Here is a 135,649-nt window from a genome sequence, read left to right as displayed (position 1 = left end):
GGGTAAATGGGGTCTGGGCCAGAGTGTGTCTTAAGCAAGGGGTGCCTGATGTCAGACTGTGCCAGAACCAGGGACAGATTTGTAGGTGACGGCGGGCAAGGCTTCCCACTGGCCCGTAGTACACTTTCCTTCTCCTGTAAAGTAGAGCCTGTGGGGGCAGGAGGCTGTAGGATCATGAGCTGTTCATGGAGATCTGAGCCCTTCTGGTGGCAGGAGCTCTTGAGTTATGGAACTCCTGGAGTCCTGCTGTGGCACTAGGAAGTTGCTTTCTGCTCAGGGAGCGAGTCCTGCTTTGTTCAGAGTGGTCCGAGCAGTGCTGGGCCAACTCTCGTTCTAGCTGATTCGCTGCCTCCTTTGCTGTGGCCTCAGGGGAGATTTGGGAGTGGGTGTTAGGGCAGCACACAGAGCCCAGCACCTCATGTCTCATTGTGAATGCTTGGACGGCTATTATGGAGAAAGCAAAGTGGCACTGAGGAAGGGGTGGAAGGAGGTCCCTAAACTGGCCTGCTATATCTGATGGTATAAGAAAATGTCCAAAAGTAGAGGATAAGGGTGACTGCCTCTGTGTATGATCCAAGCAATCCCACGCATCTCTTGTGCTGGGGTTGGGCTCCATTAGCAATAAGGTAATGTAGAGTTCATCCTGGACCTCCTCTCTGTGCCTGGCCATGGCTCCTGGACTTCCTTCCTCCTGCCTCTCCTGCTCACGCCCGCAGCCTGTGTCCCCGGGGAGCCCTTCTCTGTGAGTCAGCCACCCTCTTAACTCTTACCTCCCAGCCAGGCTGCGGTCAAGTATTGGTGGCTGAGGCAGTTCATGCCAATGGTGTCAACCTTTTCCTGTGCCCTGCACCCCTTTGCCGTCGCTGTCATGAGGAGGTAATGGGGTCTATGCCTGCCCACAGCGAGAAAGTCATGCTAACACTGCCAGGGGCTGGAGGAGGCCACAGAATGTGTTTCTGTTGCTTTTGGAGACAGTTCAAGAGGAAAAAGTATGGGGAAGCTAACATGTGGAAGGCACTGAGCAAGCCACCTTAGAAGCCCTTGCCACTTGCTGAAGGCATGGAGGGAGCTAGTGGACACTGCCTGGGGGGGGCCTGGCCTGGATGAATGCAGAGGGCTGGGAAAGAGCCTCACCACGCTGTGTCTGGGTATCATCAACAGCCTTCTCTGTCCCAGGGCAGGAGGAGGCTGCTGTGACATGTTAGGACTCCTTGGCCACTCAGAGGGTCAAATGCTGAAAGACTCATGGGGCTGCATCTCCCCACCTCTGGGTCTTTCTCAGAAAGGAATTGGATGTGGAGGAAGAGAAGCAGGAGGCCAGGAGCCCCCATGCTGGTGGTTTCTGCTCGCTGGTGGACCGAGGCTCCCCCTTCTACGTGGTATGTGCCCCAGCTCTCATGGTCTAGACAGGCCTTACTGAGGAGTGCAGTCTGGCTGGTTTGGGGGCTGAGCAAAGGAGGGCTGCAAGTCAGCTGCCAAAGCTGTAGTGTGCAGTCAGAGCAGTGAGACATACCCGCTATGGGCTGGTGGTGTGCCTGGGGACAAGGATGGCTGGAGATCTGAAGACTGGAGACTGAAGATCCTGAAGTGATAGGAGGGTCTGAGAATCTGTGTTTCTACAAAAAAACAAGGGGGGGGCAGGGGAAAGAATTTCTCTAGTTCTTGTGGTTAGGCAGAAAGGCTTTGAAAAGTGACTGCCATGTCATCAGCGGGGTGACACATGCCAGAGTGGTTAGAGAGCCTGAAACAGTTGCCTGAAACCTGCTGCTCCACAGACTCCCCAGAGATACCACCCTGGCAGGCTGCTGGGTACAGCTGGGACCCCCAGCAGGGCAGATCACAGCCAAGCCCTCCAGCTGAGCCCACCAGCAGAGCCTGCCCTTGGCGGTGGACTGTTTTCCAGTGCAGATCAAGGGAGCAGTTGCTGCCTGATCAGAGGAGGCAGCAAGCAGAGTCCTGCACTTCCCTGCTTGGCTGGGCTTGGGGTTTGACTTGGGAGAGGTTTCTCCAGCAAAATGTTTCAGTGCTCGGTGTCCTGTTTACCTTAGCTTAGCATTGACCATCATGTGGTCAAGCGCTTGGCCTGACTTAACCTGGGATGCAGAAAGTATGACTGCTGAGGCCTGGGGGAGAGCATACAGCCACCTGGCTGGGTCCTGGCTTGACCTTGCGTGAAACTCGAGCTCAGCTCTGGGTTAATGTGACCCCCTGCTTTGAAAGTGGTGCTTTGGACAAGACCAGGCCCCAGGGGCAGCTCTGTCCCTGGGCAGCAGTGGGGCCCTGGGCTCTTCAGCTATGCTGGGCAGCAACCGCTTCTGAGGCTGCGCCTTCCTCAGGGATTTCTGCAGCTGGGTCCAGGGCTGAGCTTGGCACAAGGCCAGCTCTTTCTCTGGCTGACCTTCACTGTGGCCCCTGATGGGGCTGGAGCCCTAACAGAGCATTTCGTCAGTGCCGGCTGCCTGCAAGACCAAAGCCCAGGGGAAATGCCATGCCTCTCCCCCCACCACCACTCGCTGAGAATAAGAGTCTCCAGATGCCCCTGAAGAAGCCATGGACTGAGCTCATCGGGAACGACGGCTGCCCTGGCACCGTGTAGGCAACGGTGGGAGACAGCTAGGAGAATCACCCTTTTGTTTCTGCAGCTCTCCTGCCTCATCACTTGGCTCATCGCTCAGAGGGACGGGACGTGTGTCCTGGGAAAGGCTGTCCCCAGTGCCCGGCAGCATGCAGCAGGGGACGGGGCAGGGGCAAGCAGGACAGCTACAGAGCCAGGGACCTCTTCAGGAGCTCCCCGTCTCACTGGGGACTATGTTTTAGGAGGATTGTTCACAAAGAGAAAAGCAAATAGCATTCTGAGACAGCTCTGTGACACCCTTACTACTCCTAGAGAAACCTCTCCAAGCGTGGCCCCATGATCCAGCTCTGCCCCGCAGCACCCAGCCCCATGCCCCGGCTCTGGCCCTGCCCCTGGCCGCAGCTCTGGCAGGGTCTTTCATGCGGCAGTGGCTGCAATGGCTGGGGAGCTGACTGCCAGCTCTGCTCCATTTGCCTTTGGGAGCAGCAGCACAACCCTCCCAGGTTGCTTCATCCTCTTTGGGGCTCCATGGGGAGCCCTGGGGTGACCTGGGGGCCCTGCCAGGGCAATGCAGAGCGAATGCCACAGATGCATATGCTCCTTGCAGAAATGCACAGCTTCAGGCTAGAAGGGCAGCAAACACGGTGTCTGCCTCAGCCAAGGGTGCTGGGACAAGCCCAGGCGTTAGATGCCAGCCTGTCAGCTAGGAGTGACCTGGGAATGAAGAACAGTCTGGTAACCCCCCTGCTAGGGCTGTGAGTGCAGCCAGCGCAGCTTCTGCAAAGGGAAATTGTGCCTCAGGACTCTGTGAGAACACTCCAAATATGTCAGTGAAGCAACAGGATCGGGGATGAGGGAGGCTGACATAATTTATTTGGGCTTCCAAAACGCCACTGACAAGCTCTCTCCGGAGAGGCTCTTGGAGGGCTCCTCAGGGAGGCACGCTGACTTTTCCCCCCTCTGCCCACCCCAGCTCACAGGAGGCCCCGCAGCGGCTCCTCAGAGAGAAAGCCCCAAGAGCAAGGAGCCCGCCGCACTGAAAAGCGGTGGGCGAAGCAGCGCGGGACCGGCCAACCTTCTCAACCTGAGCCCCTTGATAGCCCAGTTCAACCGGGAGATGCTGCAGGTGAGCCCCCGCTGGGGGTCCCTGGCCGCCGGACTGCGCCCGCAGCCCGGCTGTGGCGGAGGGGCGAGGGGGCTGCCTGCGCGCGGGAGCCTTTCATGTGAGCTGCGGGGTGGGGTGCGCTGCGGGGAGGGCTGAACTCTCGGCCTCGAGCGAAGCCATTGTTGTGGCATGAGATCATTTTTGGCTGCCTCTCCCTGGCTGTCAGCCCCAGGGAGAGGGGGTCAGCTCACACCAGGGCCCAGCTTCCTCCACACATGCACACACACATCCCCCCCCCCTTCCTCCCCCCCGGGTCCCTTTCCCTCGCCAGCAGCATGGGAATAGGGATGGCGAAGAGGGGCTGCATCCGCATGCCGGAGGGGGCGCGCGTGCGCATGCACGCGTTTGCATGGGCAAGGAGAGCAGATGTCTTGCATGGGGACGTCTTGTGCAGAGCCTCCCCGCTCGGCCTGCTGCGGCTTCTCCTGTCAGCCTGCACCGGGCTGGAGCAGGTGGAAAAAAGAGATGCCACTCACCTTCCCATCCCCACTGCCGCAGCCTCGGGGCTCTTGCAGAGCCAGAGACCGCCCAGCTCATGGCTTTTCCTCGCGTGGCAGGCGGAGGGCTGGGTGCGAGGCAAGCTGCGGGACCTGAAAGACAGCTGCAACATGCAGGACTGGGAGCAGGTGGCTCAGACCCTGCAGAGGGACATGAAGGATTTTGAGAACACGCTGATAAAGCTCAACCAGGTGAGGCCAGGCTGCAGCGCAGACCCCCTCGCCGCAGGGACCTTCCCCATCCGAGCTCTCCTCTGCCATAACTAGGCAGTGTCGGTGCCTCTGTGCTCTTCCCGTGCCTCCCTGGCGGGCCAGGGCCCCCGGGGCAGTGCCTGCCCCTGAGTGGGTCCCTTGCCCCCACAGATGGGTGAGCAGCTGATGGGCTGGCCGAGCCCCACCGCCGAGACGGTGCGGCGGCAGCTGCTGGCCCTGCGGGAGCAGTGGCAGCTCCTCCGGCAGATGGCCGCCAGCCAGAGCAGAGCCCTGGGCGGGCTGCGGAGCCTGCAGGACTTCACCAGGAAGGCCGAGCGGCTGGAAGCGTGGATCAGGCAGAAGGTACAGTGTGCCGAGAGCCCAGCTGGGTCAGGGTTGGCCGGGATGGACAGGGCCTTCTGCTGCTCCCTGTGTGTACTGTAAGCAGCCTGGCCACCTGCCATGTCCCCGAGGCCCTGTGCTGCATAGCCCAGGAGCAGGCGTCAGTTCCTTGGGAAAGGCCATGGAAGAGGGATCTTGGGCTCCAGCAGAAAGTAATGTGTTTAAACCTTGTAGCTTCATGCTCCTGCTTGTAGATGTGGTGCATATCTGATCCTCTACGAGATCCAGGTCCCTGCTCTCTTGCAGGCGGTGACACTGCTCAGTGTATTATCCCTGGGGTAGAAGGAGACACAGAGGCATAAGGAAGGGACTTGTGGCACCTGTGATCATCCTGTCACAGAATCACAGAATCACAGAATCACTGAGGTTGGAAGGGACCTCTGGAGATCATCTAGTCCAACCCTCCTGCTCAAGCAGGGTCACCTAGAGCACATTGCACAGGATTGCATCCAGGCGCGTTTTGAATATCTCCAGAGAAGGAGACTCCACCACCTCTCTGGGCAACCTGTTCCAGTGCTCTGTCACCCTCACAGTGAAAAAGTTTTTCCTCATGTTCAGATGGAAGCGTCTGTGTTTCAGTCTGTGCCCGTTGCCTCGCGTCCTGTCGCTGGGCACCACTGAAAAGAGTCTGGTCCCATCCTCTCGACACCCTCCCTTCACATACTTGTACACATTGATAAGATCTCCTCTCAGCCTTCTCTTCTCTAGGCTAAACAGGCCCAGCTCTCTCAGCCTTTCCTCATAAGAGAGATGCTCCAGTCCCCTAATCATCTTTGTAGCCCTTCGCTGGACTTGCTCCGGTAGTGCCACATCCCTCTTGTACTGGGGAGCCCAGAACTGGACGCAGTACTCCAGATGTGGCCTCAGCAGAGCTGAGCAGAGGGGGAGAATCACCTCCCTCGACCTGCTGGCAACACTCTTCCTGATGCACCCCAGGATACCATTGGCCTTCTTGGCCACAAGGGCACATTGCTGCCTCATGCTTAACTTGATGTCCACCAGCACTCCCAGGTCCTTCTCCGCAGAGCTGCTTTCCAGCAGGTCAGCCCCCAACCTGTACTGGTGACTGGGGTTATTCCTCCCCAGGTGCAGGACCCTGCACTTCCCTTTGTTGAACTTCATGAGGTTCCTCTCCACCCACCTCTCCAGCCTGTCCAGGTCTCTCTGAATGGCAGCACAGCCCTCTGGTGTATCAGCCACTCCTCCCAGTTTGGTATCGTCAGCAAACTTGCTGAGGGTGCACTCTGTCCCTTCATCCAGGTCATTGATGAAGAAGTTGAACAAGACTGGACCCAGTACTGGCCCCTGGGGGACACCGCTAGCTACAGGCCTCCAACTAGACTCTGTGCCACTGATCACAACTCTCTGAGCTCTGCCATTCAGCCAGTTCTCAATCCACCTCACTGTCCACTCATCTAGCCCACACTTCCTGAGCTTCCCTATGAGGATGTTATGGGAGACAGTGTCGAAAACCTTGCTGAAGTCAAGGTAGACAACATCCACTGCTCTCCCCTCATCTACCCAGCCAGTCATTCCATCATAGAAGGCTATCAGATTAGTTAGGCATGATTTCCCCTTGGTGAAGCCATGCTGACTACTCCTGATCACCTTCTTTTCCTCCACATGCTTGGAGATGGCCTCCAGGATGAGCTGCTCCATCACCTTTCCAGGGATGGAGGTGAGGCTGACTGGCCTGTGGTTCCCTGGGTCCTCCTTCTTGCCCTTTTTGAAGACTGGGGTGACATTGGCTTTCTTCCAGTCCTCAGGCACCTCTCCTGTCCTCCATGACCTTTCAAAGATGATGGAGAGTGGCTTAGCAATGACATCCGCCAGCTCCCTCAGCACTCGTGGGTGCATCCCATCAGCGCCCATGGATTTGTGGGTATCAAGTTTGCTTAAATGATCTCTAACCCGATCCTCCTCCACCAAGGGAAAGTCTTCCTTTCTCCAGACTTCCTCTCTTGCCTCCAGGGTCTGGGGTTCCTGAGGGCTGGCCTGAGCAGTAAAGACTGAAGCAGAGGCGGCATTCAGTAACTCTGCCTTCTCTGCATCCTTCGTCACCAGGGCACCCACCCCATTCAGCAAAGGGCCCACATTTTCCCTAGTCTTCCTCTTGCTGCTGATGTATTTGAAAAAGCCCTTCTTGTTGTCCTTGACATCTCTAGCCAGATTTAATTCCAAATGGGCCTTAGCCTTCCTCGTCACATCCCTGCATACTCTGACAACGTTCCTATATTCCTCCCAAGTGGCCTGTCCCCCTTTCCACTTTCTGTATACTTCCTTCTTCTGGTTGAGTTTTGCCAGGAGCTCCTTGCTCATCCATGCAGGTCTCCTACCTCCTTTGCTTGACTTCCTACTCATAGGGATGCACCGCTCTTGAGCCTGGAGGAGGTGATGTTTGAATATTAACCAGCTCTCTTGAACCCCCCTTCCTTCTAGGGCCCTAACCCATGGGATTCCTCCAAGTAGGTCCCTGAAGAGGCCAAAGTTTGCTCTCCTGAAGTCCAGGGTTGCGATCCTACTTGGTGCCCTGCTGCCTCCTCGCAGGACCCTGAACTCCACCATCTCATGGTCACTGCAGCCAAGGCTGCTCCCAACCTTCACATCTTCCACCAGTCCTTCTTTGTTTGTTAGTACGAGGTCCAGCAGCACACCTCTCCTTGTTGGCTCCTCCACCACCTGTGTCAAGAAGTTGTCACCAATGCTCTGCAGGAAGCTCTGGGACTGTTTGTGCCTAGCTGTGTTGTCTTTCCAGCAGATATCGGGGTGGTTGAAGTCCCCCATGAGAACCAGGGCCTGGGATCGTGAGGCTACTTCCAGCTGTCTGTAGAAGGCCTCATCGACTTCCTCATCCTGATCAGGTGGCCTGTAGTAAACACCCACAACAGTGTCACCCATGCTAGCCTGCCCTTTAATCCTTACCCATAAGCTCTTGACTGTCAGTCAGGAATGAAATGTGGGAGTGACGGGTTTAATTACTCTCCATAATTGCCCTGGCCACCCTGCTTGGCTTAGGCTGGAGAGGGGGGACACCGTGTCTGTCCTCCTGTGCTCTTGCCACCTCCTCACACCCTTCCCCTGTTCCAGGAGGAGAAACCCTCTCTGGAGGCCCTCCTGCAGGAAAACCTGGACAAGATCCAGCTCACCCGCCGCATCCTCAACTTGAAACAGGTAAGAGGCTCTTGGGATGCTTCTGGAGGGGGCAGCTCCTGGGGGAAGAGCTTGGTCTCCCCACCCAGGTCCCACTCCATCTCCCCACTCCTGCCCAGGAGTGAGATCTTACAGTATATGGGCAGTGGGTGGCCCAGTAATACCCAGCCCTGTCCAACCACTGTGATGAACTGGGTCACCAAAACCACCAACATGCTCTCCAAAACCTATCCAAAGTCTATAATGCCAGGAACCCTGAACCCCACCAGCCCTGGGACCCCAATGCTGGGGCATGGCCCAAGTGCGAGGTCTCTGAGAGGGTGGCAGGAGGGACAGATGGAGGACGGGCCCTGATGAGGGATGGTGTTTCTGTCTCTCTGCTTGGGCCAGGAGGAGCAGCAGTTCCAGAGTCTACATGAGGAGTTGAACAGCCTGGCCCAGAAGCTGGAGAAACAAGGCAAAAGTGAGAGCAGGAGCATCTCTGCCCAGCGCAAACACCTCAACAAAATGTGAGCGGAGGGTATACAAGCTGAGCAGGGGGAGAGCCAGGCACAGGGAGCTGAAGGACATCGTAAATCTCCTGCCTCCTGTCCTGCCTCTCCTCACCTCTGAACAGCTTTCTGCAGAAACGGCCAATGTTGTGGCACAGGCTGCCTTGACCTCTTCCCATTTACCCATGCAGGTGGCTGCGGCTCCAGGGGACCCTGAAGGAGCATCATGAGGCTCTGCAGCTGGCCTTGGAGGTAGCTGCCTTCCTCCAGCAAGCAGATGCCCTTCTTGGGGCCATCCACACCAAGGTACTGAGCATGCAGGCCAAGGTCAGCCCTGAACTGCACAGCCTCATGCTGAGTTACTGCATGTCCAGAGCGAGGGCTGGGTGGAGAGGATGTAGCTCTCATCCCCTGCATGGAGGCTGCTGAGGACCGAAGTCAGGGAGAGCTGGGGGCTGGAACCCAGCGTGGGATGGGGAGCCAGAGCAGCAAACATGGCTCTGTGGTGTGCCTCTCTCCTGGAGCGACATGTGAATACTGGCGCTGAGGTCAGGGCCTGGCCTCTCTTCACCACTGACTGCAGCTTCTTCTTGCAGTGGAGGAGAGTCTGCAGCATGGGGAAGCAAGGGGAGGCCGAGCCAGGTCGGGATCGGGACATCAGAGACATGGCCAGCCAGGTGATGGTGAGTGCTGGGAATGCCAGGGAACTGGGGAGGCAAGCCCTGCTCCCACTGCTTCTCTTGCTCCTGGATAGCTGGCAGTGTGTTGCTGTCACAGACTCGGCACTGCTGCCACATGTGGCTCATCCCTCACCAGGCCGCTCTCACCCCTCCAGATGCTGGATGTGACTGTGTCCCAGCTCCTCAGCCTTCAGCCCAGCCTGACAGCACGAGTCACCCACAAGCACCGAGACGTCAAGGAAAGCTGGGCCCAGCTCCAGCAGGCACTGAGGTAGGACACAGCCTGGCAGGAGCCCTGGGGTCCAAACCCTGCTCCCTGCAAAGTTCAAAGTGGAAGTGGGCAGCCACTTCTGATTCCCGACAAGGCTGAGAAGAAGAGCTTATGTTTAAAGTGTAGTTCAGGAGTCTGGACTTAGTCACGTTGCCAGCTCCCTGACCTTAGAGGGCACCTCCCCACCTTGTTGCTTGGCTCAATTTTCTCATAAATGCACTGAAAGGGATGGTCTGGCTCTCTCTGCTACAGGAGGGGCTGCATGCATGAAAAGCAGGGGTGGCTGGTTGGAGGAAGTAGGTGGAAGGGCCAACACGCCCTGCAGTGGTCTCTGCCTGCTGATTTATCACAGGAAGCAAATGCCATCTTTCTAGGCTCCCATTCACGCAGCTCCAAGTTGGCCAGGCCACCAGGAAAACTGACCCACAGGAAAAGTTGTTCCCACGTCTCTGCCATTGACTGTGCTAGAAATCCCAATACTGGAGCCAGAGGCTTGGGGAAAAACCTGGGTTAGCATTTAGTTCTTGGCAGGCTCTCTGGCGGACCAGCTCAGCTTAGGTCTCTTTTCTCCATCCACTGCTCCCCTGGGCCTCCCTCACATCCCTTTTCTGCCCCTTTTCCAGGAACGAGAAGTCTCCAGTGCTGGCTCTAGCAAGCAGCTTCTCAGGGGGTGAAGCTGCTGCTCTGAACCATGAGTCCCGAGGAGATGGTAGCAGCCATGGGGCAGTGGGCAAGGAAGCAGGAGACAAGCAGAAAAGAGGTCCTGGGAGCACAGTGAGTATGGCGGCTTGGCCTCTGCTTAGAAACACGGGGGAACTTGTGGGGGGAAAGTATTCGGCTGCTGGCCAAAGCACACCCCAAGCACTCCACCGTGGCTCAGTGACCCATCATACCCTCTGCACCAAACCCAAAGCAGTCAGTCCCTTGACCTGCCCCCACTGCTCATGGGAGGCAACAAGTGCCAAGCCTGGATCAAAGAGAAGCATGTTTTGGGCTGGACAAAGGAGGATTCAGGGCCTTTGTGCTGTAGGTGCAGAAGGACGTTGGAAGGAGCATGGCGGAGCATGCGAGAGGCGAGGAGAGCAGCCCTGGCTGTCCCACAGCCGGGCAACCCCCTCCCGGAGGCGACAGCAAGAGGTACCAGCTCCTGGTGGCTGCTGCCAGGAGCAGGGGCAGAGGGGAGAGCTGTGACCTTGGGGAAGGGTGGCGGAAGCAAGGGGCACTCGCTGGGACCCAGCTTGTTCCTCGGTTATAAAGATCTGTTCCCAGGCCTATTGCACGGCCCCTAAAGGGCAGGGATGAAGGCTAGCTGTGAGGACAGAAAGGGGCTCTGAACTGGGAAACCTTTGTGGCAGGTCCCAGCCCCTCTTCCCTCTGGAAAATCCTGAAGAAAGGGGTCCCTGGGCAAAGGGAGAGCCTGACCTTCCTTATTCCCACAGGAGGAGGAGGATGGTGGGACACCCGGAGGCTGAGTGGGGCAGCCAGGAGCCAGAGGCGCAGGTGCAGGACTTCTGCCAGGCTGCAAATGTGGTAACGTCTCCCCAAGAGTCAAGGCGCATCCCCCTGCCACTTCCCATTCACTCCCAGCCTGTCCAGGGGACCCAGTGTCAGGGGATCCCCTTTCCCAACCCTCCCTCTGCTTATGTGCATACACGCTTGCACATGCGCACCCATCCCTGATCCGGGCACTAATGCACAGTGTCTTCCCTGCTCCTCGGCAGGCCATGTCCCGGCTCAAGGAGAATGTGGGTCCCAGTGTCCACCTGAGTCCAATGGAGGATACTGAGAGCCTGGAGACAGTGCAGATGCAGCAGGTCGTGCTGCAGCAAGAGATCCTGGACAACAGCTCCAGCATCGAGGCTGTGCTCCTGGTGAGCCCCCTCCAGTGCAGGGCGGGAAGAGGGATACCCAGCAGGGCTGGTTGTAACACCCATCCGTTCCTTCTAGGAAGGGCAGAAGCTGCTGGGCGCAGGGGCCCGGGGGAGTCCACAGGCGGAGGCCATGCTGCAGGAGCTGGGGGAGCTCTGGGAGGACTTGCAGAGGAAGCACCAGGAGAACGGGGCTGTGCTGAGGGAAATCGATAAGGTACGTGGAGGCAGTGCCAGAGCGGGGCTTGGGGATGGACATGGAGAGACCTCTCCATCACACCAGGCTACTGGGGATGGCTTTGCCCCCTGCATCTTCTGGTCCTCCTGGCCAAAGGGGGTGTAGACCTGGCCTGACCTCCACTTGGATCAGCGAGTGGGGTTGGTGCCCATGGGGACAGGATCCATGGGATCGGCAGCAACATCTCTAGCTGGCCTGGCAATAGCCTTGTGGCCTGCATGCCACTCCGAACAGCAGAGTAGGAGCTGCTGGTGCCCCAGGCACCCTGCCATGGGGCCCTGCCCCATGCTTGGCCTCAAGCATGGCTCCTGCCTCCCTTGGCTCAGAGTCAGGCTGATGGAGTCAGTCCCACCTCCGTGCTGTCCCTGCAGGCCCTGAGGCTGGTGGGGGAGCTGGACCAGGCTGAGCGGTGGCTGCAAGCCGTGGCCAAGTCGCTCTCAGAACCGGCCACCATGAGAAGCCCCGCAGAGCTGCGCAGGGACCTGGAAGAGATGGGGCAGCTGGAGAGGCAGCTCCTGGTCTGTGGCCTCAGACTCCAGGCCCTGCGGGAGGAGGTGGCAGATGAGCCTGCCATGGAGCATGAGGCGGCAAGAAAGATGCGGAGGAAGGTGGAGATGGTGGAGGAAAAGTGAGTCCTGGGGGAGGCTCCCTCCTCTCTCATCCCCCTTGGGCCTTGGCAGAGGGCAGGGAGGAGGAGGATGCTCCCTGTGAGGGGTGGCTGCGCAGTCCCAGCACCCGAGTGAGACTTGGGTGACGCCTGTGCCCCGGCAGGCTGGCGCGTGTGCAGACAGCCCTGCAGCGTCGGGCTGCGGACCTGCGTGACTCCCTGGTGCTCTCCAAGTTCCTGCAGAATGTGCAAGAGGAGGAGGAGGCGCGGAGCCGGCACCGACCCCCTCTGGTGAGCCTCAGGGCTGGGGCCTGCACCCCTCAGCATTGCCTGGCACTGCCCATTTGCCTCTCGGGGTTCCCCTCGCCTTACTGCAGCAGGCACTTGGGTCTGGTACCGCTGCCATCAGCACATAGCAGCCAGGACCAACCTGAGGGCCGATTTATGGCCCCACGGGTCCCCCCTCCAGCCCATTCTAGGCAGTTGCTCCCCATCTCCCTCACGCCTGGTGTCTCTGTTGGCTTCAGCCAGGAAGTGGGCATTGCGGCTCGCAGGGGTCTTTGCCCCTGCTCTTGGCCCCAGCCAGGCAGCCACCAAGCAGCGAGGACATGAGCAGCCCCTTGGGACAGCTGCAGGAGGCTGTGGAGATGCTGAATGATGCAGTGAAGGAGCGAGAGCGTGTCATGGAGGCGGCAGCGGAGATGGAGAGCCTGGAGCACCTGGTAGGGGCTGGATCTGGGAATGCGATCTGGGTGGCTTGTCCAAGGCTGGCCATGCCTCCTAGCTGGAACGGGGAGCACAGCTGGGTCTGTCCCAGTGGGACGCAAGAGAGCCAGGACAGCCAAGGGCCCGCTCTGCGCAAGGAGAGTACCTCATCCCTGCTGTGGCTGGTGCTCCGTGCCCTGCAGCAGATTGCCCTGTGGCTGTGCCAGGCACAGGCTGCACGATGAGGCTGAGGAGCACGAGCTGTGGCACCGGGGCTCCCACCTTGGGGCTCATCTTTCTCCTCCCACACATTCAGCTGGCAGAGGTGTGCCCATGCTTGGAGGCCATCCGATGCAGAGCCGAAGCCCTGGCTCGAGACACTGCCCAAGCGGAGAGTGGTTTTGCTGTGGTGAAGAGTGAGAAGGATCTCCAGGGGCTTCACGGCTTGCTGAGCCGGCAGCGGGAGATGGAGGTGAGACTGGGGAATTGGGAGGCGCCCTGCCCACTCAGCGCATGGCAGAAGACATGGTGTGGAAATGTCCCGGCTGGATGGGGCTGTCCTGGGGAGGTACTGGCCCCCAGGGACCCAGGTGTCGTAAGCTTTGGCCCGCTGCAGAGGGCTGGGCTGGAATTTTCCAGCCGAGCCGAGCCTGGCCCCACTCCCCTCTGCCGGCCTGGGCCAAGGAAGGGGAGAGGGATTGCGTCAGCTCCCGTGTGCCAGCGCCAGGCTGCCAACACCTCGCTCATCTTTCCATCGGCAGGGAGGTGACTCATACAGGCAGAGCAGGCTGGTGTGGAGAAATCAAGTTCCTCTGCGCTCCTGTAGCCCTTCATGTTGCCCATCATCCCCATGGAGCGTGGCTTTTCCTGCTCCCCACAGCCTGGACCCCCTGTGCCCCACAGTAGCCCTGAGTTCCCCTCCAGCATGCTCTTTCCATCCCCTGCATCCTGGGGCACAGGGGAGTCTTGCCACAAAGGGTTAGTGCTTTCTATGACCTTATTGTGCAGAAGGAAATGGGATGGGTTGGATGTGTCTTGATCAGCAGGTAAAGTGTGTCCTAGGGCAGGATAGGAAAAGGAGTCAGGTGTCCCTTGCCACATCACTCTAAGTGTCCTAACCTTTTTTGCCTTGTGATCTTAGTCTGCTGTGTCAGAGACCCTGCAGGGGCAGCTGGAGGAGCTGGAGAGGGCTGCTGCCCGCTTGGAAAAGCTCTGCCCTGCTCGGATGTGTACTGTCAGCCCAGAGGTGCAGGGAGCCCGGCAGGCCTGGGAAGGACTGCAGAAGCTGCTAAGGGAGAACAAGGCCCACGTGCAACAGGCTGGCCGGCTGCGGCAGTTCTTCAAGGATTATTTAGCCATGATGTAAGTGGTGACGAGCAGTTGGAGTTGCCTTTGCGGTGCTACTCTGAGGGGGGAGCTGGTGAGGCTGTGGCGTTCCCAGAGTTTGGGCTGTTCACAAGTCTGTGAGCAGATGGTGGAGTGGAAACCAGTCAGGGACCGTTTGTAATCTGAAATGAAGGGGTGCGTTGGGACTGCGCAGACAAAACAGCCTGCTGCAGGGCCCACACCTACTATGGGCCACCACATCACCAAGCTATCTTAAAGACTGTGACAGCAGGCAGAAGATAAATGATAACTGCAGCAGAATTTTCTGATGATTTCCAGCTGCTATGCCAAAGGAGATCAGTGCTTCAACATGCTCTCCTACACACACATGCAAACACACAACCCCTGTACTCCTGAGCCTGCCTGCAATGTCCCCATGGGGACTGTGCTCCCAGCTGACCCCTCTCACCCAGCCCAGCCTTTGCCCTGACAGCTTTGCAGTGCCCCCATCCAGCTGCATTCACTTTTCCCTTTGCTGTCTTTTCCTGGCATTCACCTGTCCCCTCCTCCTGTATTTCACTCCTGTTAGGTTTTTACCCTTCATGTCCCCTTTCTCTGCCCTGCTCCCAGTTCCTATTTTCAGACTGGAGAGCTGGGTGATCAAGGTGGACGACTGAGATGGTGACTGCCTTTACTGGGGGAAGCCTGCTTGCTTTGCACCAGATTCTGGCAAATAGCAGCCTTCTTTACCAAGGGCACCGTGCAGCTTGGAAAGCTCAGCCTGGAAAGCGGGGGCCACTTCTAGTAAAAGCCAAGTCCTTATTAAAAGTATCAGGGTTCATACAGACAACATGTCCGTAAAGGTAACACATCTCAACACCCCTTGCGCACTCGCAGCTCTGTTCTCAGCTCAGCCGCAGGAGGGAATGGCAGGGAGGGCCTGGGATCCTGCACAGCCGCCGCAGCTGAAGGGCAGCTTTAGGAGTGCTTGGTACTAGTGGGGAGCCACGTCCCCCTGGAAGACAAGGGCTCAGCCTGAGGCTGGTTGGGAATTGCTTGCCTGGGATCCTGTAGGGCTGAGAATGAGCTGGATTATTATTACACCTGGCCTTCCTGTGCTCTCAGCTCCTGGACAGAGGACACACGGGCTCAGATCTTCTCAGAAAGCCCAGGCAGCCATGGCCTTTTGGACACTCAGTGTGAGGAACTGGAGAGGAAGATTGAAGGCAAGTTCAAGGAGTTTGAGGAACTGGCGGCAGTGGGGCATACGTTGGTGTCTGAGGAGCACTATCTGAGCGAGACGGTAAGTAGAAGGGAGCCTGGGCCCCTTACAGTGACAGGGAGCCATTTCTCAGCACCTCACTGAAACCCTCTGGGACTGGTCCCTGGAGGAGAGAGAAAGCTGTGGACACAAAGCCCCAACAAGCTGGCCAGAGCCAGTCACACTTCCCCTATATCTGCTGAGGGCTCAGGTGGCAGGGTCACCCTGCGGCTGGGAGAAGGTTGGAAATGTGTTTCAACTGGTACTGGGTGCAACTGACTGAGTCCTGGTCCCAACACCTCCTGAACCATTCCTGGTAGGAGTTGTCTTGGTAGGGTCTGTGTCCCTGAGCCCAGGCTGAGGGTCTGAGCAGGGTGTCCTTGCGGACTGCCTGGCATCTCTCCTCCCCTCAGATAAAGGAGCGCATGGAGGAGCTGCAGAGCATGCTGGGCTGGGTGCTGGTACGTTGGCGAGCGCAGAAACACCAGTGGGACCCTGGGAGCAAGCAGGAAGACAGAAAGAACCATGAAAGTCCCTTGGGTGCGTCCTCCACCGGCCAGGTGAGTACCTGGCTGCATCACGACCATGAGGGAAGAGGGAGGATCTGTCTGTGATCTAATGGAGTAGGTGACATGGAAGTAGGGGAGGGACATGTCACACCTTGGGGGTGACACCCCCAATACTCTCAGGTTCAGACAGGGCAGGCAGGGAAGACTGCCCAGAGAAAGCACCTGAGCTGCTGGCCTGGGCTTCCTGCCTCCAAGGGGGAGCCTGGGCAATCTCTGTGCCACTGTTTTCCTCCCCGAGCCTCTCTGGGAGCATGAGCAGGGGCTGTGAGCCTCGAAGAGTGCTTGGGGACCCTGGAGCAGTCCTCTTCTCCAGTCTCCACATTCCTTCTCTTGTCTTGCTTCCCAGGAGCAGCAAGTCCTATGCATTCAGCCCCATGCAGAGAGCATCCTTAGCCTGAAAGGGTTTGCACCCTCCTCTCTGCCCGAATCTATGCAAGAATTAGAGCTGCAGCCGCAGGTGCTGGAGGAAACAGCCATCTCCCCTGCAGTGTCACCCCTCTTGGATGCCCTGTTGGGACCGGAGCCCAGCAGCTCGGCGCCCCATGGTGCGGGACCCCCTGAGGAGGAGGGTCTCATCTGGGATCCCTCCGAGACCTCCATGATGTTGCTGCCGCCACGGGGGGCTGGCAGCCTGGGGGGGACAGTCAACTTGATCCTGAGCATCAGCAAGAAGGGAGAGAAGAAGCAGCCACAGCTGGTGTTGAGCGGAGAACGGCCCGGGGAGGAGGCTCCACAGATGGTACGTGAGGCTGTGCAGCGGCCGTGGCGTCAACAGGGCCACGCGGAAGCTCCCCGTGCCCACCTTGGGCCTGGCCACTGCCGTGGCTCTCTGGAGCTGCCATGGGGAGCTGCGTCCCAATGCAGACGTCCTCACGTGGCAGGCAAACAGGGTGGCTGCAGCTGTGTAGTGCATGTAGGCTCCCAGATTGCTCCCATGGGTGGGATCCATCTAGGCCGTTTCCAAGCGAGCTGTCCAGGCCATAGCAGAAAGATGAGAGGGACCTTTGGCTCTGTTGGATGTCGGGTGATTCCTGAGGGCTAAGCACTGGCTTGTAGCACCTTCTTTGCCTGCTCTCTCCTCTATGTAGCTGGCCACCCTCGCTCTTCCCTCAACTCTCTTTGTGTCTCTCTCTCCCCATGCTCAGCTCCCTGCCACTAAACCCTCAAGCTGTAAAACCTTTTGGAAGCATTGCCAGGGGCTTTTAGGAAATACTTGGGGTAGTTTAAAGCGAAAGAGAAAGCCGTCTCACCAGTCCATGGAAGAGGTAACGTCCCGGAGAGGCTGCATGGGGAGCAAAGCGGCTGCATGGCATGAACCTGCCTGCTACTAACCCACCTGGCCATCCTGCCTTGCCCTCTCTGCAGTGCTATTCCCTGCCCTGGCAGGCCACCTGGGGTCAGCTTTCCCCCTGGCAGGGCCAGTGGGTGCAGACATGGCAATGGGCCACCTTGCGGAGAGGGAAATACTGCTGGTGCCCTGGGGTCCAGAGTGTGGGAGCTGGGGCATGCAAAGAGCGGTCTCGGCTGGAGGGGTCTGGCCACAGTTTGGCCCTGGGGGTAAGTGGTTTTGGTGGCTGTGGGAGGTGCAGTGGGAGGGTCTCGTTCTAGTTGCAGGAAGGCAGGAGCAGTCCCTTGTGCAGCTGAGTGAAGGGGGCAAGGGTGAATGGGCCACAGAGCCAGCCATTTGCATGTGAGTGTGCGTGTGTTGGGAGGGGAGCTTGCTCTGGGATGTATGTGCGAGGCTTGCAACCCCAGCGCTGGGAGCCTGGCGTTTTGCCGGGGCTCTGCAGCCATGCAGGATCCACTTGTTGCTCTGAACCCTGCGCAAAGGGCTGTTTGCGAGGAACTCCTGATGCCAACAGTGCTGGGCCCTCCCTGCATACAGCCAGGCTGGGTGACCAAGGGAAGAGGCCAGAGCTGCCAAGAAGGGGTAGTGGGGAAGGTGCCAGAGAGGCCAGAGGGCCTTGCAGCAGGGTGAAGGACTGAAGAGCCACCAGAAGGGCCTGGGGTGACAGGCACCATGCAGCCTAGGGTATACAGGGAAATGCAGTTCCAGCTCTGCCAGGCAAAGTTATTTGCTTTCATCCTTGCAGCCACAGAAACCCAGAAGAGAGGCTGAGACTGCAGTGGGAAGGTCCAGAGACAATGTTCATGGGAAAGGAGAGTGTAGAGAATGGAAAGGGACATGCTCTGCCCTTGCATTCACCCAGCGCTGCTGCCTGGTGGCACATACAGGTGGCTGCAAGCATACCGCAGTGACCGCTATCTCTGTAGACCCCAAGAAGTAGCCCCTTAGAGGGCAGAAGTGAGGGAGGAGAGCTCTGTAGTGTAGGCAGCCCCCTTACGACAGGGCAGTGGTACACACCTGGGGGGCTCTGTAACATGAGCAGGGTGCCCCCTTCCTGCCTCTTCCCACCATGTGCTGAGGTGGGAGCAGCCCTTGGGTGCTGAGGACGAGGCTGTGCAGCTCCCAGCGCTGGAAGCAGTGCCAGTGCCGAGGGCGAGCGGTTTTGGAGCGTGACAGGGGCTGTCTGGCCCCCCGACTCCTCACTCCCCCAGCTGCCGTGTGGGGAGAGGGCTCTCAGCGTGGGGTGAGCGAGGGCTGGCCTGTGTTGCGGTGCCTACAGCTGGGGCTCCCCTGGCAAGGAGCTCACCCCTCTCCCCTTCGCTGTGTCCCCAGGCCTGCGCCTCTTTGCATATGGAGGAGTGCTATGGAGAAGGGGCCTGGAAAACCTCTGCCGTGGTGCAGCCAGCAAAGCAAGCACCTGCCGCAGTGTGCCGCCCTCTGGCATCAAGCGCCGTGGCCACTGTGGCCTCCCACACCCTGCCCAAGGCCGGCCCCAGCTCCATCTTCAACAGCCTGCAGAGGAAGGAGAAGGTGAAGGCTGAGCATGCGCGGCTGCTGACGCTGCAGGGCATCATGGGCCCCAGCTCCCTGCAGCCCCTGCCCGAGGAGAGGCATGGCCCCAGCAACACGTGGCCTTTGAAGTGCGGCCGGAGGAAGGCGGCACCGGGGACGCCCGGCCCCCAGCTCGAGGAGCTGCTGCTCTACGTGAAGAACCCGCTGGTGCGGGACATTGACGCAGAGTGCGGGGCTGCCCCCGGGGACCCCAAACCCAGCCTCCCCCACCATGGCGGGGGGCCCAGTGCCGTGCAGCCCACTGCCGGGTCAAAAAACACCTGCCCCCACCTCTCGCTCGGGTCTGTCCTCAGCCTGGAGCTGCCCAAGGACTTGGCCGTCCTGGGCTGCCTCCGAGGCACCGCGGTGGTGGCACGGCAGGAGGAGGCAGAGGGGAAGGAGAAGAGGCAGGGCAGGGGGGCAAAGCGGTTGGAGGCTGCAGGAGCAAGCGGGCCTGGACAGCAGAAGGAGGATGTGCATGGACACAGTCCCCAGGGGCCAGGCAAAGGCCTGGGGAAGCCCCCCAAGGGCGAGCGAGGAACATGGTTCGAAGAGGTGAGCTTCAACCCTAGCTACAGCCGGCAGAAAGCACGGGGCTTGGAGGTGGCCTGCCGCACCATGGAGGAGCGGAAGAGCCCCGGCAGCGCCGATGAAGATTTGCTGGACTTCCGGCTGAACCGACTGTCCCGCATCAGCGTGCTGCACAAGCAGGTCGGCCAGGAGTGGGACGAGCTGGCAGCCAGGCTGGGCCGGGATGGCAGCTCCGGCACTGCGGGAGCTGAGAGAGCAGCCGGCTGCAAGGCCAGGCTGCGGGAAGCTGCTTGCGTTGAGCTCAGGTCCTCTCCCACCGCCCTGGCCACCAGGGCGGGTGCTGCCACTGGCATTGCCCGGCCGGAGCGGCCCGCCGGCAGCGGGAAGTCCGGCGAGGAAGTCCTAGCGGGACTGTCCGGTGGGGGCCCGGACTCCCCTCCTGCCACCAACCGGGGCCCCCGAGCCACCCCCCAGCTCTCCATGTTCGCCTGTGAGCTGGGCTGCCGGCAGCGCAGCCCTGAGACCATGGGCCCGGCGGAGATCTGCCACCCGGCCCACAGGCTGTTTGAGGAGGAGGAGGAGGAGCTGCAGGCCATCTGGGACCAAGCAAAAGAGCAGACGGTGCCGAGCCCACGGGCAGAGAGCAGCGCCCGACCCATGCCGGTCAGCGGGACAGGCAGCCTACAGAGCCCTGACATTGCCGGCGGGCCCCTGATCCTCTCGGCAACTAATAACATGCTGGTGGCCAAGTTCACCCTTCCCACCTCTGCCCAGCTGCTCCACAGCCCAGCTGGAGAAAAGGGCCCCAGTGACAGGCACAAGGGCAGTGGCAGCCCGAGCAGGTGTGGGGCAGCCCTTCCCTGCACGGAGGCGCCCCATGGCACGGGGCGGTCCATGTCCGCAGCATGGGCGGAGAGCCCCAGCACACGGGATCGACATCAGGATGAGGAGCGAGAGGGCAGCAAGGTCAGAGCCATGGGCTGGACACGCTCTTGCTGGGGGTCAGATAGCTGCCCAAACCCCATGTGAATGGCAGGGCCAGGCAGCGGGATTTCTGCTGCCTGGCACAGATCCCGCTGAGCCACAGTGCCCTGGGACGCATGCAACAAGCTGGGAGGTGCTTGGGGAGCCTCAGCCCGGCCCCTGAATCGGCTGTAATAGCTGGGATGGCCCTCAGATAGCGCCGCTGGCCCTTGGTGGCTTCTCCACACTGCCAGCACCCGCTCCACCATGGGCAGCAGTGCCGTGACCACGGGCTGCTGCACGGTCCCACGCAAGAGGGAGTCACGAGCTCATCCTCTGAGCAGCACAAGGGCTGTGTGTGCCTGCACTTGGGTTTGGGAGGCAGGTACCCCCCATTGCACACACTGCTTTTGAGGCCGAGGGACACCTCCGGCAACGGTGGCAGGGCTGAGGTTACCAACAGGTCAGAAAGACTCTGCGGTTCCCAGGGCTGAGCTGTTACCATTAGCCCAGGGCTGCTTTGCTCATCTTCTGTCTCCTTGCAGGCTCCCTCCGGTAAAATGGAGTTTCAGATGATGGAGGGGACACTGGAGAGGAAGCACGTGCTGCAGACAGGAGGTAGAAAGGTAGGATCACGGCTGCGTGGCTCCTTTACGCCCTGGGGCGCAGGGACATATGTGACGTGTGAGTGTGGGGGCTGCCGGTGGGCAGCCTCCTGGGAGCAGCTGGGCACAGGGGCCATGGCAGCCAGGCCTGTACCCCAGGTAATCAGCTGTCCAATGAGGAGACTGACTTAAAATGAACTTTCCCCTTGGCTGGCCAGCCAGACTCCAGCCTGCAAAGGCAAAACAACAGTGTTTCCCCCCCCCCCCAAAAAAAAAAAAAAGCACAATTCAGCCAAGCCAACAGCTCCTGGGAGCTGGCTGCCACCAGGCCATGGGGGCAGAGATACGTTATCTCTAGCACACACAGAATTGCAGAAATGTCACCTGGAAAGGACTTCATCCGACCTGATATGGGCATCCCTAGCTTACACCCCTGCCAATGTCACTTGTCATTGCACCAACAAGGCTGTCACTGTTGCATTCCCAAACACAGGAGCGCTTTCCAGGGAAGGCAACAGAGGTCAGTATCCTCAGCACAAAGCTCAAAGCCCTTCAAGATACTGGCCCTCAGTGGGGAGCTTCTCATAGTCTCTGCTCCTGCCCAGCCCTCCTGAGCAGCAGTACCATGTCACAGCAGAGCTGCTGGGGACATCATTGCTCACCCATTGCGGGGGAGACATGACTGCTGGAAGGGTGCATGCAGCACCTTTGCCTGGTCTCCCAGGGGCCCAAAGGCTTTTCAAGTTTTAAGGAGGGACTGAAACCAGAGATGCTACTTGCACCAACATTACACAGTTGCTGGCCTCACCGGGATCACAGCTTACAGGGGTCTGAGGAGTGTTTTGACTGGCAGCAGACTGCTTCTCTTTTCCCAAACCTTGAGCAGTAAATCTGAGGCTGGAGGGGGGGGTAGTGAAAAGGAGGTGTTGGCCTGAATGGCCCCAAAAGGGGGACAGTTGTGCCAAAACTCCCTGGCTGATGCTTCCAACCAGCATGGGATGTGGGATTAGCAGTGGCTAGAAGAAGGGTTTTGGGAGAGTCAGGGCTGCCCTGGCATGTGTGGACAACCCTAAGGGGGGCGCCTGGGCGTGCTGCTCCTGAGTGCCTCTGTCCATCCTGCCACTGCAGGGAGATGGTGCCGGGCTGGCGATGGGACTGCTCAGACTGGGATGGGGCAGATGTCCCCTGGCAGCTCCCACCACTGCATAATTATAGGCTTCTGCTGCAAAAAGGCACCTTCACCTGGCAGGGCCCTGCCTCACCACCGGCATCTGTTTGTGTCCCATAGGCAACCTGCCGTGCCTGGAGCCTGTTCCATGCAGTGCTGATGAGGCAGACGCTGTGCTTCTACCAGGACCGGAGGGACAGCCTTAAGGTACCATGGGGTGGGCGACACAGCAGGAACGGAGCAGGTGCAGGATGGGGAAGGCAGCAGCGTCCAGGCCTGGAGCCAAGCAGACTTGGGTCCTTTATTCGTTCTCCCTGCTTCTCCCATGCCTTCAGCCTTGGGGAGCCCAGCTGGCCCTTCTGGGGCCAGGAGGGGGCTGGCTGGGGGGAGCGGTGCGGCCGGGGGGCTACCAGGGGGCTCCCTCACCTGTGTCTATGCCAGCTCTGGAAAGGGGAGCCAGCAAACCCCACTGTTGCTTTTGCTGTTCTCCGTGCTGCAGAGCTCCGTGGTGGCCCTTCCCCTGAACCTCTCTGGGGCGGTCTGCACCTCAGACACAGAGTACACCAAAAAGACCAACTGCTTCAGGCTACAGTGAGTAACTCCAGCCCATGACACCAGGGGGGTGGGAAACTTTACAGCTGCAGCACTCCCTAGAGAAGAAGCAGCCCCAAGGTCTTTTACACTGCTCAGGCAAGTGTGTTAAACCTGGCTGTGCGTTGCTGTTACGTAGGTACCTCCAGCAAGGGCCAGCTCAGAGAATGGAGGGGTCCCAGTGTCTGGATCATGATATCTTTCTTTCTCATCTGCTTCCCTTTTTTCCAAGGCTGGTGGGGGCTGTGATGTCTGCAACCCACATTTTCCTTGTTGCTGACTTGCTGTTCTTCCCTCAGGCTACGGGATGGCTCTGAGTATCTTCTGAGGGCCCCGTCCCAGCTGCTCATGAATGAGTGGGTCTCCAAGCTGCAGCAGAACTCAGGTGAGCAGCCTCCGGTCACGGGCAGGGGGGACATGCAGGGTCCCAGTGGGGCACATGGGGCATGGGCTGGGCTGGCAGGGGCTGCACGGCAGGAGTGAGGGGCAGAGGCAGAGCTGGGGTGGGAGTACAACTCTGCTGTCATCTTCACATGCTCACTATGTGCATGTAGCCTGTTCTGAACTCTCTGATGCATGTGGGATCAGAAGAGAAGAAATACAGCACTGCCTCTGATTTATGCAGTCTTCTAACCTGCCTTGGGAACTGCAGTTCTTTGCCAGGCAGGATTTGGAGGCTTTGTTTTCACACCACATACACAGTTATAAATCAGGAATAACACAACTGATATCAGTGGAGTCTCAGCAGCATAAAAGCAGTGTCAGGAAAATTATAATTGGGCCTTGGTCTTCCCATGCCCCTTGTTTCTCTGTCTCTTTTGTGGAGCCTGGAAGCCCCTTGCCTGCCTTCCAGGCAAGAAGATCTGCAAGACTGAGGCCTTCCCTCTGCTATAACCATTAACCGAGGGGGCTCAGGCGCTGTAATGAAATGCTAGGTTGGTTTGTGTGAGCAACAGCAGGCCCTAGAACTAGAGGTCAGAGGAGCCAGCTCTGCAGTCTGGGCACCCCCATGGTTCAGCCGGTCGGGCAGGGAGCCAGAGCCCGGGCTGGCTCTGTGGGGTGGTCCTGCTGCTTCCAGCACTGTCCAATGATGCAGCATTTCTCTCTTGCCCTCCAATGGGTTGTTTGCTTTTCCCCCAGGTTTCCCCGAAGTGGATTACTTCCAGGCAGCAGCACAGAGTGTCGAGAGCACCAGCTCTGCTGGGGGGTGAGTAGCCAGGAGCAGGCTAGCCAGGTCTCAGTTTGACCAGAGCCAAGTCTCCTTGTTATGATGATATCCCACACTTCCTGGTGCAAGCCAGTCTCCTCTTATCATATTTTGTGGTCAACACCATAGTAATAAGGGTGCTGCTGTGCACCCTTCTGCTCCCAGAGGGGTCAGAGTGCCGAAAGTGGGCATTAGCTACTTCCTCACCTCAGCCTCTTGACCAAAACTCTGTCCAAGCTGCCTTCCTCAGCCTGCAGCAAGCAGATCTTCTGCAGACCAGTCTGATTTGGTAAATCTCTGCTATTTTTGAGTTTCAGCAAGGTCCCTGGGCCTGGAAGCTCCCACCTTCAGGGTCACCCTCAGGCCATGACTGCCAAGAGCCAAGAGATCGTGGTGCTACCCTGCTCAAATGCCAGGCTGCACCTGCCTTTTGGGAGCCAGGATGGCGCAGCAGATGTGGCAGCATCCTCAGCAGGTGACTTTCCTGCCCCATGGGCCTCCTGGCCACAGGGCCCATGGAGTCTCCCGTACTCACTACACGAATACAGGGTTATTAGGTGATCTTTCCGTTGCTCTGCTCCTGTCTGGGGGGGTCCATGGTAGACAGGCAGGCCCACTGTGGCGTCCTGTGCCTGTGCCAGTGCATCCTCAGGCAGGGTGGGTAGGATGTAAGCAAGTGAATTCAGTGCTGGGGAGTGGGGGGAGAGGAGCCGAACAGGACAGTCTGCTATTCCCTGACTCTTCTCCCCAGCCCAGAGAGGGGTAGAGGGAAATTTGTAGTGTTATAGGTCAGTCTTGAATTTGGTGGTGTCTGAGCCAGTAGTCCCTTGGTCCTTTGCCCAGGAATGGGGAAGGGGGATGGACAGGGAGGTCTTTTGACTGGTTCACAGAAGTTACCTCCCTTCACTGCCTGGGAGTTACCAGGATAACCAGGCCTCCGTGTAAGTTTTCCAGCACCTTCTGAGGCTGATATAAGGGTGTCCCATGGTGACCTTGCCTTGTGTCATAGTGCAGTGGCAGGATCTGCAGAACATGTTGGGTTTGGGCCAAGGCAACCTACTTTTAGAGCCATCTGAGCATGTGTTCGCCTGCCTCACTTGTCTCAGCTCCTCCTTGACATGTCTCTGTTCTGCTTCAGAGGATGTTTGTGGAGCTGCCGGCCACGCAGTTGGGCACAGGGAGCACCAGTGGTCACCCAGTGGGTCCCCTGGGTCATGGGACAAGAGCTGCCCAGAAGATGACTACGGACTGGTGGCCAACAAGAGGAGGTCCTACTCGTTCACCTCAGGTACATCTGTGTGAGACTATATGCATGCGTGCATGGGGCAGCCTTGCCCAATGGTCACTGTGCCCTTCTGCTCTATCACTTGTCTGCTCAGCACACAGGCCGTCCTGCAGCCCAGTCCTGGGAGCCATCGGCCAGCCCAAGCTATGAGCTGATGGCCAGCTGGGACCCACATCCCTGGGTGGGAGCTGCGGCTGGAGGAGCATCATGTCTGGGGGTTCTGCTGGAGGGGTGTGCGCTGGCTGCTGCCTGGTACTGCAGCAGCTGCCTCATGCAGCATGGTAAATCCATGTGCCTGCTGCCTGACCTGGCGTCCCCCCTCCTCTCCTGGCGTAAGGGGCAGCCCATGAGGTCTCATAGCCTGGCAAGGAGGAGGAGGCTGGAGAAGGGGGTAGCATGGGGAGCTGGAAGCTGACGGCTCAGGGCTCTGTGTCCATGAAGAAGGGACATTACATGCTTGGGCTGCCTGCTGGCAGTCCTGGCCCAACTTCTGCTGAGGCTATGTTAGCACGTGGGATAAATCTGGGCTGAGGAAGCTCTGGCTTTCTGGAGTTCCCATGAGACACCCTGCCCGGGTGGCCTTTATGCTGAGCCAGGAGGATGTGTTTCACTTGCACCTGGACTGCTCCCCGCAAGTGTCAGTCATGCATCTGCTCCAGTCGTGCCGGTCACTGGCACCCATCCCACTGGGAGCCATCTCCTGTGCAGCCTCTTTGTGTGGGGTTGAAGCATGCTGTCAGGCAGCCCTGCTCAGCCCCACAGGTATTACAGGTGGTGAGCTGGCTTCCCTGGGCGAGACCCTGGTTTCACTGTCACTGCCAGGAGGTGGCACCAATGCCCCTGTCCCCACAGCCACCGCTGCGAGCAAGAAGGGTGTGCTCAGGACAGGGTGCAATGCTGTCTCTGATGCCATCCTGGTGCCTGCGTCCTTGCAGCCCGGACTCCAGCGCCCTGAGCCCTGCACGCGTGCCCAGCTCAGAGAGGTCCCTGGGTGAGCTGGCAGACCCCAGCTCATGCCTCGGCCTTCCTGCTCACTGCTCCCTCTCTTGCAGCCACCTACCAGAAGATCACACCCATAGCTGTGCCCAAGGATCCCGTGGAGGCCGGGAGCAGCTACTCCATCACACTATACATCGGGGAGCAAGCGCCAGCCATGCCCAGGACACGCTGCCACTCCTTTGTAGCCAGGCCGGGAAGCCCACGGGAGGTGCTGGGGGAGAAGACCCAGGGCCCTCCTCGTCCCAAGAACAAATCCGTCTTCAAGAAGTTCTTTGGGAAGAAGGAGTGAGCCCCAGACAAGGAGGAGAAAAGCAAAAGCCTGCCCCTTTTCCTCCTCTCAGGCCTGCTTCAGGTGCAACCTTAGTAAAGTCTCTCCTCCCAGCACCAGCCCTCACCGCTCGCCGTCGCCTTGGGGCACCCAGCACTACGAGGGGGAGAGACGCTGTAGCAAGCGGCTCTGCTTCAGCACAGCCCCAGGGGGCTCCTCACTCCCAGCCACGGCCGCTGCCTTCCTCAGCCAGGCGCTGAGCCCCTTGTCTGCCCCGCGGGCCCCTTCCCAGCAGGCAGGGGCACTCTCCTTGCCCTCGCCAAGCTGGTGGTGGCTCTCCCTGCCGCTGATTCAGCTGGATCCCCAGGCATCCCTCCTACACGCAGCACAAGCAGGGTTGAGGGGGTTGTTATTTTTATTAAAAAACAAACAAATGCTTAGTCTGCGAGCATATTCCTCCAGCACTGCCACTGCTGGGGGCCCACACCTGCACTGCCAGCAGAGAAGGAGGGGGCTCTGCAAGATGGCCCTTGCTAAGGGGGGTGGTGGTGGCTTCAAAGGCGAAGGGGGGCTCCTGCAGCTTGGGTTCAGTCCTGCACAGGGATGTGGTCTGAGCTGCCTGGCCTTTCTCACAAGGAAGCTTTGTCCTGCAGTTTCCCTGTGCATGTATCCAGCCCAGCTAATCCCACATGGTGCCTGGGCCTCTTTTCCCTGCCCTGGGAGCTCAGTGGACCAGGGGGGAAAAGTCACTGCCTGGAGAGCGAATCCTGCCTGCGCAGCCCATGGCCCGCACAGCCCTGCCCGGCATGCTCAGCACAGAGGCAGCTCCCATCTTTTCCTTCCTCTCTCACGGGCTGGCCCTAGCCAAAGTTGCCATATCGGTGGTGTGTGGCTTGGAGGTGGCCAGGGGAGTTTGGCTGGACCCTGGGTCTTCTGGCATCCCAGATATTTTGCAATAGCTTCTCTAGGTTACACTGGCTTCAGCCACTCCGGTTCCTGTCTGTGCTGGGAAGGGGAAATAGTGGCTTGCACAAACTGCCCCCTGAGCATGCACAAGCCCTGAGGGGAGAAGGGGAAGTGTCCCAGGCCTGCGATCCTTGCTGCAGTAGCAGGGCCTCTCCCTCGCGGGCTCCAAGTCTCGGCCTTGCACACCCCCTCTCCTCCACACATGCAGGATGGGGCTTAAAATAGAATTGCTGGCTGCTTCCCAGAGCTGCAGCAAGTGTTGGGAGGGGAGGAAATCTGAATTGCAGGCACAGGGTTGCTCCTGCTGCCCACCCCTGCCCCTCCTCTCCCCTCGCTGTGGCCCCCGGTGCTGGCGGGGGGCAGGCACTGCGGTGGGTGCAAGGGGTAGCAGGAGGAGCAGTGAGGAGCAATTGGGCACATCAGTGCCACCTGGAAAGGGGCTTTCTTTGTGCTCCTAAAGAGGACGTGGAAAGAGATGAAGGTGAGGGGTGCTGCCTTGTAGGCACGGGGTGAGTTTGGGGCCCTGGCAGCCCGGCCCCATCCGCCTCCCCTCGGGCCTCCCTGCGCTCTGCTTGGCTCCATCGTTCTTGGCTCAATCACCTGTTTTCCTCCATCCCCGAAGCTCGATCCGCGTGCGCTGCCTTAAGGGGAAGAGATGAGTGGACCAGCTCGCCAGCCTCCTCGGGGCCGGCAAAGGGGCACAGCCTGGGCTGAGGCCAGTGCCAGCCAGGACAGGGAGGCGAGCGAGGGGAGGGATTGGCAGCACCGGCTGTGCATGCTGGGCAAGCAGCTGCTCGTAGGCGCCAGGTCGTTCTGGTGATGCCTGGCAGCCCGGCCGAGGGGCCGTGGGTCTGGGGCGATCGACTGCAGGCTCACGGCCCCGGGGTGCGTGATGCAGCCTCAAGGGAGGTGCTGACCCACAGCAGTGGGGTGTGGGCGCAGCAAGTGTCCTGCGATGGCCCGAGTCCAGCGCAGCGGCATGGGGTGACACGTGCCACAGGAAAAGGGATGGGGCACCTTTCAGCCCTGGATATAGTCCAGGCGTGCTGACACCCACGGCACTGAGAGCAGTGCGGTGGGGACAGCGGCAGTGCAGCAGGGCACCGTCCCCCAGCACAAGCGATGTTTTCCCGCGGGGCTGCTGCCCACGCGCAGCCTTCCGGCGCTCCCCTCTCCCTTTTCCTCGCGCTGGCGCTCTGCCCCGCTACAACCCGCTGACGAATCTCGCTTGCAGTTTCTATGGAAGAAGCCACTTCCCCCTGCTAATCTGTGTGTGCACGCAGCCTCCACCTGCTGAGCCAGCGGGAGCTGTGCTGAGCCGGCCACAGCCAGCGCCGAGGCTTTGAAACCCACTCCGGCTGCAGAGTGCACGGCACGGTGGCAGCTCTGTGGCCAGCCCCTCCGCAGGAGGAGACCCCGACACCGCGCAGCACCAGGCAGGGAGGAGAGAACCAGCAGCACCAGCCACGCCGTGAGAGCCGAGCCCTCGAGGTAACGGGCAGGGTGCAGGCAGAGGGGCGAGAGCTGCCAGCGCTGAGCTTGCACCCAGGGTCCTGGGGAAGGCGGCTGGCTCTGAAGCCAGGGACTTGCCCTGCATTTTGGCAGCATGGCTGTCTCGGCACAAGGTCACCCTGCATCCAAGGCCCTGCACTGACCTCCAGCCCAGGGAGCTGAGTCAAAACCTGGGGCTTTCCAGCCCCATGGCTGGGGAGCGCATTCAGAGCCCGGCGCTGCTGTGAGAGGAAGTGAAAAGACTGGCGGGGAGCAGGCGAGAGCAGCACTGGCACCCCATGCCCTCCTCACGTGGGCAAATGCTCACAGCAGGGAGATGCCCCACAGCATAGGTGCCCTGGCCAGGTCCCCCTTGGAGGGCTTTGTCCCCACCAGAGCATGGTGGTGGGAGCGAGCGCTGCCCGTGGGACCAGGAGAAGAAGCCCTAAGTCCAAGGAGAAAAGGAGACACTGGCAAAAGACAGAGCATGTGACATCCCTGTGCTGGGGATGCCTGGAGCACAGCGACAGAGGCAGAATCTCTCTTGCAGATGCCCGTGCTGCGGTTTGGGGTGGTGGTGGGGGGCAAGTGCTGGGTGCAAGGCAGTGTTAGGCAGCGGTGGGGGGCGCTGGGTTGCTGGGACAGGCTGCCCCTTGTCCAGCCCTGTGCTGGAGGTGACAGCTGTCCTGCACCGTCGTGCAGCGTGTCCTTGACGCGGCAGGCAGTGCGCTAGGACCTGGCGAGTGCTCAGCAGGCGTTGCCGGCAGAGCTCTGCCCAGCGGTGCGGGATCCTGACTTGTCAGCCGGGAGCGCTGGGGAAGCAGCCTCCCTGCCGGCCCTGCAGCCACCGGAAAAAGCATGTAAGCAGCTGTGGCTGTGCCCCGGGCCACCCCCAAGGCGTAGAAGCTCTGCCTGCGCTGTGTCCCACAGGCTGGGACAGCCACCAGCAGGGAGGTCTAGGGACTGGCGCTGCAGAGACTCACCGGTGGTAAACAGGGCATGGGGTTAAGCGCCTGTGCCTGGTGCTGGGAAAGCCAGGACGTCAGCAGCGCTCACTCTGGCACCTGTCCCGTGGCAGTGCAGGGCAGCTGGGGTCAGCGTGCTGCATGGGTGGCGGGCTGTCCGATGTGTGCTTTTACCCCTTTTGGCAAAGACGCGCTTGCACCTGCACTCCTGGGTGCTGCTCCTGTCCCCTCCTTGGCTGGGACCCCACCACGGTGCTGTGTATGGGACCTGTCCAGCAAGGTACAGCTGGCACCAGGGTGGCAAACACCTCCTGGCCCCTCTCGTACCCTGGCTCTGGCCAGCTGGGTGCACGTTTGATTAGCCTGCCCCGTAGCAGGGCACTCTCCCATGACCCTTTCCATTTGTAGGCTGACTGCTGAGTGCCAGTAGCCTGCCCTCAGCCCTTGCAACACTCCCCATCCGGCTCCTTTCTCCCCACACGCTTCTCCCATGCTGCCCTCAGTGGGATTTGGCCAGGGGGCTATGATCCCGGCTGCCCCCGGGGCCCGAGGCTCAGCCCTTCGCTTGTTTGCCCTGAGTGCAGAGGCGAGAGACTAAAGCAGGGGCCGAGAAGGGTTCACAGCGTGCCCCTTGCCCCCGCAGCCGCTGCGCGAGGTGCCTCGCAAAGTCGCGCCGCTCGGCCACCCTGTTAAAGGCCTAGCACAGGTGGTGCATGGCCTCTCCGTGGTGGGGGTGGGGAGGAGGGTCCCCACTCCAGGGGCAGCTTCTCTCTGCTCCTGTCCCCTCTCGCACCCTGGTGCTGCCTCCGGGAGGGAGCAGGCACTGTAGAGGCTGTATGGGGAAAGCTAAGGCGTGACGGAAGCCAGCATGGGTCGATGGTAGGAAACGGTGCTGGGAAGGATCTAATGGTCGGTGGGGGTGACTAGGGCCCAGGACACCTGGGTTGTGCCTGTGGGCATTGCCTGAGCCTCCTGCACCTCCGGGTCCCCCATCCCGCCACCCCATGCAAGATGGGACTGGGGGCTCTGGGTGGCGGAGTGGCTCACGGGGCTGTGAGCCTCCTCTGCCGAGGTCCCCGGGCCCTTGCTGAAAAGATGACGGAGGATGCAGTGGCCACGTGCTGTCGCTGGCTTGCTTGAGCCGGGCATTGCACAGACATATAAGGAGACCCTGCTCCTTGCCAAGCAGGGGCAGAGCATTTTTGAGGACAAGCTGCAAGGAGCTGTAACCAGTGGGAAGGGGGGAGTGCAGGACAGCAGTGACCGGGCAGGCAGTTCTGCATCGGTGTGGACAGCTGCTGACCTGAGCCAGGTGACTGCCAGGAACAAAGAGTTGCTCCAGGGCTTGCTGGGAAGTCTGCCTTTGGTGGAGCTCTTTATCTTCTCGGAAAGCAAGCTGCCTGGCTTTTTGCCTGGCTTTTTGCATGAATTCCAGCATCTCTGTAGCTATAGCTGTATAGCAAGGGCAGAAGCATCACAGAAATAGCACTGCTGAGTGCCACACAACAGCTTGGCTCTTCTGCAAAACCTCCCAACTCTGCCAGCACTGGACACAGAACTAGCAAAAGCTAGGCGAGGTTTTTGCACCCATTTGCACTGGCTGGAGATGCCAGGTCCTGCAGGGAAAGTGGAGAAAACAGGGACTAGATGATGTCTGAAGATCCTTCTTGGGGGGGGGGGGGGGCTCTTCCTGGGAAGCTGACCACTGCTGCTCTCAGGACTGACCTTCACCTTCTGGTTTGCCAGAAAGATTTACTTGGTCCAGGTCACAGTGTTAGCAGAGCAGGCTGCACTTCCCTGAAGACTGTGAGTCCCAGTCAGGTGAGAACAGATGTGTTGAGTCCACCTTATACCATAAGACCCTGGGAAGGCAGTAGAAGTCCCTCCTGTCCCTACTGCACTGGACAGCAGCGCAAGGCCACCTGGTTGCAATGGCCAACTTTGTTCCTGCTCCTTGCTGCCTTTTCTTCCACTGCAGCAGGGAAAAGCAGTCTAACTGCATGTTGCCCTTTGAGAAGTCAACCACACTGAGGTGGTTGGCCAGGTAAGGAGCACCTCCTGTCTTTGCCAGTCCCATCGCTGTGAGAGAGAGCAAGCAGAGGACTAGCCAGGACCCCTTGCACTGTGGCCTGCATTTGAGCTGCAAGCATAGCTCTGCAGGAGAGGTATCGTGCTCAGTGCAACAGGCACTGTCACTGTGTTGTGTCCTGCCTTGATCTATCCAGAGTGGCAGCAGGACCCCAAACTCTGCTTCCTAACACAGTCACTGCCCTCTCTCCTCTGCACTGTGTATTACCTACAGGAGAACACTGCCCTGCTCCTTCTCACCAAAGAGCTGGAGCTTTTGCCCTTGGATCTCCCTGTTTACACCCCAGACTTCCTGGCTACCGCTCATTCCCCAGTCCTCTACTCTACCCATCATGGATTAGCATGCCACACAGGACAAGCCCTCCAAATTGCTGCCCGTACTTTGGTGACCCTAGTCCCACTTTGCACACACAGATCCTGATGCTGGTAACACTTGCATCTCCCTGCTCCCTCACCCTCATGTTTGGACTCAGCACCATTGGCGGTACAGTGGCTCAACATGCTGGTTCTTGCCTGGCCTTTGCTAGTCCAGTGCCCACGGAGGGTGGTTTGGGGAGCTTCATGGCAGAACTGGTGTCTGTGTCCAGGTTCCGCTCCTGCCAAGGATCAGCTCCCTCCTCTTTTGGTCCTCCTTGCATGCCACTCCGGCACTGCCTCCTTCTGCTTTCTCACCCTCCCTCCCGCATACATCTGGTTGCAGAGGCATTTAAATCTATAGGCCATCTAAGCCGTTCCCCGTGAGCCTCCCATACTCCTCTGATCCCAGCGAAGGCTGGAAGCGCAGAGTGGGCTGGAAGGCACACTCTGTGTACCCAGGAGACTTTGCATTTCTCTGCCCTGCTGCTGCAAAGGGTGAAGCCAGCCACTCAGGGCTGACAGGAGCCCAGCATCTCCTGGTCCCCGCAGTCCCTCTGGGGTTGAGCCAAAGGAGCAGGGTTGCACTAACCAGGGGAGCCATAGCCTGCTGCCCTGTGCTTGGATGTGCAGGGTCAGGCCGGAGCTCTCCGGGCTGGGCATTTGCCAGCTGGCTGTGGGCTGGCAGGGCTGGCAGCAGCGCCCCATAGCTGGCACAGCCACCCAAGAGCTGGCCCTGAAGAAGAGGCCAAGGCAGCTGGGATGAGGGTTGTGCAGGCCAGCTCCTGCCAGCAGAGGGTAGCACCTCCCCGTGCTCCCTCCCTGCGATGAGTTTGTCTGTGCTTTGTTCCCATGCTCCTGCAGGGAGGGGATCACCCCTGCTGCCGCCTCTCCTGAGCACCCTGACAGCAGGGAAGAGTGGCTGGTTTGCGTGTGGGCAGTGCCGTGGAAATCCCCGCAGGGCTAGCCATCAGGGTTCAGCGAGCCAGCCTGATGGCGCACATGCCTCACCAGAGCAAAATTTGTCACCCATGCTAACACTGCCCCACCGCAGCATCAGGCTGTCCCCATGCCTCCTTGGTGCATGCACGCCAGATAGCACTGGCAGACGCTGCTGTGGGTAAGAGGTGGGGGTCCCAGGGAAGCGGTGCACTATGCTCTGCTGCCATTGCACTAGCAGTGTCCCCAGCAAAGTCCATCCTGGGTCTCCCTGTGTTCAGCCTGCTCTGAAGCAAGTGCTCCAGCCCAGACGTGGGCAGGGGTCAGCAGTGGGTGTCTCCCCTAGGTGCTCTGCCAGGGCTGCCAGCAGCACATGCACGGGGCGCTTCATTGGAGAGGTGGGATTGGTGCTTCCTCCTGGCCATGTGCCCCAACCCTGTGCATGAGGGGCCCAGGACCCCCCTGTGCCTTGTGAGAAGGAGCAATGTCTCCACCTCTGGCGCAGGTGCCAAGGCACGACCAGGCCTTGTGATAGGTAAAGTCAGCAAGCAGCAGAGAGCTGGGGGGGGGGGGGGGGGGGAATGCCACCGGGGAGAGAAATGTAAGCTGCGCCCTGTGTCCCTTGCAGGCTGCATGGCCAAGCCTGGGGACAAGTCAGAGACCAGAGCCCAATAGCTCCCTGTCACCTGACATGAACACATCTCCTTATCTCAGGGAAAGGGATAAGGCCATTCCCAAGTGCAGCGCAGGAATAATCATTGCCAAGCCCTAAGGCTCAGCATAACCCGCCTCAGCTTGTCTTAAACCCAGAGAGAAGCAGGTGCCACTCATTTTGAGGTCTATCTCAGAAAGCATGTGATGTGCCATGCTCCATTGCATGCGCCTCTCCGATGGAGCTGGCGACATTTGAATGCCAAATGCTGTTAGTACTTGACAGGGCGGCTTATGAGGTTTTCCATCTCCCCGGGAGTGGTATCTGATGAGGCGCAGGCCCATCTTCTCCCCTGGGCTGGCCGTGCGAGGGTTGCTTGGCTGCAGGTCATGGGTTTGGCCTGCCCTTTGTTTGATGTCTCATGGCTGTGTTCTGTTGGTTGGCCTTGGGGCAATGTTATGGTTTAGGAACACATGAAAGCATGACTGGCAGGGGAGGTGAAATAATGAATAACTTGTACTGTTGGAAGCTGTGGGAAACATCCCTCCTGGATATCTCCCCAGAAGATGTTTGGGTGCATTCAGCCACAGCTCCACAACTGATTTGCCCAACGGGAAAAAGCATGACAGGATAGAATTCATTCTCCAAACAGGATTTAATCAGCCGTGCCAGACATTTACACAGAGCTGAATTCCTACACGACAGCCAGTGACTGCGTCAGGCCAGGCGCAGACTCGGGCAGGCACCACTGCAAAAGCTACTGGGGCTGTTTCAAGCCCTCATCCCCGTACATGGCCACGTGCCAGGCTGGAGCACGAGCAGGGAGGAGAGGGTCCCCGGGACCGTGACGGCTGCATTGCCAGTCCAGGTATAGGAGCCTGTTGTTCCAGGCCAGCAATGCCAGGAAGGGGTGGGGTGGGAGAGCGGTGGCCCTTGCTCCCGCCCCACCACCCCGCGCAGAGGGCAGCCAGCTCCCTCCACCACGGTGGTACTCACTGGGATTCAGGTGCCCTCCCAGAAAGGCTTGTTATGGCTTTCAAATGGGTGTGAATAAGATGCAGGACGTGCCTGGCAATCAAAAGAGCATCCCTGCGTCCCAGGTCCTCTTGGGTGTGGATGGGCACAGAGGACTGGGGGCGCCAGAGGGATCACGGGGCAGGAGCGGGACCACACAGCGGCTCCAGCCCTCCCTTCGCCCTGGCAGCGTCCCACTTTCCCAGCCACCCGCAGCTCCCCTGTCAGGTTTTACGAGCATGGCTGGGTGCCAGCCGGCTCGTTCCTCAATGGCCCTGCTCCTTCTCAGGTCGTTGGTGCTGCCAGCCAAGGAGCTGGCTGTGCCCCCAGGCCCAGCTTTAATGGGCTGGATGACCTTGGAGGTACATGCGGCTCCCTGTGCCCACGCTGGTCCTGCCAGAGCAGCCTGCCAGCTCCGTCCTCTGCCAAGGGCAGCCCCGTGTTGATGCTGGGTGGCGAGGGAAGGGGCACTCGTTGTGGGCTGTGCCCAAGGCCTGGGATTTCCGAATCCCGCAATGCGTTCCTGCCCACCTCGCCTTGGAGCAGCCAGGGAAGGCCCTGCTTTCCCAGGGTTTAAGCCAAGCACCTCCTATACTAATGTGAGCCCATGCATTACTAGTACAAACTCAGTACTAGTGTCCTGAGTTTGCCACGATCTCAGCTCGACCCCTTGCAGGTGGAAACTGCCTGCTGCAGGAGAGAGAAAAACACTTTACCCTGGGCCTGGTGGCTGCCCGGCTGTCACTCAGTAACTAGCCACCTCGCAACTCCAGGGCTAATCTGTGTCATTAGGCAGTAAACACTTGTAAGAGAGAGCAAAGGGGCAGCCAGGGCTGAGCACAGGGCAGCAGCAGGGCGGCTGTCAGGGTGAGGGAGGGAGGACGCGTGGGTTGCAGAGATGGTGGCAGAGATGGACATGGAGGAGGGAGGAAGTGCTGTGGGAAGACCACCTCCAAGAGCAAGCGGGGACGGGAGACCTTCAGCAGTGGCTTTGGCTGCACAGGGGGGAAGTTGTGCCTCCAGCCCCGGTGGGAGAAGGAGAGCACGTTGCAGGGCTGCCAGGGGGAGCAACAGCTACGTCCTGCTCCATGCCTGGGAGCAGGCTGCCCTCTCCTCGCTGCCTCCCATTGAGATGTGGGGGGCTGAGGACCGGTCCAGTGCGTGGACGGGCCTCGGGTGCCCTCTCCGCCCTGGGATGGTGCTACTGCAGGGGCGCCAGGCCCTGCCCTCCCCTCTGGCCGTTTGAGAGAGGCTGGCATGTGGCTGCACCTCGGTGCCGCTCTGGCAGCAGCCCCAGGCCCCGCACGGCCCGGACCCCTCGAGGCAGCCCCTTGCTGAGCTGCACCCGCCCAGCAGACAACGGGGCTTGTTCCTGCCTGCCGAGCTGGAAAGGCAGAGCCCGCGGCCCCCCTCACCTGCCATGGGGCTGGCCGTACCGGGGGCTGAGGCCACTCCTGCCGCGTCTCAGGGCTGTTTGCTTACCATGGACACAAGTGTTTTGGGGGTAGCAGTGACGGCCCATTGCATCTCAGTGTTATCAACACTAAAGGGATGCCGAGGGGAGTGGGGAGACAGCGAGGCTGATCTGCAGCAAATGCTTTCCTCTCCCCCGGCTCTGCATTGCAGGTTTTCCCCCATTTCTGCCTTAACGTGCCCTGCACAAGCTCTTTTTTCGCCCTGCATGAGCACTTCCCCCTCCGAGGGTGCTGGCAGCCGGCCTGGTGTTACTGGGGAGACCAGGGAGAAGGGTGGCGGGGAGGCTGCCTCGCCAAAATGAACGCGCAACACACCACCCAGCCCTAAAACACCGCCTGAAAGGCGAAGAGTCTGCCTCGCACAGAGCCCTTGGGGGAGGAAGAGGTGGAGGCTGGTGTCAGGCCGCAGATGGAGGGGGTGCAGGTGCCAGCAGCTAACCAGAGCAGCCCCATTTCTGCTTCATTCCCATTTTGGGCTGCAGCCTGTGCAGGCAGCTGCGGGCAGCAGAGCAGAGCAGGGTGTGCGGCATCAGGGCTGCTCCTCTGCTGGCAGCGAGCTCCTGCCGTCCTTAGTCCACACAGTGGAGGAGTCCCCGGTGCCTGGCTCAGCGGGGAGCCTGGCACGGTAGCCAGCGGCCCAGGAACTTTAGCCAGAGACCAGTCACTGGAGAGGAAGATTTAAACAGCGAGCTGCCTAACTTTATCACGGCAGGTCGGCTCACGTGAGAAAGCCGAGGGACGGTGGTGCCCTGGTCACCTGCGTGGCTCCCTGCGAGCAGTGACGCGCACAGCCAGATTCCCACGCTCAGGAGCACTCACAGCCCGCTCCGTCCCCCGCGGCCCCGCGAGGTGCTGGTGGTCAGGTGAGTGCCACCTCTGCCCCACCACCTCCCGCAGCACGTCCACCCAGATGCAGGGGCAGGGCGCCGCATCCCCAGGGGACCACCAAAGGGCTGGCTGACAGTGCCGAAACAAGGACCCTGCCCCTGGGTACCTGCATTAGCTGGCCAGGGCGAGTGAGTGAAGAGCAAAACTGAAGTGGTCCCTGACTCATTTGCTGAACCTCACGTCCCCACTGCAAGAGGCTCAGGCAGTTGATTTTTGTTGACAATCAAAGCATGCAGAACTGTTACAGTATCATTATAACTGGATTTCCAGGAGCCTGTAGTGGTTTTTTCCCCCACTGGCTAATAGGTTAATACCCTGCTGGCACTTGACAGAGGTCCAGCATCTTCTACGTTTCCCTCCATGTGACTGATTAAAATGACCCTTCTCCCCCCTTTCCAGCAAGACTCCACTCCCGTGGATTGTCACACGTGCACAAAAATCGGATACTGCTGCTAATCCGCTTGCCACCCTCCCTCCTGCTTGCCTGCTCTGCCTTTTAAACACACTGGGTCTCTGTTTCTTGGCAGCCTCGGGTTTTCTGTGGTGCTTGTGGTTGGAGCAGAGGGTCTTTGAGCTGTCGCACCCCTGCCTTCTCAGGGGGCAGCGTGGGTGTCCCTGGACGCAGGTGGAGGCAGCTGCTGAAGGCTTGCAGGGGACATTGCAAGAGAGGCGCAGCCCTTTGCTGAGCACGGCTCACCAGTGCCTTCCAGCCCCCCCGAACGTGCTCACCACTTTCCCCCACCACGCTGCAGAGGGGCCTGCTCTGCAGTGCCCCACCAGTTATGCTAATAGGGCGAGTTCTGGTTTTCCTCAGCCCTGCTGAGGGCTAAGCAGGGCAAAACAGCTTCACCTTGTGCTCCGAGTGCCTGCAGGCAGTGGGGACCTCTCCTGGAAGTGGGCCAAGGCACTGTGTTATGCCAGGTGCGTTTTATGGCCTTGCGTTTGTGCAAGCAGGACACTGGTGACACAGGTTCCCATGGCTGTCTTTGCTCTCGCAAGGGTCCTTTGCAAGCGGGGTGCCTCAGCATCAGCACCGTGCCCGTGGCTGCCGGACCTGCAGCCCAGCTGGGACGAGCCTGGCGCAGTCCTGGTGCTGCTGGGTCCCAGCCTCAGCTCTGAGACAGAAGATCTCTTTGACGGCATGGGCAGCAGCGGTCTGCCTCAGCCCTGCCCTGGCAGGACCATCGCTCAAAGCAAACGCTGTCTCTGGCCCCAGCCTCTGCTCAGACCCTTGGCAAGGTCTCTGAAGAGCCTCTGACTGGGAAGACAACTTTTGCCTTGGGGGCACAAGGCCGCAGGGGAGTTGGCTGAAAACTCGCAAACTCCCCATGTGAATATGTGTCAGGTGGGGAAGTGGGAATCCCACTGATAAGAACTGGGAAACCTGCAGTTTAAATGCCCATTGTTCCAGTCCCCTGGAATAAGAGAGCCTCTGTTTCGGACACTGATGGAGCGGACTGGCACTGTAGGCGCCTGAGGTCCGGAGGGCAGTCTCAGGCTCTGTTATTAGCTCAGTGATAGGGTTGCTTGTTCGTGGTGAGCAAGGCCAGGAAGCGGCAAGCTGAGCTCCTGGTTGTTTTGGGGTTGCGAAGGGAAGCAGGGTTTTGTGATGGAAACAGGAGAGAGACCATTTGGAGCCCCCATGACCTGTGCCCCTCGCAGCCTGAGGCCTTGTTGGGCCTCAGTTTTCTGCACCCATAACATAGGCAAGGTAGGGGGAAAGGAAAGTGCCTCTAACCTGTGGGAGGAGGGCTTGTGGGTTAATTTGTGTGTGGTCGCAGAGTGCCTGGAAATCTCCATGGAAAAGTTTCTATGTGGGTGCAAAGGGTAAAGGATTCTTGAACCACTAAGTTCATACAAATATTGACTAGCTCCTCAGGCCCCAAGACTCAAATATTGCCCAAGAGGCACAGAAAGTATTTCTTCAGATCATATGATGCATTACCAACTGCCTGGAATATAGCTCACTTTTTGCTCTTGCTTTCAAAAACAGCTGTTTTTTTGCCTTCCCCTTTGGATTTAGTCACTTAAGTTGGAGCAGGGAATTGCTACAAGGAAAAAAAAAAAAAAGAAGCTTTTGTAACATGTTTGGCAACAAGTGTACCTGACAGGAAAGCACTTTGCCTATTTGTTATGCCTGTTAAAATCTAGTTGTAAGTATAGCCTACAAATTGGGTCCCAGGTCATGGCTTTCTTGCCTATGGCACACTTTTGAGGTTCAGAGACAAAACTCAGTCAGCTGAGTGGCTTTTCTGTAGAGCATGCTGACGGGACTCACTGTGTTATATAAGAGAGAGGCTTTGCTGGCCATCTTCCTCCTGGAAAGTACATTTCTTCCCTCTCCCTTTGCTCTGGGGAGCGTAGCAATCTGCCAACAGCAGCAGCATATTTTGGCAACACCCTGCTGGTTAGTGGATGAACAGGGTGGAAGAGCAACAAGCCCCCAGGCCTCATTTCAGGCTAGTTTTTTTCTTTATGCTGATTATTATACAAGAGAAAAAATAGCTATGTATGCTGTAATGATATCATATAGTGATGGTCCTGGTACCAGTTGCTGTGCAAAGCACCAGTCGTTTCCAGTTTGGAGCAGAAATAGTTTCCACAGCTGCTTGCTTCTTCTGGGAGGCTTGTTCCTCTACTCACAACAGTGAATGTGATGACATGAGAGTCACTTAGGAGCAGAGGACTCAGCAAAGGTTGTATGTCCCATCAAAATTAAGTAAGGTGGCTGTCCCTCCCACGAGGGCTCATATTCGTCTGCGTGGTGACAACTGAGTTGTGACCAGCATCATGGTCTGTTCATCGCCCTCCCTGATGGAGGAGGTATCTTTCCCGGCTCTAACCGCAGGCCTGAGGCATTGCACTGCCTAAGGAGTATGTGCCTGGGGCAGCAGCGCCTCGCTCTTGGGAGCGGACCTACTTGCAGGGAGCCCCCGAAGCACCTCTCATGAGACGAGACTCATCAGGTGATGAAATCTCTGCTATTCTGGATCAGGCAGGTGAGCTCTTCTTAGGGCTGGATTTTAAAGGATGACTTTCCATAGCCTTATAGCTTTCCATAGCAGGACACAAGGCGTCCCGCTACTGCCAAGTGACCTGCTTGCCCAGAAAATTTTGTCGGACCCAGCCCTGCAAGCAGACATTTGGTGGACTGAGGATCTGTGTGACAGGAAGCAGCGAGAGGACTGCACTGTACTTTGGAGTACTCTTGGGTATTCAGCTGTCTCCCATCTGCCTGCAGTCCCTGATGGCTGCGAGGCTGTTCGGTGCTAATGGATTTTAATCCCCATGTCTCATATTAAGAGATATCTCTATTAAGAGATGTTCATTCCAGTCCTTGGGAGCTTCTGCATTGATGGAAAAAAGAGCTGTGAATTAGATAACTTTTAATCCAGTACTTTGATGATGGTAAGTGCTAAACACTCTGCTGCTAAAAGCCTGGGGTGAGGCAGCAGCTATACTCACTTGGCCCTGATGCAGAGACTTCCTGGAATATCCAGTCAGAGGTAGCCTTTGTGGTGTTTCTCCTCCTCATGTGGTCTGAGTCTCTTAATGGTGCTAAAAACTTTGGTGTTGGCTTCTGGAAACCCAGCGGTTCAAATGGGCACCAACAGTCTGGACCCAGCACTGAGGAATCCATGGTGGATTGGTTACCGTAGCTTTTAGCCTGTGCTAAAATTGGATTTTATATATAAAAATAAAATTTCATTGATGCTAAAATTTAAGCTAATGCTGCTAAGCTTTGAATGTGGATTTCTCAAGGGGAAAGGCAGGGCCTGAGCAGCCGGGGCACCGAGTTCCCACAGACTTTCAAAGGAGCTCACTGGACTGGGTAGGTGACCATGCGGCAGATGTCAAAGCTGGAGAGGGGGTGGCATTAGACCACTGTATTGTTTTTGTTCTGTTTTGTTTTCCCTTGTGGATTTTGAGATGATCTCGGTTCATGTTTTTCCCTAGGGTGAGACTTTTGCCTGCTTTGCAGCTCACCCAGAACAAGCCCATCCAGATCAGAGAGGTTTAGGGAAAGGCCAGGGGAAGGCAGGCCCCAGTTCTGGATCCTTCTTTGCCTGGCTGCAGCAATGGGAGATTCAGCAGGAGCTTAATTAGAGGTGGCAGCTTTTAAAACTAATTTGATCTAATATGAATTTCACACTTTGAATAACCACCCCCAGTGTTATTATTTGGGAGCATTTCATGCTGCTGACTTCCTGTTTTCAGTGCACCCTAGAATCTGTCCCCAGAAACCTGTAATTGCCATAAATATATGCCATGAGGGCAGTGGGAGAAATCCAGCAGCCAGAGGCTGCTGCCAAATGAGACAGCGAAGAAGTGACTTCATAACAGTGACACTCCGGTGTCACCACTGGGCTTCAGAAAGCACTGGCAGCTGTCTCACTCATGTCCCCACTGCCTTTTTCTCTGGCTTTGTGCACTCTTTGCTTACATGTAGGTGTTTTGCTGGTCCATTTTAAAATGAAAGCTTAATGTTTGGATATGATTCAGCAGGGAAATATGTACGATCATCTTGCGCAGAGTAGAGAAGATGGGAATCTACAAGATGATATGGGGTTTTTAAACTTCTAATTTTAGTTTCTAACTAAAACTGATTGCTGTCTGGAGAGAATTTTCCGAGGTTGCTTATTAATGTAGAAAATCCTGTAGCAGTCAAACCTGGCAGTAAGTGCATAAACTGTTGCAGGAACTTCCTGGTGTCACTGCCTGCAACTGCGCTGTATAGGTGAACAGACAGAGAAAAAAACGGCCATGTGCTGAGTGCGGAAGCACCCTGAAGCACTGATCTATGCAGAAATATTTCTACAGATGTTTAGCCAGCTGGGTATGGGACTGAACTCACGTGCCCTCTGAAATGGTTTGCTGTGGGACAAAGTACCCTGAATTCCACTGCACCTTACCACTTATGCAAAAAAGAAAAAAAAGTTTTTAATTAGTAATGAGTAGATAGATATCTTTTCTGCTTGATGATAGGCTGTGAAAAGGAGCCTGGAGATGGCAACCTGAAAGAACGACCCCTTGGTGTTGATGCCTGCCCTTGGGATGCTGGCGCGATGTTACTTGTAGACAGGAATCGTTACACTTTGGGGGGTCTGCAGACCGGCCCCTCCCAGGTAGCAAAGCCACGAACACACAGTGCGGAAAGCTTTCTCCACCGCCATCCACGCGGTGCCCGGCAGCAGAGGGTCTTCCTGGCGGGCGGGCGGGGGTGCGGCGTAGCTCACTGGGGCCTGCCTCACTGCATTTAGAGGTGCAGTGCTTGCTGACACGGGGATAGTGGTGCGCAGCCCGAGCTGGGCGCCGCCTAGGCGTGCAGAGGGCTTTTCTTTTTCTTTGCCTTTCTTTTTCTGTGCGCGCCCGGCGGAGCCCGCGCGTTTTCGGCGCGGAGGCGGGGCCGGCGGCGGGCCAGTCCCACGGGGAGGGCCAGGCCCACGGGGAGGGCCGGGGGCAGGGCCAGGGCCGGCGCGGCGCGGCGCGGCGCTCCCCACCCCGGCCGTGCGGTGCGGCGCGGCGCGGAGCGCGGAGCGGAGCGCGGAGCTGGGCGCAGGTGGGTGCCGCGGCGGGGCGGGCACGGCCGCGCGCTCCCGCGGTGAGACGGGGACCCCCTGCCCGAAACACGCAGCCGGGGCCGGGAGCGCGGGGACCGCGTGGCGTTGGCGGCGTTTGAAGGCGGCAAAAGCGGGAGGAGGAGACTCGCGCTGCGCTTGCGGCCGGGCTCTGGGAGAAGCGGCGACGGGGGGGTTATTCGCAGGCGGCGCAGGGGGACCGAGGGGGCTGCAAGGACTGGGAAGCGGCGTGCGGCGGCGGCCGCCGCCTTCAGTTCGTAAGGTATTGGCTCCGGATCTCTCAATTTTTGTCTCTCCCCCGGCTCTCCCTAAGCAATGGGGCTGGTCTTCTTGCTAACAGCAGATAGCGAACGAGCGCTAGCAGCGCTGCAAGGCTCCCCGGCGCATGTGGCCGGGACTCCGGTGCCCCAGCAGAGGGGGAGGCTGCGTCTGGGTCGTGGCTCTGTCTTGGGAAAGATGTTTAATCCCGTAATTGCCTTTTGGGGTGCGGTGTTTTCCTTCCTGCCCGTTAGTGCTGCTTCCCACTGGAAGTACAAATCCCCTTTTGCGGCTATTCCTGGAGCAAGTGCCTGTGTGTGGTTTGAGGGACCTAAGGCATACTGATGCTCTGATCCCTGCAGGCTGGGCGAGTGTGTCCAGATGCAGGATTTCGCCATGGGGTCTGTGCAGTGGTCCCCACTCTGCGAAGATGTGCGTCTCTGGCAGTTAGGATCAAGGCTTCTGTGTTTGCACAGCAGTTGCTGCCAGACTGCTGCAGTCGTGCACGTGCTGCGTAAACCTGCCGGAAGGCACACAAGCTGGGCGTGCGGGCTGGGCACCACGTGTTGCTGTGCAGGGAGGCAGGCAGAGCCCCCTTGTCTGGTGGTGGAGCAGGTGGGCTTGAGAGGCTCTTGCTTCAGAGCCCTGGTCGCAGGTCACACTGGGTCCTGCACAAGGAAATGCTCCGAGTTGGTGGTGGGATGCAGTGGAAGGTTTCAGTAAGTGTTTCTTTGTGTTCCTGCGCAGATGAACTGTGCTAACAGAGAGTCTGGTCCAGGCAGGAGCACAGATAGCTCCATGTGGAGCCCTCTGTGCTGTCCTCCCCATCCCTGTGGTTAAATCTCCTCCCTGCTAGGTGCTAATGTTGGCTTGACTGACACAGTCTCTGCCTATACTCGCCAGTGCTCACATCTGCCTGTCAGGGGTGGGCTGTGGAGCTGCGGACTGTGGGAAGTCAGCAGTAGCCAAACCCCAGGGCTGTGGGATTGTGGACAAATGAGCCTATATCCTTGAGCCCTGTAGATTCCCCAGGGCTAGGGGCAGCAGTAGGAATTTATGCAGCTGTTGGCCACAGCTGGATGTGCTTCCTTGCTGATCTGAAGCAGGAAGCTGCTCCGCTGCCCCCGAGTTGCCTGTTGCAAGTTAACACAATTGAAGGAGTGCTGTGAATGCCGACACAGGAAATCCCACTCCCCTCCTGCACTGCATCTCGTCTCAGCTGCATCTTTTCCGCTCGTCAGCCCCAGCAACCTGCTGGGCAGCCATGGGCTTCCCAGGGCCTGCCTTCACTACAAAGCTAACTCAAGATGTGACTATGCAGGGATGCTTTTCTTTGGGGTTGCTGGCTGTCTGAGGGTGACTTGTGGGCTGTTGATAAAATCACAGTGCAGCATGGACACTGGTGAGCCCTCTTGAACACTGCTATTCCTGCTGTTGCCTTGTTTTCCCAGTAAGGACAGGTAGGCTTTCTCTCATCTCACTCACTGAGAAAGTCTTCCTGGAGCAGAGGAGCTTTCCAGATGGCACTAAGGGCTGTAGCATAGGCCTTGGAAGGTGGTTTGCAGCCTGGCTGTTCCCCCCTGCCCCAGCTATTTTGGACAAGGAGAAGAGGCTAAAGAAGGTCACCTCAGGCTGACCCAGCAAGCACGTTCCCTGCATATAGGGCAATAAGGCAGCTCCATCCTGCTATTGTCCCTCTTCTCCCTCCCTTCCCAAGCTGCATAATTAACTACTGGCATCATTTCCCCATCATGGCATTCCTCCTCTTATTATCTGCGGGGTGGGGGGTGTTAATGAGCCTCCTGCTCTTTGAAGATGAGTATGGGCTTTGTTCTTGCCCTGGTCTGACCAGTCTTCCTCCTTCTCATGGTCTGGGAGGAAGCCAGGGAGCAGAGGATACAGCTCCCCGTTCACCCGCTCCTGGGCTGCACCTCCCACCCTCCATCCTTCAGCACCGCTCACAGCTCCCCTAGCAAAGGCAGAGCTGGAGACCGACACTTCGGGCAAGGGGGAGCCCAGGAGCAGCCAGCTCCCCTGGCTGGATGGGAAGGGGCTGAGCCTGGGCTTTGGGAAGCCAACGAGCACCCTCTGGCCTTTCATTGCTTTTTCTGGGGCAGATGTAGATCTTGGTTGTTTTTGTCCAGCATAATGTCTGAGTCCTTGGCAACTGTGAAGGAAACTGCAAATCCTGCTCTTATCAGCATGGTGCTGTTTGTTTGCATTTGCCAACTGAGTACTGACCCCAAAGTGCAAACTGCACTGACCTCCACACATCTTCCTGAGCACCTAGCTCTACCTCATTATTCCCATCAACCTAATGCTAGCTCTGCTATTGCTGCAGCCTCGCAGAGCAATGGGGTGAGCAGCCGAGGGACTGGAGCAACGTGAGCTCTCGGATTCTCTTCTCTGTGCTAACTTGGCATTCCTCCATCCCTTTACTCACCTGCCAGCAAGCTTAAGCTTAAAGTACTGTGTGGAATGAGCTATGGGCTTTTGCGGATGGGCAGGAGTCAGGGTTAAGGGCCACACAGCTATTATAATTTGACTGAGTGGTGTGATGAACGCAAGGTGCTTCCTAGATTAATAGTGTGCAAGACATGGGATTGGGGAAGAAGCGTGTGGAGTAGATGTGGTTGGTCACATCAGGACGTGTGGTCTGGTGGACCCTGGAAGTAGGACCCCGCTGCTCCCCGCTGAAGTAGCAGCAAAGCTGGCCTGGCCTGGCAGCAGGGATCCCAGCATGGGAGAGAAGCCATGGTGCCATGGTGCTGCAGGGGGAACGCATACGAGGGTTGTTACTCCCACAGGACAAGTGAAGCTGTTGAGTGAGGGCAGTGTTGGCTTTTGTAACTTTATTTCTGATGCCGGAGGTGTGAAGACAAGTCAGCGTTGTGACATTTTGGTCCTGCTCTGGCTTGGAATAGGCTTTTCCCTGATCTTACCATTCTCTGATAAAGGGGAAGCTCAAAGCACTGGATTTGCATGGCCGTCCCAGAGTCAGGAGTGACACAAGTCAGTGAGCCTGGTATTCTGGGTGCAGCACTCTAGGCTGTCTCTCAGTCTCTTCGATAAGCTGTGGGTAAGCACAGACAGGCTTCATCTCTAGGAGATCTGTTTTCGTTCAAGCAGACAAGGGGCAGAGGCTTACTGTCTGCCTGCTGGGTCATATAGAGGAAGCCAGCAAAAAATCAGAGAGATTTCCACAAAGCCTTGTGTTCTCCCCCTCACACCAGTGCCAATGGGTTTTTCTTTTAATTCATTTCCTTTAGGACTTTTCTGATGAGAAAGCAGCTTGCTGTGAAATTTCCAGTGTCTCCCATTGGGAGGCTGGAAATTCACTGAGTGAGAAATCTGGGAAGCTACAGAGAGAGGAGGCAGAGAGGGGGGCTGGGAAATGGAAAGAAACAGGGCTAAGAAAATGGTTCGGTGAGTTGGGAGCAGTGGTAGCACCAGTGGGGTGCGCATTTGGCCTCTTGTGCCAGGCTGCGCAGCCTGCTCAGGGCACATACCAAACTGCTGTACCAAGGGTGAGTCACTGCGGCAGAGCTGGGTCTCCTTGCAAAAGTATGGCGTCAGTCTACGAGCTTCGCTGGGCAAAGGACAAGACGTCAACTTGAACTTGTATCGTCACTCCCAGACCAGGAGTGAAGCATCTCCAGCCTCCGCTGCTGCAAGGCTCCAAGGAGAGCCAGCCTGGGCCACCCTGCCAGCATGCTACGCACTTCTGGGTGCTGGTGCCTGTGGCTACGAGTATGGTCATTGCCACTCCCTGGTTAATCGCACCTAGCACAAGTAGCCATCAATCCCAAACAGTGACAGGAGCCAATTTACACATGCGGGAGCCAATTTACACATGCGGCTGAAAGCTGGGGCAGTCCCAGGCAGCAGCCACACTAGCGACTTCCAAAGCACCTCACCCAGAGCTCCTCAAGGAGTGTGGAGATGGTGAGGACTTTCAGAGGGGGTGCAGCCCTGTTTGTGCCTCTGCATTTCTGCAGGCTTGCTTGTGGGAAACCCTCTTGAGAGGAGCTCCATCCTTTAAGTCTTGGGAAATACCTGCAGAGAATAGATTGGAGAAGATGGGAGAGACTGATTGTACGTCCCCCTTCTTGGTCTAGCCAGGAGCTCAGGGTTGATGAGAGCCTGCTCTACTTTCAAAAGTCCTTGCCTTTTTCTAGCTTCAGGACCAAGTTGGAGACAGTTTCTTCAGATTCCAACTAGGGGTTTGACTTTTTTTCCCTTGGTGCTGTGGACAAGCTCCCTCATGGTATTTCTCTGCATGGCATCTCTCCCTCCTTCTTGGAAAGCCTCCTGCCATGAGGTACCCCGATGCCTGTGTGCACCCAGGGAACATGTGCAGCTCTCCATCCCAGAGCCGTAACCACAGCATCTCCGAGGAGCAGCCAAGTAGAGTACAAACAGAAATCAAAGAGAGGTGTGTGTTGGTGGAGGCTGTGTGACTATGGAGCCAGCGCAGTGCTTTCAATCAGGATTGGTAGGTGTTGCGCTGCGGTTGAGGACTGTGGTTGCTTAGATCTCTGTGCCGTCCTTACAAGAGCAGGAGCATTATCCATTAACTGTGGGAGGCAGACCATACCAGCACTCAAATTGAAACTCAACCAAGCTATTAAGAAGCAGTCCACCTTTCCCTGCAGCTTCTCCTTCCTGTCTTCACACCCACTCCCTGTGGCAATACGAGGCTGGTATGAACCACATCGAGGAACCAATCTGCCAGCATGATCAAGGCTGGGGCAGTTATCCCAGAGGCAGTGGGAGCTGGGCAGCAAGGCAGAGGAGCTCTGGCTTGCTGGGGGTCGCGGGAGCTGGCTGTGAGGTGCCGCTGTCCCCTCTGCTCAGGCTCTGCATTTGGGCTGGCTCAGCCCACGCTCGACTGGCTCCCGGTGCCCTCTGACTAACCCTCCCTGTCCTCCGCACGCAGCAGCTGCCAAGTCGGGGAGGCAGAGGGGGATGTCTCCTCACAGCCGCGTGCCTCCTGGGAGCCTGCCCGAGGGCTGGGGACGCCAGCCCCTGCCCACAAGTCGGCCTTAGTACTGGGCCTGCTTGGCATGGCCGTAGGGGTTGCCATTTGTGGTACGAGGCATAGTTTCCTCACCCATCACAGCAGCCTTCCCTGGACCTGGACACCTCCTGAGTCCTGGCTCACAGGCTGTCATTCCCTGCTGGTCTTCTGGCATGGGTATGACCTCCAAGAACTGATTTCTTCCTTACGGCTGCACGGGGGAGAGAGCAGCCTCGTCCAAGGGTGAGAGCACAGGACAGGGACTCGGAAACTCCCCATTCCCATACCGAAGTTCAGGCGACGACGCTCTTTGTGGCCTTACAGCTTTATGGTCCCCTGCTCTCCTTGTCTTGGAGATGGGCTCAGGGAGGAATGTGCCACTTGGCTTGCGCAGCTGCACTGCTCAAGCAGTAAGGATGTGGTGCTCCTAGGAAGCCTGCTCTCCTGGGGTGTCCAGGGGGTGGCATCCCACCACTCCCAGCCTGCTCTCTAGCTGCAGGCCCTGGGGGCATCCTGCTCTTCTCACTTTAGGAGAGTCCCACATAGAGACACCCTGAAGTTCCCCAGGGAAGGACCCGCTCTGGCTGAGGGGAGGATGGGCAAGACAAGGATCTCATTGCCAAGCCTGGAAGTGTGGCCGAGCCGAGACAGGAGCACATCTCCCACAGCTGTGTAGGGGCAGCTCTTATAATTACCCTCCATCATACAACACGCATCTGGAGCAAAGAGGAGCTTTCAGCAAGAAACAAAACAAAACACCAGTGAAGTGCCTGGCTGTCTACAAGTCGTCTGCCACCAGCTGTCCCTCCCTTCCTTCCCCTGGGTTTGGGGGGGGATGTGTGTGCCAAAACCAATTGCTTAGGCAGGGTTCAGCCAATGGACTCTGTATCATCTGGGATCACCGTGTGAGTACATCAACATCCCAACATGTTCGGACACCCAGACAAGCTCCAGCAAGACTTGGGTGCATTGCTGGATGGCCAGCCCACTCTTACAGAGGGTAAAGTACTCTCGGGACTGCTCAGCAGAGAGACTCAGTTCTGTCTTCATCTCCTCTGCTCGAGTTAATGTTCAGGAGGCCCACTTGTAGGCATAGTCCCTGCCCCAAGGAGCTTGTGCACTAACACCAACATCTCCAAAACCCTGTTCACCCAGTTTCTGGATGAGCAGAGGAGGCTGCAGGCAGCAGTCAGGCACGCACAAGTAGCTTGTGGGGTGGTGCATGCAAGGCCTCCGTGCAGGAGGCTTGTCCTTGCGTGGCTGGTGGTGTCCCTGGGGTGTCCCTTCCAGATGCTGCTTGTCCCAGCCGGCCCTTGACTTTCTGGCTGTGGTGCAAGGGGTGGGTGGCTGGTTACACAGAGGTAGTGGCATATGCAGGGAGGGATTTAGAGGGGATGTAACTTGCCTTTTCCTAACTTGCGGGCAGACTTCTTGTTCGTCATGCAGGAGAGCCTGAAGCCCTGTTTTGCTGGGATTTGGGCAGACATGAGGGAGACCTCTGTACCTCCTGTTGGCCCTGCCTGACTAATCTTGCTCACATAAAGGTTTTCCTGTCCCACAGCCAGGCTGTTTGCCATGGGTTAGCTGGGGCCAGCGCTGAGAGCAAGAGGTTTGTGCTCTGACTTATTCCCTCCTAGGGAGGTGTCTGCCTGAGCCAGTGACACTTGGTTTGGCTGCACTCTGCGAGATCTTTAGTCCTGCCAGGGCATCTGGGGAAGCTGAGTTGTTCATGGAGGAGGGGAAAGGGTGGGAGAGGTGCCCTGCGTCATTTCCGCCATGGGTGTTTACACCAATTCCTTCTGCTTGCTCCACTCTGCTGATGACTTATTGCTGCCTTTACTTTCTGTCCCCTTGGTGCACAGACCATGCACAAACCACAGGTCCTTTTTGGAGCTGCCACAGAGCAGGGACCTGGCAATGCCAGTTTTCAGCACCCCTGTGACAGCAGCAGCATCCTTCCCGGAGCCTAATTTAAAGGCAGCTGGCAAATAGTGTGTGGAGATCCTGGAGGTGCCCCAACTCCTTGGACTTACGGGGATGGCTTTGCCCTGCTGTTGGGAACTGTCTGCAACTTTGGAAACAATTGGCTTTGGGCAGGGTCTGCATGGGGTGAGGAGACCAGCCAGAGCATCCATCCCTTATCGCTCCTTTTGGTCTTGGGGATTGGGAAAATAGTGGGGTGCCCTGTGGCTCTGACAAAGGGTACATGTGTGTGAGGCGGTGACAGAAGTGCCCCATAACCAGTAGCAGAGCCATCGTGTCCCTGTCCATCATGAAATGGCTGCATTTAGCAGCTGAGGCCAATTTGGGATTTGTGAGATGCTGCGGCTGTCCAAGAAGCAAGCTGATTCTTGGCAGGACAGGCAGCTGGCAGAGGGACTGTGCAGGACTGCGGCTGGTGCCAAAACCTCCTTTCCTGCTCAGCATCCCCTGTTTCCCAGTTGGGCTGTGAACGTTTCATGCCGAAAGCAGCGGTCAGCCAGGGTCTGTGTTCCTGAGCTGGCCTACAAGCGAAAGGCTGCTTGGTCTGCAGGGGCCCAAAATAGCCCTTATATTTTTGTCCCAGCCACTGGCCACAGCTGATGCGTAGAAGATGGAGCCAACCTCAACGCGCCAGAGGCTTGTGGTGGTTGGCTGGGCCACACATCCATCTCAGCTTCTGCAAGGGGCTGCCAATTGGGGAAGAATTGGCCCTCCAAACTTTGGGAGCTGGAAGGATGGTGGTGCCAGGGGAACACTGTGTTGTTCTGGCTCTGGTTTCACTCCTCCACTCTCCCCCCCGCCCTAAATTGGAAGCAGCTGCAGGGCTCTGCGGCTCACTTGGGCTTTCTAGCCCAGCCTGCCTGAACCAGCCTCCGAAAAATTGCTGAGTGGGACCACAACTAGCTGAATGAGAGCTCTGCCCTTGTGAAAGCATCCCAGGAGGTATGACAGCCTCCAGCCCTCTCTGCAAAGTTCTCCTGGTGCAGAGGCAGGTCTTGCTCCGTCTCAACCCTGAAATCAGGTCTCCCGCTTGCTCATGGAGGCTAGCATGGGGGAGTACGGCACAACCTCACGGGTCAGGTTGGAGTCCAGCGAGCCAGTGCAGGACAGATGCTGCTGGAGGCTGCTTTCTTGAAAAGGTCGTGCCGTGCTATCGCCCATCCCATCCAACACAGGGCAGCTCATACCAGTTCAAGCCAAGGGTTTGAGCCCCAGGACAGCTTGGTTCAGCAGTTCCCACTCACTGCAGGGAGGTCTTGCTTGCTAGGGGGTCCTGGCTGCTCCAAGCTCTGCATGTTTCCATCTGGGACCAGCTTGATATGGGAAAGAGCCAGAGCTGGAACAAAGCAGCAGCTCATGAGCCTCTCCCCCGGATGTGAAAATACCCCAGGATGTGGGAAGATCCTGGGCTCACAGCAGGGAGGGGGCTGCTGTGGGAATGCATGATCTTGGCGTTCAGCTGTAGGCTTCCCCCGCACTCCCTCTCACAGGCGCCTATGCAGCTGCATGAGCCTTTGCTGGGTTTCACTCCAGAAGTACCCCGTTTCGGGGATGCGCAAGTGAGCCCCAGGACTCTCTAGGGTGAGAGGAGCCCTGGTAAAGTGCACAATGACGTCTGGGAAGAGGACCATCACTGGGGTTTAGTAGAGCCCTCCAGATCTCTTCCTGGGGGGCTCTGCACTTAGCTTGGGGAAGGATTTAGGGGGGCTTTGGAAATCACTCTCCAGTGATTTCATAACCCCCTCCCACACCCCTCACTGCAGGGGTATTATGAGGACCTCCCAGCTACAGCATAAGTCATTCCCATCCTTCCCTCTACAGCCTCATGTGGTAGGTTGCTCCTTGCTCAGCTCTCTTGTGTCGCTTCTGGCCTGACTCCTTCCCAGACCTGCCAGCTCTGAGCTTGGTCCCAGGGCCAAGGACATGAAGCAATGAGGGAGGAATCCTCTCCCCTCTCCATCCCAGCACCCCAGATGCACCGATGGGCGGGTGGCCTCCCCGTTATTGCTCCCTGAGCAGTGGCCTCAGAGCTGGGATAGCCACATGTTGCTGTAGGTATAGCCGTACCAACCCCAGGAGAATGCCATGTATAGGGAGACTCATCTTACCCTTCTGTTTCATTCCCCAGCCATGGGACTGTCTCTTAATCAGCCTGTCTGGTTTCCTTCCCATGAATTTAGTTGAGTCCTTCAGACTTGTCTGGCTGCAGGCTCTTTTTGTCTCACCCTGCTTCTCTGCTGTGCATTTCCTCTCTATGGCTCTCACCTCTGCTCCTTTCAGCTGGGGGCATGAGGGGGAATGGTGAAAAGTTCTTGCAGGCTTGGCCCATCCCTCTGGCACACTGTTGCCCAAGGTACAGCCTACAGAAATACCAGCTGTACAGACAAGGATTGCTCTTGAGCAAGCCTGGGCCTGATGCAAGGGGAAACTACTAAAGCAAAAGAGATGATACTTCTGGCAGCCGTGCTCCAGGGGGGTCTTACCTAAGCACTGCCCCAGCCCGTCACTTGCGTCAGGCCCTTGCATCCCACAAGGTCTGGCTGCAGGGAGAGTCTCAGCTCCCACCCTTTGGAGTGGAGATGAGAAGCACCTCCTGCCTGTGAAGGGGGTGCTGCAGGCAGGTAGGAGCCAGCACTGTGCCTTGTCCTGTGGCATGATTGAGACTGCAGCCACTGTGCATGGCTCTCCTGGTACACAGAGGCCTGTGTCGCTGCTGTGCCAAGCCCTGAGCTCCTCCACACGAGGAAGACCTGTTCCTGCCTGGGGGCTGCTGCTGGGCTCCCATTGTGCTCCCAGCTGATTTTTACATTAATGCTCTCCTGTCATCCCCTCCAGGGGTCCTACAGAGTTTTCTTGCTTGAGAAGCGGAAACACTGCTTCCTCTCATTGTGCCGCTTCCCGATGTGGGCCTCCAGGCTGGCCCTCGGGGAGTCCCTGGCCTGCGGCACCTCGCACAGGCGGCATTTATGGTCCCCTGCGGCACCACAGCTGTTGGCCACAGAGGACCACGGCGAAGGTGAAGGTCTGGGATGAAGCTCCTCATGGTCTTCTTGACAGCACAGGGGCTGCCATGGATCTCGGAGGGTATTGTAGGCTAGGGTTGCATCCGGACAGCCCAAGGGTGCGTCTGCCTTGGTCTCTTGCCATGGTTGTGTTCATGCACCAAGAGGGGGTAAAGTCCACCAGGGGATGAAACTAATTAGCCTTCTGCAGGCCAAGCCCTTTGCATCCCACGTAGCTTGTCTTCCCCTTAATTAATCAGGTCTGGCTTGTTAATTAGCTGCCTGGCTGTGCCTCACAGATACCTGCCCCACCTCACCACCTCCTGTGTTTTGTGCGCAGCTCAGTCACCCGCTGGTCCCACAGGAAGCCCTGGCCAGATAGCATGAGCTTTGTGCAAGCCTCTGCGCCTGCCCGTAGCGGGCCAGAACCTGCACAGGGACCACTCAGTTATTTCCCCTTCCCTTTCCCCGCCAGGTAGACCCTGTAGGACTGAGAGCTGGGGGAAGGCACTGTGAATATCTCTGTTAGCTTCTGCTCTTTTTGGAGGTTTTTGCAGATGCATCGAGTAGAGCCCAGAGCAAATTCCTTCCTCCACCCTTGGGAGAAAGGATCTTTTCTTTATGTTTCTAAACATCTGACTAAGGGGGCCTGAACCCAATTCTGGAAAAAAATGTCTCCTTCCCAAGCCTAGTGACCTTCCGAAGAAGCAGGTTGGGGCTTTGGTGTGGAGCAGATAGTCTTCTTCCCCAAGGTGGCAGCCAAGGAGAGTCGGCACTAGCACATGTTTTCCAGGATGTGCTGGTGTGCCCTAGGGAAAGCGAAGGAGGGAAATGTGTTGGGAAATGAGCACAGAAAATAGCTCTTGCTCAGTCCTGATTTTTTTGTCCTTCATTTATCCCAATTTTTGCTCTTTGAGAAAGGCTGAGGTGACAGTTTGGCTTTGAAAAGTGTCCTGGGGTCCTTTACGCTGACTGGGTGCAGCAGGAGGTAGAGGTAAGGTATCATGTGCGTGAGATGGTGCCATCCAAAACGATAGCTTGTTGGAAATGCCGTGACGAATCCCTGTTTTTGCAAACAGACCTCTGAGAGCAGCTTATCTCTCCCCCTCTGCCGTTGACCCTATCTAGAAGAGTTCCTTCTGCTTCCTCAGAAATGACGTTCTCCTCTTAACTCCTGCCCTCCCCCGGCTGCTCTATCTCCTCTTCCACTCCCAAACTGCTGGCCTTGCAGCAGACAACTGCTTGGATATTTGCAGAGCTTTTCTGGCCTCTCCCTACACCGTGCCGTCCCCAGAGTCCCAGCTACCCTGTGTGGCCTGAAGTGACCAGGGCTGAGTGTGTAAGACCAACCTGCCCTTCTGGTAAGCTTTTTGCTGCAACATTAAAATGCTACCCTTTGGCAATGGGGCGACTGGCCACTGATCCAACTGTGGGGTCCAGTGCCTGATGGGATGCTGAGCAGTAGGTAACATCCGTCTCTGCTGTGTGGTATGTAGGTGCCTTGAGGGTTTTTCTCTGGCCGGCAGCAGACTGGGAGTGCCCGGGGTTAGGCACTCACTCCGTGCTGAGGAGAGACGTATATGCCTTTAATTGTGGGGCTGCTATTGCTAGGGCTTCTCTTCCGCTATCTGTGTTTTTTTGGTCTCTTAGTAGCCTATCTTTTGCCAGTTATATGACAGGGCTAGAAGCATCCATGGTGGGGAGACAGAGGCCCATGGGTGCAGGGTGAGGGAGCTCCTTGATGGGCGGCGGAATCCAGTCTGCATTGGTTTGGGGAGTTTTAGGGCTGGCCCTGCCCTGCTGCTGCCCACTCTCTGTTGCAGGAAGCCCTCCAGAGACAGCTGATTCCCCCATGACCTAGTAGCGCTGGAGTCCCACCAGCCCCCGGGAGCAATTTCCAGGCTGCAGCCCGCAGTGACCACACTCAGGGTCAGTGTGGTGCAGTCAGAAGCTAGAGCCTATGACAAAGCGAGTGACCTGGCGCGGGGCACGTAAGAGGGGTGTAATTGCCACATTTAGGACAGTACATGACTTGTGTGTCAAATTAAGCAAGTAAACAGAGGGTGTGAGAACCCTTCTTCCCAGCTTAATTTGCACGCACGCCCGGGTTGCTTTACCTGCTGGGGCCCCGGAGCTTCTCTCGGCTTGTTTTACTGTCCAGATAAGGACTTTTGCAGCTGGCTGATGTGTGCAGTTGAAAACATATCCCAGTGCTGAATGCTCCCACGCCACCCGGCAGGCAAGATAACAGCCAGCAATGGGTGCTGGGAGTGGGGATGTCCCCTGTATCTCTGGAGCTTGTGTGGTGGCTGCAGAAATCCCGCGCGCATGCTAGAGCCTGAAGACAGACAGGCTCCAGAGCTGCATTTCCCTTCCTCAGTAGAGGAGCCAGGGAGCAGGGTACAGCAGGCTTGCAGTGAGAAATGGCACCCAGAGCTGGGGCAGTTCCCAGGGAGGCAGAGAGGAGGCACGACTCTGCTGTGCGTGGAGCAGAAATCTCTGTGGGGTGAGGGTGCTGGGGCCTGTTGCTTTGCAAGAGTTTTTTCAGTCTGCCAGGGCCTCGCAATGTGAAGGGGGCTGCAAGCAGTGAGGCAGTGGGGCTAGGCAGAGATGCTGCCGTCCTGCTGCCTCACTAAGCTGCCTTCTCAGGACCCAGCGATGAGCAGTGAAGGGGGGAGCAGATGTGGCAGTGAGCCTGTTTGCACAGAGGCAGGACCTAGAAAGGAGGAGGACAAAAATAATAGGAAGTATTATCAGCGCTCTGATGGTAACTGCTTGTAAATCACATCAGGAGTAGGAAGCCTGCAATAGTCAGTTGGAGGAGCAGGTGATCAGAGAAAATGAGGCCATAGCAAAAAAGCTAAAGGAAGGTTTTGCCTCTGTCCACTCCGGAAGAGCCTGGGGGGTTTCTTCCACACCTGCAACCTTCTTTGGGGGGACTTATTAGAGAATCTGAAGAGTCCAGAAGAAAAGTTATAAAACAAACAGGCAATATAAATGGCAACAGGTCACTAGGACAAGACAATATTTACCGGGAGGGCTACAGGAAGGCAGGGATGGAAGAGTTAACTATTATCTGTCATATACAGTCATTCATTCACAACCACCCTGGTCCCTGAGGACTGGGAGGTGGAAAAATTGTGACGTTGAGTTTTAAGAAGGGCTGGAGGGAGTGTCACAGAAAAGCTGCATAGTAAATGTGTGTGCCAGGCGAATGAGTAGATGGTAGCGGTAAATTGAATCAGTGGCACTGGGAGAGCTGCAGTGTCTGGGGGAGGCACCTGCCCCAGGAAGGGCAGCCTCCCATGGCTATGGGAGCGCTTTGCAGGGTTTCCCTGGTGAGGGGATGAAGGAGGTAGGGCTGCTGGTGTCCACACAGCTTTCCTAAAAGCATTCAACAAGGTCTTTCACCCAGACTTTTAAGGAAACTGACTGTTCAAGAGAGGAGGTAGTTGCATGGATTAATAATTGGTTAAAAAAACAGCAAGCAGAGAGCAGGAGTAAGTGCTCAGTTTTGCAATGGAAGGAGATCACAAGCGGAGAGCTGTCACTCATACACCTGTATGCAGCCTGTGTTCAATCCCATGCTTTTTTGACATATTCATGAGTGATCTGGAAAAGGGGATGAGCAATGAGAGGACAGAGTTTGCTGATGCTATTGAATTATTCAAGTTAGTGAGGACAAGAACCAACTGCGAAGAGTTACAGAAGACCATTACAAGACCGGGCAGCAGGCAGATGGAATTCAATTTAGATAAATAAATATCCAGTGAAACACAAGGGGAATAAATAGTCCCAGATTTGCAAACAAAATGACAAACTCTGAACTGGCCACTCACAGCAAGACTTGGGGTTATTTCAGATAGCTCAGTGTGCAACCACAGTCAGAAAAACACATCAAATCATTAAGAAAAAAAAGAGAAAACAAAGCAGAAAACAGCTTTGTGCCACTGTTGAAATCTACAGCTTACCGACCCTCAATCTCCATGCAGTTCTGGCCTCACTGTCTCTAAAAGGGTCTAGTAGAAGTGGGAAAGATTCAGAGAAAAGCAACAAGGAGGATCAAAGGCATGGAGCTGTTTCTGTATGACTAAGTAAGCTAGAATTTTTCTGTTTGGAAAACATGATGTAGGGTGGATATGATCCAGGCCTGTAAAGTCATGGCTGGCACGGAGAAGGGATCTAATGTTCATCTGCTCTTTGAATACAAGAATGAGGGAGCATCAAATGAAGCTAGCATGTCCTTTGCACAAGGTGAACTGGCCTTCACAGGTGTAGGGTAGCTGAGGAACTCCTTGCTGCAGGATGTGATCATTGCCTAAAGGGCACATGAGTTAGAGGGGGAAGTCGACATTTTCACAGAAGTGAAGCCCACTGTGGGTTACAAAACACATAGAAAGTGCATCTGGCTCAAGGAGTCTCCAGAACAGAATTGGCTGGAGCCTGGGAGAGTAAATGGAGACATATATTTGCTTAACCTGCTCTTACACTCTTTTGGCATCCACCTTTGGCCTCTGTCAGAGAAAAGATATTGAGCTAGACAGATTGATCCCATGTGCCTCCCCTTATTGTGTGAAGACTTGCTGTTGTTGCAGTATTACAGCGAGATGCACAACCATGCAGACTCATACATCTTGTGAAATACAAGTGTACTTACAGCTGAAGGTGGAGGAGTGCAGGATGCTAACTGCAAAAGGAGGGCCAGGTCAGAGTTCAGGCACGAACATGAAATGTCAACAGGCAGTCCTAAAGCATTTTCCTTTCTCCAGCAGAGTCACAGCCACAAGGATTTCATGTCACTTGTACACCAATATTGCGCCTGTTCCCTGCCCATACGTAAACCTTGATGGCGCCCAGATCAGCCTCTCTGCCCGGAGGTATCTGCTGTCTCGGAAAACAGCAAACGGAAATAAGGGATGGGGTGAAGCCTGGGAAGGTATCTGGCCCTGCCCCATCTTGGCTGTTCTTGGAGGAAGTGTTGACCTTATCCCTGCAAAGTGATCCGTTATAATCAGCGGTGGGAGGACACTGAGGTATTCACCATACTGCCTGCCAGTAGCCCCTTATTTCTAAGATGTAAGGAAAGTGCTGTGGCTCTAATGCAGGATAAAGAGCTTTTCTTTAAAGGGCTGGTGTTCCTGGGTGAAAGCTGTAGCATGCCTATCCATTGCCATGAAACCATTCCTAAATGGAAAGCCAAACTTGTGCTTGCTCACCTTCAGTGAAGGCAGCAGAAGCGGAAAGATAGGTGACACATGGAAAGGGAGGGAGAGGGAAACCTCAAAAGCCCAGTGGCAAACCACTGCCTTCAGGTGCAGCCCTCCTGCAGCGCAAGTTTTTCTAGGGAGGTTGGGCATTTTTCCACGCAATGGTTGCTTACGCTGTGAGTTCCCAGGGTTTGGCTCGCAATGTGCTTGTGTATGTCCCAACACAATAGGTGTCATTTTGAGTGTGTCATGGCCTTTGTGTTGAGCAAATGGGCAATTATAATTACGCTATCTCTGTTTGTATTTGGTCGAAGGAGATAACCTGTTGTTTGTTAAGCCAGTCCTGCTTGTTACCTTGTTGTAACATGGGCATCCACAGCAATGCTTAGGCATCACGTGTGAGAAGAGGGGAAGGACTGAGGATGGATGCTCTGTGTCCAGGAACAAACTGGGTGCCCTTACACCAAGGCCTCTCGTCAGGCTCTCCTTTCCCTGCCCTCCAGGCCATGCAGCCCGTAGCCACAGCACTGTCGGGAGACCTTGCTGGGAGATGAGTAAGGTTAGAGCTGCAGCGTGCCAGCAAGGTTGCAGGGGGTGGCCGTGTGTGATGGCTGGCCTCTGTCCCCCAGGCAGCTGTAGTAGGGTTGCTCTTGCTGGATCGGAGCGTGGTTGCCACCTGTGGCTTGTGTTGGTGTGTTTGACCTTCTCTGTTTATTGCAGGGTTGTTTGTAAGAGCTGGTGGCTGGACGCGTTTCCTGCTGTAATGAGCACTGACCTGTGCGCTCCTTGGCAGGGACTGGCTCTTTGTGGAAAAAATTAGAAGGCACTTAGTAAAGTGAGACAGAAAACAAACAAAGCCAGCAGGAAGCTGCGGCCAGGAGGCTGGGCATTGCCTGCCGAGGAGGCCGGTGCTGCCGACGCCGGGCCGTGGGCGCTCTGCGGATGGGAGCGAGGGCTGCGGGGCGCCAGGGGGAGCAGCACGCAGCTGTCCCTCAGCTGGCGGCTGTACGCTGCCTCCTCCACGACACCCTTCATTTCCTCCCTTCCCCAGGCGCTGCGGGCAGGCGTCTGGGCAGCAGGACCTGGGCCGCCTGCCAGCCGTGGTACCTGACACCTCTTCTCCTCCTCCTCCTCCACGGATGCCTCTGGACCTGCACAGCCCCGGCCCCTGTGACTCAAGCAGGGGCCTGACGCTTGCTCGTCCCTGGGAGGCGGGGGGGGGGGGCACGGGAGGGGGAGACGCACCGCCTTCAAATTCACTGCCCAGGCACAGGGAGAGGATCGGCTCGCAGGGCCTGTCCTGGCTCCGTCCTCCCCAGGTACGTCTGTGGGGCCTGTCCCTTCCCCGGCCCCCCGGGACACCAGTGGGAGCAGCGGGAAGCAGTGGGAGGCTGAGAGCGGAGCCAGGGGCTTGTCTGCCCAACGGGCAGCTTGTTGTGGGCTTGCTCGGGACCCGCTGGTTTTCTCCTGCCCAGTGCAGGAGATCTCTTGGGAGAGATTGTTTTGCACGGGGGCGACCACCAGTGTCTGTGTGTATGCGAGGGGGTGGCAGCCACGTTGCCAGACCCCCCCGCTAACCCAGTGCCACAGCTCAGGGAGCCGCCTGCCGAGGCACTGGCAGCCTGCTGGGAGGGGATTTTTGTATGTTTTCTCTGGAAGCCCGGGTTGCTCTCAGAGGCCAGAGAGGAGCCATCATATCCTGATCTGTCAGCACGGAAAGGAAGGGAAGCCATGCTGCAGTCAGTGCCAGCATTATGGGGTGGAAGCTGCCGGCCTGGGGGGCTCTCAGTCCCATTCTGCACGGACCTGCCTTTTGGCCTGATAAGGCTTTTCCAAGCAGCTAATGGACCTCCCAAATCCCTCTCCACACCTTGTTGGCTGTGTTTTGGCTCTGGTTTCTCCTGTCATACCTGTAATCTCTCCCACACTACATAACCTGCGGGACCACGGTACCTCTTTCTGCCTTTCTCTGCAAGGAAAGTGCAGAGGTGAAGGACACATGTACCTGCAACATGGCAGAGTCTCGGTTGCCTTTAAGACTCGCCGAGTCTTGCGTGGACTACAGATCCCAGCATGCTGCTGTCTGCCAGCCTCCAAGGACGCCTACCTGGCAGGCAGCATGCTGTGGGCAGGCAGGGATGCTGCAGCTGCAGCGGGCCGCAGGGCAGGAGAGGAAGGAGGAGGGGCAGGCGGCCGAGGGCCATGCCTAGGGGGGTCTGTGGGCTGCCCTCCAGGAGCCTTGGTGTAGATGAAGTCCTGGGAGAAGTGACTGGATACCCAATGCTGCACCAGCCAGACTGGAAAAGGACAAGGCAGGCCTGCAGCTTCTCCCGGGCAGCTAATCCTGCTCTATCTGAAGAGGGAGGGAGGGATTGGGCGGGGGAAATGTCTCTTCTCAGAGGCCTCTGGGGATGTGTCTCCAGAGATGGCTATCTGTAGGGAAAGCAATGCCGGAGTGGTGGCAGGGGCCAGACTCAGCAGGAGGTTTTGTGTTGTGCAGTGAGGGGGCAAAAGGGAGAGGTGAGCAGTGCCAGGGCCCACCAGGGATGTCGCGTGCTGGACCTGGAAATGTTGCTTCCAAGAGTGACGCAGGAAAGGGCTGCAAGAGCCCTAGGAAAGAGGGAATTGGAAATGGAGGGTTTGTGTGGTTCTGACCAGAGGAGTCATTGAATTAAATATGTCTTTTGTCCCGCCGTGCCCCAGGTGTTGGATGGACATGGGGATGGTGGGGGAGGGACACAGCCCACTGCACATATGCTTTGCTCACAGCATGAGGATTAGGGACAGAGAGGTGCAGGCTCAGAAATCTCTTAAGAGCCTGCAGTGGAGTAGCCAGGCAGCTGGGGTAGAGCAGCTTGGGTAGCTCATAAAAGCGTTTTCCTGTTCAGAGGAAAGGGCTAGGCATCCTCTGGCCAGCAGCATATGAGCCCCTGTGTCAGCCTCTCGGCCAAAGACCTCTGAGCTGCAGATTTCTGAAGCTGCTGCATGATGCTCTTGCCAGTTGCGGGGCTCTATTTGTCTCCCAGACCTATGGAGAGCTCACCCAGAGTGGGGGGTTAAAACCAGTGCTGTCCGTGCCTGGCCTGTGTGCCTCACTCCCCAGTAAAATCCTCTATTTGTTTTCCAGACGGAGAGCCACCACGAGACTTGCTGGGATCTTCACTGAACCACGCTGCACAAGATGACAGCAAGAGATGGGCCCCAAGACAGGTAATGCTGGGCTCCTGTGTGGGTGTGGGGGCATATCCAGGATAGGATCAGGAGATCTGAGGGGACAGGGGCCCAGTCTGCCCCCTGTTCTGCAAGTTTTCTGGGCTACAGAGCTATGATGCCGAAGGGCCCACCTGTGCCGTGTCCCTCGGGAACGCCAGAGCTGGCAGCTGGAGGGAGCAGAGGTGGCTCCAGGCCCCGAAGCTCTTTGCCCAGCCCAGTGTGCCCTGCTCGCTGCCTGTTCCCTTCAAGGTGGGGGCTGGAGAGCATGTCGGAGCCAGCCATGCTGGGTCCCAGCCTGCTGGCAGTCTGCTCTCCGGATCTTCATGCTCCGTCCCTGTCTGTGGAGTCCCTTTCCCCAAGATGCTCTTGATGTCAGTTTTTCCATAGCAGATGGGCTGTAAACAGTCAGTGCTGGGACACTGCACTGCTGTTCCTGGGTAGCGTGACTCCCTCCCAGCTCTGGCAACAGTCGCTATGCATCTGGGTGCCACGTGCCGAGGAGCAACCAGCCTCCCCCTGCTTTCATAACCTGCTAGGAAATGCTGCCAGGGCCCGGGGAAGGGCCTTCCGTGCCCCTGCACAGGGCCATGTCTGCTCAAGAAAGCCCAGGGCTGGGTGAGCAGGGGCTGCGGGGAACTGGTGAGAGCCAGTGGCAGAGCTAGGGGAAATAAATCCCTTGTGCCATCCTGGTGTAAATCTCCTTGCTATTAATAGCACTGGTCCTACAGATGGCACTGAGTTGTAAATTTCCATCCTCACTCCTCCTCCTGCTCCGTCCCACAGTGGGTCAGAGGACAGTCAGGAAAAGAGGTGATACCTGTCCCCTGCGCAGTCCAGACGGTGCTCTGTGCTGAACTGCTCTGTCCCCCTCACAGGTATAAAGCTGTCTGGCTGATCTTCTTCATCCTCGGGCTGGGAACGCTGCTGCCATGGAATTTCTTCATGACTGCCAGGGAGGTGAGAGCTTCCGCCCCACCACTGTTGGTGGCACTAATCGTCCCATGTCACCTCTAGGGACAGCAGTATGGGTGTGACAGCACGGGATGGTGTAAGGCCCCCAACATTTGCAGATGGGGAGATGGGAGTGTGGGTAACCTGGGTGGGACACATGTGGCACTGAGGTGGCAGGAGGAGCCCTGGGCTCGGGGGGGTGGCACGTGCAGCTCGAGTGTGCCGGGGGGAAGCTTTGCAGCAGCTCAGCCCCACCTGGCTCCTTCCCTCGCAGTATTTCATCAGCCGCCTGGCAGACCCGGAGAGCATGAACCGCCTCTGGAATGAGACTGGTGGGGCCGCCTCACCCCCCTCCTGCCTGCAGTCCATGTTTGACAACTTCATGACTCTCTGTGCCATGGTGCCGCTCCTCATCTTCACCTGCCTCAACTCCTTCATCCACCAGCGGTGAGCCTTGCCCCATCCTTGCCTCTGCCAGCCCTCACAGTACAGCCCAGCCCTCACCTGTCCTCCCACCCCAGCAGTGAGCCAAATTGCAGCCTGTTCAGAGTCAAGTCAAAGACAAAACACCAGTCTCCTGTGCTGTGGTTTGGCTGGGCCTCCCATGGCAGAGTCTAGGCCCTGGCTTTGGGTGCCTGTGGATGGTGGGTTTTCCTCACAGAGACCCTTTCTTGCAGGATTCCCCAGCAGATCCGCATCTCAGGCAGCTTGGTGGCCATTGGGCTGGTGTTCCTAATCACTGCAATCATGGTGAAAGTCACCATGGAGCCTCTTCCCTTCTTTGTCTTCACCATGATCAGTATTGTCTTCATCAACTGTGAGTGGGGCACGGGGAGGAAGGAAAGGGGCAGTGCCCTGAGCTCTTCTGTAATAGCAGAGCCCTACAGCTAGGACTGATCTCTGCAGGGAGGAGAGCACAAACCCTACTGCAGGAGAGTCAGGGGAAGGGGGAGGAGGGGGGGTCCCTGCCTTGCTCTTCAGGGCTACAGTGTTGGTTGCAAGGTAGTTCCCCGCAGAGGTGCAGTCCTTCCTTGCCTTTGGTTGCTCATTTCTGCTTGTCCTTCCCCTCTGCAGCCTTCGGTGCCATCCTCCAGAGCAGCCTCTTCGGACTGGCGGGGCTCCTGCCTGCCAGCTACACAGCTCCCATCATGAGCGGGCAGGGCTTGGCAGGGACCTTTGCCGCTCTGGCGATGATCTTCAGTATTGCCAGTGAGTAATCCCTGCCTCATGGGTGACAGAGCCTTCCTGGACCGCTGTTGCTAATAGGGCCGGCTAGAGACTGCAATCTGTGCCCACAGCAAGCAGAGGGGGGCACAAGCAGGGGACCTCGTCCCCCGCAGGGCCTCGTCCTGGGATCACACTGTAGGGATGAGTCAGAAATAGCAGCAGGACCTTTTTTCCCTCACCTCCTTCATCCTCTTCCTTTTCCTCCCTGTCTCCTCCCTTCCTGTGCTCCCAGTTGGTGCTCAGCAGCCAGAGAGCTTCATTGGTTACTTCACCACAGCATGCGTAGCGATCGTGCTGGCAGTCTTCTCCTACATCCTTTTACCTCGCATGGTAAGACTTTGCCTTCTTGGTGGGGAAGATACGGGGACATGGGATCTTTGTGCATTGCAGCACAAGGACCTTGGCCCACTGATATTCCCACCTTGGCTCCTACCAGCATTCACCTCCTGGGTCAGGGCAGGCCTTCCCCTGTCCCAGGGGAGCTGTCTGTGGGACTTCCCAGCTCAAATCTCTGTATCCTGGGGTACTGCATGGAAATGAGCCCCTGGGTGAGCAAGAAAGCATGGGTATCAGACACACCTGGAGCAAATACTTTGCCCATATTGCACGATCTGCTGTTACCACATAGTCCCAAACACCCATTCCCTGGCAGCCTTCTTTCCCCACACATGAATGAGTTCTCTGTGACTGTGTCTCTGCAGGACTTCTTCCGCTACTACTCCATGAAGGATAAGACAGAGTACCATGTATACCATGCAGAGCTGGAGACCAAGAGAGACCTGATTAAGAAAGGTGAGGGGCTGAGGGGGGGAAGAGGAAGGGAGGAAGAGCTAAGGGGAAGGATGAGACAGAAGGACTGAAGATCCCTGCTGTCCAAGGTCAGCTACACCCTATTCTTGTCTCTCTCTGCAGATGAGCCCAATGGGATGGAGCAGAATAACTCAAAGATCATCCCTATCCACAACCCTGATGAGAAGCCCTCGGTCCTCTCCATTTTTAAGAAGGTCTGTGAGCTGCCAGCAACCCCTGCCCTTCCCCTTGCGTCAGGGGATGGACACAGGTGTAGGACATCACAGGGTGTTACAGCCACCCCTGCACTGGTTTCTTCCCCTGTGTTTGGTATCAGCCCCTTTCTTTCATTTCCCCAGCTCTGGGTCATGGCTGTGTCCGTCTGCTTTGTCTTCACTGTCACCATTGGGGTCTTTCCTTCCATCACAGCTAAGGTGTCGACGATACTTGGAGAGGGAAACAAATGGGGTAAGTGTGGCCAGGTGTGGGGTGGGAGGAAGATGAGACCGGGAAAGAGCTAAATGGGAGGAAAGAAAGTGAGGTTTGAAGTCATAGGAGTGCCTGAAGGGAGGAGGAGACCATTGTGTGATGGCTTGGATACAGATGCTGACCTGACTGCGAGAGTTTCAGCCCTTTTTGGGAAGTCAGGATGGCTCAGACCTGTGAGATGGTCTCTGTGCAGTTGGCAGGAGGGCCTGGGGCACCCTGAGCTTGTCAGTGATGCTTTTCCCCTTCTGCAGGTCTCTACTTCATCCCTGTCTCCTGCTTCCTGATGTTTAATGTCTTTGATTGGACAGGACGGAGTCTCACAGCCCTCTTCACGTGGGTAAGCATGGGGCAGGGAGGAAATGCTGAAGCTCTGCTCCTGGAGCACCCAGGCGCTCTCCATCCCCTGGCCCCTTGGCCATGCCTCTCGCTGGGGCTGCCGTCTGGGGCTCCAGGGAGGAAGGCGGCAATGGGCTGACTCCTGCCCTGGCTTTGAGTGCAAAGCAAAAATTTATGGGTTAGATCTGAGAGTCACAGTATTGTCCCGTCCTCCTCCCACCCCTTTTGCGTGGTTTGGACGAAGCTGCCTTCTCCATTCCAGCCTCTTTGTAAACAAACCTTCACTCCAGCTATGCAAACAGCCAGGCAGGATGGCGGCAGGGCAAGAGGGTGAAAGACGGGGCAGCCCAGAATAAAATCTCTGGCCTCCACGCAGGACACAGCTGCTTTAAAAAGCCCTGTCTGGGAGCGGGGCAGAGCCATGCCATGTGGGACACTGAACTGTCCCCTGCCATGTCCCACATCCCCTTGCTGCCATCTTCCCTGCCTGGTTTAGAGCTGCTGAGGTTGAGGAGTGTGAGCAGAGGCTGCGATGGTGGCGGGTGAGGAAGGGGGCTGTGCTGTCTGTGTCTCTTCCTACCCCTTCACCCAACCCCCAGGCTCTGTTTCCCCCTATATTGTTCAGGCTGTTTGTTTGAAGAAACTCCTTACAGCGCCACACAACATGGGGTCTGTCCGGGCCTGGCTGCGCTGGGTTTCCCTGCAGCCTGGAGCTGCTTCTCTCCTGGCCATCACTACTGGCTGCTCTTGGCCTTGGCCACGAGCTGAACTGCCTGGTGTCCAGGCCACAACCTCAGTGGTGGGATGACCTAGCAGGAGACATTTCCAAAACAACACTGCGTGGAAAGTTTGACTGCATGTGGTTTGGGCCTTGTTTCCCTGGTTGAGGCCCTGCTCTCTCCTTTTCTTCTCCCACTCACTGAGCAAAACAGGATGCTGCTCTTGTGGGTTTGCCCACAAACACAACAGTTCGTGTTACTTCAGTCACCCTGTGTGCACATGAAGAGCCCCATGGTGACACCAGCCCAGGCAGGGCCACCAGCTCCCAAAGCAACTGCAGGTCCCTTCTGACCTCGGATCCTGTCATCTGTAACCCTGACACCTCGCTGAGGGGACTCTAGGCAGAACCAGGCACATCTGTGACATGTCCCCAGAGCCTCACACAGCCCCTGTACAGGGGACTGCCTTGATCCCAGCTGCAGGACAACGTAGGGTGACAGTATCTGCTACTTTGACCCAGCTCCACTCATCCAGGGACTCTGTTAGGATCTAGAGAAACCTTAACCCAGTCAGTGCCTTTCCCAGCACTGTCTGAAACAGTCCCAGTATGATCCCTTTCCCAGATTGCTGGATCTCACCCTGCTTGGCTAGGGGATGATGTGGGAGGCTGAAGAGCTGGTTAAAGCCCAGTTTGCAGGCGCTGATGCGCCAGAAGGGATTTACCTCAGCCAGCCTTGTCCTGCGCAATGGTTTGCTGCAGGATGAAATGGCATGTGTGTGCATAAGGCTCGCCTGACTGTCTGTTGTTTCCAGCAAGTGCTTAGCAGTTGCTTGGAAGTCCAGCTCAGTATTTTGGCTCTGGTGCTGCTGCCCTCCAAGTCAGCTTGCATAGGATTTTTAGGGCAGTATTTAGATCTGGTAGGACAGGTGCCCTGTCTGTCTCTCCTCTCTGCACACTGACTTCCCTACCCACAGCGAGTTGTGTACTCCTGCAGAGGCAGGACAGCCTGCACTAAGTCACAGCAGAGCAGCAGCTGAGCTCAGGGGATGCTTGCCACGCTGAGACAGCATGCCCTACCAAGGGAGGGAAGGAAAGGTGAACGGCAGTGAACTTTTCCATCTCTTCTTACTGGGGAAGAAGTGTTCTCCACTCACATCCCTGCTGAAGAGCCTGCAACAGTCTGATGTTTTTGCCTCCTCTTTCTTTTGGGGACCAGAACACACTGCCTGCATAATCCCCTCTCAAGCCGGATGTTCTCCACATGTATCTCGCCTTTCCCCAGAGCCTCTGATGCTAACATGGGTCCATGAGGCTTGTCTAGTCATCCTTGTCTCTGCTCCCTGCTGCAGCTCTCCTTACAATGCCTGCTGAAGCGTGGCTCCAGGCAGTGCCCATGTCAGTGACAGATGTCTGGCAGCGAGAACCTTCTTGTGAGTGATGGCCTAGCAGATACCAGGAAGGCTAGGGAAAAAGACAGGGAGAAGAGCACCCCAAGCCTCAAATAGCTGTATCTGATGTGGGGGGAGCCTGCATAGGTGGATGCAGGAAGCTGTAGGATCAGAATAGGCAGACCCAGAGAGGTGTACGCTGAAGGATAGCAGGCAGGAGCTGTGAGTCTGGAGGCCTTGCAGAGAGTAGGTCAAAAACTGCCCTGATCTCTCCCTTGCATCAAAAGGTGATGCTGAGATTTGTTGCAACAGGATATGTCTCTGAGCAATTTTGCCCTCTGTGTGGCTCCCTGCAGCCCCAGAGCAGACAGTGGGGACAGCCCCTCTGTAGCCCTTGCTGACATGCCATGGGATGGGGAACTCAGCTACTCAGTGACATATGTTTCTCCCCCAGCCTGGGAAGGACAGCTGCCTCCTGCCAGTAATGGTGGCCCTACGTGTCATCTTTATACCCCTTTTCATGCTGTGCAACGTGCAGCCCCGCAACTACCTGCCTGTCATCTTCTCTCACGATGCCTGGTACATCATCTTCATGATCTTCTTCTCCATCTCCAACGGCTACCTGGCCAGCCTTTGCATGTGCTTTGGGCCCAAGTGAGTAACAGCTGGGGACAAGGGAGGAGCTGGTTATACCTGTGGATGCCAGCTGAGGCCTGACTCATTGAGTCCAGGCTCTGCCTAGCTCTGGCATCTGGATTCCCCCAGGGCAGAAGGGGATAGTTACACCACCTCCCCTCTGGGAAGGCAACCCCAGTGTCCTCTCTCCTAGCCTTGTGTTATATCCTAGAGCTGAGGATGCTATCATTTGGGCTCCCCATTTTCCCTTTGTGCCACCCTGGGGAAGAGGCTGAACACAACAGGACTTTGGAGAGGAGCAGAAGGCGGTGTAGCATGCAGAAGGGGGTGAGCAGCCTTGCCCAGCACAGAAACAGGCAGCACAAGGAGCCCTGCTGGGGCTCAGCCAAGCAGGCTGCAGTGCATCAGGGCAGGAGCCAGGGAGGGGTGTCCTTGGCGCCAGGAGCTTCAAGGCAGCCTGCCTGATGCTTTTTTTTTTTTTTTGCTTTCTTTTTTTTCATATGAGCCCATAATTTAGAGGCAGGCTCTTGGAGCTGAGTAGGATTTGCTCTTGGCATTCCCCTGCCGCAGAGGGAAACAGCTTCTGCTTACTGTGTGGTCTTCTCCCATCTCTGCAATTGAGCTCACAGCAGGGCACAGAGCATGATTCCCCAAGGATGAGTCTAACACCTGTTTCTCCCACAGGAAAGTGCTTGCCCATGAAGCAGAAACAGCTGGAGCAGTCATGGCCTTTTTCCTCTCTCTGGGCTTGGCCCTAGGAGCTGCCATCTCCTTCCTATTCCGAATTCTCATCTAGCAGAGGCACCTGGAGGCTGCACAGACACAGAGAGACAGCTCCGTATCCACCTCTGAGGCCCTGGACACCTCAAAGCTATGGGGAGAAAACACCACACCTGCCCCTGACGAATTGTACTGCCGAAGCAGATGTTACAGCCAGAGACGGTTCCACTCCTCCAGGGCTGGCCTGGCTCCTGCCATGCTCAGCTGTGTGATGCCTTCAGGCCCACGTGCCTTTGCCATGCTGCAAGATCCCTGGGATCTCACAGAGGTCCAGCCATCCCCTCCTGCTGCGTAAATTCCCCAGCTCAAGACCTAAAGCCATTCCCAGCTACCTCCTCGCTGACAGGCAGAGTTGAGGGCTGGCGTCCAGTGTTGTTTCCTCTCCTGCCCGTGTTCCTGAGGCACCTGGGGACTGGCTCTCCTTTTGTTTCCTTCCAGGGGGCCTGGAAACATCCCGCACCCCAACTTCTCCCCTACTGGGGAGATTGCAAATATGAAGGAGAGCCCCAGACAGCCTTGCTGTCTTCATCCCCACTGTCTACTTTGAGCATGTCCTCCTGCACAGTAGTATCTGAGGGAGAGATCCACATCCCACCCAAAGAGCTGCCATCCAACACCATGGCTAGACTGAGGGAGAAAGAGGTCTCCACACCCTGCCTTTTCCCACTCTCTTTGCCTTCGTTCACTGCCTGCTTATTTCCCAGCCCCCTCAAAAACTGGTTAGTGATTCTGCCACTGTTTTCTGTCTCCTATTCATGTGACAGGAGATGGCACCATGAAGTGTGAGAGGAAAGCAGGCAACTCCCTTCCCACCAGGCTGCCATGCTTACCCCTGTGCTGCAGGGGGAGCCTGACCTCCCCCTTGTCTCTCCCCTGCCTTGTAAATGTATCTGTACAGTTGCCTTTTTCTATAAAAAGACCAAAATGCCCCGCTGGGTATGTGTGTGTGTCTCCATCGCCACAGGGAGGAGGGCCATGGGGGCTGAGCAGGGCAGGAGCTAAAAGGAGCGGATGCCAGCTTTTTCTGGGCATCCCCAGGGTTCCCTGTGGCCAGCACTAGGCAGTGAGCGGTGCACACGTCTCCAGGACAGCTAGGCCCAGGGCCTCACTGCTATGCTACATGGCTGAGATGGGGAGGGGGTGCTGGCCTTGGCGCAGACCCCTGGCACCTCTGATAAGGGGGGAGGCACCTGCACATTTGGGGGGCAGCAACCAGCAGCCCCTGCACCCAGGAGCCTTCCCTGCGCCTGGAACAGCTGGAGTGCCACCTCCTGCTCCTGGGGAGAACTACATCACCTCACCAGTGGCCATGGGCCCCACACACCACCCCTCTGCCCCACACCACTCACGGCCATTGCCTCCTCAGTTCCAGGGGCTCACCTGCTGCAGCACCACAGCCTCCCCAGGCTTGAAGAGCCCAGAGTTGTAGGGCCCAGGTTCCCTCATCCCACCTACTGCTAGCAGCCACCAGGGGCTCAGAGGTCAGAGATGGCCCCAGCTCTGCTCCGCGAGGGATTCAGATCCATGTGCCTGCAGCTCCAAGAGCAAGGATAAGGCACAAGAATTATTCTGCATTCCCTTAGCTGCTGCTGCTAAAAACAATGCTTCCCAAACACCTTCGCTGCCAAGACGATTTCTGAGGAGGGGAACAGGCCTGCTCTGCTCTCTGAACCCAGCTCTACCAGCTCCCCACGTCCTGACACAATCCCTGCAGCATGTCCTCCCGCAAAGTCCTTACGCTTCTGCCTGTTCCCTCCATCCTGTGCATTCCCCCTCTGCACTGCCCCAGTACGCTCCTGGCTTGCACCCAGTCTCGGAAAAGTCGAGATGGCAGAGCCATGAGTTCATCAGCCAGAGATGTGCCTGGAGCCAGCTGCTCTGCACTTGGCACTCAGCCTCAGGAGAGCTGTTGTCTCCCCATACCAAATGGGGAGCCCTGCACATGACAGGTGCCAGCAATGTAGAGCATGAATAAAAAGGTGCCTTGTTAACTGTCCAAAGGGCTGACACCTCCCTGGCTTTCCCTGCTGCTCCCCCACCCACCTGAGTTACCAGACACACCCTCAGCCTGGAGCTGGCGTTTCACTTGTGGCCAAAGATCCTGACACAGCAAAAAGTTAGAACAAGAGGGACTGAGGGACATCTCTGTGCTGCTTTGCTCAGCTGTAACCCCCCAGGAGAATGGGGTGGGCAGGGTACACGTGCCCTTGGCCCTAGCCTCTGGGGCTGTGTCTGCACCCCAGCTCGCTCCTGTAAAACGCCCCCAGCCTAAGTCCCAGCTCTGCAGCCTGGGGGAGCTGAGGATTAACAGACTCTTTTCCTTTCTAACACTTGAGGGCATCCAAACGACTGTAACAATAATGTGCCATCAGGCAAGCTGAGGAGCTGCTCTGCCGCAAGCACGGCCAGGGAAGGACCCAGAGCCCGGGAGCTGAGCTGCAGGTGCCTTTGCCCCATGCCGCAGCTGCCGCTCCAGGGCGGCAGGATAGCACTGCCCGCGACACCCCCGGCACCCTGCCTGCCAGGTCCCGCACCCGCACCCCCCGAGCCGCCAGGCTGCCGCTCCCCGGCATCACCGCCGCCAGGAGCCCACAAGGGCTGGGAACGGGGCTGCGGGGTCCTGCCCCGCGGCTGGACGCCCAGGCGGGGCCGGCCTCGAGCGCTGCCGTAGCTGCCTGCTGGGGACGAGGGCGCCCCGGGCCGGGCCGGGCCCGAACCGCCCCGCGCGGCGCCTCCCGTGGAACCCTCTGGAAGAGCCGCCTCACGGCCAGCACCGTCAGTGCGCCTCCGCCGCCCGCGGGAAGTAGTTCCCCCGCTGCCGCGCCGGGGCCGAGGCCAGCGGACAGGGGCGGCCGCGCGCCGAAGCCGCCCCGCCGGCCGGCTGGCTGCCCCCTGCCGCGGGGCGCTGAGGGCCGCCAGGCCGCCCCGGGGCGGCAGCGGGGCCGGCGCGGGGCTGAGGGCTGCGGGCGGGCCGGCGCTTCCCGAGTCATGCCCGTCGCCGCGGTTAAACGGGCCCCGGCTGTGGGGCCCACACCGCGGCCTGCCGTGGGTCGCCGCCGGGGCGGGCGCACGGAATGGGGGGGTGCCTGTGGTACCCACCCTGCAGGCACCCAACGGAGGGGCACGGCGCTGCGGGGGGCGGCCTCGCCTTCCCTGCTGCCCCAAAGGGGTGTGGGGGTGAGGCGGGCGCCGCCTGGCCGCAGGGGCCCACCTCGCCTTGTGGGGACAGCAACGCTTTCGCTACCCCTTTTAAGGCGGAAGGAGCCGGCGGGCGGCGCGAGGCCGGGGCGGTGCGGACCCGTCCCATAAAGAGCGGCCGGAGGGGCCGTTTCCTTTCTACAGGCCCGATCGCGAGCGCAGCCGCCGCCGACCGAGGTAAGGGCGCGGCCCGCGCTGCCCCCGCTCGTGGCCCGCCGCGGCCCGGGCGCCCCTGCCCCCGGTGCCAGCGGCCTGTGCTTGCCTTGCAGATGCCCGAGGAGGTGCAGCATGGGGAGGAGGAGGCGGAGACGTTCGCCTTCCAGGCGGAGATCGCCCAGCTCATGTCGCTCATCATCAACACCTTCTACTCCAACAAGGAGATCTTCTTGCGGGAGCTCATCTCCAACGCCTCCGACGTGAGCCCCGCGGCCTCCCCTGCTCCCCTCCCCTGAGGCGGGCTGGTGCCCCGGGCGGCCCGCGAGACCCGCAGAGTAGCGAGGCCGAGGTAAGCGCTCCGCTCTCCCCCCTAGGCGCTGGATAAGATCCGTTACGAGAGCCTGATGGAGCCCTCCAAGCTGGACAGTGGCAAGGACCTCAAGATCGACATTGTCCCGAGCCCCCGGGACCGCACGCTCACCCTGGTGGACACTGGTATTGGGATGACAAAAGCCGACCTCATCAACAACTTGGGTACTATTGCTAAGTCTGGTACCAAAGCCTTTATGGAAGCCCTGCAGGTGGGTTCCCTTTGGCTGTGCTGGCTCCCTGCAGCCTGAGCCCTAAGCCTTCACTACGGTGTACCCAATCCTTACAGTACGAGCATGCCTAGTAGTCAGCACCTAGCTCTGCCTTTATCTTGCTGTGGGAGCTGTTGGCCTGCCTGAGTGTGTTTCCTCACCTCTTCTGCAGCAGGGAAGAGCTCAGGGTAGGGCTGGCTGCCTGTTGGCACTTCCCACTTTATCTCTGCATGCTGACCTAGTTCTTTGTTGTTGTGAATTAGTTGCAGATGTCTCTTGTGCCTTCACCTCTCCATTTATTTTCCTCTACTTTTACAGGCAGGTGCAGACATCTCCATGATTGGGCAGTTTGGTGTGGGTTTCTACTCAGCCTACCTGGTGGCTGAGAAGGTTGTGGTTATTACTAAGCATAATGATGATGAGCAGTATGCTTGGGAGTCGTCAGCTGGGGGTTCCTTCACTGTTCGGACTGACCATAGTATGTACTGTACAAAACTAAGTTTATCTCTCGGCCAGAAAGCCCCCCTTTGTGGTGTCCTCCTGGGCTGGACTGGGTTCTTATTCACATTTGTTAATATGAGGTATCTATCTAGTAGTGGCTGGGCCTCAGGATCTACCCTGTGCTTTTAGCACTAGTATTTCTCTTTTTACACCATAGGTGAGCCTATTGGACGGGGCACTAAAGTAATCCTGCATCTGAAGGAGGACCAGACAGAGTACTTAGAGGAGCGGCGTGTCAAAGAGGTGGTGAAGAAGCACTCCCAGTTTATCAGCTATCCTATCACGCTCTGTGTACGTAAGGGAAAGACTTTGGGGACCAACTGGAAAGCTAGAGTGGAGGTGTATGTTGGGAACAGAAAGATTAAAAAAAAAAAAGGTGGAGTACTGTCTCTTCCATTCCCTTCCCCAGTTCCTGACCACTGTGTATTGAGCAGTGGTGTTCCTAGCCTTATTCAGCCAGAGGTGAATTTAGGCTGGGGGCCTGTTGCAGGTGGTGGGTATCCAGCCATGTTCCTGGCCCTTGGTCTCTGTGGATGTAGAGATCATGTAAACAAGCCATGGAGAGAACGGAGTTTTCTGCCCCTCACTTCATTTCCTCAGACACAGACCTTAGTCCTGTGAGAAGTCTGAGAGCTGATTTCAGGAGAGACCCTGGTTTCTGGGTGTTGTGTGGGCTGGGCTTTCTGCTACACCCAGGAGCGCGTGTGTTCCTCTTTGGGGCAGAAGGACTCCTGATACTGTTTGCTTGGGGCTAAGCCTGGGCCCATAGTCCTGACTTTTTTCTTCTCCTGGCAGCTGGAGAAAGAGCGTGAGAAAGAGATCAGTGATGATGAGGTAGAAGATGAGAAAAGTGAGAAGGAAGAGGAAGAGTCAGTCTCCAAGGATGAGGAGAAACCCAAGATCGAGGATGTGGGCTCTGATGAGGAGGAGGAGGGAGATAAAGGGAAGAAAAAGAAGACCAAGAAGATTAAGGAGAAATATATTGATCAGGAGGAGCTGAACAAGACCAAGCCCATCTGGACACGCAGCCCTGAGGACATCACCCAGGAGGAATATGGCGAGTTCTACAAAAGTCTCACCAATGACTGGGAAGACCACCTAGCCGTCAAGGTGGGTGCTGGGCCATGCTGCCTTGCTGGAAGAGAAGAGTCCCTTTCCACCCATGTCAAAAGCCACCACGTGTTTGTGCATCAGTGCAGGGCTTGAGGGTTCCTGGGACATTTGGTGGTGCCTCAGCCTGCCCTTTGACTTCTGTGCAGGTGGTAGGATGAGCAGTGCCACCCTTGAAGGAGAATTGGAGGGTGTTGGGCTTGGAGCAGCGTGACTTCTCCATCTAGGGCTGCTGGATGCCAGGGAGTCCTGGCACGGTCAGGGTAGCAGGGGACAGGGGAGCTGAGGAGGAAGAGAGGGAAATGCAGAACCCTGCTGTGTCCCTCTGTGTGCCCTGTGGGATGACAGTTCAGCCTGCCCAGACCAGGCTGCTGGGTCCTGGCAGAAGCTGTAGAAGGGAATCGTCATAGCAGCTGTGTTTCCTTCCTGGCCCCACAGCACTTCTCTGTAGAAGGGCAGCTGGAGTTCAGGGCCCTGCTCTTCATCCTGCGCCGTGCCCCCTTCGATCTGTTTGAGAACAAGAAGAAGAAGAACAACATCAAGCTATATGTGAGGCGTGTCTTCATCATGGACAGCTGTGATGAGCTCATCCCTGAGTACTTGAGTAAGATCTCCCCTGCCCTCAGCTGCCCAGCTTGAAGCTGAAACCCCCACAGCCTGTGGTACTGCCTCTGGTACAGAGTGGCTGGCTGAAGCACTGGCCTAATCTGGGGGGACAGCAGCCAATGTCTTGTTCAGCTTTTCTCCTCCTGTGATGAAGCTCAGAGCTCTTAGCCTGACTCTTGCTTTCTTTTTCCCCTCATCAGACTTTATCCGGGGTGTGGTGGACTCGGAGGACCTGCCTCTGAACATCTCCCGTGAGATGCTCCAGCAGAGTAAGATCCTCAAGGTGATCCGTAAGAACATTGTGAAGAAGTGCTTGGAGCTCTTTGCTGAGCTGGCAGAGGACAAAGAGAACTACAAGAAATTTTATGAGGCCTTCTCCAAGAACCTTAAGGTGAGAGCTGGGTACCCCGCATCAGGTCATGGGTCCCCCCTTCTCCCAGTGTGCTGAGGAACAGGCTTGTCCCTGCACCATGAGCATCTAGTGGGTGCTAGAATAGAGGGAGTCTCACAAGTGTCCTAGAGAACCTTTGTGGGCAGCTGGACCCTCTGGCTTGCCCTTGGCCCAGGGCTTATGCAGTTAGGGCATCAGAAGAGATGGCTGTGCCCTGAGGGTGGCTGAGTGTATGCGAGTCCCATCCTGGAGACTTCATGTATCTTCTCTAACCCTAGCTGGGCATCCATGAGGACTCAACCAACCGAAAGCGCCTGTCAGAGCTGCTGCGCTACCACACGTCCCAGTCAGGTGATGAGGTGACTTCGCTTTCAGAATATGTGTCCCGTATGAAGGAGACACAAAAGAGTATCTACTACATCACAGGTGAGCCAGACCTCCCCTGTGCCATAGTGAGGTGGGGAAGAGAGATTACCTGCCTAACAGCCCTGTCTTCAGTCAAATGTCTCCAGGCAGGTCCTGCTGCCTGTAGCAGGCCCTCTCCACCAAATCACAGCCCATCCCTGTGGGCTGGGGAAAGGAAACGAGACCAGAGTCCCAGCTGCAGCCACAGCTTTATGCTAGGGGCTGTGAGGGACTGGTGCTGTTTGTCACCCTGTAACTAACTTTTAAATCTTGGTGACATCTCATTTTTACCCCCCACCAACACAGGGGAGAGTAAGGAGCAGGTGGCCAACTCAGCCTTTGTGGAGCGCGTGCGGAAGCATGGCTTTGAGGTGGTGTACATGACGGAGCCAATCGATGAGTACTGTGTGCAGCAGCTCAAGGAGTTTGATGGCAAGAGCCTGGTATCAGTCACCAAGGAGGGGCTGGAGCTGCCTGAAGATGAGGAGGAGGAGAAGAAGATGGAAGAGAGCAAGGCCAAGTTTGAGACCCTTTGCAAGCTCATGAAGGAGATTCTGGACAAGAAGGTGGAGAAGGTGAGATGGGCAAGGAGCTCAGCCCAGGGCTGTGTCCTGGGCTGGAGGGAGGAGGGCTGGGCCCTCTGTGATGCAGGCAAGGGCTCCAGCTCAATGCATGCCTCTGATCTCCCTCATCTCCTGCAGAGGAGCCGCTAAAGGAGACTGGAGGTCCCAGCATGCACTGCACCATCTTGCCTTAAGCAGCCAGGCTGCAGATGAAAGGCACTGACCCAAATACGTGCATTGATGGGAGAGGGTAAGTGTGGGAAACATAGTGGGTACTGACAGTGCTGGTTGAGCTGCCCACACTGTCTTGTGCAGCAATCCTGGAGCTGCTTGGAGGATCCCTGTTTGCTTTGGGTTGTTACCAGGTGAACCTGGGACAAAGACCTGGGGTTTCCTGTGTGCTGTGGCTAGGCCCAGTCCAGAGCACGTGGGCACCATGCTCTGCTAACTCTTAGCTGCAGTTGGCAGGTAACTATCTCAAACCGGTTGGTCTCATCTCCCTGCTGCATTGTCACCAGCACCTATGGTTGGACAGCCAACATGGAGCGCATCATGAAGGCCCAGGCGCTGCGGGACAACTCCACCATGGGCTACATGATGGCCAAGAAGCACCTGGAGATCAACCCAGATCACCCAATTGTGGAAACCCTCTGCCAGAAGGCTGGTGCTGACAAGAATGACAAAGCTGTCAAAGACTTGGTGGTACTGCTCTTTGAGACAGCTCTGCTGTCCTCTGGCTTCTCCCTGGAAGATCCCCAGACCCACTCCAACCGCATCTATAGGATGATCAAACTGGGGCTTGGTAGGTGTCCATGCAGTTCCTCAGGCCTGGAGCAGGTCCTGAACCATGTTTGCAGGTTGGGCTTCAGCTCATTGCAGGTCTGCTTGTAATGGTGTTGTCATAACCTGTTGTAAATTCACCTGTATCAGCCACTGCAAGGGTGCTGACCCATGGTCCATTCTTGCCTCTGTTTCTGGCCTGACTCTGTGCCTAAGCTGCCAGAGGTGCTATCTCCAACATGGGCTATGTTTGGAAAGGGGTGATAAGCCCCTGGTAGAGCTGAGCATCCTGGCTTGTGCTGGCCTGGCCAACTGGGTAGCATGTAGCTGTCCTGAGGGCAGGGAGGAGGCAGGTAGCTGAGCCATGCTGGTGTGACATGCAGAACTAGCCATGTGTGTCTGGTGGCTATGGGCAAGTGGAAACCTGGAGCAAGTTGCTTATGGAGGTCTCTGTGCTCAGATTGGACTGTTCCCTGTGAGGACAGGAGGCACCACTCAGACAGAAGGCTGGGGCTTTTCAGGTCTTCACAGTGACTATCAAAAGCTTGCCATGGGAGATGCCTATCTGGTGAAACAGCTTGTGCTTGCACCCAACTTTTTCTCCCAAATGGTCTTTTTAGACAAAAATATTAATCATGAAGTGCCATGGTTTGGGATAATCCCTGGGTGCTAATAGCCCTGTCCCTCAGGCAGTGGGCAGCCTTTGCTCCAGGAGAGGCTGATCCTTCCAGGTGTCACCTGGAAGCCTCATCTGTTCCTTCTCTTCCCTCTCCCAGTATTGATGAAGATGAGGTGACTGTAGAGGAGCCCACTGCAGCTGTTCCAGATGAAATCACCCCTCTGGAAGGAGATGAAGATGCATCCCGCATGGAAGAGGTGGACTAAAGTAGGAGGAGGGCTTTTCTCTCTCCTGCCAGGCCTCTTCCCAACTCATCTTTGCTCAGAAGGGGGTCTGGTCCCACCAGCTGCTACTGACTCCTTAGTGGTGTCTCATTTTGGGGGGATCTTTTTTTTGAGGGGGGAGCAGTTCTGTATTTGTCAGTAGTGAGTAAGATGGGCAGTCCCAGGCCTGTGTGGTCCATGCCTTTCTGCTTGTATAGGAACAACTGATGGGGAAGGGAGGTGGAAGGGGTTAGGCTTCCTTTTTCTCCATGGGGTCTCCTATGTTTGCCAGTAGGCATTGAACACTCACTTGACTAAATTGAGTTGGGGAGAGCCCTTCCTCTGAGCTGCTGACTCCCTGCACCCCCAGGGTAGGATATTGTATTTTGGTTGGTTTGGTTTTTTTTGTTTGTTTTTCTGTTGTTTTGTTCTACTGGAATTAAAGTATCAGAATGTGGTTTACATGGGGGGGGTCCTTTGTGTTTTGTGCCTGAGGTTGGTGTTGCCCAGAGGAAGATGAGGGACCTTAAGTCCAGGGAGGCTTTGAGTCCTGGGAGAGGGTTGGGCAGAGCCCAGCTGCTGCTCTGTGAAGGAATGGGCTGAGTAGTACACCTCTGCACAGGCCTGCTCTGGCTGCAAACACAATTTCCCTGTGTTAGTGGGCTGCAGCAATTGGGGTCAGGGCTGTTGCCCCCTGCTGGGAACAAGTAGGGGGATTACAAAGAGTTTAATGCAGCACTTGGAGGGGCCAGGTTGGTAAATCCTTGTTCTAGCTTCTCCTACTGGAAACTGTTCTTCTGTGTCCCCTGTGAAAAAGGTGTGTGTGTGTGGGGGGGATTGCTGCCTCTGAGCAGAAATGGGAACCCACCTCCCAAGCCCTTTGTCTCCTGTCTTGCCTCAAGCTTATGGCCTTAGCTCCCCTCCTCCTTGGTGCAGGAGTATTAAGGGCCTGTTCTTCACCTGCTTCAGCTTCACATGCTGTGAGGGCTGAAATGCAGTCGGAGCATCTTACAGAGGGATGAACTGCAGGATTTCAACTGCCCTTGCCTCTGTACTTTAAAAGCCACCAGGCTCAAGTTGCTTGTGTTCTCCCTGAATTGCCATATGAAGGGAAGAGGTCTCAGCATGTGCCCCAGGGTACCAGGCAGCTGATCTCTCCTTGACTAGCTTTCAGAGTTCTGCTTCAACTGATTCTTTCCACCTCCAGTCCTGCCCAGGCAGTATCAAGGGGGAAGGTGAGGCACATCTGCCTTCTGCTGGGCAGGAGGGATAATCTCTAGCTTGGTACTAGTTCTCCCCTGTGGAGTCCTGCATGCCCTACAGCCTAGCAAACCTTTTCAAGCTGCAGTTGTCAGCTGGGCAAGCTGTGCCAGGATTTGAGCTCACACTGCTGCTGGCTGGTCTAATCTGAGCATCTCTGTGGGCTGGAGTGGTGGCAGGAGCCATCCGCCTGTTCCCTTGCAGTGCAGAGCAGTGAGGGAGAAAGGACAGAACTGTGCTTAAGCTGCCTCTGTTCATCTTTCACACTAGACTGATTTCACTCTGCACTAAACTCCAGCCTTTCCTTTCACCACCAGTATTTTGTTTCTGGGCTCTTGCAGACCTCTGGGCTGTGGCAAAAGCCAGGGGGTGGTGAGCTGTTGCTCTGTCCTAGATGACAGAAGCCAGGGGTGCAGAGCATCACCTCTGCTCTGTCTGTCCCTTGCCTTATGCTCATACACTAGGAGCTGCACAGCTGGAGTGGGGTTTGTCACCCTTTGTCAGAGTAGCCCCCAGGGTTTGGCAGGGGAAAGTGACACCAACTTTTGAGTGCAGCAACCGTGGGCACAAAATGGAGTGGGCTGCAGCCAGCATCCATCTTGCATGTGGGGGAGGCCGAGCCCATGTGTCCCAGCATGCAGTGCAGCTGGGGCTCCATAGCCCTTGGCTTGCTGGCCCTAGGCAGCAGAGGGCAGCCTATGGCACAAGCTGGAGGCCCTCACTGCATAGCACAGCACTGCAGCATGGCCACTGCTTGGCTACTATGACTCTGCTGGAGCTGAGCTAGCCAATGCCTCAGGGTGGTTCTCTTTCCCTGAGAGAGAAAAAAAGCCTAGTTATGTTCCCAGTGTAGGAAGGGGTTTTGCCAAAATAGCTGGGATTGATGAAGTCAATTCTTCTTTTTAGCTTGGAGGGAAAGGGTCTTGCTCTTCCTAATATAATTCTCTCTTTTATTAAAAAAAAAAATAGATTTAAATTAGAAAGGGGTTTCATTCCTAAGCTGACAGGTAGAAGCTGCTTGGTTTTGACCAAAGAAAAACTATTCCATTTTCAATTTGGGACTGCAGTTGCTGGGGAAAGACATTTGGGGGAATTTGTAGCTAGGGAATAGAGGCAAAGGGAAGGATATGATGTTACAACACAGATATAAGCGCATCTGCTGGAGGGCTGTGTGTTGCTAAGCCAAGGCTGTGCTCAGCACCAGCTCTGTTATCCCTGCAGGCTGGGCTAACAAGCCACTCTGCTACCTCCCACCCCAAGAGCATGCCAGGAGTACAGCCCTCTCCATCTGCTGTCCTTACAATCCAGCCTGCCTGCTGCCCTGTGGGCTCAGGCCCCCTGGATCTAACAAGAACCAGCCCCATCCATCAGTGTGTTTGTTCCCTGCAAGACCCCACTAAAGGCTGCACTGCTGCTGTGTGAGGAAAGCTGCCCCATCAACAGCCTCAGCACAAGGAGAGCACTGGTACCAGCACAGTCTTCCAGCATGTCCCACACACCACTGCTGCTATGCTTCAGTGTTAGCATCGAGCCAAAGGCTGCCAGGCAGTGCCTTGCTTGCTTTCTCCAGCCCACCCAGGGCTCCACTCTTCACTCAGCACTGTGAAAAGCAGCTCCTGTCCATACAGTGTCCTCCACTGCCTTGCCCGTAGTCCTCACCTGAGTCTCCACTTTCTCTAGCTCTTTTAGGCCAAGGTCCCATCTCCAGCCCCAGACTTCCTCATGACAGGTCAGCATTAGCTTAAAGACAAGGTTTTCACAGGCCTCCTACATGAAACAGGGGGATGTATACTCCCCCCCCCCCCAAACCCCTTGCTGGCTCTGCCATGGGACCTGCAGAGTTGGTGTTGGTGCAGCAGCACCCCAAAAAAGGACAGGCTTCTCCAGAGCCTCCAGTGCAGAGGCCATGGCTGGCAGGCACTCAGCAGGCCACAGCACTGTCTCTATCCAGCTGCACAGTACAGCACTTTAGTCACTGGGGCTGACCTTGCTGTACCACACAGGGATCAAGCACCCATGAGCCAAGCCAGAGACACCATTAGGTCTGTGCAAGCTCACAGCTCCTCCACATGCACCCCTTACTCCTGCCCAAGGGCAGGCCTGTGTCCTACCCCCAGGAAGCACAAGCAGAGGTCCAGTCCTGGCTGTGCTCTCATCATGTGTGCAAGACTGCTGTTTAGCAGTGCCATCAGGCCTTGTAGCTGTGTGTCCAAAATTGGCTGATACCCACCTGGGTGAAGGCAGAGGCACCTGTATTTGGAAAGGAAAGACAGAAGGTTTCACTGTCCCAGAAAGTCTGGGGACAGGGGAAGGGTTGGGGAGTCTCTCCCTTTTTTTTTTTTCAGGTACACAGAAAAATAAAAATGAACATTTACCCCCCAGGGCATCATATGCAGCATATTTTTTTTAATTTAATAAAATAAAAAGAGAAAAAAGTTGCCTTTCAAAAGTACCAAAACCTGCCAGCTTGTCAGTCAGGTTGTGTTAGGGAGAAAAGGGTTAACCACTAAAACCTGGGCTCCTGGGGAAGAGCTGGAGGAAGTAGCTTCCAATCGCTCCATCCCTGCTGCCTGTGGAGCAGGGACAAGGCGCAGCAGTGGACTCTGCCCCAACTCTGGTTGTGGGAAGGCCCCAAGAAAGCTGGGACTGTTGCCTCCAGCCAGCAGGAAAAAGAGGAAGTATTTGTGCTTTTCTAAATGGCAACTACAAAGCCCAGAAACCATGGTACAGAGACACCCCAAAGTGGTGCTGGGGCATTCTGGGCATTGCAGCCTTCGGCCTGTGACAGCAGCAGATGTAACTGAAAAGCAACTTAAAACAACTCAGCAAGCTTTCAGCTGGCCAGCCTCAGTCTCTGCATAAAAATCAGCCTGGATTGAGAAAAGCAAAGAAAAGTGACTTGGAACAGGGGCAGGGGACCGAGAAAACCAAACTGGGAAGTACTGGTTATGATTCCAGAGTGCTCTCCCAGAGCAGATCTCCCAACTAGGGTAGGACAGGCTGGGAGTCCTTCCCTTAGCCATGCCTATCCCATCTGGATCACCTCCTGGCTGGTGAGCAGAGGCTGGAGGGGCTAAGAGCTTCCACCTTGCTCCCCCTTGGGACAGGCTCAGCTCAGCACTTGCCTTACATAGAGGTGTTTCAAAGATAAAGTTGTGTTTTTCTTGCCCTCTCCTCCTACTGAGCTCTGTAGTAGTGATAGAAACAGAGGAGTGTTAGCCAGAGGCAAGATGGTGCCAGGGAAAAAGGGTTCCTTGTTCACCAGTGACCTTGGAGAGAAGTTGTGAGTCACAGGTAGGATGAGGGCAGGAGTTCCAGCAGCCCCATGCTGGTTTTCTCCCAGGACCTGAGCTCCCAGGCCCATGCCTTGGCTGAAAGTCTCGACCCATTAAGGCAAACGGAAAGACTTGGAGTTGTGGCAGCTCGGAGCATGCCTGGCTTCTCCTGGGCTTGTTCCAACCCCTTCCCCAGGAAAAGCAGGTGGAAAGGTGAGTCACTGGTCCAGCCTATCCATCCCCCACCCTGCTTCTCAGTGGGTTCACAAAGAGGGGAGAAATCAAGCAGGTGCCCCCAACCAGAGGCAGGACAGCAGGCACAGCTCAGACGCCATGGCCCCAGCTCCTTAGACCTTCTGTACAGGGGTCTCGCCTGGTGGTAGCTTCTTACTTCGCTTCTTCAGGCGGCTGCGAGCGTAGACACGGAGGAAGAGGGCCATGAAGACAACAGCTACACCCAACCCACCCACAATGGTGACGGTGTGCCCGTAGATGAGGCAGGAGAGGAGGATGGCAAAGGCCTGGCGGAGTGTCATGATGATGGTGAAGACAGCAGCTCCGAACTGGTTGATAGTGTAGAAGATGAAGAGCTGGCCACAGGCAGAGCACACCGAGAGCAGCACAGCATGGGCTGCGAACTCTGAGTGGCGGGCCATGAAGTGTGCTGACTCCAGCAAGGCACCTTGCTCCAAGAGCGAGCCCACTGTGAAGAGGCAGGAGAAAACGTTGACGCCAAACATCATCTGCACAGGAGACATCTTGTAGGTGAAAAGGGCATCCTGCCAGTTGGAGGTGAAGCTGTCAAAGATGATGTAGCCGGCCAGGAGGACTATGCCCGAGAAAGTAGTGACAGTGGACACGTGCCTGTTGGGAGCACTGGAGAGCAGGAACATGCTGACCCCCACAGAGATAAGGGCAGCAGTCAAGTACTCCCAATACTCGTAACTCTTGCGTGACACCAGTTTGCCCATCATCATCACAGGGATCACTTTGGAGGCCTTGGCCAGCACCTGTGTGGGGAAGCTGATGTATTTGAGTGCCTCATACTGGCACCAGCTACTGAGGATGTTGGAGAGGGAGGCAAAGGAGTATTTGTACATAGGAGCACCATGGCGTGGCTGCTTGGTCAGGGCGCAGTACAGACCAGCCACCGTGAAGGCCAGGATGCGGTTCATGAACACCAGGAACTGGGAGTCCTTAAATTTCTCGCCAGGGTCCGTGTCAGTGGCACCGTACGTCCTTGTCATCACACGCTCCTGGAGGACACCCCATGTCAGGTAGGAGGCCTGCGCAGCAGGAGGAACACAGGGAGAGTCAGGACCAGCAACGGCAGCTACAAGCAACCATAGGGAAGAATGGACCCCAGGAGATCCCTGCTTGTCTCAGCATGGCCTTATCCTCTGCACAGCAACACTCTCCTGAGACACTGTGAGATGGGGCTGCCCCCCACTGCACCCATCTTTGGGAACACACTATCTCACATAGTTACAGCAAGGAACATCCAGTCCCAAACAAACAAAAACAGCCCTTCTCAGTTTACAGCAACAATTTTCAAGGGAAGAGAAGCCCACAAAGCAAACAAACGGTTATGTTTTAAGCTGCCTGTTGAACCAGATGGACAGGATCAGAGAACATTACTGATACACAGTCGTGGTTTTGGTGCCAACTTCCCTCGGCAGCTCCTGGCAACTTTCCCAGTGGCCTCTGCATGGTTTTCATTTCCAGCTCCCTAGGCCCAGTTCTTCTATCCAAAGCAATTCTAGTTTCAAACCCAGCAGAGGAAACTGTCCTCCAGAGAAGACCACTGGCTGCTTGTCACCTCCTCTACTCACACAGCCCTGGTGCCACAGTACCAAGCCCCTCAAAGAAATAACACAGACAACCTCTCACCACACACCCCCTTCTGGGAAACTGAGGTACAGAGAGATTAAATGATTTATGGGTGTCCTCCCAGAAGATCTGAATGGGCTGGGAGAGTAGGCCAGAGCATGGGTGTCTTCTGCTGGCTGCAGGACATGTGGATTTTGTATCACGATTGCCCACTTTTCTATTTTTAGTCCTTACAGACCCAGAAAGCTGTCCTTCCTAATGTCACTTGGGTTGTAACTGGGACTTAAGGAAACAATGATTAGAAATTCCTCTTTATCTGTAGCTGGACTGAATATTTCTCTTCGGTATCCAAATCCAGTCCATCAAGGACAGGACACACCACCCCCAGAGGGGGACACAGAGAAGAGCCTGAGAGATGAGAGGGGTCAAACTGTCTGTCACCCTGATCCACAGTGGGGCCAGAACAAGAGCGGCCTTAACCATGCTGAATCACAGAATTTTCTTTATCCATGACTGCAGATGACACTGATTGGACAGACAAGAGTTCCCAACCCAGATGACACCAGCTGAATGGACCTCCAGAGGCCCTCAGAGTTCACACAGCATTCGTGATGGACTGTCCTGGCCAAGAGGCTGTGCCTCAGCCTCCAGCTCTGCCCAGATCAAGCACAGTGCTGCATTCCTGGTCTTAAAGGAGCTGGTGACCACAAACCTGCTGTCTGCCTCCTCCTCGCAGAGTGGGATGGCCACACATACACACACACACACACACACACACACGGCCCCTACCTGCAGGCCAGCAGCACAGAAGAGCAGCTTGAAGACCTGTCGGGCTGTAGAGGACTCTGTGGGCTCTGCTCGGGCTGGGAGAGAACCATCCTCTTGGTGTGCAGACTTCATCTCAGAGCCGAACACACATGATTTAATGACAGGGAAGCAAATGCCCCGGCCTGAAGGGGGTAAGAGGACACAGAAAAAGAATCAGCCATGGTCTGGGGGACCACAAGCCACACCAGCTTGGGAAGGGAAGCCTCCCTCCCTACTAGCCAATTCACTGCACTACATGTGCTGTTAGACAGAGCCTGGGTTCTTGAGCAGGCTTGAAACCAACTCCCACTTTGCCCAAAGTCCTGCCTAGTCTGGCAGAGAGAGCAGGTCAAGATGAGCTCTTGTATTACTCAAGCAGCCGTGGATTGGGCTGCCTCAGGCAGACTCCAAATTGCTCAGAGAACACCTCCATATGTACTGGTGCAAGGGCCTCAGAGAAATTTGAGAGCTTCAGGGTAGCTCCTGGACAGCTGTGGGAGGCAGCTCTGCAAGCAGCACAGACATCATCCAACAGAGGGTCAGGGGAACCCCCCATCCACACTGACAGGGTTGACAGAGGCGGCAGAGAGCTCACAGGGAGGCAGGATGTACAAGGGAAGCTGCTTCCCTTACCTGTCTCCAGGTAATTCTTTCTCTTAAAGTATTGGATGAGGAGGAACCCTGGCACCACGATACTCGCATAGCCAGCAGCGTTAACGAAGAAACGGAAGAGCCAGAAGTCGCCCCATGAGTCCTGCAGGGCAGGGGAGATCTCTTCACCAGCAGCCATGGCAGGGAGAGCAGCCAGCACGAGGGGGACGCACAGTCTGTGGAGAGACGGAGCCAGGCGGTGAGTGCCTGGCACAAGGCCAGCTCCGTTCAGCACGTCTGCACCCCCCACCTCTAGCACGCAGCACCCAGATCCCACCCCAGCAACAGCAGCAACCGTCACAGCACATGGAGTAGGAAAAGCCCTCTGGAGTTCAAGAGCGCAAGCACAACCTTTACTTTTGCTTCTGTTAACACTGTTTCCTCTGGCTTAGGAACACGTGGCCTTAGCAACTTCAATTTCCAGGCTCAGAGAGGATGTTTGAACACTTCTAATGAGCTGGTTTTGACAACACGCTCGCCCCAAATGCTTTGGAAAACCTTTCCAGGTTAAACTTTAGTGCAGCCCCTGGGTGGAAAAAGGTCATCAAACGGAGCAACTTCTACCTGGCAGCTCACGTTTCAAGCCCATGGCCAGAGCAGCCCTCCTTTCAGAGCAAACGGCTCAGAGCTTCCCTCTCCGGCTGCAACAGGGGAGTGGAGGATTGCCCGCAGAGGAGCCAGGGCTGCCAGCCGCTCCCATCTCCTGGCCCGGGCAGTGTGCAGCCCCGGGGCAGCACGCAGCCATGCCAAGGCATTCCCCGCAGCTCACAGGAAATTACCAGGGCTTGCCCGCTTGGCAAGACACAGCCAGAGGGCAGGGCTGGGAAGGAATTTTGCTACCAGCTTGCTGTTTGGGATTTTACCAGCACTATCCGACAGGGTAACCGATATTCTTAAAATATAGCATTAGGTGCCAATCTAGCCAGCTTTAATCTAGCAGCAGTGCCCCAGAGGAGTTCTTCCCTCCACTGTCCCCTCCCTCACTCAGACAACCCCGTGATATCCAAGGGCCATGTGACGCACAAGAGCATCAGGTACACAACAGCATGGCATGAGCTGGTAAAGATTTGCTACGCCCAAGGCCACCTGCATCCTCCCCTCCCAGGGCAATCTGGTCTGGGGTCAAAGCAGCCGCCTGCGTTAGGCTAGGAGGTAGCCTAGGCCTGTGCTCTGTTCCTGCCTCAGTTTCCTCGGTACAAAAAGCCCTTTTGACTGCCCTGGGGAGCAGGGGAGGGTGCTGTGGGGCTGGCTCCATAAAGGAGCAACAGGGAAAGAGCAGGGCTCCTGCGAGGGAGAGGGCCAGAGATGGGGAAGATGTTAATCCCAACAGAACAAGAGAGTCATACAAAATCAGGCCCCACGGGAACGTACCTTGCCCAGATATAATACGGCTGTAACCTCCGGCAGCTCTAACATGAAGCTCGGCACAGAGCTGTGAAGGCGAGAGGGTCCCCCACCACTTCACAACCCGCAGCCCCTCACGCCGCCCTCCTATCCCCGCGGGAAGCCCGAGCGGCTTTTCCCATCCTCCGCAGCTGGGGCCAGGCCTCCAGGGTCCAGCCACACCGCGTCCCCCCGACACCTCCCCTCCCGGGACCTCAGGGCCCAGAACAGCCGGGCGGGTTTCTGTGCCGGCTCCCACCTCCCCCCTTTCCCCTTCCCCCGCAGGAGACGCAGCCGGGCGCCTCCACCGCCCCCCGCGCACCTCCACGGCTGCGGGGGCGCCGCGGCAGGCCGGCAAGGGGCGGCTGCAGCCGCGCTGCCCGTGCGGGAGGCGGGTTCCAGCCGCAGGGCCGCGGCCCCCGCCCGGCCCGGCCCGGCCCGGCCCCGCTCCCCCGCCCGGCCCGGCACGGCCCGGCCCGGCCCCGCCGCCCACCTGCGGGCCATGGCGCCCCGCGGCGCCCGCTCCGCTCCGGCCGGCTCCGCGCGGCTCCCGGCAGCGGCGGTGGCGGCGGCGGCGACGGAACCCCCGCCCGGCGTGCGCGGGCCGCGCCGCCCGCAGCGCCCCCTGCCGCCCCGGAGGCGCCGCTGCCCGCCCCGGCTCTGCCGCCTCCCGCCGCCCTCGGGCCGCCCCGGCGCCGCCCCGGCCCCCGGGGTCTCCGCGGCGAGCCCTGGCCCCGCCGCGGCGAGCTCGGGGGCTCCGAGGGGCGTTTCGGGCGCTGCGCTTTCCCCGCCGTGCCCGGAGCGGAAAACACCGAGTCACCCAGGGGAAGTCACCGGGGGGGCGCGGCGGAAAACGCCCCGGGAGGCGTTTGGCCACGCAGGCCAGAGGCGAGACCCGCGCCGTGGCCGCCCGCCGCCCCGGCCCAGCCGCCAGCCCTCGGACGCGCGTAGCCGGTGCTCGCAGCCTCGCTCCAGACGGGCCTGACGCAGTGAAAACAGCGCTTGCAGTGCAGAAGCCCAAACAGCTCCTGTCGCGGCCCTGCCCTGGGGCCACCCGTACCACTGCTGAGCCCCCCAAACCCCGGGCACCCAGCGAAGCGGCTGCTAACACCAGGCTAACATCAGCGCCGAGCCCTGCCGCGTGCAGGCTTGAGCCGGGCCCGGACAGGGACAAGGCTGTCGCTGCTGGCTGCGCTGGGAGCGCAGGGCCTGCTGCCAACAGCCCCTTCTTGGCAGCGCTGGCTCAGAGGCAAGGCCTGCTGTGTGTCCCCAGCCCGGCCGCCCTGCTCCCCCGTTCCCACAGCCCGCCGCAGGTGAGGATGTGGGGCTGGTGCCACCACCAGGTGGCCACCCAGCATATATTTTACAAGACACGCATTTTAAAAAAAAATTTATTAAAAAAAAAATAGTGCAGATCACCATTGCTTCTGCCTCTTTTTCTTCCCTTCCTGCATGACTGCAGCCCTGTCCCACCAGGCCACTCGGCCCTGCAGCGCCCGTCATTCCTGCTCAAGGCCACTTTGAGGCAAGTGTCCACTGTCTTGGAAAGGCAGCACAGATGTAGCACCGCATGGCATCTGGTCCTGGTAGGTGCTGGTCGAGGCCAGCAAGCAGAACATAGCTTGCTTGCAGCAGGGTTGAGGTCCTGCCAAACAGTGGAAGATGGAGGCTCAAAAAACTGGAGCAATCCAGGCAAGCGCTGCTGAAGAGACCAAACAAGCTTCAGGGAGGCTTGGGGGGAGCCCATGCTGTTTTCCTGGCAGCATTCCCTTGCATCTGTCTTTCCAAGGAGGGAGGAGAAAGAAGAAGGCTTGCTCTGGAGCATCTCAGCTGATTGCGCCATCCAGGATTTGCCCCAGAAAACAGCAGCTGCTCCCAGGCAGCAAGTGGGGAATTTCCCTGGCTGAGGTGGGGTAAGACACCCTCAGTGTCTCTGTTCCCACAACACCTTCGGTCGTTGGTTCCCTAATGCTTCTTCGCACGTGCTCCTCTTGCTTGGGGAGGGGGCAGGGAAGGGTGGCAAGCTGCACAGCAGGAAGGATGGGGAGATAACCCTGCCACCTCCTCAGCCTTCAGCCCCGAGGAATCTAAAGTGCAGGGAAGACCCATGCCCTAAGTTTTTAAACACCCTCTCCTCCCAAGCCGGGATGTGGATCAGGATCTTTCCACCTTCTTTGCCAAAGAGAAAATCAAGGCATGGTAAGGCAGAGAGGTGTCAGTCATGACAGCAGAAGCAGGAATCAATAACCTGGTCTTCCAGCACGTCTTATAGACTGTCTTCAGCTCCCATGCGAGAAGGCTTGGCAAGACAGCACGAGAGCGCAGTGCCAAGTTGGGATCCCCCAGGGCTGGCCTTGAACACTGGAAAGGCTCTGCAAGCAGGGACTCTCCTGCCCTCCTTCCCATTTCTGTGTCTCCCTGCCAACCTCCACTGCAAGCAGTACCAGGACTCCTGCTCACCTGCTGCTGTGCTAGGAAGGGAGCAGGACCCAAGGGTGCAGGCAGGCTAGGGCAGGATGGGAAACACCTGCAGCCCTCACACAGCCAGAGATCCAAGGTAATTTTCTGCCTCTCTGATGCTGCAGGGGAGTGGAGTTGGTTAGATCACATGAGACCTCAAGCACCCGCAGCAAGAACAAACATTTATTAGAGTGTTAACTCTCCTCACCCCACACTTATTCTGATAGTGTTCAGGGGTGCTGGAGGATGCTCCATCCACTGTACAGTGTGAAAAGCACTCCGTTCCTGCTCCTTCCCTGGGTAAGCTGGAGCCCGGAGACCCCTACAATTCAGCTCCATGGCAGGGACAGGAAATTCAGTCTTGCTGGTCTGCAGCACAGACCCTGCCAAGCAGAAATCCTAAATGAAATGATCCCCCTCTGTAGTGCTCATGGTGCCACCTTCCTCCATGTGGGAAGGCAGCCTGAGGCCACCAGGGGGGCAGGGGAGAATAATGTCTCCCAAGCTGGCCCTGTACCCACTGAACTGCAGGCAGACAACGTCCCAGCGGGCATCAGGGCAACAGCACAGAGGGAGGAGGCAGCCCTACGGGCCAAAGTTGTCCAGCCGCTCATTCAGAGCACACAACAGGCTTCCCCGAGATCTTCAGGTCGTCGAAGGGCAGCAAGGCGAGGAGCTGCAAAGGCCAAAGGTGCAGAGGTATAAGGATCCAGGGTCATGTCGCCACCAAGCCAGTGTAGGGGCCCAGAACTGCCCAGCCAGCCCTGCAGACTCCCGCCTCCCCAGGGAAGTGCCAAGAAAACACACCTGGGCTTTCCTTAGAGCTCAAGGCCACAGGCAGCCACCCCACTGTCCTCCAGTGCCAAACATGCACCCCGATGGGGGAGGCTGGGATGGGCATGGCTAGAAACTCCTGCGAGGACTTGAAGTGGAGCAGGAGCTCCCCTTTGTCTATGCTCCAAATCAGCTGACTCCTGCACCCCCTACATGCTCCCAGAGCCACAGGCCTCCCCGCTTGCAGACTCACATCGTCGTTGCCATCAGCGAGGTCCTGAGCTGTCTCATTCTCCATGTTCCTCAGCAGGGTGTCAGCCCCAGAGTGCGAGAGGATGGCGGCAATGGCAGCATCCTTCCGGCCCACGGCCAGGTGGAGCGGGGTGCACCCGTTATACATCTGGGCATCCACGTACGCTCCGTTGCGCAGCAGGAACTGAACAGCTCTGCGGTTGTGGCACTCCACAGCTAGGTGCAATGGGGTCTTCCCACTTGTGCCCTCCTGGAACAAGCAGATGACAAGGACATGGATGCAGGGTCCCCTCAGATGGGCCTCCCTGAACCCATCTGCACACCCTTGGCTGGGTGAAAAGGATGCAGGCCCCTGCCCTGACTGCAGTCATGCAACCAAATCTCCCCTTGCTACCTGGTAGCCCCTAAAAGGCCTTCCTCTCTGCTCCCTCAAAATCTGGCATTTCCAAGCCCCACAGCAATCCTGACACTGCCTGGCAGTGCCAGCCCCAGGGCTGGAGGGAGTTCACAGGACTGCAGATGCAAAAGGGAGCCTGGGTGAACAGCACCCCAGCACCATGCCCAACGTTACCCGAACATCGATGTTGGCCCCACTCTGCAGCAGCAGAGACATCATCTGGATATTCCCCTTCAAGGTGCTGATGTGCAGACAGGCTAGGCCTGGGGTGGAAAGAGAGGAGAGAGTGTCATGGTCACTGCAGGTTACCCTGGGGCACGCTAAGCCCAGCTCCGAGCCCACTCTGTTACGCACCCAGATTACTGCAGATGCAACATCCAGTTTCTGACCCAGACACGGCAGCTGGCCCCCCTTGCACACACACCCCACAGCTCCAGATGCATGCCTGGCACTTGCACCCACCACCGCAGGGCTGGGCTGCCCCCAGGTCTCACCTTGCCAGTTCTGGAGCTGCAGGTCCTGCTGGTGCCCACTGGGCTCGGTTGTGTTGTCTGGGAGGGCTGTGCCCTGCAGCAGCTGCTGGGCGCACTGCACCCGCTGCTGCTCACAGGCCAGGTGCAGTGGGGTGTTGCCATTGCGGTCCTGCAGGCCGGGGTTGACTCCCTTGTGGATGAGCGCCTGGATCACACTGGGCTGTTCCAGGTACACAGCTAAGTGGAGCGGGGTCTAGTGAGGATGTGGGGACCAAAATTAGGAAGTGGGGGATCTCCAGCAGGCCAGACAGGCTTGCTCAGCAATGCCAACCTACACAAACCACCACAGCAGCGTGGGCGGGCTGCTGTGTAGGAGTGGTTCTCTGTGCCAGGGCTAAGTGTGGCTATCGCAGAGAGGCCGCAAAGGTTTGCTGCCCAGCTGCTCCCCGCACCTCAACTCAGGGATCACCCATGCAGATTGCCAATCCCAACAGGCAGATCTTGCTGTCCTAGGTTATTTACTCTACCATGGTCATGCTGTGGCTGCTCCACCCTCTGGGGCATCTGTGATGTCCCAGGGCCCTGGCTGTCTGACACCTGCCCAGGCATGTATGTGGTAAGGGGCCTGCATGGGCATCCCTTTCACCCTGTGGTGCTGGGAGCTGTCATCCCCCTTTCAGGATACTTCCCACAGTCTTCTCCCCCTCCCCAAAAAGAGACTGCTCACATGGGACCTTCACCAAGCTCTGGAGGAAAGGGGTAGGGGAAGCCTTGGGGAAAGGACAGACAGATTTGGCACCTATTCAGGGAGCAGCCTGTGGCACCTGCCTTCCTTCCTCATTACATCTGCATACCTGGAAAAGGTCATTTTGGACCTCCAGCACTTCTCTGGGCAGCTGAGCAATGCAGCAGAGAGCCACATCTGGGACACAGTGGATAATGGCCAGATGAACCAACCTACAGAAGGGATAAAGGGAAGAGAGGAGGGAAGAAAAACCCAACAGTGATGAGTGTCATGATCAAGAGCAGAGATCCTCCAAAGCTGCATGGAGAAATAATCTCCCCACCTTGTCCCCAGTCATCTTCCCTTCCCACCAACTCAGAGCTCTGCAATCCTGCCCTCTCTCAGGGAAAGCTCAGTAGCAAGACAGAAAGGCAGCCTGAGATTTCCCCGGGCAGACCTTCAGCCTGATCGTCACAGCAGGATGTGACCCTTCTGTCCCCCTTGAGCAGCTATAGGGTCCTACCCTGACCTCACAACATACACAGGACGCAAACCTAGTGAGAACTGCCCAAAGCCAGGCCTCCAACCCGAGGAAGTCTGAAGAGCCCGGGATCTGTTTTGCAGAGCCCATGGGCTGGGCTTGGCTGCTGCGGAGGGAACTGGAGGCTTGGACTCTGGCAGCTGCTAGGGGAATTCCACTTCCCCTATTGCCAGCTACGCATGACACTTCTGCTTTCCCCTCTGCAAAGGCGTGCAGCAAAAGCTGGGCAGGAGCCTGGCAGCACTCCAAGATCACCTGCACAGCACAGTCCCCGTGCCAAGCTGTCTGCCAGTCCACACCAATTTCCTCTCCTCCACATCCTTCCCTTTTGGCACTGCCACAGCAAGGCTGGCACACAGCATGCCAAAGCAGAGGGACACCAGAACTAGACAGCCTCAGCATATTCAACTGAGCTGGGTGGCTGGCAGAGCGCTCCTTTTCTCCGGACATGGCATTCATGGCTGTTTGATGGTCCCAGAGCCTGGGGTCTCACAGCCCAAGGTTTTATTTCCAGCCTACCCTTCCCCTTCTCTGCCCCACCACAAGGCCCATGAGCCAGAGCCTGCAAACTGCACTCGTGTGAGTTTCACACCGGCCCTTGCTGTCCTCTGTGCAGTCAGAACAGAAGCGAGAGAGAGACAGAAGCGAGCTGGGAGGGAATTTCCAGCCTTGCACCATTAACCTGCTGAGCTCCAGCCTGCCAGCAAGCAGCCCCGTGCTTCTGTTCCCCAGCCTCCCTCTTGCCAGAGAGGGTCTCCACCCCGCTTCATCAGGGGAGCAACCCCAGCGCTTGCACCCAAAGGCAGCCCGACAGCAGGCCCCTTCCTCCCCTCTCCCAGGCTGCAGGCTGAGCTCGCAGGTGCGTGCAGGTGAGGGACGCCAACAAGAATGAGTGGGCGTCAGCTCCCGCTCTGCAGGCTCATGACAGAGATAAGCCTTGTGCTGCCTCCTCACTATGCTGGGGCCCTGTGGTCGCTTTTATCTCTGGCAAGGATCAGCTCCAGCCGAAGGCCGAGCTCTAACTGAGCTCATGCCACCCACGCTACTTGGCGGAGGCAGGAAGGTCTGAGGGATGAAGAGCAAGAGCTGTCAGCCTCGGCAGCCCTGGCCAGAAACCCCAATGCCAGGCTTTCCTGAGAGCCAGGTGCCACCTGCAACTGTGAGGGACCAACCAACATCCTTCCACACATAAAAAAAGCAATACTTGGCCCTAAGAAGGTGAAGTTGGGCTAGGGACTGCCTTCTAGCCAGCTGCAGGGGAAGGACACGGATTCGCTGAGCAGCTCAGGGGCCAGCTCCTCCAAAAATCCTTTATCTACACGACACACACTCCCTGGTGTGGGCTCCGCTCTTTGTCCGGTTGCTGCCTGACAAGGAAATGCAGCATGAGGAAAAACAGGAGCAATTGCTCCTGGGGCAAGATAAAGTGGGTACCCTGCAGGTCACTAACCCAGAGCCACCCCACAACAGGGCAAGGGGGAGGTCCTGGCTGTAGGGCAGGGATACACAAGGTGAAGGGACGGGAGGGCCATATGGCCCTCAAAGGCTGGAGAGAGGTGGAAGGGCTACAGTGCTACGTCCTCCAAAGCATTGCCAAATGGTTGAGCCAGCACGTGGAACCCCAGAGACCCTCAGCCAAGTCCCCTTTTTGGCCGCAAAACAAACACGTTCCTCTTTGCCCTGCCTCCAGGGGAGAGGCTGTGCCTGAAAGGCTGTGTCCCCGGGAAAGCCCCAGGTCACGCAGAGGCAGGGAATTCCCCGCTGGAAGGAGAGGCCACCCACATTTGTCTCCGCAACGCCATGGGGTGCCCCCCTTGCCGCTAGCGTTCCCAGGGGCAGGGGGAGGGGGCCTGCGAGATAGGGCAGAGGCCTGGCTAAGGGGCCACGTGGACAGGAGGCAGCATCCTTCAGCAGGCATGGGGCAGGGGCCAAGCCGGAGGGCCCAGGGCTGGGCTGGCGGAAACTGCAAACTTACAGCTGCAAAACTTACATGGTGGCACAGCCCTCCCCCAATGCCTTCTCGCTTTTCCTAGCCCTGGTAAATCAGTACAGGGAGATTCCCTAGCGGGTTTTCGATCAGACAAGGCTGTGGCACCTGTGCAGAGGTGTCCTTTGCCCATGAACAGGGACTGTCCCTGTTCTTCCAAACCCACTCCCAAATGCCACGTGTTGGAGGAAGCTGCAGGATATGCCTTTTTTCAGGTATAGGACAGATAAGACTGCTCAGGCAGGGGACTTTCCAAGGCAATTCAGGTTGAACTTTAAGCCTCTGCTGCTTTCACTTTCCAGAGCCAAACTCGGCTCCCGGGGGACAGAGCTGCAGCAAGCGAGAGTGTACACTGAGGTCGCACCCCGCTGCAGTCAGCCTCCGCACCTCCATCCACCCCAGGAATCCCCCGGTCCCTTCGGTAGCTCCCCACATCATACCCACATCATCACATGGGGCAGGTGGGGCAGTCACACGCGCGAGGTAGAAACCCCAAGCAGCCTCCACCGTCAGCACCTCACTCTTCCTGGTTTTGGTGGCTCTGCAGTTCAACAAGGTGGCTGAGCGCCAGGAGATCTGGGCTCAGCTCCCAGAGCTGAAGCTGAGGACTAGCAAGTTTGGACATCTATGCTGCAGAAACATTAAAAGTTATACAACTGGTGACTTTTCCCACCCAGGCAGAGCTCAGGTTTTCACCTTGAAGCTGGGACATGCCTGCTTCTAAAGATTGGTTTCACCCCCCGTTCCTCCACTTCCTTCACCACCCAGACACAGCCTCCTCCTGTGCTCTCATTTCTGCATTAATTCTCCTTTTTCCTTGTTGCCAGGCCTTGACTTCCTGAAATGGGTGCAAGAGCCATGAGCTACTTAGGGGAACCACAAAGCAGCCACCAGAGTGGGATGAGCCCATTGTGCGTGTGTGTGCGTGCATCTGTGCATGCACGCACACATGGGGAGAGGGACTCTTTGCCATGGACAGATGCATTACAGCGATGCGAGCCAGGAATTCAGACTGTCTCTTGCTAACCTGGAAACCTCCTAACACCAGGAAACATGAGGCACAGATGCCATGTGAATCCCTGCTTTATCCCTGCCAAGGCTAGAAGCACAACTCCCATTTCGGCACAGCAGCCACAAGGCCACGCCATCATCAGACTGCTACCTGCTGGCATTCAGTGCTCACAGCCTAGCCACAAACCCAGGGGAGAGGGGATGGAGAGATCTCCATCTACTGCTAGACACCCCTCCTCATCCAGCCCCAGCCCTGTGCCTTTGCCAGAAGACCTCTACCCTGCCACACACCACGCTCAGACCTCTGCCCTTCCTTCAACCGCCTGCATGCTTCTCCTCTGCCTTGCACCACTTCCCTGCTCGCTCTCTCCCCACGCTAATGCCTGCAGCCACGGGGGGAGGGCAGTGGGGGCTTTTGGAAAGGGCAGCAGGGAGTTTTGGAAAGGGCAGCAGATAGAGGAGCTGTGGCAAGGGAAGCATGGCCAGCCTAGGAGTAGACTGCTGAGTCCATCCTCAGCTTCCCTGCTTGCTCACTAGCTCCATCCTGGGACAAGGAGACTCTTTAGTGCTCTGAATTGCAAAGGTCCGTGTATAGAGAGCAGCCATGGCAGAAGATGATCTACCCATCATCAGAGATATCCATGATCCTGGAGCACAAGGGTCAGAGCTGTCCCTGGAAGTGAACATGGTCCCAGTTCTGAACATGCAGCACTACCATGTCCGAGGTGGTCCTGGATGAGGCACAGCCCATTTCCACAGTGCTGTCCAACTCCCAGACTTGCAAGTGACCTGAATTGCCTGGTAGGAAAAGTGTCTATGTCTGCTGAGGGTGCCTGCAACTAAAGCCAAGGAGAACGGGCTAAGGGTGACACTCAGCTCTGACACACAAGCAGAACTGATGAAGTTACTTCAGTTCCACAGGTATTTCTCCTCCCTCTGGAAAAGGGGCTGACCATGGAGATCCCCCCATCCACAGGGCAAGGAACCTTGTCCCTCAGAGCAGCTTTTCCCTTCACCAACTCATACTAGAAATACCTAGGACATGGGATCAAGCATCCAACAGGATTTGCTCTGACTAATTTCTCTCCCTCTCCAGATAAGCTCACTGTCCACAGACCATAGCAGGAAGAATTTGCTCCTGACTCCTCACTTTCTCTAAGCAGATGGGTAGGAAATCTGCAAACAGTTCACACAAGAGAAACTTGTTAACAGGAGGAAATGGCATCAGCAGCAATACAGAGGAGAGATAGCAGAGAGAAAAACAGCAGGGGAATTCCGCACTAATCCTGCTCTCCCGTTCCAGCCCTTTAACCTGCCCTGCTAACTGCTTCCTTGGAGACCAGCATGAATCTCTGCCAGAAGGCTCAGCAAACACAGCACCATCCTGCCCTGCAGCCCCCTGCTAGCCCAGCCCTGGGCTCCCTTCCTCCCCCCATGCAAATGCAATTCTGTCCTGCTCTGTTAAAACTGTTCCAGCTTTCCTCTGACAGCTCCAAGGAAGCAAATGATCCCAGCCAGCTGTAGCCTTATCCCTGTGCTTTATGCTCCTGCCCTGGGTCTCCCATACGCACTTCTGCAGGTTCCTTCTCTCCTCCCCAGGGCAGCACACAGCTGTGATTTGAGGGGGGTTGGAAGGATGTCGTGGCTAGCAGGAAGCAAAGCCCTGTCAGCCAGAGCAGAGAGGGATCGCTCCCTGGTGACTACTTCAAGTTTTCTGTCTTCAGAGACCTCACTGGAAACTCACTGAAGCTCCCCAGCTCCTCTGGCAGCACTGCTGGAAAGACAGGTGGGGAGAGGCAGTGAGGTAGGAAGGGGGGGGGGGTCCAAGTGCCCCTGATCTCCAGCGTGGGAAGCACCACTCTGTTTCCCAGCCTGCTGCTCCTGGGGGCAAAGAGAGGGTTGGGAACCAATCAACAGAGAGGGGACACAGCCTCCCCCTTCCTGTGTCACCCTGCAGAGGGTATGTTCTGGGTGCTGGCAGATGAGGGCAGGAGGTGGTGGATGAGGGCTACTGGGGGCTGACTGGCAGAGGAGGCAATGAGATAGGGCAGTGGGCACCTTGTTTTTCAGGCACACACCAAGGTGGGAGAGGCAGAGGTGGAGAAGTGAAGGTGCCTCATGACTCACCCGCATACTGCAGCCCCTACCTCACAGCCTCTGGACTCTGCACCCACAGGTTTGAGCATTTTGAGCAGATGAAGGGCCCCAGATCACAGGAATACTAAACATCAGGTGCACTTGGACTGCCCTCTTCAAAACAAGGGGTCTGTCCTGCAGTGCAGTCACCAGAGGGATGGGGCAAGCCAGAAAACAGGTCAGCCCATCCCAGCCCAGGAGGATGGAGCTAGTTTCATGGACACAGGCTGAGAAGTGAGATGAAGGATTGCAGTAAAACCAGGAAACAACCTGAAAGGTTCACTGGCTGACACAACTCCATTTCAAACAGACCAGATTCCCCTTCTTGCTCATCAAGGAGCAAAAACATCTTCCTACAGTTTCTGTACACACACAGGTATCTTCAGGTCAGAACAGCCTCTTTCAAGAGGACAGTGCCTGGACTTTGCCAGAGCCTGTACAACACACACTAACAATCATTTACAGCCCTGCATACTTATCCTCATTGCCACAGGATTTTCTTTTAATGAGGCACAAGCCTTGGGTCTAGGACCTCACAGGGCCCCCCTTTCACCCTTGCCTCTGCTCTAATCAGTGGGACTTCCCATCTCTGGGAAGCAGAGATCATCCCACATAGCTCACTGAAAGGAGCACAGTAACCACTTTTACAGCTCAGACCCCACATCCTCTCTTCCTACACAGTCAAATCTGACTCCTCTTTTATCCACATTGAATTTTTTAAAAAAGCAATAACAACAACAACAACAAAACCAAACCTTTCTTCATTAATTTAGCTGAGCTCAGCATCCAAGCCCGCCTGCAGAGTGCAAGGACCCAAAGCCCTCCCATATAACCAGGCAACGGGCTTCTGCAACCCAGGGCATGGAAATTTCCAGCCATTCTTTCCTTTCCTTCTTGCTGAAGTTCCCTGTGTCTCTCCCCAGCTCCAAGGTAAATCTGTGCAGGCGGAAAGTTTGAAGAAACTTCCTCTAGGCCAGACTGAAGTCATCAGAACAGGGAAAAATCCCTACCTCAGAGGACCAATCCCTACCTAAGAGGACTTACCCATGTCACATCAAGTGTTATGCATGTGTGTGACCCTGCAGCATGCAGGAATTTCTGGCGTCTGGAGAAAATTCAGGTAAGAAGCTGCAGACAGGCATCCTAAAGGACCCTTGCCCAGAGCAGCCTGCATTCACTTTAAGTGGCTCCAAAGCCTTCCCTGCTAACCCAAGTCCTGACATGCACAGAGCAAGAGTCAACAGTCCAGGCAAAGGAAGCTGGACGTGGCAGATCCCCTCCCTCCAGCCAGCCTCATGTTAAGCCTCATTTTCTTCTCTCCTCCACAACAGCAATGTGCTAAGGAGCAAACAGGGATGGACTCGAACTCCCTTGGCAATTGAAAGGGACAAGGAGCTTTCCAAAGCCCCTAAGGAAAAAACAAGAGAAGCAAAACAAGGGTTTCAAAATCTGTCCAAGCCACATTCCTTTAACCTCGTTTGCACTGAGTAGCTCTCCGGAGATCAGTTACTCACAGAAAAGGGTCCTGCCTGACATAAGACCCCAGAACCTGGCCCACAGAGGGGAGAGGCCACATTGGGTCCCATGAGGACTGTCCTCTGAGATAAGGGCTTCCTTGTCTGCATGCCTGCTCACATCTGGCATGAGGTCTGTGCCTCTTAAATGGTACCAGCTGGTGTCCTGCATGCCCAGTCTTGAGTACATGGGGCAGCGTGGGGAATGTGAAGCCAACCGAGTGCCCAGCCATTGGCACATGTGACCCACGGCCTCTGATACAGAGGCACCTCCTCAAAGCATGAGGCAATCACACAGCACATCTGACAGAAGGGCCATGTGCCTATTAATTAAAAGCAAAGCGGATAGACTCAGGCTGCGAGAATGCAGGCATTAGGCATGGAAAGGCCCTGTGAGACCATCCAGCTCCACTGCAGGACACCAGTCGCCAGTTCCCATTAACTATGACCATCCCACTGCTGGGCAGCCAGCAACAACCCAGCATAGCTCAGCAGAGGGACTGCCAGCCCTACCAGAAACAAGGAGGTATGCTCTCTGCGTTGGACTTCTTTAATCCTTCCCTAAAACTGTGTCCCTCCGATCCCCTGCTCTTTTCTTTTACAGTGGTTTCTCTTCTCTGCTCTCACATGTTGAGTTTTCCCCTAAGCCTGCGAATCCTGCAAGCACACATGCTGGGATCCAGAGGGTACAGAGTATTCAGCAACACCTGTATTCAGCAGGGCAGGCTCTGAGCAAGCAGCAACACAGGAGAAGACAGTCTGAATGGGGAAGATCTCTATTTCCCTGAATGGAGAAGAACTCTAGAGCATGGCCACATGAGATGGGAGAGTTAAGGCTGGCACATGCTGGTCAGCTGTTAAAGGGGGCTCTTGGCCCTACAAGATGAGGCTTGATACTTGATGGCTACCCAAGCAGGCAAGGGCTCAGTGGGAAAGATCCCCTTCACTACCACAGTTGCCAGTTACCATCACTTGGAGGACAGCCCAGAACATCAGCTCTTGTGGAGACCAAAATTTACTTAATTAACTCTCCCTGAACCCTTGTTAATGCATCTCAGCCCACGAGTCACCAGCACGTGATTTTTTATCAGCAGACACGGCAGCACTTGTCTCTAGTGGAAGGAGGAAGTCAGGCTTCCTCTGCCACCCTCTTTCCCCGAGACACTACCCACCCCCTACACACATGTGCCTGACCAAAACTGCTCTGTCCCATTTTCCATCTGAAGGATGTCAAGATCTTTCTTCTCTGATTTGAGCTGGGGACCCCTGACCTTCACCCCCGCAGAGAAGCCATGCTACTTTGCATAGAGCGCCCCGTGCAGAAAGCAACCCCCCTTCCGCAGAGGCGTAGCGCCAAGCCTTTCGCAGCACAACGCGGCCGACTGGCTCAGAGCAAGACTACGCATACTGACATGTCTCGTCTACACCGTGCCTAGCTGCCCACTGCCAAGGAGTCCATCACTGTGGCATCAGGTACCAATGACATAAACTGGCGCATGGCCCAAGGACCAAGACAGCAAGAAAGGGAAACATGTTTTAAGATGGAACATATAGTTCTAGAGAGAGGAAGCTCAGTCTAATTTTCCACACTGATAAATCAACTCCGTCTCTGTAGAGCTGTCAGAGGCTGCCACAAGCCCTAGCGAATGGAGAGGTTTTCCCTAGTGCTGGAATGCAACAGACAATCCTGTCACATCCCATCCCACTCCACAGGAGCTGGCCCCACACCCACCCCTTTCCCAGGACACTGGAGCTCTCGTGCCTGGTGAGACCAGCAACAAGGGGGTTTCCTCGGTGACTCCTAACAAAGGTTGAGTTTGTTTGGAGTCCAGGGCACAATGATAACAAACTGCAGCCTGCCAGGAGTTAGCCATTCCTGCAGCTGGAAAGCCCCTCTCTTCACTTCCACACAAAGCAATCCCATTGGGATTCAATTCAGCAGAAAAGGAGCTGGTTCAAAAGGAAGAGATGGATGCTTGGAGGAGACAGCTTGAGGTTGAGGGCAAGGGAGCAACCTTCTGGCAGGGCTTGCTCTCTACCCTGCCATGGAATAACCAGGGTATTGCTGCCCTAAGTGCACCCGCCATCCTCTGCCTGTCGCTCCAGGTTTCCTCCCACTCCTTGACCTCTCCTGCTATTCCAGCTCTGCTGATCCTGCTCCAAGGCTGATGTGCCATTGCCCAGTTACTACAGCTCTGAATTCCTCAAGGCAGAGAGACTACCAGTTGCGCTGGGGAGGGGGTGGTTGGGTTTGGGGTTTTAGCAAATGATTCTTGGAAGACGGCTGCTCAAACAGAGGTACCCACACATTTCACTGGCCATTACACCCACATCTCCTGTGTTAGCTAATTTCCTTCCTACATAACCAGGCCCCTCTAATTTTGAGGGAGGGAACAGTCAGTTTTAGCCCCATTGCTTCATCCTGCCTCAATTAACGTTCTTCTCCTGCGGAGGTGGCAGGAAGTAATCCAAGGAAGATCCTGTTGAGACTTTAACTGTCTGAGCACATGCTTCTCCCCTCTGCCTTCACCTTGTGTACTTCTGCCATAAGTGCCAGACTGAGAAACACAACCCCCCCCTGCACACGTCTCGAGGAGGCACAGGTAGGCAAGTCTGGGGAAGCTATGCATGTTGGAAGGGTAGTGCAGATGGGCAGCCAATACTTTCATCAGCTCCTTTTGTGCGAGTGCAGTGCTCCTCTCCACTCGGTACCAGCAGGGGCAGCTGGAGAAACAGGAACTACTTGAATAAACCCCGAGCTTTTTGTATTTCCAGAATTACAATGATTACAGGGAAGTGTTATTGCCCAAGTCTGCTGAAAAAATAATGATACTATGATTCTAAGCCTTGTCTTGGATCTGTCTTGTGGCAGACATTCAAGCAAGGCACACAAAGTAAAGTGCAGCTGACCAAGATGAAAAGAAGTTGTCAGGTCTGCCTCTCTAGATGAAAAGGAAGTGGCCTATGGCCATCTGATCGCTTTTTTCTGGAGACCTCCAATCATGTGATGAGTGATTTTTCCTTAGACTTTAACATTACTATTAGCCCCAATCTGTTTTTGCATAGAAAAGTGGCGGCAGTTCAGGGAGATGTTGGATGCTCACAGTCCTATTCGCGAGTGGAGTGGTAGATGTTCGGCATTGCTAAATATAAATGCCGCCTACCTCTCCCACAGGGTCAGGAGACGAGCCAGGAAGAGAAGAGGCAGAAGTCCACAACCTCACCACGCTGACCACAAGAATATGTTCTTTTCCCAGCACAGGGAGCAGATCTCAGGAAAGCAGACTCCCTGCACTGACCTCCCTAGCCCCAAGTTGTACAAGCTGCACTAACAGCAGACTTTTCACTCCCTCCCTCGCTCTTTACAGATTTCCTGTTCTAAACTGCACTGTACATGAGGGAAAACAGAAGAGCGACTGCAACCACTTGGAAAGCTCTCTGAAAGCCTCTCCTGCCTGGAGTAACTAAGGCAGCGCCAATTAATGTTTCCCTAGTTAATTAGATGCTTGCATTATGTTCTAGCCAAGCAAGTCTGACAAGCAATGGGTTCAGCCACCTTGCGAGACAGACTCAAACAGGAAAAGCATCTCCAAACAGCTGCATGTACTGGGCTCACTAAAGAACAGAGTGGTGAGCCTTGGCACAGCATAACATAACGGGACCGGGGGGCTTTCCTGCAGCATTACTTCCACCAGCCTAATTAAGACCTGTGGTTCTCTCTGCGTGCACATTGGCTCTGGGGTTACAGCTGTGTAAGCTAGCGAATTTTCCCATGCAGAGGAGCTGCAGAGCCAGCATATAGATAGGACAGCACTAGAAAGCTATCCAAGTGCACCACTGGGGAGTGTGGGAGGCTGCGTTTAGTCTAACCTTGCTTGCTGTGAGACTTCCAGCCAATCCTCTGAGCAGATCCCACAGTGAACATTAATGAACTAATTAGCAGATGTACAGGTTCCTTGCTAACCAGGAAGTAAACACTTGGGCTTGCTCCCATCTCATCTTCAACCTGAGAGGCAAATGTGCTCTGCCAGGCAAGGACATAGTCTTCTTGAAGCTTCTGTTTAAGCCTACTGTGTGGACACCACTAAATTCATCTGTCTTGCTTGTGTTAGTGCCTCTTAGTTTCTCTTCCTCTTGCACCATTACTCAGTATTCAACTCTGGCCTGGGTTTGGGTCAAAGCTTTGCGTTTCTCAGCTGCGAGCACATTTCACTCATACTCTGCCCTCATTTATGATTAAGATCTTCCGTTGAGGGAATGTACAACAGGAAAGAGACATGATTAGCTGAATGCAGTTACCAGAAGCCAACCCAAATACCTCCAATATGATGTTTCTGCCCTCAAGAGGGCATTATGAATGCGGGAAGCCCCTCTCATCAAGAGAAACTTGTTCTCTCCATCACAGAGACTCAGAAGGGCTGCCCCTTAGCAGAGCGTGCATCACAAATTTGCAGAGAGCTGTCCCTCAGCTGGCGGGTAGGCAAACCAAGATGATTTTGACCAGAGAACACGTAGTTCACAGGTTGCTCAGCTGAGCAGCATCTGTGGGCCTAGCAGAGCTGTCACCAGGTCTTGCTGTGCATAGCTGATCTTGTTTTGGGTCTTGCTCACATGCCATCTCATACAGACAAGCCAGCCCCATTGGTGATGAAGTTTTGCATCCTCTGGGGAAGGGGGGGGGGGGTTTGATTTGCTCCCACGCCACCATCCAGTTGCTAATAGCCTCATAGCAAGTGCAAATTGGCTTCCTCCAGCGGGTCCGTTCTGTGACATGTTGCCTGTGCCCTGATAGCACAGAGCAAGAAGAGGAGCAGGGTTGCCTACCCCTGCTTGCCCCGCCGGACCTGCTTCGGGTGACTTGTTGGTTATCCACCCAAAGCTATGCCACGGAGCCGAGCACCTGTGCGTGACCCGAAACAAGAGGCTCCAGGCCAGGGGATGGGGGAGCCTTCCACAGCCTGGCCGGCTGGGTGTTCCTCGGGAGAAGCCAGCAGCTGGGGACAACTACAGATAAAGACCTCCTTATCTCTGCGGCACCGGCTCCCAGCTAGCAGCCGGGGGGGCCAAGCCCAGGGCTGGCAGGGGATGGAGGGCGCCGCTGCGGCACCGGCAGGAGAGCAGCGGTGCGCAGGCACCCGCGGGGGCAGAGCGGAGCGGAGGGCAGGGTGCCCGGGGCTCACTCACGTGTCTCCGTCCTCCGAAATGTAGGTGAGCGCCTCCAGCTGCTGCCGGCTGAGCCCCTCCGGCGGCGGCGGCGGCGGCGGCGGCGGCGGCGGCGGCGGCGGCTCGGCGCGGCAGGCGGCCGGCAGCCCGGGCAGCGGCTCGGGGAGGGCGCCGGAGCCGTAGCTGGAGTCCAGGCGCTCCTCGGCGGCGGCGGCCGGGGTCTCGGCGGCGACCGGCCCCTCCCGCCCGCCCGGCAGCGAGCGCAGCGACTCGATGCCCGAGTCGCACTGCCCCTCCTCGCCCTCCCAGCCCGCCGCCTCCTTGCGGCACTCGCCGCCCGCCGCCCGCGACATCCCGCAGCGCTTCAGCGCCCGCTGCCCGCCTGCCCCGGCCCCGGCCCTAGCCCCAGCCCCGCGGCGAGCCCCGGCGCCGGGGGGCTCATGGCCGGAAAGCCGGCGAGCCGCGGCCGGCGCAGCGGCTAAGGCGCCGCGGCTCCTCCTCCTCCTGCCCGCGCTGACTCAGCCGCGCCCGGCCCCGCCTGCCCGGGATTCCCCCCGCCGCCGGGCAGCGGCCCCGCGCCCGCGCCCGCGCCCGCCCCCGCGGCGCCTCCCCGCAGCGCCCCGCGCCGGGCTTTGGCACCACGCGTGGACGCGGCACCCCGGGTCGCCCGCCCTCCTCCCACGAGCCTTCCCCTAAGCGGGTGGCTGTTTTCCCTGCCCGTTTTCCCCTGCGGCTTTGTATGGGCGGGGAGGTGTGCTCAGGAGTAAGGGAGGAAGCAAATCCACGTGTGGGCACGTAGCTGTGTGCAAGGGCCAGGCAGCCTGCCGTGTGCAGGGGATGTTGCTACACTGTACTTTCCTACATAGGACAGCGTGTGCTGATGTGTCCTGGACCTGCCTGCTCCCTCAGCGTGTTTGTTTTGGTTCTTTAAATAACTGACAGGTTTGCCGGAGGTGAGAGAGGGACCTTGTCAAACCAGGTTGTATGGGTGAGGACGCTGTTACATGCACAGGTGCTGACTACAGCCTCAGGCTCTGTGGGAAACGATATGGTAGATGTCACTTACTGGTAGTAGAGATAGGTGTGAACGAGACGTACGCTTTTCCCATGTGCATGGTTTAACTCATCTTACCCACTGAGACACTGTCTTGCCTGTTCTGCCTGCACAGGTGAAGGGAAAAGCCAGGCAGTTGCTACAAGTCACTCTGTCCTGAGCTGCTTCACACTGTATTTCTGTGTCACTAATAGCAAGCCTAAAGCACAGAGTGGGTACAAGGGCTCACACAAGGACAACCAGTACACAAAGATCAAAGCTGAAAATAAAAGCTAAAAACAAAGCCCCAGATCTCTGCCTGAGAACTATTGACCCGGCTGCATTTCAGTGCTCTTCTTTCAAGATCAAAGTTACCCAGGTGTGTTACTTATGGACCTGCATAGCTTTTATCTAGCTACTTTCTAATGTCCTGAGAAATGAGTTTTCCTCAGATGAGAATCTAGATAGCTCTGAATATTGATGACACTTCTTTAAAATCAGTTTCACTTGTTACTTCTACTGTTTGAAGTTCACCTCCCCCTCTGCAAGATGGACAGCTTTCCAGTTCATCCAGTAGGAGAGGAAGGATCTGTCCATGCCACACACCTGCAAAGAAGCTCACCTGGGAAGAGTTTGGTGGTGGATGTGGGGACAAAGCTCACACAAACCACATGCAAAGTGCAAATGACTTCCCCCTCCCATGCTGCAGCTGCCACTTCAGGTTTGCGTCACTCTCCTAGCACTGGCCAGCCAGGCCTTAAACCACAGCCTTGCTGCATGCAAGCTAATCAAGACAAACACCTCTGTACAGGCGGGAAGAGATGTTTTGGGGCATAAGGGCAGGGGGAGCATGGTAGGAAGCAGGCATTCGTAACTTCCAGTCACAAGTTTGCCTCCCACTCTCAGGACCTGTTTCAATTTCTCCACTTGTGTTTTTGGCACTGCCTGGATGCAGGCCCACAATTGCTATGGGAAAGGAGGCTCTCCTGTACCTCATCCCCTCTGTTCAATGCAGAGCAAGTATCCAGGTTATATATCCATGTATACCCTCACACCTTGGCAGTGGCTGCATCCAGTCTTAGGCTGCATCTGCAGCTGATGTTCCTGATTCCCTTGCCCACAAGGCTGATAACCTGTAGGGTCCAACACTGGACAGAATCCTCCTGGGACTGTCTTGGATCTTGGGTGTTCACTATTTTACCATCACAGCCGACCCCAATCTCAGCACAGAAATTGTGGAGTTAAACAGTCATCTCAGTGTCTGTAAGCCATATGCCAAACCTTTACATGTGTTCCATTGCAGGCTGCTATCATATCTGTAGAGCAAAGCCAAAAGGTTACTCCTTTCTCCCCACTGACCCAGAATTTCTGCTTTCAGCTTTATGTACCCAGCTGCTATTAGATTACCCATAAAATACCTTCCCAAATGCCTCTGCCATTTTCTCTAGTACCCTACTGAAGCCCCATCATGGACTGGTTTCTGAAATTCTTTTGCATGGATGAAATCAGGTATTTTGGTGAAATCCATATTGGTGAAATCAGTACTTTCCTAATGTCCTGAAGACTGATGACTGCTGATACAGAACAGGAATGTGATCTCCCCAATGGACATGTATCCTCCCTTCACATACCAAAGCATCCCTGCCTTGTCCTAGCAGTAACCAGGAACCTGTGTGGTGATTCACAAAGGATTCATTTTTCTGTTAACTATTTGCTCCTTGGCTTTGCTCCTAGTGACAGTCACACCTCAATTATCTCATGATGCCCTGTCCCAGTTGTGGCATAGGTGTGGAGACTGCTTCCAGGACTAGCATAGGTCCAAGAGTGGTTCAGCTAAAGCACAGAGCCTGAGCTAATAAGCCCTGGAGAGCTGAGCCAGCTCTGTGGAGATGCATCTCAAGGTCCTTGACCCTGGGGTCCCTGTACAAAAAAACTGCTATGTTTCCTATGCAGTTAGCATAGCTCTGTCATATGTTCACTCACATGGGCTTGGTACAACTCCTGCCAGTTGCAGGCTGACTTTGTGAAGCATCACTCAGTAATCTTCCCATGCTACAGTTTCTGGCAGGGCTTCTCAGCCTCAGCACAGTGCAAGGGAAATGTATGCAGTCAACTCGTCTCACCTGGGAAGTGGGAATGCTGGGATTCGCAGTATGCAGACACCACTTTTGACTGCACAGTCCAGTCCACAGCAAACTGTACTACATATCTGGCTACCAAACAGCCCCTGGAAGCGACCTTCCTCTGCTGCTGATGTGAACTTAGCTGGAGTGAGTGATCTAACAGCCTCCCTAATGTGAGCCTTGAACTTCCTAGAGCAGGCTAGTGCTCTCCCAGGCCTGTCTTGCAGTGGTCTACTGCAGTGTTGTGTGCTGAACAGCAGAGACCAGGTACTCATGCCCTTTCCCCATAAAAGTCAGCTGTACAACCCAGGCATCCAGGTCCAACCACTCCGTGCTCTGACCTTCTCACTACTACCCAGTTGACTTCTGACTTCTCATTAATACTCAGCTCATTCACCAGGTTCTTGCCACCTCTCTTCCGGGTGTGTGTGCTTCTACTGTCCCTTTGGATAATTTGAATGGAAAATCTCAGACATGAACTTTGCTTGTCAGGCTACCTCCTTATTTGCCTTCTGTCATTCATTCAGCAAAGCTTGGGCTCCATTCCATGATCTCTCCCTAACAGAAAAGTTTTCTGTCTAGCCACACTGGTTTTGGACTTCCAATCTCTTCAGAGGCTTTAAATCCAGACTGTTGTATATACTTTTGGGGGAGGTGGTGGTGGAGGGAGTATGAACATTTAAATACAATATGTGACCAGTCTTCATGTTCTGATATGCTTTTGAGAGTTTAAAAAAATGAAGCCCTAATTCTGCCCTCTCTCCAGTTCTCTTTAAAATGTGTCACTTAAAATAGTTAAAATTGCAGGGAAAAATAGAGAAAGGAATCTATTCCCACTAGAGGTCAGTGTCAACACATGCCACTCAAAACTACCTGCATAAAATAACCTCTCCAACAGAGATCGACAAGAAACCCAGCTCAGAAAGGTACTCCCACCACACTGCACTGCCAGGAGCTTTGGGACAGAGCTCGTCCATGGGAAGGACTCCCCAGGTGATCTGCAACTCCCAGTACTGTCCCTGATAATGCACTGCCCTGAAGTACAGCCCTTTAATTTCCTAAGTGAAATGCAGATCTCTGCACTTGACTTCTTGGACCCAAGCTCTGCCTACTTCAATGGCAGCTTGAGCCTCGTGCCTTCCTCTTTTCCACTGCTCCTCAAGCTGTTAACTTGGTGAGATAAATGAGACGAGTCTGCGACACTTGCAGAAGGGGAGTTTATGCCCAGTCTGTGTCTGGTCTGAGGAAAAACAGAGGTACCTTAACTCCTAGCTGTGTTCCCCCACCATGTTTAAGCAGTGTCTGTACCTGAAATCATTATAAACAGTTATTGCAGTAGTAATTCATACCAGAGTTAGATGTTAGGCATTTGAATTTTAACAGATGGAACATTTGGGATCGTTGCAGGGTAAGGGTTAGGTCAGTGGTTACATCAGTATTTTAATAACCATAAAACAAACTCACAGCCTCTACACTACAAATGTCACCACTACAAATGCAGCTCTCTGGAGTCCAGCAACCCCACCTCCCCATGCCTGGTTCTGGTTATTTTCTCATTCATCACTGAGGTTAGGCTAAGATCATCTTAACTATTATTACTAACATTAAAGTGCTCTTTTCTATGACACTTCAACAATTTCTTTTTGGCCCTCCACAGTGCTAGCCTGATGTTAGGGAAGAATCTTCAAAGTGAGACATTTTGGCCTTTGTGAATGAGGGATCAGTCTGCTTACCCTTCCTTTTATGTCTCACTTCCTCATAGGATTGGCCCAGGACTGCATGGTTTAATGAGTAATAAGGTAGGGCTCCAAATGCTGTCTCCTTAGGGTACCAGAAGAGCACTGTGATGGCTGCTGAGCCTCCTTCAGAGTGCAAAACTTGCTTGACCTAACTGCAGCAACACCACTGCTGCACCACTGCTGCTACCTCAGCACCCTTGTGGCTTTTCCCCCATGCAGACTGTCCACCACACAGCGTTAGTCTTACTCCAGCACAGGGCTGCCTTGTTCCCTAGGTATGCAGCCCTATCTCTCCTGTCTCCAGCAGCAGGGTTCCTGGGACCATCAGGAAGATGCCAGAGCCCAGTCTGGGGAAGCTCCAACCAAGTTTTCAACACCAGGGATGTCTTTGGGTACCACAAGCAGCAGCCTAGACCTCTACCTGCAATTCCAGCTCCAGCTCAGCCCCTGAAGAAACGACATGTGCCAGGCTCCTGACTTGGAGCAGAGGTCCCAAGAGCACAAGGAAAGCCACATAAAAAATGACAAGGTTTCTCGTTGGCTTGCTCTTCTGTATATCTCATAGCAAATCAGCTCTGTGATACACCAAACTGGGTCACTTCATTTTCTGACCTAACAGAGTAAAACAGGAACATGTTTATCAAAGGATTCAATGCCTGGACGCAAGGCCAAGTTTTCTAACAGACCACGGTAAACTGGGTTCCGTTCAGGTACCATTTTTTTGGAAATGAGCCTAGCTGCCCCCTTGTGGTTACTCTGACTGAAATCACAGAGTCACTTTGAATCTCTCCAAGGATGCCTCTCTGGGCACCTGTTTCAGTGCTTGATCATTTTTGTAATGAATAATTTTTTCAGTCAGCGTTTTCCTCATTGCAATTTTTGTTGTTTGCCTCCTGTCCTTTCACTGTGTGCTCCTATGACGTTATGGGAACCACCACTTGAATAAGGAGACCCAAACTGCAGCAGGAGATCAGTTTTGTCTATGTTTGGTAGACAGGTAGCAAAGTTCTCAGTTGATGCATTTCATAACAAGGACATGCAATACCCACTGTTGCACAGAGTACTGCAGTGGGCGAGGCAATTTCTAGCTCCTTCTATCACTTGTTGTGTATGAAATTATGAAATTGGGCAAGAGGGATTAGTTTATCCTTTCAATGGGGATCATACCTAACTCATCCTGCTCTTGGACACTGGCTGGCCATTGCATTCACTTCCTAAATGCATGATGTGATAGAAATAAAGTTGCACTAAAATCCTCAGGCTTATAAAGTGAACAGACACAAATCCAGACATTTTAACAAAACTTCATTATAAACACGATCCTCCTTGTGTATGTCAGCTCAGTGACTTTAGCAGCAATGTTCTGTATTCACATCTGTGCAAATGAATGGATAATAAGGGCTGGAGTAAGTAGGTATATGTATTTGTCTGTGTTTATGTGTCTGTGTGCGTTTTTTTAAAAATAGTCCTTTATCTGAGGGATCTACAGTCAAAACACTGTAGCCTAGGAAAATGCAGGACAGCCTGAAACTACAGGTTTGTTTGTACAAGGAAATAGTCTGAAAGACCTATGCTGTACAGTCTTTGGCCTGGATTAATCTCAGCTAAGTAAAAGTGCCTAACTATGACACCCAGTCTGGCAATTTTGTGATGGGTTTAAGCTGATCTACAGAGAGGCTGCTGCTAAAAGGATCTGTCACGTTTTTCTGCCCTCAGTGGGATCCCTAGGCCACAGCTATGGGAGCTCTAGAGCTCTCCCAAAGGGGATGGCACACGTGGCTATGAACAGGGGAAGGATGGCAGATGATCTTGGACAACTGATAGTGAAACCATGCTTAAATTCATGGTGAAACTGTGCCCTAGGTGAGAAATCTCATCACCTGGGCCTCCCTTTATAGCTAGTGAGAAGACAGACTCACATCAGGAGGGTGGTTCTGATGATCTTTGTCTGGCCACACAGTTTAATGAAAAGCGCTCCTCCATCCTGTGGAACAGCAGTGTGAACTCAGTGCTCTGTTGCTGGGCTGTGATTTATTCATGACTGTGTAAGCACAGTTCACCCAGCAGGGGCTATCCAAGATGGAGCAATAACCTCAACTCACCCCACCAATCCTCAGCTCATCTTGCCAGAGAGTGCAGGATGGAGTTAGCCTCCGCCAAGGCCTGAACGCACACACCATTTTCCCTGGGAGGATACAACGCACAGTTTGCTGCCAGCAAACCTGGGGTTCAGAGCCACCTCTCCGGGCCTGATGACAGTTAGAAAGGAGGATCAATTAACTTCCATTTTTCTGAGTTGCTGGTTTCCCACCATTCTGTCTTTGCCCCAACCCCTCACTGCAACCCTGCAGCCCCCCTGCTTGCCCAGCCCTCCTCTACTAACGTTAAAGTGGCTACTGCTCTGGTCCCTAGTAAACTGCGCAGTGCTGCCAGAGGTATTACCCACACAGGCTCGGCTGTCCTCTCAGGAGAGTTAAACCTCCAAGCTGCCACACTGAATTAGAGCTTGCATCTCTCCACACTTGCATCAGAGTGATTTGGGAATAGGCCTGGTAAAGCCACACTACTGTAAGTAAATGGGGAACCCAGGAAGTGGTTAGGAGAGATGGTGAGCAGGAAGAGCTGGCTTTGGGAGGGGATGGAGGGGAAGGTGGGGGTGAGCAGGCTGTTTGTCTGTTGAAATATTCAGGTGCTGAGCACAGAGCACGCAAAGGGCAGGTGGCTGCTCCCCAGGGACTGAGGGGACTTGGCCCAGTGTGGCTGCAGAGCCCAGACTCCATGAATAAGTGATGAACTAGTCTGTGTTGCCCAGGTAACAGGCTGCTCCCAGTGCCCTGAACCTGAGCTCAGCATTCATTCCCCAGGACATTTTCCTTGCTGCCAACCCCAGCCAGTGTGATGGCTCGTAAGTAATGCAGACAGGCAGGAGAACAGCCATGCAGGGGACTTTCAGCCCTTTTCCCCCAGCTCCCTGGGGAGAGTTGGGTGAAGTGAGGGTGCTTCCCCAGAAAGGTGTGAGCTCCACTCAGTGGGGGGAAGGCAAATTTCAATGGGGACCTATTTTCTGCTTTTGGGGAAGCAACTCCCAGGTCTATAACTACTGATATGCTAAATTCTCTAAGCAACTTATTTCTGTGACTTATTCCTTTCTGGGGGTGACGGGCCAAAAAAACAGGCAGAAAAAAATGTTTGCAATGGTAGTATTTGGCTCAGTTTCCAGGCATTTGGGGAGGTTTCCACTGCTCAGAAATTATATCAGACAAGATAGTTGTCCTGAGGACTGTCAAAGAACATCTGGGTAGCTGTGAATCCTCTTTCCATTTCTAGAGGGGGATATGAGAAGGGCACTGGATAGCCTGCTGGGCTGCTGTAGAGAGGAAACCGATTTAATGCGAGCCAGAAGCCTCAGTGGAGCCTCACAAATGATTGTGATGAAGAAACAGACTCTCAGGGGGCTGGATGGAAAATAAGCAGACTGCACACATGTAGTCTGTTGGAAAAGGAAGGATCAGAGCAGGAACCAAAGTGTTTCCAATGACAGCAGTTCCCATGTGTGAGATAATACCACTGAACATGAGCTACAAAACCACCCACTTCAGGGGTTTTCAAACTTTTACAATTTGTCGACTATTGACACCTTGCTGGTGGAGATGTGGAGCCTATCATTATGTTATGCTGAACAACAGGTTTGCTTTTCCTAGCTACATCTAGCATGTTCTGCAACACACCTTAAGAAACTGATTCTCCAGTCATTAGTGACTTGGCCAGAGGCAAAGACCCCCATTGGTTTCAGTGGATTTCCTTCCCACAGAAAAAGGGTTTCAAAGAAGGGGAAATTATGCTCATCTGGATCTCCTCCCAGCAGACATGAAGCCTGAATGTAGTCAAGAAAAATGCAACTAATGGCACAGATTTCCTCTGAGAACAATGACTGCAGAGGCATGGCACCAGAGCAGTCAATACTGCTGAACAGCAATGGCAAAGGAATATTGTTTAACTGGACCAAGAAACACATTCCATCACCCACACTCCTGTCGTTGCATTAAGGAGTAATTTAACTGGAGCAACACATTCTGGAAGGCTAGGACAGTCTACAAAATATCTTTGAAATTTCTAAATATAATAGACTGTAGTTTCCAAGCTTAGAAAATCTTGCATGCAACATGAAGGGATTCTTTGTTACATGTCTTCTTAGGAGAGAAAAAGAAGCAGATCAGTAGAAATCAGTGATTGGTTAGGAACAAGAGACTAAGGGTTGATCACATTTGCCCTGTGTGAACATATATAACCTGTTATATATATATATGTGTGTGTATACACACACACACACACACACACACAGACATATATAGGATGCTACAGAAATTTGCTATATATACACAGTTTTATATTTAGGATACAAATCCCAGCACAAGGACAGGTATCTATGCTCATCTGATTTAAAATGTAGCCTCCTTCAAAGTTAGTCTGGAAACTAAATGTGAATTTACTGCATGGGCAAAAACTAACCACATACTTAACCAGGAGTTAAAAGTCTGTTTTCAGTAAATGCCAGAGACAGAGAGAGTGAGACCATTTCTGGCTTGGCACATTGTGGAAAGTGAATGGAGAATACTGTTAATATGATCTACTGTTTTATATCTGCTTAGAACAGATATGGATGTTTCTGCAGGGTGGCAGGTACAGGCTACATCTGGAGAATAAACCTAGATACGACCTCTACTTCAGTTGCCATATCCTCTTATAAGCTTCCCTACTTCTTTCAACCATTTTATCACATCAGAAATGCCCATGTAACAGAAATGCCTTGCTCTCCAACATGATCTTTCAGTAGAGCATCTGTAAACCTACTAGAAAAACTGTGGAGGATTATCACATATTAGAGCAAAGATGTTTTTGCCTTTTGTCCTCAAAAGGGTATTTGTGTGGTTAGGCAGTGGGTTATAATTAGCACTCCTTGGTTCTCTCTCTGATGGTGACACAGAGCGCAGCCATGGATGTTGGCCTTCTTGCTTCAGTTTCCCCTAGCATAATCAACTACAGGAATTATACCGTCATGTACGCTTTCATGAGAAACAGGGTACCTGGAAGTTCTGGTGTGCCAGTAAGTCACAGCAAGTTGTGGCACAGGGATTCTGAAAACTGATTGTTTAGAAGGACTGGGTTTTCATTTCACAGAGAAAGAGGACTAACTCCAGGAAACCAGGTAAAACACCTCCTACTCCTTGCTTTCAACCAGAAAGAGATCTTCCTTCATACACAGGTGTTTGTCAGTCTGCAGAAAGGTGCCCTGGGCAAAAAAGACCTCTGCATCCTACGGTCTTATCTCTCCCACTGTCTGGAGGGTAAACTCTCATGTTCTTTCCAACGCATGTTATCAGCCGTGCCCTCAGATTCCTATCTGAGGGGAGAAAGCTGTGATATGCCTCTTTTGCAGAGAAAGTGAGCAAGAATTTGTACAAGTTCAGTTCAGATAGAGCAGGGCACAGAACCTCTTTGTGATTTCTCAACTCAAAAATAACATAGCAGATGATGTGCTTGGCAGTGTTGTCTCTAAGACACAGAAAACATTCTGCCAGGGCCAGAATCCAAGACGCCTGATAAAAAAAGCCTTCTCCTGGCTCATCAATAGCTATGGATAAAAGATGTGTTGCTGGGCTTTGTACGGATGGCTCCACGAAGAGGGTAGCAACATGTCTCCCAATGGTTAGTCCTAAGAGATGACAAGTCAAAACAAGCAAAGAAAGGGAAGCTGCTTCTCACAGTTTGTAGTTATGCTGTGGAACTCCTTGGCACAGACTGTTGTAGACGTTAAAAGTTAACATGAATTCAAAAAGTGAATGGACAAATTAATTGGAGAAAAAGCCACCACAGGCTACTGAATGCAAAGACACAAACTTTTTTTCACCCTTTTTTCCTCCCCACTTTTGCTTTGCCCTTTTTGGTGACCTTCCCGTCTTTGAGAGAAAAACAGAGATGTTCCTGGAGGATGATCTTTCTTCAGGCATCTTTGGTCCAGCTTAGGTTCCTTCTTTCAGGAGCATTATGCCCATGACCCTGTAAAAAGCAGAAATGCCTGTATGTATGTAAATTATTTGCTTATGTCCATTAGTGTGTATGCAATAGCATACAGTACTGCTACAGAAAACCTAGTAGGTATGGGCTTGTGCCTCTTTGCCTTGCTTTGCCATGGGATCCATCCAGGTGAGCTCTCCTTGGAGGTATGGGATCTATCACTTGAGGGTGGTTCTGGAAATCTATCACTTGAGGGTGGTTCGGAAGCCCTTGAGAGCCAAAGTCTGCCTACAGGACTGGGAGGGGGGTGACTGAGCAGTAGGCAGTGAAATTCAGAGCAGGCTGCTCCTGCTTGCTGCTGTTCCCATGGAAACAGGGGAGAGAAGAGAGGAAATCCATCCCCAGCTTCTTTTGAAGATGAGCTTCTTCAGCAGTACCCCTTGGCTGTCACACCTATTTCCATAGGAACTGGTGGCTGGCAATTCCCCTCATATGCATTTGCTTGAGTGAGACCAGAAAACCTATCCCCATCCAGGGTACAGAGTGGGCAAGAGCAAGCCATACTCATCTCAGCCCCAAGGCTGAGCCCCAGAGCTCAGAAAAAGTGAAGCAATTTCCAGCAAATTCTGCAGTTTATGCATTTCCCCAGTTTGACTCTGAGGAAGCAATGGACACCTGCTTTCCCAAGATCATCAAGGAAGCTAGGCTCTACTTGCAAAATTTGGACCTAGATGAGTCTGGACCATTCCCGAGAAGAAGATTCTGTGTGTCCTGAGGACGTTACTGAGTTTAGATGGGGGGTCTGAAGAGACTTTCCTGCTCATCACTGCAACAAAGTAGGCGTCGGTCTACAGGTGAGCTGCAGTCAGCTCCGTGATGACAGGGTTGACGCAGATCACAACTAGCAGCGAAAGCGCTGCCCAAGGTAGCCTCCCCGGGTTTCCCCCCGAGGTGAGGTCTGGCTGCCAGCGTTAGCACTCCTAGCTAGTCAGAGAGAAATGTCAGCTGTCCTTCCCCTTGCGCTACCTGGGACTACCAGGGATTAGAAACGCATAGCCGCAGTTTAAGCAAAATGCTCCCGGTCTCCAGGCTCCCGGTTTCAGCCTGAGGAGGAAGCCCCCCACCGCCCGGAGCCGCCTCGGCGGCCCGACGCCTCCCCCGCGCCGCCCAGGCCCGAGGGGGCACATGGCCGCCGGCACCCTCAGGCGGGAGGGCCGAGGGGGGGCCGAGCCCCGGCAGCCCCGGGCTGGCCCGCACCGGCCTCCCTCACGGGTCCTAGGGGGGCGGCCGGGCCGGGGGTCGCTCCCGCACACGGCGGAACGCGGGGCGGGGGGAGGAGAGCGGCGGCTGCGGCGGTTCCAACGGCCCCAACGGCCGCCGGCCTGGCGGGCGGGCGGGCAGCGCCGGGCTCCCGCACGCCCAGCCGCCGCCGCCGCCGCCTCCTCAAGGTGACCCGCCGCCCCGCCCGCCTCGCCTCGCCTCGCCTCGCCTCTCCTCGCCCGCGCCTTCCCTCCGCGGCCCTCCCACCGCGGCTCTGCCCGCCCTCCGCCGCGCCGGGCGCGGAGCAGCGCTGCGCTGCGGCGGGGCCGGGGGCCGGCGGGCGGCGGAGCGCTGCCGCCGCGCCGTGCCGCGGCTCGGGGCCATGCCGCCGCGCCGCCCGCCCGCCGCGCCGCCCCGCCGCCCGCCGCGCGGCGGGCGAGGCAGCGCCCGGCTCCTGGCGGGATAATGCGGCTGCGGGCCGGCCCTGCTGCCCAGCCCGGAGGCAGCGCCAGCGGGGCGCCCCCGCCGCCGCCATGTCCCCCCCGGCCTCGGCGGCCGCGGCCAGCGAGGGAGGCAGCAGCACGTCGGTGCCTCAGGAGGAGGCGGAGGGGGTCCGAGAGGAGGTGAGGAGCGCCCCCCCACCCCGATCACCCTAGCCATCTGCATGCAGCCGGCTTTGCATGGCCCGCTCGCTGAGCGCCCCGCCGCTGCCCGCGCAGGTGCGGGCCCCTCGCCGGGAGCCCCTCTCCCCCTCCGCCCGGGGCCGGCGGAGCGGGGCGAAGGGCCGCGCCGCCCGGCCTGCCCGGCCCGCCGCCGCGAGAGGGGCCTGCGGCCGCTGCCCCCCGTCCCGGGGTGCGAAGGGGAGTCCCGCGGGGCGGCCCGGCCCCTCCGCGGCGCCCACGGGGCAACGTGTCCCCCGGCGCCGCAGCACGGCGGGCCTGGCGGGCTCTGGAGTGGGGGCTGGCGAGGACACGGGGTGGCTCAGGTCCCTCTCGGCGCTGCTTCAGTCCTCCCTGGCTGCAGCTTGGGCCGGTGAGGAGGGCTGAGAAAACCAGCCCGTCTGTCCTCAGTCTGGTTTCTGCCAGCACGCTGCCCGTGGTCCACCCCCTCTGCCTGTCCCCATTCTCCATCTCTCGGTTTTCATTTTGCGCTTGTCGCGATGGCTTTGAAGCTTGTACTTTCCACACCTGGAAGGAGCGGACCTGCTGGCATGATGAGGGAAGGCAGGAGACATGAATGGGCACTGAGGTACTGGATGATTTGGGATTCTGGAGGAAAAGAGAAAATCGCAGACGAAAAGCGCTGCCTTGAAAGGGTACTGGCTTACTGCAATAGGAAGAGGTTGTCATGCCTGGTAAAAATGCATATGGGAGACCCCCCTGCTTCCTCCCCCGTGGCTTGGTGGAGTGCCCGGAGGTAGCACAGGTGCCTGGGGAAGGCTTGGCTGGCAGCAGGGCAGAGGGCTTGGGGACATGCCGAATCCTGGGGTTGATCCTGGTGGCTGCTGCTGGGGTGGTTGGCTGAGGAGGACAGAGGGTGCGGACTAGGGCAGGCTGGATAGCAGCACAGCCTTGCCTGCAGGTAAACTGCAATTCCCCCTGGCTGATGGCTTTTCTAGAGTCCAGGCAGCAGATGCCACAGGGTAAGGAGCAGCGTGGATTGTGCATAGGAGGCAGCAAGGGGGAAGCAAGCGTGTGAGCCCCTTTGTTTACCCCCACGAATCATGCTTGCAGGCTGGGGTTCCCAAGAGGAATGAAAGCAACTGCATGGACACCTTAGACCATGGGGGCCAATAGCATACAGTGAACAGCTTGGCAGTGTAGGAAGGGCAGTGTTACCCTGGCTTGGTGAGTTGTCCTCATCTGTGAATACACAGCTCAAAGGGCAGCTTGATGGGGGTGCTTGGAAGCTGGTGCATCACTCGTCCTCTGCTGTTTGAGGATCTGCGGATAGCAAGTGCTTCATAATCCCAATATCTTCTGTCCCCGTGGTTTAGGAAGAACATGCATGCACATTCTTAGTTATTCTATATATACAGACTTATATTTAGATAAAAATAATTGTGGGAGAGGAATACTGAAGTTCAAGGACTGGGAAGCTACACAGTTATTTGTATCCTCCCTGCTGATGTTCCTCATTTCCTACTACCATTCAACAACCCCTGGTGTCCTGAGTCCAGGGTCTCCAAGCAGATCCTGACCATTGTAGCTAAACTGTGAGGTGGTTTTCTAGTGTAAGCACAAGCTTATGCCTGCTGGAGCAGTCTCTTGCCTTCTGTGCCCTGAACAGGCTCTGACAGTTCTGGTTTCCCAGAGGGGTAGCCAAGTGTGGTGGTGTTTCAGACAGGCCTGTGTTCCTTAGCTATTTGTTTTTGTGAATCAGTACTATATTCGAGATAGCACAGTGGCTTTTGAGAGGTGCCAGAATGAGAGCCTGTTTGGATGAAACAAGTGTAGCAGGGGCATTGTCAGGGTCAGTTTCCCTTGCCTACAACATCCCCTGCCTCACAGGGATTATGAGAAGATCGTCTGATCTTTGATTGTTCTGCTGTGGCTGCCAGCTAGGGTCTCAGTTTAGTCTTACCCTGTGGGAGCAGACAGAAGGGCTTGAGTCTATGACCTGTGCTGCTTAGGCTAAGGGCATGCTTCCCTCAGCCAGCAGCTATCACAGACTCTTACATGAAGCAGCCAGTAGAGGAGGAGGAAGCTTCATCCTCTCCTTACAGTGTCTATGCTGACTGGTGTCTTACCTGCTGCAATGAGAAGTGACCTTAGTGGCATAATATGGGGAGCCTGGATTCATGGACTGATCTAGGTTTATCTTCTTGTCCCCAGAAATATCAGGGGGAGATGTTCCTGCTCCCTTACAGTGCCTGTGTAAGGCCTAACTTCCCCCAGCAATGGGATGTTCCCACTCCTGTCAGGACCCACTGCTGCTGTCAATATTGCTGAGTGTCCAGGGAGCGTGTCTGAAACCCAGCTATAAGGGCTCTTGGGTCAGAACTAGCAGAGAGCTGGAAGAGATATCTGGGAACTGGCAAATGGGAAATGAGTTCTGTCCTGTTTGAAGGTGCCTCATTTTGGCATATCGCAGATCAGCACACTTAAGAGCCCTGTAAGGCTTCAGGTGCTGCCTAGCTAGTCCCAGCAAGGCAAGAAGCAAGCCAGAGCAGGCTGCAGAGGGGCTTCTGTGCAGTTTGAGCCCTTATTTCCTGTTGGCATCACATGTGTACTTACCAGTGCTGAGCTGAATCTCACTCAGCAGTGCGTTTCCACCTGGAAGGATGTGAAAAGTCATGAAACAAGCTCTTCAGCCTGGGAACAAGCTAAAAAATTCCCTTGTCCCTGCTGCTCAGGTGGGATCCCATGTAATGAACAGTCCTCTTCTACGTTGCTTGTAAAATGGAGACCTTGATACTATTGCAGGAGCTGCCTGCTGGCAGGATTCCCTGGCTCCTAGACGCTTAGCCTTTCCCTTTCCTCTGCAGTTGGCAACCCTGCAAGCCTGGGGCTAAGCCAGCTGTTTCTTCTAGGCAGATAGTCCCTGAGTCTGGGCTGTAGGCATGTGGGGCATGATTTGAGGGTTTGCTGGTACCATCCTGACCAGGGGTTGCCAATATCTGCCCAGTGCCTTGGAAGATGGTGGCAGTTCCTGGAAGTGACTGGATCCTCCCCACCTGCCTTGTCCTGGGGATCTGATGTCAAAAGGGGCAAAGCGTATTAATTTGTTGCATGATGTAAGCAAATCTGCAGGGCAGAGCCATGGTAACTGACGCTCAGCAGTCCCACTGGAGTCTTCTGCAAGCTGCTGCCACAGTCTTGCACTTAAGAGCTACCTGGGCCTTCAGGCTGCTGCTCTGGGGCTTTTGATTCATTTTTTTAAGCCCTGTAGGGGCTATCTTCATGACATATAACCCTGTGAACCCTGGGCCATCTTGTAAATTGAAGGCTTAGGGTTCTGGGGGTGAATCGAAGACTTCAGGCTGGTCCCTGCAGGGAGAGGCAGGCGAGACGCACAGGAAGGGAGGGGAACAGGAACGCTTGTTAAATGGAGGGACTATAGATGTGGCCAGGGATGTTTCAAGGAAGAGATCTGTAGGGCTTGAAGGATGTCTGGAGTTCAGTGTTCAAAGTTACAGGATCATAGAGATAGGGGCGATGAAGGTATTTTTGTCCACGTGCTTGGCCACTTGGTTTCTGGGCAGGTTTGTCCCCTTGTGGTTTCTTGGAGAAGAGGATTCACCGGATTTCAATATCAGAGGGTGCTTAAAGAAGGTTAGCCCAGGCAGTGATGCCCCCGTTCTACTGCCTCTGCCCCATGCATTGTATGCATCTCTACTCGCTTCATGGCTGCTCATAAGTCATCCCCTCCACTCCTTCCTGTTCACCCCAGAGCAGTCAGCAGCAGGAGTGGGACTCCATCTCCCTTCACCTGGAGCTAATGTCAGACACACACACTGTTGTGCGAGGCCCAAGAGGCAGACTCTTGCAATAATGTACCCCTTGCCTTTTCCAGTTGTACTTTATACACATGCACGGTGAAAGTTAGCTCTCAGGCACCTGATAATGGTCATCTACTGTGTTTTACATGATGGAGGGAACTGAAGCACAGAGAGGATAAGGTAGCTGACAGGGTTCACACTAAGGCATTGGCCAAGTCACGGCTGACCCAATTCTGCCCTCCAACAGTGCAAAGATGTTTAGGTACACCTGCAAAAGGGGATTTGCTTACCACCCTCCAGTGTTCAAGCAAGAGTGATGGGGGACACTCCTGGTGATCGCAGCTAGAGGGAAGCCCTGTTTACCATGAAGTAGGGCAAACCTTTCACCTCGTTCCATCAGACTGCAGCAGGCAGATCCCGATGGCATTTATAGCATGGATTCCACTCCTCCTAGTGACACTGTTCTGGGACAGAAAGGATTTCACTGTCCCCAGCTTTCTCATCTGCATGCTTGCTTGTTTGCCATTCTGGACTTCTCCAGAGCTGGTTAAGAGCTTGGGGAGGGAACCTTATTGAGCTGCTTCTGGGGGGAAGCTGAGGAGCTGGTTGTTTGCTCCTGTGCTTCTTTACAGCCAGGGAGAGGAGGAGGGATGCTGCAGTTTCTACTGAGATTAGACTCTGCAGCTGGCTCCTCCCCCTTCTCTGCTGTGGTTGTATCTCCTGTTATTGGCACCTTATCAGCTTTGGGCTGGTTTCAGAGACCCCACTGGTGCAGCTGATGTGTATATGTTTTACCTCAAAAGCCTACAACAAAACTGGACTGTAAACAGTTTACAGCAGGGGTTAGTGTGACCCTGTAAAAGCGCTGCAGTGTCTAAACGCTGCGTAGTCTTAGGAGGAGACTAATGCATGGACTAGAGCCCTGCTAACACAGTTCCTGGAATCAAGCCTCGGCTGCATCATTCGCCCTGCTGCCATGCCCTGGGTGGGTAACTGCAATGGGATCTCAGAGATCGCTGGGATCTCTGCAGGGCTACAGCAAGCATCGCCTGTCCCCTGAGCAGGACAACACAGCCAGTGCAGGATGTGAGGGGTCAGGGAGTGACTGGGACACAGAATTGGCTCTTCCAAAACTGACCTGGCTGAAGGCCTGTCTCCCCGCTGGCTGGGTGCCCCTTCCTCAACTTATCAAATGAACAGGCTGAATGTTTTGCCTTGTTCCTTATGCTCCATTTGCAGAACCCCCCTGAACAAAGCACTGTTTCTGTTCAAGCCCTGTTACCCCACACATACGCCGGGATTAGTGTATGCCTCGTATCTCCCCGAGGCCCCTGCCCAGACCCCATGTTGAGCCGTTCCTTTACAGCCTCACGCCAGGGATGCCTGCTGCTGCTGGGAAAGACTGGCAACACAGAAGACAGCTATGGGAGAGGAAACCTTCAGCAGCCTCTGTAGTGGCACAGCAGTACAATGCAGGAGAGCCTTGCTGCAGCAGAGCTGAGCAAAGCACAGGAGGATCTGGGGAGACTCTTGTTACTGCAGTACAGGCCTGAGCTGGGAGGGCTCGGTGCAGCTCAGGCAGCTCTTTTCACTAAGTGATCTCCCCCTTCCTCTCCCTGCTCCCTTTTCTCTTCCCTTTGGTTCCCTCCTTCCCCCCATGACCTGCAGGTATGATGCTGCAGCTGTGGGTCACGCAGGGAAGACCTTGGGGTGTGCATGTCAGCAATGAAGCTCACAGGGCAGAACCATCCTGCACCTCTCCCTGTTGCCTGGATACCAGCACCACCCCAGATACCTTTTCTGGGCTCTGTGTCTCCGTTGCAGGCTCTTGCTGTCAGCTGGTTACCACAGAAGAGGGACGGCTCAGCACTCCTGTTGCTTGGGACCCTGAGAGATATGTGCCATCTTTCCCCTTGCTGCCAGACCCCTCGGCAGCAGTCCCTTTTGATGTGCTGTCTGCACATGGCTGTTTGCTCCACTCATCAAAGGCCAGCTGCTGGGGATGGGAGAAGAGGGAAGCTCACTGCCTCTGAGAGAAAAATCTCTGTTGGAGATTTGGGCCAGATCCAGCCCTGCTAATCACAGTGGCAGAAGTCCTACTGGCATGGGGAGGACTGGGCTTTGGCAAGGTGCAGAGAGGAAGAATTCAGGAGTCTAGGGGAGCAAGCCAGGGTACAGAGGCTCTTCAGGGAGAGAAGGGGGGAGTCCTTGGAGGAAAGGAGGCCTAGATCTGTTCCTAGACCTGTTGACGGCTTTGTGACCTGTGGTTCCTGCTTTGATTTTACTTTTCCTGCAACGAGTAAAAATGAGCCCCCTCTCTGGCATCATGAATCCATTAAGCACTCTGGGATCCTTGGGTGAAAGATTTCAGAGGTCTAGTGATCTGGGAAGCAGTGGGGCTGTGCCTGTGCTGTGCAGCTCATAGAGTCCGGATAAAACAAGCAAGCAAGCAAGCAGGCTTTATGTGAGAAGTCTAAATTCAAACAACTGTTTCCAGATTATCTCTCCCAGGGACCCAAAGAAATAATAGCAGCATCTGCAGGAGCTGTGCTGCTACTCAGTCCTGGAGTGCCAACCTGAGATCTAGCATTTCTTGGTCTCTGCAATCTGTGTGGATCTGCCTCTTGTCATATCTTTGCCTTCTGTTTGCACAGCATCTAACACATCAAGAAGCCTGGTCCCTGCCTAGGGGTCCTAGGAACTACAAAGAGAAAACAGTAGCAAGGGAGTAGGATAAGCTAGAAGAAATTTGGTACAGGGAAGCATTGTTCAGTTACTCCTGAAATGCAGCCACTTCTGGGGATTTCCTGGTCTGCTTTAATTGTGCTGGGTTGACAGGACACCCCAGCCCTTCATCTGCACCTAAACAGAGAAGAAAGGGCTGGAGCACCCTGGGAGAGTAACTGAAGAGAGTAGTAGGAGGTGACAGGGAGGGAAAAAGGAGACTTTTTGGCTAGGCATGATGGAGTGATCCCTGACATCTAGGAGTGTGAGGAGCTATTTTCCCTTCCTGGAGATTAGACAGAGCTGTCTTTGCCAGGGGCTCATCCAGTTGAGCTGCTAGTATGCACAGGAAACTATGTGGAGCTCATGACTTCTTGACCCTAGGGAAACAGACATAAAGAATTACAGCACCTGTTGAGAGCCAGGGTTTGTCTGCCCTGGGGTCCTGTCCCAGGCCAGAATCAGGGGCTACTAAGAAAGGTAGATATAAGAGCTCACATGATCCAGCAGTTTTAATCCATCAGCTCCAGGAAGCTCTCATTACTCACAGCAGTGTGTCGGTGTCCCCCTGCCCTGGATCTGCAGTGAGCCAGCTGGCTCTCCAGCCAAGTACACTCAGGTACAAAGGAGAGATGGGGCCATGAGTGGCATCATTACAGCTGTCTTAAGTCCCTGCAAATGGAGAGGTGGACTCAGGCAAAGGCAACATAGCCTCTGATGTCTTGAGGCATTGACTTCCAGAGGATAACTGGGTTCAGGACATAAGTAAGACACCCTGGAGAGAAAGAGATGCCTGAACCCATCCTGCATGCTGTTGGAGAAGGAAAGCAAAGCTGGAATTAGCTTAGTGAATTTTGTTGCACCTGCACAAGACTGGGGTTCTTGCCTCTTCTCTCAGGACATACCTTTGGAGATCTCTGTTGGATGAGACACGTGTTGGATAAAGTTTGTGTTGTCATTTGTACAGGAAAGCAAACAACCTCTTCATATGCTTCTCCCTTTGGGCTTGATAATGTCAGGTCTCACTGACCAAACAGGCATGTGCTGGATAAATATTTAAGACTCCAGGCTGTTGCAGAATGTAAGAGGAATTTCCTTAAGCAGGATTTTTCACAGGTCTTTATCAAACCCTGCATAGTTTATATAGTGAACACACTGGTGCAGTATCTTTGGGCAGTCCTGTTGCAGACACCCTGCTCCTTCTTCATCATTAAAGACCTCAGAGCAGTTTTGCCAGAAGTCCAGCCTTTCACACATGAATCCCAGTGAAAGCAATTACATTTGCCACCAGCCATGCCTTGCCTCCTGCCCCTCCCTGTTTTTTGCAGATCAGAAGGGTGTTCTTCACTTCCAGTCTGAACACCTTTTAGGATGTTATTCAGTATTTGCTTTCTCTCACACCAGAGGTGGCTGCATTTCGGTTATGGAAAAGTGTTTTGCTGTTTCTGTGGTTTATAAAGCACTTTAGAAGCACTTCAGAGTCCTGTGGGCTGCTGAATGTTGTTGTGAACATCACCATTGTGAAACAGAGGCCTTTCCAGCTGCAGGAGATCTCTCCATTTTCATGTGCACCCCAGACCCCTTTTTCTGTCCTGGTAGGACAAATTTGCATGTTGCTATTGGTAGCAATCATGGAGGGGTTGAGCACAACAAAGGGAATGTGGTGCCTTTGGCAGAATGGGGAGGAGACAGCTACCCACTCTGTGGGGTTGTCATCCCGGGAGAGACCTTGGCCTCCAGCCTGCTGGCTGAGGTTAGGACTCCAATGGGTTCTGCTGTCTTTTTCTCCATTTGGGGAGCTACAGGTGCTACCCATGGCATCCTGTAGCCTGCTTGCCTTCCCCTTTCCACTGTGGGCTACTGACTTCTCCTCTTGCTTTTTCTCCCCTTCTCCATGGTTCTTCGGAGCAGCAGCGGCCAGTGAAGCAATCCCTCAGCAAGTCCCTGTGCCGAGAGTCCCACTGGAAATGCCTGCTGCTGTCGCTCCTCATGTACGGCTGCATGGGAGCCATGACCTGGTGCCATGTCACCAAGGTGACCCGTCTGACCTTTGACAGTGCTTATAAGGGCAAGTCCATGATGTACCACGACAGTCCATGCTCCAACGGTTATGTCTACATCCCCTTGGCCTTCCTGGTGATGCTCTATGTGGTGTACTTGGTGGAGTGCTGGCACTGCTACACCCGCAACGAGCTGCAGTACAAGGTAGATGTGGAGAGTGTGCACGAGCGTGTCCAGCGGATGCAGCAGGCAACCCCATGCATCTGGTGGAAAGCCATCAGCTACCACTACGTCCGGAGGACCCGACAGGTTACCCGCTATCGTAATGGGGACGCCTACACCACAACCCAAGTGTATCATGAGCGGGTCAACACCCATGTGGCAGAGGCTGAGTTTGACTATTCCAATTGTGGAGTTAAGGACATCTCCAAGGACCTCATTGACTTAGAGAGCTACCCGGCCACGCGGCTCCGCTTCACCAAGTGTTTCAGCTTTGCCAATGTGGAATCAGAGAACTCCTACCTGACCCAGCGGGCCCGCTTCTTCACAGAGAATGAGGGCCTGGATGACTACATGGAGGCCAGGGAGGGGATGCACCTCAAAAATGTGGACTTCAAGGAATATATGGTGGCCTTTTCTGACCCAGACAACCTGCCTTGGTATGTATCCCACTATGTCTTTTGGGTGGCAGCCCTGCTGACCCTATCCTGGCCCCTGCGGGTGCTAAATGAGTATCGCACCTCCTATGTCCACTACCACGTGGAGAAACTCTTTGGGTTTGACTACGTGGCGGTGACACCGGTCGAGGAGCGCTCCTTCTGCCGGAGGATGCCCCGCGTCAACACAGTGGACAGCACTGAGCTGGAGTGGCACATCCGGTCCAACCAGCAGCTGGTTCCCAGCTACTCGGAAGCGGTCCTGATGGACTTGGTGGGGCTCTCTGGCTGCACTAGCTACTCTGCTTGCCGGTATGGGGGCTATCGTCAGAACTGCGAGCGGTGCCACAGGACTATAAGCAGCTCTTCCATCTTCTCCCGCAGCGCCCTGAGCATCTGCAATGGCAGCCCCAGGATCCCCTTCAGCAGCAGCCGCTTCTCACTGGGTCGTCTGTATGGCTCGCGACGCAGCTGCCTCTGGCAGAGCCGAAGCGGGAGCCTGAATGAGCAGAGCTGCCCGACAGAGCAGACCCGCCTCTCCAGCCAGGTTACTGTGGAGGAGGAAGACCCCCCTCCTTACCAGGATGCCCTCTACTTCCCCATCCTCATTGTGCACCGCAACGAAGGCTGCCTGAATCATGACCACCGTCACCTCCATCGCAATGGATCCTGTGTGGAGACCTCACTGTGAGAACAGAGGGCAGTGAGATCTCATTGATGATTGCCTGGCCTGGGCCAGCTTGGATTTGGGGAGAAGAGTGTGGGGAAGGGAAATGGCCTAGGAGGACGAGGCTGTTTGAGGGGGAAATAAAGTTGGGTGAAAGTATAACTTTCAGGGTGGAGTGGACACAGCCTCTCGCTCTGGCAGTCAGCAAAAGTTTCCCCCACAGTGGCTCTCACCTCATGGAGGGATGAGTGATGGTGCTCCCTGTGACATGGCACAGAACTCCAGATCGTCCACGACATGCAAAAAAAAAAAAAAAACCCTCCCGAAACCGTAATTCATGGCATCAAATCCAAGGCGGGGAATGAAAAGACAGACCTGATGCAGGGAAGGGAGTGCTTTGACTCCCAGCTCTGTCTCCATGCTAGCTTGTGCTCTGAGGAAACAGCAACCACCAGAAAGCACTGTGCTGCACCTGCGACCACCCCTGTTACCACACTGGAGTGAGACCCCTTGCAGGGTGGAGGGGAAAGGGCTCAGCAGCACATTCCCTTTGGGAGCGGTGTTTAACTGCTCATGCCTAAAAGTCTGGGGCAGCCAGTCATGTGGAGCTGACTGGCAGGTTAGAGAAAAGGCTGAAAGCCACGAATCCAGCTCTTCCCCTCCCCACCCAGCGTTCCCTACCCTCTCCATTTTTTTTTTTAGACCATGCTCCGACTCTTACACTGTTCTTACTTCTGGGAATGACACCACCTCCAGAGGATCCCAGGCTTGGCTCCTTAGGAAGCTTCAGCACACCAGCTCTGAGAATCAGCATCCCCTAGGTAAAGGACTTTCTGTTTGGGATTACAGCAGGCAGGCAGCACTTGGGAAGGGATGAACGTGGCAAACCCAGATGGAGTGGAGGAGACCTGCGGCATCACTGATCTGCTTGCTGGAGGAGGGCTCAGCTGGAAAGAGAAAACAGGAGGTCCCTGGTGAGCTGGGGAGGGGAGGAAAGGTTGACACTGGACAGGCATCATGGTAAAAGGTAGTGTGTGAATTGGCTGAGGTCCCTTCCTACCCTGAAGTTGAGTCCTAATCAATTCAGACAAGCATCAAGGAAGGCTCTGGTAGGTTCAGCTGTAGGTCAACTGTTGAAAATAGACCAGCAGGTTGGTGCATGTTTGTAAATTAAATTTTGCATGAAATCAGGTTGGTTCCTGGCTGCAGAATTTGATCTGCAGAGTTTTGGCAGCCTGATTTTGGCAGGGAGCTCTGAGGGGCGGGGAGGAAGATAGGCAAAGACACTTTAAAGCAGGTGGTGCATGATGCCCAGGCTGGTGAAATGAGGATCAAAATGATCCCCACTTTGCAGGGCCCTACCATGGACACAAAACCTGCAGCTGGGAGACAGTGAGGTGTCTGCCATGAAGGATGCTCTGCAGAACGAGACTGGGGATACGTAAGAGGGGAACCTGCTTAAAAACAAACAGTTTGCACTGCAGAGATTTTTCCAGACAGGTGTCAGGTCATGAGGAGTGAGGTAAATTCTCCTCCTAATAGCCCATTAGCCCCTGGGTTTGTCTGCCTTGCTCTTGTCAGGGCAAGTTGGCTTGCTCTGAGCTCTGTGCTACCCCATTCAACCAGCTAGAAAGAATCTTGGTTACACTGGGTAAGGAACATTCATGCTACTGAATTTGCATCTGCGTCTGCAGCACACAGGCACCCAGCTTTTCTTTTTCCATCAACACATCCCCAGATCTCTTGTGTCCCTGTTCTCAGAAAAGCTGTCTCCCTTTCAGTCAGCTCTTTGGGGGTGTGGATGCCAGCTCAGCCAGTGATTTTTCTAGACAGCACTGTTCCTCAGTCTCACCACGCTTCCCTTATCCACAGGGCCAAAATGCTGCTGAGAGCAATATTTCTTGGCTTGAAAGAGCAAGTCCATTAGCATCTGATCATTCGAGCTTGGTGTCTCTCTCCAAAGACATCTCAGAAGGGCAAGATACAACACTAAACACTGAGACACTGTATTTAGTCTAGCCAGTCTTCCTCCTGCCAACTTTTTAAATAAAGGGTCTGTTTCTCTGGTCATGCTGCTGTAATGCTTTACTTACCAGGTCTTGTGGAGGGTGCACATGTCATGTTCCATCACATCAGCCCTTTTTTGAAAGTCTCTCTAGTGGGTTGGTTTTAAAATTGGACCCATTGCAGGGTCCTTCTCTAACAAGCATCACATCTCTGTTTTGCGGAATAAACAAAGCCCTGCCTTGCTGGCAAGTCTTGAGAGGTCAGCGCCTGCAGGAATTGTAAGGCTGTGTTTGACTTTGCCCTCAGAGAGGTTTGTTCTTCAGCTCTTCATGCCCTGACATGTCCTGGTCAGTGTTTCTTGCCTGTTCAAGTCAGTTTGTCCTCCTGGATCTCAAGTGCTGAACATCAAACAGTGGTGATTTGAGCTGAAAGTCCCTTCAAATCTCAGTCTGTTTTGTTATGATTCTGTCCTTACTTTCACTACCAGACCTATATGTTGGCTTAAATAAGAGGACTCTTTTGAGAATTGGGAAGCATAAGATGCCGAGTGTAGGCACATCATTCTCTCCTTTTTGTTCTCATTGCTATTGGCACAAATTCAGACTGGGTAAAAGTGGATACAGCTCTGTTGGCTGCACTAGAATTTTCCTGCTTAGTGATTACATTTGGCTTGCTGTGCCCTTATTCTCATCTCTCCAAGGGCCTAACGTAAGTCAAGGCCAATGCTGAGCCTCCTTGTGACTCTCTCAGGAGATGATAGTGCATGCCTGTATGTCATGGTGAATGAGGAGACATTCTGTCAGTGGAGTTGCAGTGGGTCATTAGCAGGGAACGTGGTCCGCTTGTCCTTCTCATCATATACTCTTTGAAATCTCTCACACATTGCTTAAATTAGGCTACAGTGCCTCGTCTTTCTATCCCTAGCCTCCAGGGTGCACTGGACAGATGGCTTTATCAAAGTTTTGGCAGGTCTTTTAGCACCCTAGGGCAAAAAAAGTCCTCAGAATAGGGACAGATTAATAGGGTTTATGCACCCCCATCCTTTAGCACCTGCAGCAGAATTCTGCTCTCAAACACCTTGGCCATTGTTTTTTTTTTGGGCCTCTTCATGAGGTTGCCTCAATTCACTTCCTCTGGCCCCATTTTCACCCACAAAATCTTATTCTGGAGGTGGGTCTATCCAGGTGGAAGGAAGTGTCTTTGAGGCATAGCTGCACCCAGGCCAGTGAGATTCATGGAGAGTCTTCCTGCTACTGAACACCTTCCCCAAGCACGTAGTGCCAGCTGCAGCCAGATCCAGACATAGTCCTACCGCCACAGGCTGTGGCATTGCCAGACCCACAGCACCCTGAAGAGAAGTGGGATCTCTCTTGCTAATGCTCCCTGCTGCATTCCAGGATTTCTTGGAGATATGTTACTCTCATTCTCGGCCCTCCTACCCCACTGCATCTGGTGGAGCTGGCCCCCAGGTCCCCAAATACCAGCCAGCCTAGGTGACGAGAAACCATGACCCCAGGTCTACTTGGCAGTGTATGCATTGTGAGGGGTAGGCCTCCCCTTATTCAGCTGTCAGAGCAGCCTGTCTCTATGGCCCCAGATGTTTGTATGTTGTTCTTCTGAGGTTAGCTCTGCCCTAAAGCCAAAGGGAGATTCCCACCAAGTTCTCAAAAAGCTGCCCCTCAGGACTGAGGGAAGAAGGGCTGAGAGCAGGCAAGACAGCACTGGCACATCACAAAGCGGTGGCTTTGATGCGGGCTAACAGGGCTGTCTGGCACCCACCACAGCCCCTTCTTGGCTCCAGGCCTACCGTGCTCTGATTTTTCTAGGCAGATGAGAGAAATAGTGCAGCCAGCATGCACAAGCAGGAGCAAACTGCCCCAGGCTTTCTAGGAAAGAGGACAAGTGCCTCTGTCCCTGGAGGAGTCTATTTTGCTCCAGATGTGTAGGAGGGGTATGAGCAGAGTTGTATCCTCCCGCCTTGAGGTCCCTCCCCCTTCTTGAGTTTGGAAGGAATCAGGCAGGTGCTTTGCAAGCAGTGTATATTCAGGGTAGCGAAAGGATTTCTAGCCTACTTTGCTCTCTCTGTGCTGGAGACTGTCCTGCTCTGTCTTAGGCTCAGGAGGGAAGAAGGCACACTTGGGCATGGAGGGGAGCAGAGCTGGGCAGGAGGGACAGGGGCTGCCTGATGGCCTGGCAGAGAAGTGTTTGAGCTGAAAAGGATAGACTGAAGCTGGGATTGTGCTTTCTCTCCTTCCCTCTGCTTGCAACGGTAGGGCAGCTGGTCCGGCCAGACAAGGAAATTTATGACTGACAACTGGGCCCTCCCTTCCCGCTCCCAGCATGGGAAGCAGCTGGCAGAATGGGTGTGCATGTATAGGCTTCCTAGTAAGTGTTGGCAAGGGACCCTAGCACACTATACAAAGGGAAACTAATTCTCCTTGCGGCTCAGGTTATCAGCACCGCTGCCTAAAGATGTCCTATCCCATTCTGGGGCACAGCCTCAGGTGGTCCCATCTCCCCCTGGCACACTGCCTCCTCACCCTGCACAGCCCCAGGCAGGGCAGCACAGTCAGGCATCTGCTCTTCCTGCAGACTCCTCTCTGCTCTGTGCCTTCTCTGGGTCACTGATGATGATTCCTTTGGCAGCTCATTTGGTGGCTCAGTCTGCTCCTCTCATGATAGCCTGATCCCTTGTATCTAACCTGAATTCTCCCTGCTGTATCTTAATCACATTACTTCTCCTCCATTGACTAGTGAGTGTAATTGTCTCTGCTCCTTTTCCCCATGGACTTCCCAACACAAGCAGATGTTACCTGGTCTCCACATCTTTCTCTTCAGCAATCCCAGGGTCCTCTCTTTCCCCGGGCCTTACTGGACGAACCCTGGCTTACTTGATGGTGCAGAAGTTTTTTCTGAGTAGAAAGTATATCCCTCCTGCTCTTATCCTGGCCTGAGTGAGAGAGAGGGCCAAAGGTGCAAGCAGTGACCTGGTCTGTCATGGCAAACAGATGGCAGTGTCCTCTTTTCTAGTGTAAAGGATGTCTTCAAAGTGACCAAAGTATGTTGAGCTTCTGCTGTTTGTGCAAGAAAAGCAGAACAGCTTGCAGCATGCTCTGGGAGGGTGAAATCTGGGTGCTTGTCAGTATGAGGGGGCAATAACTAAAAGATCTCTGTATTCAAAGGGCTTTGTTTTTTTCATTCATCACTCATCCATTGCAACACTCCATGGGCTGAGAGTCAGCCTCAGCAGTGCACTTGTCAGCAGACTTTCCTCACGTACCAGAACAAGTGAAGTGGAAATGCTGCCAGCTCCTCTTCCTGGTGCTTCAGGTCACTAATATATCCCTAGAAGAGAGCTATTCCACACTGCAATAAGGCTAGACAATAAGCTTTGGCCACTTGGTGTTTCCTCTTGCTGCCAATATACTTGCCAGATAGTTAAAAGCTCTCTAGCTTCCTGACCTAGAGGGAGAGAGAGTGAGTCTGTGAGGGGCTTTGAATTAGTTGGTGCTCACTCAAGTACACATCACCACCAATTTATCCATCTTTCAGCACACACTGAAAGCTTCCCAGATAGTGCCAAGTACTTTGCTAGTGCGGAACCAGGCAGTGAAACCAACCAGCCTGGTGTTACTTTTTAAGCCCACTAAATGTCTCGCAAACCCCACCCAGTAGGGGGATTTCAGAGAAGGCTTTCAGGTTGAACAGCTGTAGGGACATTTGGGAGGGAATCTCAGCTTATGGCCAACCGCAAGTCTTCCAGAATCAGACACAAGGCAAATACTCAGGATGAGTGATGGGGAAGCTGCTGTTTGTCTGACTTCAAAGAAACATCCCCCCACCTTTCCTTGCCCTATAAAATGTACAAATTAGAAAACCAACACATCCTTGCTTTTTCTATGCTGTCTTTTCCTACTCATGCTCAAGAGGCTCCAAAGCTATTTAATACCTCTGATGAATGCCCATGGGGAGGGGACTGCAAGAGGTTTAGTAAGTGGAAGTTTAAGTTTATGTGGCATCTGATGTCAGTAAAACATTGCTTGCTGATTAGCCTGTATGAAGAATAATACCTTCTAAGTTTTCCCCCTAGCCTTTCCAATCATGGTTTCAGTAACTACTGTCTAAGTATCACCAAGATGCTGCCTTGCTTACAGCAGGGTAAAACCTTGCTATAATGTGCTCCTGCTCTGCTGTGGTAGCTGTAGGGTATGTGTCTGAAATACTACTATACCACCCAGAAAGTTGTGCTACTAAACAGTTATAAGTGTCAGTTTATGATATGTGCTTCTAATTATATTTCATTTATATTTAGTGATGAGAATAAGGTCTGCATGAATATGAATATAGGTCTGTATGCATATGATCTGGATCCATATTATCTCATAAATGGGACATGGTTTAAATATTAGCTCTGTTTGGTAATACCATCTCCTGTAATGCATGCAGGCCTAGAATCTCCACTGAGTCAGATATACTTGGGGACCTAGGGCTGTTTCCTAGGACCTGGGGGCCTAGTGGGGACCTAGGTCTGAGCCCGCCCAGCACTGTTTCCCCCAAGGGCATTCTGGTAAAAGGGAAATGGGTTTAGTCACATTTCAAGTAGAAATTAATGGGCTATGTTCATTCCTAGTGTAATTTTATTGAAGCCAGTGGAACTACACCAGTGTGAGCATGGCCCAGCATCTCCTCAGAGTGATCTGCCCTTGAATCCAGACAAATTGATCCTTTGCAGTGTTGCTTTGATGCATGGGGTTCATGTTGGGACTTGGCCAACATGAAGGAATGTTGAATATCTACTGGATCTTCAAGCAGTGGGTTGAGTTGTTCTGCTGTACTGCCTCCATCACAGCTGCTCCACGAAGAGGAACGTTATGTCCATGGATGTGATCTCATCAACTCCCTCAAAAGCAAGCTAACAAGCAAACTGACCTCTGGTGGACTGGGAGAAGAGCCTTCTCTCCCAGGAGCATAGTCTTTCCACACACAAAGAAAAAGAGGTTCCAGGAACAAAACTGAACTTTCAAGACCCATAGCCTCATGGACTCCCCTTCTTCCTTCCCTCTCTGTCTTGTCTGTCTTACTTGGGGGAGGGACAGTTTCTTTGTGGAGTTCAGCAAGCTCCTCTGCCTGCAACCCATAGCCAGGCTCTACTGACAGGTACATCATCCACCTATGCAGCACTTCCAGAAACTGCCGAGTGTTCAGAAGCCCATATCAATGTGCAGCATGTCCATCCAGCACTGAGAATAAGCACAACTGCTGCTGGAAAGCTAATTGAGTTTTATTCCTCCCCTCCTTACGATGAAGACTGTTTTTGTTGGGGCTTTTTGTTCGTTTGTTTTTTGTAGATTTCAGACATTTAGGGAAATGAAGCTTGTGAGAAATTGATGCCTGTCCTGAACCATTCCCAGTCCTTAGAACTTTGGGAATGGGTGGATCACCTACTGTGATTATAACTTAGCAGACTTAGTAGAGCAAAGTAACTTCACACACAGACACACAAGGTTCTTTCACTCTCCATCAGTGCAAGCTGCTTCTGCGATCTTAGCTACTCACATTAGTGAAAGAAACAGCCTAGCTAGAATGTGTTGAGATGACTTAGTATTTTGTATCAGTCCCATGGTCCCAATGTCCATTAGCAGCACTGTCAGCTGACATGCCATGAATTCTGACTTTGGATGGCAGCCCATGAACCAGTAATGGTGAAAAGGTTTGAAAAACCCAAGCCTGAGGCTATATGAGTCTCCAGAAGCAGATGCAGAGGATCAGTTGAAAGCAAACATTCCCTCCTGTTCAGCACAATGAGAAGTTGTTGGGTTTTGTTTGTGTGTGTTGCACCTGGCCTTCCAGGAATGCCTGTCTCCAGGAGGTGAGGTGAGGGGAAAAGAAAAGAATGGTACCTGGTGAGACTAAAAGACCTAAACAGTGTTGAGGAATGTTTCAGTTTGCTGTTCTTTGCTCAAAAAGTTTCATCTTTGATGATGAAGATGTGCATTTAAACACTCCATTTCAGCCAGCTCTATTAGAAGTGTGTAGTGTTGGTGCAAAAGAAAGGCTAAAGGAAGATTTGGATAGTAGGCCTGTGATTTTGCAACGAGGTAGGCTGATCAGGAGCAGAGGCTGGAGTTTAAAATCTTCATCTGCAGGCACTGAGGTCTGTCCTTGCCATCCAAGCAAGTGCATGTGCATTGGGGGGTGTTTCTGTGTGCTCATGTGCACAGCTGGAGGATTGCAGCCATGCAGAGGGT

The 135,649-nt window shown here is 55.5% G+C and overlaps 6 protein-coding genes across 16 annotated transcripts in view; 4 read left to right on the top strand and 2 right to left on the bottom strand.

The window, feature by feature from the left end:
* The window catches only part of LOC106485437 (spectrin beta chain, non-erythrocytic 1-like), a 29,896-nt gene extending 2,943 nt beyond the window's left edge, over window positions 1-26,953 (top strand). The window contains exons 2-31 of one of the 2 annotated variants that reach the window (XM_013943774.2): window positions 3,549-3,701; window positions 4,298-4,429; window positions 4,601-4,792; window positions 7,919-8,002; window positions 8,372-8,490; window positions 8,664-8,778; window positions 9,069-9,155; window positions 9,308-9,423; window positions 10,047-10,197; window positions 10,454-10,560; window positions 10,863-10,953; window positions 11,145-11,294; window positions 11,371-11,508; window positions 11,901-12,157; window positions 12,301-12,427; window positions 12,664-12,858; window positions 13,158-13,313; window positions 13,983-14,203; window positions 15,293-15,470; window positions 15,842-15,988; window positions 16,344-16,736; window positions 18,678-20,393; window positions 20,936-21,016; window positions 22,284-22,370; window positions 22,663-22,754; window positions 23,054-23,139; window positions 23,895-23,961; window positions 24,279-24,436; window positions 25,100-25,249; window positions 26,299-26,953. In XM_013943774.2, the coding sequence (XP_013799228.2) occupies window positions 3,549-3,701; window positions 4,298-4,429; window positions 4,601-4,792; window positions 7,919-8,002; window positions 8,372-8,490; window positions 8,664-8,778; window positions 9,069-9,155; window positions 9,308-9,423; window positions 10,047-10,197; window positions 10,454-10,560; window positions 10,863-10,953; window positions 11,145-11,294; window positions 11,371-11,508; window positions 11,901-12,157; window positions 12,301-12,427; window positions 12,664-12,858; window positions 13,158-13,313; window positions 13,983-14,203; window positions 15,293-15,470; window positions 15,842-15,988; window positions 16,344-16,736; window positions 18,678-20,393; window positions 20,936-21,016; window positions 22,284-22,370; window positions 22,663-22,754; window positions 23,054-23,139; window positions 23,895-23,961; window positions 24,279-24,436; window positions 25,100-25,249; window positions 26,299-26,534 (5,982 nt within the window). In that variant the 3' untranslated portion in view covers window positions 26,535-26,953. Of the gene's footprint in view, window positions 1-3,548; window positions 3,702-4,297; window positions 4,430-4,600; window positions 4,793-7,918; window positions 8,003-8,371; window positions 8,491-8,663; window positions 8,779-9,068; window positions 9,156-9,307; window positions 9,424-10,046; window positions 10,198-10,453; window positions 10,561-10,862; window positions 10,954-11,144; window positions 11,295-11,370; window positions 11,509-11,900; window positions 12,158-12,300; window positions 12,428-12,663; window positions 12,859-13,157; window positions 13,314-13,982; window positions 14,204-15,292; window positions 15,471-15,841; window positions 15,989-16,343; window positions 16,737-18,677; window positions 20,394-20,935; window positions 21,017-22,283; window positions 22,371-22,662; window positions 22,755-23,053; window positions 23,140-23,894; window positions 23,962-24,272; window positions 24,437-25,099; window positions 25,250-26,298 lie in introns of both variants that reach the window. The other variant, XM_067293215.1, reaches the window with a different exon arrangement.
* A 15,922-nt stretch (window positions 26,954-42,875) lies between these two features.
* SLC29A1 (solute carrier family 29 member 1 (Augustine blood group)) lies at window positions 42,876-69,853 on the top strand. Of its 4 annotated transcripts, none has more exons than XM_067293212.1 (13): window positions 42,876-42,905; window positions 61,522-61,604; window positions 62,483-62,564; window positions 62,833-63,005; window positions 63,236-63,375; window positions 63,633-63,767; window positions 64,018-64,115; window positions 64,487-64,577; window positions 64,698-64,789; window positions 64,934-65,042; window positions 65,315-65,400; window positions 67,963-68,162; window positions 68,829-69,853. In XM_067293212.1, exons 2-13 carry the CDS (start codon window positions 61,576-61,578, stop codon window positions 68,938-68,940), a joined length of 1,347 nt encoding a protein of 448 aa, XP_067149313.1. In that variant the 5' UTR covers window positions 42,876-42,905; window positions 61,522-61,575; the 3' UTR covers window positions 68,941-69,853. The 4 variants fall into 4 exon arrangements, with proteins under 4 accessions (XP_067149313.1, XP_067149315.1, XP_013799401.1 ...); XM_067293214.1 differs by lacking the exon at window positions 42,876-42,905 and adding an exon at window positions 43,164-43,181; XM_013943947.2 differs by lacking the exon at window positions 42,876-42,905 and adding an exon at window positions 54,412-54,548.
* Window positions 69,854-72,078: 2,225 nt separating this feature from the next.
* On the top strand, window positions 72,079-78,559 carry HSP90AB1 (heat shock protein 90 alpha family class B member 1). 5 transcript variants are annotated; one of them, XR_010883700.1, is made up of 12 exons: window positions 72,081-72,299; window positions 72,392-72,538; window positions 72,653-72,859; window positions 73,178-73,337; window positions 73,518-73,651; window positions 74,156-74,470; window positions 74,909-75,074; window positions 75,277-75,467; window positions 75,746-75,893; window positions 76,179-76,447; window positions 76,574-76,685; window positions 76,954-77,034. XR_010883700.1 is itself a non-coding variant. In XM_067293211.1 (12 exons), the coding sequence occupies exons 2-12, from the start codon at window positions 72,392-72,394 to the stop codon at window positions 78,098-78,100; spliced, it is 2,184 nt and encodes a 727-aa protein (XP_067149312.1). In that variant the 5' UTR covers window positions 72,081-72,299; the 3' UTR covers window positions 78,101-78,559. The 5 variants fall into 5 exon arrangements, 4 of the variants coding, with proteins under 4 accessions (XP_067149311.1, XP_067149309.1, XP_067149312.1 ...); XM_067293211.1 differs by lacking the exon at window positions 76,574-76,685 and adding an exon at window positions 77,992-78,559 and having other exon boundaries at window positions 76,904-77,241; XM_067293210.1 differs by lacking the exons at window positions 76,574-76,685; window positions 76,954-77,034 and adding an exon at window positions 77,992-78,066 and having other exon boundaries at window positions 72,079-72,299.
* Window positions 78,560-81,748: 3,189 nt separating this feature from the next.
* SLC35B2 (solute carrier family 35 member B2) lies at window positions 81,749-87,882 on the bottom strand. 2 transcript variants are annotated; one of them, XM_067293207.1, is made up of 5 exons: window positions 87,797-87,882; window positions 87,292-87,352; window positions 85,903-86,096; window positions 85,252-85,412; window positions 81,749-83,918 (listed from the first exon to the last, which is right to left on the bottom strand). In XM_067293207.1, the coding sequence occupies exons 3-5, from the start codon at window positions 86,057-86,059 to the stop codon at window positions 82,980-82,982; spliced, it is 1,257 nt and encodes a 418-aa protein (XP_067149308.1). In that variant the 5' UTR covers window positions 86,060-86,096; window positions 87,292-87,352; window positions 87,797-87,882; the 3' UTR covers window positions 81,749-82,979. The 2 variants fall into 2 exon arrangements, with proteins under 2 accessions (XP_067149308.1, XP_067149307.1); XM_067293206.1 differs by lacking the exon at window positions 87,292-87,352 and having other exon boundaries at window positions 87,797-87,866.
* A 2,048-nt stretch (window positions 87,883-89,930) lies between these two features.
* Window positions 89,931-105,189, bottom strand: NFKBIE (NFKB inhibitor epsilon). Of its 2 annotated transcripts, XR_010883699.1 has the most exons (7): window positions 104,757-105,189; window positions 92,514-92,616; window positions 91,681-91,912; window positions 91,361-91,449; window positions 90,791-91,039; window positions 90,285-90,439; window positions 89,931-90,146 (listed from the first exon to the last, which is right to left on the bottom strand). XR_010883699.1 is itself a non-coding variant. In XM_013943775.2 (6 exons), exons 1-6 carry the CDS (start codon window positions 105,086-105,088, stop codon window positions 90,374-90,376), a joined length of 1,071 nt encoding a protein of 356 aa, XP_013799229.2. In that variant the 5' UTR covers window positions 105,089-105,189; the 3' UTR covers window positions 89,931-90,373. The 2 variants fall into 2 exon arrangements, 1 of the variants encoding a protein (XP_013799229.2); XM_013943775.2 differs by having other exon boundaries at window positions 89,931-90,439.
* Window positions 105,190-117,438: 12,249 nt separating this feature from the next.
* On the top strand, window positions 117,439-127,510 carry TMEM151B (transmembrane protein 151B). Its single transcript, XM_067294713.1, has 2 exons — window positions 117,439-117,528; window positions 125,982-127,510. Exons 1-2 carry the CDS (start codon window positions 117,439-117,441, stop codon window positions 127,416-127,418), a joined length of 1,527 nt encoding a protein of 508 aa, XP_067150814.1. The 3' UTR covers window positions 127,419-127,510.
* The last annotated feature ends 8,139 nt before the right edge of the window (window positions 127,511-135,649 follow it).

Source organism: Apteryx mantelli, chromosome 3, assembly GCF_036417845.1.
Source record: "Apteryx mantelli isolate bAptMan1 chromosome 3, bAptMan1.hap1, whole genome shotgun sequence".
Taxonomy (NCBI): domain Eukaryota; kingdom Metazoa; phylum Chordata; class Aves; order Apterygiformes; family Apterygidae; genus Apteryx; species Apteryx mantelli.
This window is presented reverse-complemented; position numbering and strand designations above follow the sequence as displayed.

Excerpts from the sequence above, each read along its gene's own strand:
- SLC29A1 (XM_067293212.1), top strand. The coding sequence starts at position 61,576 with ATGACAGCAAGAGATGGGCCCCAAGACAG. Across the intron at positions 61,605-62,482 it reads AGAGATGGGCCCCAAGACAG|GTATAAAGCTGTCTGGCTGA; the intron begins GTAATGCTGGGC and ends TCCCCCTCACAG. Across the intron at positions 62,565-62,832 it reads TCTTCATGACTGCCAGGGAG|TATTTCATCAGCCGCCTGGC; the intron begins GTGAGAGCTTCC and ends CTTCCCTCGCAG.
- HSP90AB1 (XM_067293211.1), top strand. The coding sequence starts at position 72,392 with ATGCCCGAGGAGGTGCAGCATGGGGAGGAGGAGGCGGAGACGTTCGCC. Across the intron at positions 75,894-76,178 it reads GAGTATCTACTACATCACAG|GGGAGAGTAAGGAGCAGGTG; the intron begins GTGAGCCAGACC and ends CCACCAACACAG. Across the intron at positions 77,242-77,991 it reads ATCAAACTGGGGCTTGGTAG|TATTGATGAAGATGAGGTGA; the intron begins GTGTCCATGCAG and ends TCCCTCTCCCAG.
- SLC35B2 (XM_067293206.1), bottom strand. Across the intron at positions 85,413-85,902 it reads AAAGAATTACCTGGAGACAG|GCCGGGGCATTTGCTTCCCT; the intron begins GTAAGGGAAGCA and ends TACCCCCTTCAG. Across the intron at positions 83,919-85,251 it reads TCTGTGCTGCTGGCCTGCAG|GCCTCCTACCTGACATGGGG; the intron begins GTAGGGGCCGTG and ends CCTGCTGCGCAG.
- NFKBIE (XM_013943775.2), bottom strand. The coding sequence starts at position 105,088 with ATGTCGCGGGCGGCGGGCGGCGAGTGCCGCAAGGAGGCGGCGGGCTGG. Across the intron at positions 91,913-92,513 it reads TCCAAAATGACCTTTTCCAG|ACCCCGCTCCACTTAGCTGT; the intron begins GTATGCAGATGT and ends CATCCTCACTAG. Across the intron at positions 91,040-91,360 it reads GGGCCAACATCGATGTTCGG|GAGGGCACAAGTGGGAAGAC; the intron begins GTAACGTTGGGC and ends TGCTTGTTCCAG.
- TMEM151B (XM_067294713.1), top strand. The coding sequence starts at position 117,439 with ATGTCCCCCCCGGCCTCGGCGGCCGCGGCCAGCGAGGGAGGCAGCAGC. Across the intron at positions 117,529-125,981 it reads CGGAGGGGGTCCGAGAGGAG|CAGCGGCCAGTGAAGCAATC; the intron begins GTGAGGAGCGCC and ends TCTTCGGAGCAG.